The sequence below is a fragment of the Martes martes genome (assembly GCF_963455335.1).
Source record: "Martes martes genome assembly, chromosome: 11".
Taxonomy (NCBI): domain Eukaryota; kingdom Metazoa; phylum Chordata; class Mammalia; order Carnivora; family Mustelidae; genus Martes; species Martes martes.
Window position 1 is genome coordinate 36181328 of NC_137899.1, and position 140158 is coordinate 36321485.

At 37.1% G+C, this 140158-nt stretch overlaps 3 protein-coding genes and 1 pseudogene across 5 annotated transcripts; 3 read left to right on the forward strand and 1 right to left on the reverse strand.

Annotated features, from left to right (window-relative positions):
* Positions 1-23720: 23720 nt before the first annotated feature.
* STEAP2 (STEAP2 metalloreductase) lies at positions 23721-35340 on the forward strand (the record flags this gene model as incomplete). Its single annotated transcript, XM_080818977.1, has 4 exons — positions 23721-24212; positions 26997-27524; positions 30296-30460; positions 32402-35340. The coding sequence occupies 4 exons, from the start codon at positions 23721-23723 to the stop codon at positions 32687-32689; spliced, it is 1473 nt and encodes a 490-aa protein (XP_080675103.1). The 3' UTR covers positions 32690-35340.
* Positions 35341-44813: 9473 nt separating this feature from the next.
* CFAP69 (cilia and flagella associated protein 69) lies at positions 44814-98347 on the forward strand (the record flags this gene model as incomplete). 2 transcript variants are annotated; one of them, XM_080818563.1, is made up of 23 exons in its annotated part: positions 44814-44933; positions 55424-55483; positions 57018-57083; positions 59479-59588; positions 61800-61876; positions 64896-64994; positions 65799-65948; positions 66053-66230; positions 68648-68771; positions 71552-71600; positions 71696-71817; positions 73757-73973; positions 76892-77056; positions 80471-80589; positions 82306-82424; positions 86881-86962; positions 89999-90191; positions 91911-92048; positions 92596-92672; positions 93972-94169; positions 96028-96114; positions 97502-97606; positions 97938-98347. In XM_080818563.1, 23 exons carry the CDS (start codon positions 44814-44816, stop codon positions 98106-98108), a joined length of 2826 nt encoding a protein of 941 aa, XP_080674689.1. In that variant the 3' UTR covers positions 98109-98347. The 2 variants fall into 2 exon arrangements, with proteins under 2 accessions (XP_080674689.1, XP_080674688.1); XM_080818562.1 differs by lacking the exons at positions 44814-44933; positions 97502-97606 and adding an exon at positions 45929-46165 and having other exon boundaries at positions 97938-98340.
* A 7383-nt stretch (positions 98348-105730) lies between these two features.
* On the reverse strand, positions 105731-106588 carry FAM237B (family with sequence similarity 237 member B; the record flags this gene model as incomplete). Its single annotated transcript, XM_080818644.1, has 2 exons — positions 105731-105765; positions 106198-106588. The coding sequence occupies 2 exons, from the start codon at positions 106586-106588 to the stop codon at positions 105731-105733; spliced, it is 426 nt and encodes a 141-aa protein (XP_080674770.1).
* Positions 106589-108912: 2324 nt separating this feature from the next.
* LOC308352441 (hypoxia-inducible lipid droplet-associated protein-like) lies at positions 108913-111294 on the forward strand (annotated as a pseudogene). Its single transcript has 3 exons — positions 108913-108921; positions 109333-109388; positions 111063-111294. The product of its transcript is annotated as a hypoxia-inducible lipid droplet-associated protein-like (transcript).
* Positions 111295-140158: the final 28864 nt, after the last annotated feature.

Below are 140158 nucleotides of genomic sequence, written 5' to 3' on the forward strand. Positions count from 1 at the left end.
ACATCTTTCTTCTTTCAGACCCCACATCCAATCTGCAATCAAATTCTTTGGCTTTACCAAGAATCCTACAATTCTCCCAGCTCCTCTCCTATCACCCCTGTCTGTACCAACAACACCTCTCACCTGGATTATGACAATAACCCCCATCTGGTTTCCCAACTTCCATCCTTGTCTCCCTTTAGTCAATTTTCAACATGGTAGCCACAGTTAGTACATTAAAATAGTCCAAGCTTTCTCATCTCACTCCTCATGAAAACTAAATTTCTTTCATTAGCCTTTAAAGACCTACATGGTCTAGGTCTACCCACATCCCCACATCCCACTCTCTGTTGGAGATCTCTGACCTCACCTCCCACTGCTGATTTCATTCAGTATGCTCTAGCCTAGCAGGCCCACTCTCCGGATATGGCTCCTGTCAGTTGTCAGGGTCTTTCCACTTGATTTCCCCTTGTTGGGACACTTTTCCCTTGCTGACTGGATGGCTTTCTTACTCATCTCTTTCACTATTAAAATGTTGCCTTGGAGACCTTCTTGACCACAATCTGTATTTCTCTTTCTTACTTTGTTTTTCCTATGGCTCTTACTATCAGCAGACATGACTTTTTGTATCTTATTTATTTTCCGTCTTCTCCCAGTATAATTAGGGTCTCACTTTTAACACATGAGAATTTTACTTACTCCCTTCCTCTGCCTTTTGCCCATTCAAGGGCTCAACCAGGTATTCTTTTTTTTTTTTTTCCTAAGATTTTATTTATTTATTTGAGAGAAACAGAAAGCACAAGCAAGGGAAAGAGACAGAGGGAAAGGCACATCTCCTACTGAGCAGGGAGCCCAACTCAGTGCTCATCCCAGGACTCTGGGATCATGCCCTGAGCCAAAGGCAGTGGCTTAACCAACTGAGCAGACCAGGCGCCCCTTAGCCAGGTGTCTTTGAACAGTGCATTATCACACACTGGATTGACAGCTCCAAGTACCAACGTATGTTTCAGGAAAACAGAGACCTGTTTTGCTTGTCATGTCCCAGCCCCTTAGAGTGGCACACACAGAACACTCAATAAATATTTGTAGAATAAATTAACAGTTTGGAAAAAAGCATGCAAATTAAAAGTTATTAGTTACTGTTTTAAAATAAAACATGAGCCCTCTTAACTAAATGACATACACCTGGAATAGGATTAATTTATATAATTTATGTCTTAACTAAATGACATAATCCTGAAAAATATAGCCTCAAAACAGTAATGACACCCAAAAATGGGTGTATTTCCTGCAACAAATTTACTACAGTGTATTTACTACAGTAAAACAACCTAGGAAGATAAAAAGGCCCAGTATATACATAGAAGATTAGAAAGCCTGGAAACAGCTCTATGGTATAATTTCATAATAAAGATTAGAACAAAAGAAATGTTGTCCCCGGCATTTTTAAGCCAATGGCCTAATTCTTACTTTTTGCCTTCACAAACATTCCCTGCAAATTTTAAAGAGCTCTTTTAAGTGGTAAAACCTTTGGTGATTTGCTTAATACTTCTCCTGCTTGAAATTAACCCACAGGAAGAGAATAAAGAGATTACAGAGAGCCTGTAGATGGTATCTTTCCCAGTGTCTCTGATTATTAACAATTTTATATCTTCTTTATTAAAATGTCCATTTAATTCTTTTGCACACTTTCTGGAGCCTGAGTTTTGCTTCTCTTCCAAATTTATGTGAGCTTTTTAAATATTTGACATTAATCTTTTGTTAAGTTTACAGGAAATATTTCCCCTCAGGTTATGCTTTTAAAAAACATAGACCTTTAATTTTTATTTGGTTAAAACTTTAATTCCTTACCTTTATCCTTATTTTTGTCCTTATTTTGGGATTGCCTCCATTTATTCAAACTTTAAAAGTCCTTTCCCCACTAGAAATATGACTAGAAATATTCCCTGTGGTTTTATTCGATTTTTTGTTATCTTAGTCTTTATCATATGACTTAAATTTTAACTTTTGACCTAAATAGAACTTATTTTAGAGTAGGTAAGAAATTAAGTATAAAACAATTTTTACTTATAAATGTGATCAGTATTTATAACATTTGTATAAAATTGAGTGGTAATATCTTTTTTAGAGATAGTTGGATTTAGAGTCATTAAACTCTACCATTTTGAAGAACATTTCAGTTATACTTAAATGTGTTTTAAAATAAATCAAATAGGTTAAATATAACTTTAGAAATAATAAAATTGATTAAAATAGACTCCTATTTTATATCTTTTCCTTTTCTAATTTTCTCTAATCCCTTTACAGTCATAGTGTCAAACATTATGTTTATAGAACTAGCACTGGGTGTGTTTGTTATTTTAAATCTTATTTATTTATTTGAGAGAGAGAGTGAGAGAGAGCGTGCACAAGTGAGCAGAGGGGAGAGGCAGAAGGAGAGGAAGAAGCAGACTTCCCACTGAGCAGGGAGTTCTATTGCACGACCCTGAGATCATGACCTGAGCCAAAGGCAGAAGCTTAGCCGCTTAACCGCTTAAGGGACTGAGCCACCCAGGCGCCCCTTGGGTTTTGTGTCTTAAAGCTGATTTCTTTCATGGGTATTATAACAGGATTTGTAATGTTGGAGATGATTCAGTTATTCCTGGAAACTACATCTTAAACCAGGCATTTATAAAATGATGAAATGACATGAAATAAGGTCTTTGTGACTTTTTTAAAAAGATATTTATTTATTTATTTATTTGACCCAGTGACAGCAAGAAAGTGCAGAGGGAGTGGCAGAGGGAGAGGGAGAAGCAGGGTCCCCGCTGAGCAGGGAGCCCGATGTGGGGCTCCATCCCAGGACCCTGGGATCATGACCTGAGCCGAAGACAGTCCCTTAACGACTGAGCCACCCAGGTGCCCCTCTGTGAGTTTTTTAAAAAAATGAAACAAAAAAGGAAATAGTCTCCTAGAAAAAAAAAAATGTTAATGGCTGTATTTTTAAAGCTCTTATGAGAGATACGGGAAATAGTTATTACTAATTGAAAAAGAAAGTAAACATATTTTGGTCCATGAACAAGTTTATCCACCCCTGCATAACACATTGCCCCAATATTAACAGTTTAAAACAACAACTGACTACCTTTCACAGTTCTGTGAGTTCACTGACCTCATCTTGGTGATTTTCATTTGGAGTCTTTCATGCTTTTGTCATCACATGGTAGCCGGGGCTGATGTCATCTGAAGGTTTATGGTGGACATCCAAGATAGCTTCTTCACTCATATGATTTACACCTCGGGGCACCTGGGTGCCTCAGTTGGTTAGGCGTCTGCCTTCAGCTCAGGTCATGAACCCAAAGTCCTGGGATTAAGCCCAGTGTCAGGCTCTCTGCTTAGTGGGGAGCCCACTTCTCCCTCTCCTGCTGCTACTGCTCCCCTGCTTGTGCTTTCTCTCTGTCAAATAAATTTTAAAAATCTTTAAGAAAAAATTATGATTTACACTTCAAATGGGTGGTCTGTTCAGACATCTCTCTGTGCACATGGGCTCTCTTTGAGTCGGGGTTGGGTTTCCTCATAACATGGTGGTCTCAAGGTAAATTTCAAATGGCTACTTGCTTCCCCCAGAACAAGTTCTAAGAGACCAGGGTGGAAGCTACAAGGCTTCTTGTGTTCTACGCTTAGAAATCACAAAACATCACCACTTCTGAGGTCTATTTGTTTTACGGAACAAGCCCAGATTCAGTGTGGGGAAAGACTACACCAAGGCATGAATACTGGAAGGTATAATTCACTGGGAGGCCATCTTTGGAGACTAGCTACCACAAGGGCTATCTATAACATTTTACACAGTAGCTTGTAAAGATGGTACCCAAAATGACATCAAAAGAATATGATAGATTAAAAAAGAAAAAAAAAATCAGGAATGATTCTTTAATTACTGTACAGCCAAATGTCAATTTTCCAGTTAATTTTTCAATCTTTAGATAATCCATATAGTCCCTATTTGTGATCATTTTCCCTTCTGCGACTTTGGAGAATTTACCTGTGTATTCAAACTGATACCAAAGAATGAGAATAGGGCCAAGCACCCATCAGCTCCCAACTGGGTGATACCACAAGAAAGTCGGGCACTCTGAAATGCACATCCCTGTATTAAGTACTAGATTTGCATGACAACTTATCACAAAACAGTAGTTGGTATACTGAAAATGTCATAGAATTTGAGACCTTGAAGGGATTTGAGGATCAGTCTTTATTTTCAAGACACTCTACCTAACACCTAGAGTGGTTAAGCAACTTACCAAAAGTTCACATAAATCACTGACGACATTCTAACTTCTGGTCCACAAATTTGCACTGCAACATGCTGCCATTTTCATTTACCTGGTAGTATTTCCATCAAAACACTAAGTTATGAACAAGGCAACTGGACTTGGGTATGGTTGATCCTTTATAAATTTTAAGATTTAAAAAGCTGTGGGGAGCCTGGGTGGCTCAGTCAGTTAAGGAATGACTCTTGATTTTGGTTGAGGTCAAGATCTCAGGGTTGTAAGATTGAGCCCCATGTTGGGTTCTGTGCTCAACACAGAATCTCTGCTTGAGATTCTCTCTCTCCCTCTGTTCCTTCTCCCACTTGTGTGCTTTAAATGAATGAATGAATAAATAAATGAATAAATAAAATCTTTTTTTAAAAATAAAAATAAATAAAAAGCGATAACCGAGATAGTGAAGACTAGAGGGTGAAGTATGGAGAGAAAAAAAGTTCAAGTTTATCCTAAACCAGTGTTCTCCAAATTTGAAGTATGAAATCTTTAAAAAAAAAAAAAGAAAAAAGAAGGGGGAAAAGCCCTCAATAGCCATATTGTTGACTTAAGCTTTTTATTAAAAATTATAAGAATATATTCAAACATAAAACTTGGTATAAATTTCTTATGCTTAGAGGATGTACACAACGATAAGATAAAACAAATTGCAAATTGTTCAGTAATACCCAGCATTTATACTAGTTAATAAGTACTAGGCTCTTTACATATACTGACTCATCTAATATTCACAACAACCAATATTAAGTGCACACTATTAATACACACATTTACTAGGTGAGCAAATTGAGACCGAGGTAACAGTCAGCCACAGACTGAGCAACATGTCCCGTGTTCTGCAGCTGGTAAATGGGAAAAGTGGGTTTCACAGAAAGCTCAAAGATAATTAAATGAATATGAAGAACAATATTATTTGATGGGAATTAAATTACTCTCTGTAATGTGGGCATGGTACTGACAGTAACATTATAGAATTTTAGGTTTTAACCGTTACTTTTTTTTCTTCTGACAACTGTGAAATACACCACGGCAGTGCACAGATTAACATTATTTGGGCTTCACTTGAAGGGGGTGCTTGTTAGAAACTGTCCACATTTACTCATTCATTGAGGTTTGGGTTTGGGGGTTTTTTTTGTTTTGTTTTGTTTTGTTTGAGACAATCCCTGATTACTCTGTTTTCTTTATTATTGATATATAATTCACATACCATAAAGTCCTCTCTTTTAAAGTGTACAACCCAAGGTGCCTCCTTAGTGCAGTAGGCAGTGGATCAGTCTCATGAAGTGTACAATCCAGTAGTTTTTAGTATATTCACACAGCTGTACAACCATCACTACTATCTAATTGTGGCGTATTTTCATCACATCAAAAAGAAACCCTCACTCACTAATCAGTAATTCCCCATTCCCATCCTGACCAAGCAGAAGTTTATTTATTTTCAGTCTGTAAGGATTTGCCTATTCTGGACATCTTATATAATAGAATCATAAAAACCAAGCAGAAGTTTATTTATTTTCAGTCTGTATGGATTTGCCTATTCTGGACATCTTATATAATAGAATCATAAAATTTTGGGCTTTTGTGTCTAGCAGCTTTCATTGAGCATAATTTTTCCAAGATTCATCCATGTTGTCTGTATCAGTACTTCATTCCTTTTTATAATAACAGTTGAATCACATCCCTTATATGGATATACTACGTTTCATTTATACATTCCTTAATTTATAGAACTGATAGACATTGTGTTGTAACTACTTTTGAGCATTATAAATAATGCTGAAATAAATATTTGTGTGCAAGTGTTTATTTTTTTTATTTTTTTGAGACTTTATTTATTTATTTATTTGACAGAGAGAGAGCACAAGCTGGTGGAGTGGCTGCCAGAGGAAGTGGGAGAAGCAGGCTCTCCACCGAGCAGGGAGCCCAATGTGGGACCTGATCCCGGGACTGTGGGATCATGACCTGAGCTAAAGGCAGATGTTTCACGGACTGAGGGACCCAGGCACCCCTCATGCAAGTGTTTCTATGGACATGTTTTCTATATCAAAAAGTGGAGTTGTCAAACTGTTTTCCAAACATCACCAACACTTGATATTGTGATATTGACTTTTTGATGATACCCATCCTAGTGGATGTGAAATGATATCTCATATACTTTTGATTTGTATTTCTTTAAGGACTAATGATGTGGAACATCTTTCTAAGGTTTTATTGGCCATTTGCATATCTTCTTTGGAGAAATATATATTGAAATCCTTCATCCATTTTATAATTGGGGTTTTTGTCCTTTTTTCATCAGCTGTGAGAGTTCTCCCACTAAGGTTTGACAGGGTGATATTGCTAGATGCTCATGCAATAATAAATGCAGAAAACATGGACTTGGAAATTGCATAGCTATACTCAGTTATAAGGTGGTCACCCATGAGATCCAGAATCAAATCTGCTTACACTTAGCTTTTTATTATTTTTTTTTTTTAAATACACATTTTTAGAGGAGCCTGGCTGGCTCGGTCAGTAGAGTATGCAACTCTTGATCTTATAAGTTCAAGCCCCACGTTGAGGGCAGAGATTACTTAAAAATAAAATCTTTGGAGCCAAGGAAGCAACATGGGAGTAGTAGGAAACTAAAATAGCATTAGGTCACAAGAGTTCAGCTAGATAGTTATCAAAACATTCCAAATACCTATAAACTCAACAGGAGATAGAAGAGCAGCAATTCTAGGAACAGAAAATTGACCACTTTTGGGAAGGTAGGACATTCAGAAAAGTGAATCCAAAGCCATGGGAAGATAAACTGTTGGGGGAGGGGTTGGCTCCTGGCAAGCAGTGGAGCAGCAGAGCACAAAAACCGAACTTTTAGAAGTCTGCTCCACTGAGGGATGTCGTTTGAGAGGCTAAGCAGGTGTGGAGCCTTCGCAGGGACAGTGTGGTCTCAAGACACAGGGTCACAGAAAGATCAGGGGTGCCTGAGTGCAGTAGAGCTCCTAGGTATCAGAGGGAGAAGCTGGCTACATAGACAGAGCAGAGGTGGGGGCTCTCAGCTTGGGCTTACCTTAAACTGTGATCCAAGGGATAGTGAGGTCACTGCTCTTCAAGCAGGGACCCCCACAGGTGGCAGATCCGGAAAGACCCCCTCCTTCCTTCTCTGGGAGGAGCGGCACAGGAGCTCAGGGCAGGAATCTGCTGGGTTTGGAGACTCCAAATGGGGCTGTGCAACAGAGATAGAAATGCTCGGTCACAGGCTGGGTGAGCTCCAAGTGTAGCCAGAGACCAGGAAGACAGGAGAGATAAACTGCTTTTCTCTGAGTTCTCAACTCCTCCAGGCCAGAGACTGGGAGGCTGCCATTTTCATTCCCGTCCTCCAAAGCTCTACGGAAAGCATTCAGGGAACAAAAGCTCTTGAGAACAAACCCAAGCAGATTACTTAGCCCGCCCCCTGGCAAGGGCAGCGCAATTTCACCTCAGGCAAAGACATTTGGGAATCACTGCAATAGGCGCCTCCTCCAGAAGATCAGCAAAAACATCCAGCCAAGACCAAGTTCACTGATCAACGAGAACTGTGGAACTCCAGAGCCGGGGAAAGCAACAGATAGAACTCATGGCTTTCTCCCCATGATCCTTTAGTCTTGCAAAGTTAAATTTTTTTAATTTTATTTTTTTCTTATTCTATTTTTTTAACTTTTCCTCTTTCCTCTTTAACATTTCTTAACTATTTTATCTTATCAATACTCTTTTAAAAATATTTTTAAATTTTCATTGTTATATTTTACCCCTTCATTGTATTTAATCTTATTTTTTGTATACATATAGTTTTTTCTCTTTAAAATTTTGGGATTTAATTTCTTCTAATAGATCAAAATATACCCTAAATCTAGCTCCAGCCTGATCACATTCTCTCCTCTTTTTCTTCTTTTTCCAATCAACTTCTCTTATCAAATTCTTTTTTAGAATCTTTAAATTTCCTTCTTTACAGTCACATTCCAATCCTTCATCATGTTTACCTATATTTTTGTATATATTTAAGTTTTTCTTTCTTTAAAATTTTTGGAGATGGTTTCTTCTAAGAAACCAGAATACACCCATAATCAAGTGGGTGGCCCTGTTCTATTCACCAATCTAATATATATATATATATATATTTTTTTTTTTTTAATTTTTTTTTCCCTTTCTTCTCCCCCTGGTTTTGGGTCTCTTCTGATTTGGTTAGCATGTATTTTTCTCAGGTCTTTGCTACCCTTTTAGTATTTTACTCTATCATTCATATATTCTTATGTGGATAAAATGACAAGGTAGAAAAACTCACTACACACAAAAAAAAGAACAAGAGGCAGTACCGATGGCTAGGCACCTAATCAATATGGTCATTTGTTAAATGTCAGAACTAGAGTTCAGAATGACGATTATCTGGGTGCCTGGGTGGCTCAGTGGGTTAGAGCCTCTGCCTTTGGCTCAGGTCATGATCTCGGGGTCCTGGGATCAAGGCCCGTGTCGGGCTCTCTGCTCAGTAGAGAGCCTACTTCCCTTCCTCTCTCTCTGCCTGCCTCTCTGCCTACTTGTGATCTCTGCATGTCAAGTGAATAAATAAAATCTTAAAAAAAAAAATGACAATTATCAAGGTGCTAGCTGGGCTCAAAAAAGTCATGGAAGATAGTAAAGAATTCCTTTCTGGAGAAATAAAATCCCTTTCTGGGGAAATAAAATCCCTTTCTGGAGAAATAAAATAACTAAAATCTAACTAAGTTGAAATTTAAAAAGCTATTAATGAGGTGCAATAAAAAATGGAGGCTCTTGGGGTGCCTGGGTGGCTCAGTGGGTTAAAGCCTCTGCCTTCGGCTCGGGTCATGATCTCAGGGTCCTGGGATCGAGCCCCACATCGGGCTCTCTGCTCCGTGGGGAGCCTGCTTCCTCCTCTCTCTCTGCCTGCCTCTCTGCCTACTCGTGATCTCTGTCTGTCAAATAAATAAATAAAATCTTTAAAAAAAAATGGAGGCTCTTACTGCTAGGATAAATGAGGCAGAAGAGAGAATTAGTGATATAGAAGACCAAATAATGGAGAATGAAGAAGCTGAGCAAGAGATAAACAACTACTGGACAACGAGGGGAGAATTCAAGAGATAAGTGATACCATAAGACTAAACAATATTAGAATAATTTGGATCCCAGAAGAAGAGGAAAGAGAGAGAGAGGCAGAAGGTATATTGGAGCAAATTATATTAGAGAATTTCCCCAATATGGCAAAGGGAGCGAGCATCAAAATCCTGGAGAAACAGAGAACCACCTCAAAGTCAATAAAAATAGGTCCACACCCATCATCTAATGTTAAAACTTACAAGTCTTGGTAACAAAGAGAAAATCCTGAAAGCAGCTCAGGACAAGAGGTCTATAATATGCAATGGTAGAAGTATTAGATTGGCAGCAGTCTTATCCACAGAGACCTGGCAGTCCAGAAAGGACTGGCATGATATATTCAGAGCACTAAACAAGAAAAAAATGTAGCCAAGAATACCATATCCAGCTAGGCTGTCATTGAAAATAGAAGGAAAGATAAAAAGCTTCCAGAACAAACAAAAATTAAAAGAATTTGCAAATACGAAACCATCCCTACAGGAAATATTGAAAGGGGTCTTCTAAGCAAAGAGAGAGACTAAAAGTAATAGACCAGAAAGGAACAGAGACAATATACAGTAACAGTCACCTTACAGGCAATACAATGGCACTAAATTCATATCTTTCAATAGTTACCCTGAATGTAAATGGGCTAAATGCCCCAATCAAAAAACACAGGGTATCAGAATGGACAAAAAAACCAAAACCCATCAATATGCTGTCTACTAGAAACTCATTTTAGACCCAAAGACACCTCCAGATTTAAAGTGAGGGGGTGGAAAACAATTTTACCATGCTAATGGACATCAAAAGAGAGCTGGGGTGGCAATCCTTACATCAGATAAATAAGATTTTAAGCCAAAGACCATAATAAGAGATGAGAAAGGACACTATATCATACTCAAAGGGTCTGTCCAACAGGAAGATCTAACAATTTTAAATACCTATGCCCCTAACATGGGAGCAGCCAATTATATAAACCAATTAATAAAAAAATCCAAAGAAACACATCGACAATAGTACAATAATAGCAGGGGACTTCAACACCCCTCTCACTGAAATGGACAGATCACTTAAGCAAAAGATTAACAAGGAAATAAAGGCTTTAAATGACTCACTGGACCAGATGGACATCACAGATATATTCAGAACATTCCATCCCAAAGTAACAGAATACACATTCTTGTCTAGCACACATGGAACACTTTCCAGAATAGATCACATCCTGAGTCACAAACTGGGTCTCAACCAGTACCAAAAGATTGGGATCATTCCCTGCATACTTTCAGACCACAGTGCTCTGAAACTAGAACTCAATCACAAGAGGAAATTTGGAAACAACCCAAATACATGGATACTAAACAACATCCTTCTAAAGAATGAATGGGTCAACCAGGAAATTAAAAAAGAATTGAAAAAAATCATGGAAATGAATGAAAAAGAAAACACAACTATTTAAAATCTTTGGGACACAGCAAAGGTGGTCCTGAGAGGAAAGTACATAGCGATATAAGCCTTTCTCAAGGAATAAGAAAGGTCTCAAGTACACAGCCCAACCCTACAGCTAAAGGAGCTGGAGAAAGAACAGCAAAGAAAGCCTAAACCTAGCAGGAGAAGAGAAATCATAAAGATCAGAGCAGAAATCAATGAAATAGAAACCAAAAGAAAAGTAGAACAAATCAATGAAACTAGGAGCTGGTTCTTTGAAAGAATTAATAAGACTGATAAACCCCTGGTCAGACTAATCAAAAAGAAAAGAGGAAGGACCCAAATAAATAAAATCATGAATGAAAGAGGAGACATCACAACCAACACCAAAGAAATACAAACAATTATAAGAACATACAATGAACAACTTTATGCAGATTTAGGCAATCTGCCAGAAATAGATGCATTTCTAGAGATATACAAACTACCACAACTGAACCAGGAAGAAATAGAAAACCTGAACAGACCCATAACCAGTAAGGAGACTGAAGCAGTCATCAAAAATCTCCCAACAAACAAGAGCCCAGGGCCTGACAGCTTCCCAGGAGAATTCTACCAAACAGTTAAAGAAGAATTAATACCTGTTCTCCTAAAACTGTTCCAAAAAATAGAAATGGAAGGAAAACTTTCAAACTCATTCAATGAAGCCAGAATTACCTTGATCCCCAAACCAGACAAAGACCCCACCAAAAAGGAGAATTACAGACCAATATCCTTGATGTACATGGATGTGAAAATTCTCACCAAAATACTAGCCAATAGGATCCAACAGTACCTTAAAAGGATTATTCATCACAACCAATCTGTGGGATTTATTCCTGGGCTGCAAGGTTGGTTCAACATCTGCAAATCAATCGATGTGATATAATATATTAATAAAAGAAAGAACAAGAACCATATGATACTCTCAATAGATGCTGCAAAAGCATTTGACAAAGTACAGCATCCTTTCATGATCAAAACTCTTCAAAGTGTAGGGATGGAGGGTACCTACCTCAATATCATTAAGCCATCTATGAAAAACACACAGTGAATACCATTCTCAATAGAGAAAAACTGAGAGTTTTTCGCCTAAGGTCAGGAACACAGCAGGGATGTCCATTATCATCACTGCTATTCAAATAGTACTAGAAGTCCTAGCCTCAGCAGTCAGACAACAAAAAGAAATTAAAGGCATCTGAATCGGCAAAGAATAAGTCAAACTCTCACTCTTTGCAGATGATATGATACTTTATGTGGAAACCCCAAAAGAATCTACTCCAAAACTGCTAGAACTCATACAGGAATTCAATAGTGTCAGGATATAAAACCAATGCTCAGAAATCAGTTGCACTTCTATACACCAACAGCAAGACAGAAGAAAGAGAAATTAAGGAGTCAATCCCATTTATATTACACCCCAAACCATAAGATACCCTAGGAATAAACCTAACCAAAGAGGCAAAGAAACTGTACTCAGAAAACTGTAAAGTACTCATGAAAGAAATTGAGGAAGACACAAAGAAATGGAAAAATGTTCCATCCTCATGGATTGGAAGAACAAATATTGTGAAAATTTCTATGCTACCTAACGCAATCTACACATTTAATGCAATTCCTATCAAAATGCCATAGAAGTTTTTCAAAGAAATGGGACAAATAATCCTCAAATTTATGTGGAACCAGAAAAGACCCCAAATAGCCAGAGGAATGTTGAAAAAGAAAGCCAAAGTTGGTGGCATCACAATTCCAGACTTTAAGCTACATTACAAAGCTGCAATCATCAAGACAGTACGGGACCAGCACAAAAACAGACACATAGATCAATGGAACAGAATAGAGAGCCCAGAAATAGACCCTCAACTCTATGGTCACCTAATCTTCGACAAAGCAGGAAAGAATATCCAATGGGAAAAAGACAGCCTCTTCAACAAATGGTGTTGGGAAAATAGACATCCACATGCAGAAGAATGAAACTGGACCATTTCCTTCCACCACACACAAAAATAGACTCAAAATGGTTGAAAGACCTCAATGTGAGATAGGAATCCATCAAAATCCTTGAGGAGAACACAGGCAGCAACCTCTTTGACTTCAGCCGCAGCAACTTCTTCCTAGAAACATCACCAAAGGCAAGGGAAGCAAGGGCAAAAATGAACTATTGGGACTGCATCAAGATCAAAAGCTTTTGCACAGCAAAGGAAACAGTCAACAAAACGAAAAGACAACTGACAGCATGGGAGAAGATATTTGCAAATGACATATCAGATAAAGGGCTAGTATCCAAAATCTATAAAGAACTTAGCAAACTCAACACCCAAAGAACAAATAATACAATCAAAGATATGGGCAGAAGACATGAACAGACATTTCTGCAAAGAAGACATCCAGATGACCAACAGACACATGAAAAAGTGCTCCACATCACTTGGTATCAGGGAAATACAAATCAAAACCACAATGAGATACCACCTCACACCAGTCAGAATGGTTAAAATTAACAAGTCAGAAAATGACAGATGTCGGCGAGGATGTGGAGAAAGGGGAACCCTGCTACACTGTTCGTGGGAATGCAAGCTTTGGGCAGCCACTCTAGAAAATAGGACGGAGGTTCCTCAAAAAGTTGAAAATAGAGCTACCCTACAACCCAGCAATCACACTACTGTGTATTTACCCTAACGATACAAATATAGTGATCCGAAGGGGCATGTGCACCCGAATGTTTATAGCAGCAGTGTCCACAACAGCCAAACTATGGAAAGAACCTAGATGTCCATCAACAGATGAATGGATAAAGAAGATGTGGTATATGTATGTATTCACACACACACATACACACACACATACACACACACACAGGAATATTATGCAGCCACCAAAAGAAATGAAATCTTGCCGTTTGCAACGATGTGGTTGGAACTAGAGGGTATTATGTTGAGCAAAATAAGGCAATCTGAGAAAGACAATTATCATATGATCTCCCTGATGTGTGGAATTTGAGAGGCAGGGTGGGGGGTTGTGGGGGATAGGGAAGGAAAAAATGAAGCAAGATGGTATCAGGGGGGAGACAAACCATAACAGGCTCTTAATCTCACAAAACAAACTGAGGGTTGCTGGGGCATGGAGGGGTAGGGATAGGGTGGTTGGGTCATGGACATTGGGGAGGGTATGGGCTATGGTGAGTGCTATGAAATGTGTAAGCCTGATGATTCACAGACCTGTACCCTGGGGCAAATAATACATAATATGTTAATTAAAATAATTTAAAAAATCTTTTTAAAAAATACACATTTTAAGTGTTTAATAAGGAAATCTTCCCTCCACTTATTACCCCCAAAAGTAAATCATTCAAGGAAACTAAAGCAGTGTTAGTTTTACTAACTAATAAAGCATGTATTTTCCTAAAGCTTAAGATAGAAAATGATTGTATATTAATATTATGGACCACATAGTGATTAAGAATTATAAGTATCTAGATCATGTTGATATATAGAAATATGTTTATGAAACCATGTTAACTCCAAAATATCTGTTTTATACAGACGCACATTCATATACTTTAATAGATTTACAAGAATTTGTCTTTTTTTAGACAATATCCATAAAAATATATTTATTCTTATAAATTTATTAAAATATATGAATGTACTTATGTTTCTATATCACCTGTCTTCAAACAAAACCTATTTCAAACACATACGTGTATATTTATTAATCTATTAAAATATATGAATCTGCATCGACAAATGTATTTTCATTGGATCCCTTGGTTTCAAAAAAGCAGTTTCACAAAAAATGGTTCTAATTTATGAATAAGCATTCTTCACAGAATTTCATTGCTCAAAACAAATTTGAGGGTTTAGGGGAATAAATTAGATAAATGTCTTTACAGTAGAAATTCTGCGGCTCTAAGCCATTAATATTAATCATGAATCTCTAAAATGAAAACGTTATTATTATTTATCTCAAAGTCTGTTGTTTTCATCATGATTTATATTATTTTACTTGCATAAAAAATTTGTATAAATCTTATTTGCAATTGTTTAGTAACTTATCTTCCCCACCAAACTAAATTCTAACAGGATGTATATATCTGGGTTCTTCACCATTATTTCTAAGGCCCAGCCAGGGGATATAGTAGGAGCTCAATAAATATTTCTGCAGTGAATGAATTACTGTAGGAACATCTTGAGGGACTAGTGCTTGGGAGTTCCACACTTTGGGAACTGCGATTCTAAAGTTACTCAATTGTATAATAACTTCAAAGAAAAAAAATGTGTTAACACCTCTAGGCCACTAGAGATCCATTTAATGAAATTACTGCTATACTTCAGTGGAATCAATTACTACTTCAGGGAACTGTAGAGATTTCTCAGAAGCACATCATGACCTGGAAAAATTGTGCAAAAATCTTTTTTTTTTTCTCTGAAACTCCAAATCAAAAACCATAGTAAAAATTTCAGTTACCCTGGAATAAGCTGAAAGGAATCATGCTTGCATCAATGCCAACAATTTGGGGGGACATAATTGGCAACATGAGATTTTCCATCAATGATATTTGTTCGTTTTAATACTTCAAATATGAAAAAAAAATACTTCAAATATGAAAAACAGATACTCCTTCTGGAAATGGCAAATTATTGACTGATTCTCTTTTAAATGATTTTGCATATAACTTGGGTGGTATTTTGGTTGGTTGGTTGGTTGGTTTTGTTTTTTGTTTTTTGTTTTTTGGGTTGGAGGGGGATAGTCCACTGTTAAGATAGCTTTTAAAAATATTTAAAATATACACTCTAAGGGCACCTGGCTGGCTTAGTTGGTAAAGTATGTGACTCTTTATCCCAGGGTCCTGAGTTGGAGCCCCAATTTGTGGGTAGATTACTTGAAACAATAAAATCTTTAAAAATAAATAAATAAATAAATCATCATCACCATCATTTAAAATAAAATAAAATACATGATGTACCTACATGTTTAAGTTTTAGGATAGTTAGAAAGTGCTATATTTTTAAATAACCCTTTGGAAAGTTATATAATAGTACTGTTTTTTTAAAAAAATGAGCAAGCTGCATACTTTTCATTAAATACTAAGATTCATGAATTTCCTCTACTTGCCCTCCAGAAGTGCTAAAAAAAAATGTTAATTTCATTATTTGAGAGTAGTATTGAAGTAAAAAAAAAAAAATTGGTATAAAATTTAACTTTTTTTCCCAGTTACCAAAAAAATTTTTTTGAAAAAGAATTTCACCAGCTGTCAACACCCCAACATCACTAAAAGCTTAGCTTATGCCTAAACTTTAAACCTTAATAATATTTGGCGGTGGGGGCGGGGGTAAATGTCAAGTCAAACAATGTATTTCCAAAGCAGCATTTGCAAAGGTTAACCTGAGTGGACTACAGAGGGGAAAGTGCAGTTGTCCAGTGATCGATCCAAGACCCCCTTCTCGGCTTTTTTTCCTGGTTAATAAACCACCGGGGAGAGATAATTTTTTAAACTTAATTTGCTGAAACGAGAATTTACTAACATATAAAAAATGTTCCCCAAATTTGAGAATTTTCCTAAATTGGTTTTCATTGTGAGGCTAAAGATCTCTTGCAAAAGATAAAGTCATGACTACTTTGGTAATCTGTAGGGAGAAAATTTGCAGAATCCCAAAACCAGAGAGCCCTTACAGCTCAGAGATCCCCTGGGCATTCAAGGCCATTGCGGCCCTGAGAGTTAAGTGGCTTTCCCCAGGAACACAGTTCTCCTAACTACCGGTATAACCCTCTGTTCCCCAACTCCAGAGCTAGCTTGGCACCGGCTACAGTGAAGGTCAAAGTCAACAGACTAATCTGCAGTCCGCAGGCTGTGAGGATCCTTCTGTCTGAGGGAGTTTTACAATATGGTTCATGAAAGAGCATTTCTGAACATTTTATTACAAGGACACAATCCAGACAAAAGATGGTTTGGGTGGGTAGAGGTGAGGGAAAGAACACGTAGAGGGAAAAAAGCGCAGTTTCTTGGAGACTTGTCAGGACCTGAGAGTATGGAAGAGGGAAGGGGGAGGGGGTGGTGCACGGCGTAATAAAAAGCAAAGTGTAGCGTGGAAAGGCGACTACGCAGTACAAAGGCAGTGGAGTAGAGAAGTGGGCTTGATTTTTCCAGAGCTGCTTCAAAAGGAATCATGGGGGAGCCTTGCGGAGGCTGAGGGCCGGTTGATGGGGGGGGCACAAGCAAGAGGCGGATACTCCGCAGCTCCCAGTCTAGGGGATACTCAAAGCTGGAGCGAAGCAGCCGGGCTCCCGGCCGCACTGATTGCAAGGGTCGGCGATCGCAGTCGTCCCCAGCTCTCTCCACGTCCTCCCGGACCTCTCCGAATTCCCGGCGCCGCACCGCTCCCCACCTCCGCCAGCCCGGCCCTCCAGTCGGCGTTCCCGGGCTGGCTGCGAGCTCGGTGCCCTCCCCGCGCGCAGCCCCTAGCGGCGCGTCACTGCGAGGCGGGCCTCTAACGTACCTCCCTCCTCCTCCACCTCCTCCTCCTCCTCTCCAGCAATACGCGATCCATCTAGGGGAGGCGAGGAAGCAACCGGAGCGCGACCGCCGCGGCAGCCACCCTGCAGCCGCCGGTCGGAGGCGCGGTCCCTAGGCCCTGGTGCCCGGGCGGGCCCCTGGGGGAGTCGGCGCCGCGCCCGGAGAGCCGCTAGGCTCATCCCAGCCCGGCGTGGGGGGCGCAGAGGTGAGCGGGTCGGGTAGGAGCGCGAGACCAGGTGGCGGCGGCGGAGTTGAGGGTCAAGATGCAGTGGTCGCCACGCGCTGCATCGGTCCTTCCCGGATTCCGCGCCCTCTGCGGGCTTGGTACTGATCTCCGGGCACCTGGAGGTGGGGAGTGGGAAGGGTGGGGAAGGGTGTCTGTTTCATCGATTGTTCCTTCTACTCCTCTTGGTCTTCCACAAGCTCCCCAGAAAGTCCTGAGGTTGGGCCCAGGAAAAAGGAGGCCAGGAGAGACAACGTCCCAGGTAGGATGTGCCCACAGGAAAAGGACGGGCAGGTTACCTTCGCCTTCCTGATTGTCTAGCTACCACTTTGGGTTCACGCAGCGCATCTCCCAGAATATCATGTAGTGCGGCTTTGCGAAAAAGTATTTCTAGTAGTCATTTTGTTTATTAGCCAATTATGCGACCCCGGTGTGTTTAGGCCATTGTGTGTTCGGAGGTAATTGGCCTCTTCTTTGAAATGTCCTAAATTATCTTTAAGCCCTGTGTTCAGCCTCAGCCAAAACTTGTTGAAAATTATGCCCTAAAAATCTTGCTCTTAAAATAGAGCAGAGCGATAAAGAAAATTTTGTCCAGAGATTTCCGTTTATTATCTTCCCCACTCCTTTCTCGGAGAAGGATTGGTGTCAGTTTTTACTCCTCAGGCAGTTCATTTCTTAGATGGAAAAACTTATTCCGAGCCATAGTTAATTATCACTCATCACCGTAGTGGATGAAACTGGGAGAAGTAGGATTTGAACTCCCGCCCCTTCCCCCACTCTCAAGATTGAGACTGAGTGCTAGTAACAGCCCCACTACCTACCGGGGACCCCTTAAAATTCTCTCCAAACCACCTCCTCCCAGCCGCCCTACCCGCCCCCCCCCCAGCCTTTTAACCTTTTTTATTTCTTGGTTGTATTGATCTCCTCTGTTTATTTTTTTCTTTTAGTGAGTCTGTGGGTTTTTTGTTGTTGTTGTTGTTGTTTACCTTGCATCTCTCCCGTCTGTTGTTTCTGAGCTTAAAAGCTATTTACAGAAGAACAATATCCATCCCAGACATCTTGCAGTCTCTTTAGAAATGATTTGCCATTTCTTTCACTTAGCTAGTCAGTCTTTTTTGGGGGGTGGGAGGAGGTTGAAACAATATAAACAATGATAAATTGAGCTAACTGTGCAAAAAAGAAATGAAAAGCTGTATTTGAGTCACTTTTTGTTTTACTGGTGACATGGGAAATATACTTGTAGTGAACGAGCATAATTATATTTTAATACTGAAAAAGTAGCACAGATGAAGCAAAATACATTTTTAAAGAAAGGATCATAAATGAGAAAGGAAGGTGAGAAGGAAGGTACCTCAGAAGTTGGAAAGACTAGGACTGCAGTTTCAAAAAAGGACACAGGACATCAGGAGAGGCATTTATTCTGTGTCCCACTGGTAACCATGACATTGTCCTATTACTTACTCACTTACTGCCGTGTCTTGATCAGCAAAGAGAGGGATCTTACCTATAGACCTAGTACATCTCTTTTGGAACTCACATCTTTTGATACATTCAACAACAAACAATATTTATTCTTATTAACAGGGCAGATTCAGTGTCTGGTGGGGACCCACTTCCTGGTTCATAGACTTCTTGCTATCCTCATGTGGCAGAAAGACAGAAAGAGCTCTCTGAGGTCTATTTTATAAGGGCACTAATTCCATTCAAGAGAGTCCTACCCTCATGACCTGATCGCCTTCCAAAGTCTACACCTTCTAATACTTTCCCATTGGAAGTTAGGATTTTAGTATAAGAATTTGAGGCAGCAGGTGGCGGGGGAACACAAGCATTTAGTTCTTAACAAGAGTTGATCTTTTTAACCAAGTGACCATAACCATATGCTATGGAGTCTAGGGTGGGTAAAGAGAAATCAGGAGGAGGTTGATGGAGAGTGAGAAAATAGTGGATCAAAGCATAAGCTCTATTCTGCTAACTTGAATCATCACTGCAACTATTTGACTAAGATTATTGGAAGGCTCCGAGATAGTGTTTGGAGATGTCAGAAAGTGAATGACTGAGTGGGGTGAGCAGAGATGAATTGTTTTTGATGAATGACTGTTGGAAACAAGAGGCCATGAGGTTGAATGCCTTATCCATTTGAATGAAGACATCCTGGAGAAGGATAACTGTTGGCTGGCACAAAGAGGAAGACTATATGTGTAAAACTATGTATGTCAAAGTCACTAGTGATCAAGAGTAAGCTAGAAGTCAGTAGATGATAGCAGTGCTTAGAGGGAGGTTTTATGAGGTTTCCCCAAACCTCAAAGGAGCTGAGTGTCTGTAGGAGAGGAGAAGAAAGGTTCAGATGTGGTCTTGCAAAGTCAAAAATATACCTACCCCATCTCGTGGCCCTGGGGGATTACAGTTTCTTGACCTCTCCAAATGATCAGGTTGTAGATGTCATCTAGATCTCTGAGGACAGTCCCTTTCATAGTTACTATCATCTAAAAATTAATGCCCTGGATGTTTGTATATGAAACAAATTAGGTTCTAGTTATATAGCATAACAGCTGCCATTCAGCCAGAGGAATGTCAACAAAACCCTTCTAAACAAAATCTTAGGAGGCCATGTAGCTGAGTATAATCCAGTTCTTTGACCCTGATGGTATACTTGATTAAATGCAAACAGCAGGTCAAATGGCCATTCAAGAAAACTGTGATCTTGAAATTTCAAGGAGCCCACCCATGTGCTACTGAAATCACACTTTTAAATCAAGCTCATAAAGTTGAAGTGTCACAGTGTTATATATAAAGTCGTGACATTACTATTATTATATAGCTTTAAAACTTGGAAACAAAAGGGTTTTAGTATTGGACTGCTGGAATCAAGTACAACCTCTTTGTTTTCCATGTAACAAAGGAAACAGACTCAGAAAACAAGGAGATTCCTGAAGACAAAGCCTGTCCTTTTTCCTCAATACCTCAAAAACAGAACTTGCCATAAATGCCATAGTCTTCTCAATTCTTTAGTCTATATTACCTGGGAATAGCATCCAATGAAAAGGTAGAGAGACTCTAGGGCCTTGCTAGTCAGAGTGTGGCCCATGAACCGCTAGGACCAGGGGCATCATCTGCGAGCTTGGGAGGATCACAGCATCTCAAGCCTCACACCAGACATAGAGAATCAGAATGTGCCTTTTAACAAGATCTCAGGTGATCATATTCACATGGGAGTTTGGTAGGCAGCATTCTAGAGCAAGTCAGTCCACTTGGAAACCCATCCCCTCCAATCAGCAGGGCCTCTGATGCCTGGACAGCTGGAGCCCCTTGTCAGACAGAAAGATAAGATACCATCTCTGGACCATTCTGGGATGCTATGACCATTCTGCATGTTATGAAACAACAGGAACAAAGTATCCTGTGCAGTGGGATGACACATTTTAAGGAATGGTACTGACCTTTCCAGAAAGTGGAGAAAGGGAAATTGCAAAACAGTGAGTGGTCCTTCTGATGCTGCTCCTGCCAGAGGAGGAGAGGAGGAGGGGCGGCAGGCCCCGTCCTCAGCTTCCTGCATTCGCAGCAACTGTTACTCTCTGGTTAGTGTTATTTTTCATTATTACAAGCGACAGTGCAAAAATGAGCATAACTGAGGATCAAAGAGCCACATTTGTTATTTCCAAATACCAAACTAAGTATTGGCTTGGATCCTGAATCTTTTAGTAGAGTTGTTTTCAAACGTGGCTGCATTAAAACACCCAGTTATCTTTAAAAAAAAAAAAATAAAAAAAAAATCCTGATGCCCAAGCTGGACTCCAGACCACTTAAACAAAAATCTGGGTGGAGGTGACTAGGTATCACTGTGTTTTAAAGCTCCTCGGGTCACATCAGTTTGCAGCTGGAGTTCAGAACCACTGCTCTAGAAAGCTGTTCTCCCCTGTGGGAGGAAGCAGCTCTGAGATTACAATTCTGCCTCTCCACTTGCTCAAGGGGTAGGACCTGCTGTGACGCCCAGAGCACCAGGCAGAGTGAGCAAACCTCGTGCTCTTCTTGCTGTGTGTTTGAAAGCCAATGGGGCAATTCTTCTATTTGGGAGATGCCACAATCTCTACTCAGAGTTTGGGCTGGGGTATAGGTGGGACACTTGGGTTCCTGTGTGAGTCTGGTAACTCTCTTCCCCCTTAGGCAACATCTACGATGAGGGGTAAGTTGGCCAGTTTACCTTGGATCATTGAATGAAATGAGCATTGATTTAATGACTTCTGGTTCCTTTAACTCCTCTTGATTCCCAAGAGAGCCCATGATACCTCTAAGAAGATGTTGATGTTTTCTATTACTCTGGTGCCTCTGACCTCTGCCTGGCCTTCTGAGTGCATAGGAAGCAGATAATTACCCCTTCTGTCTTGAAAAGTGTGAAATGAAATGTGTAATAGATTCAAAAATAGTGTGTTTTCTCCTTTCCTAGGATCTGAGTTAGACATTAAGATCACTAGGTAATGCTGAGGAGTAAACCACGGCCAGAGAAGAAGAATATACTAACCCGAGCACAAGCATCACTGTTCCAGCCTGCCCCTCCCACACCTCCCCAAAGAAAAACCCCTTTCTTAAATTCTTTACCTGCACCAAAGTAACATGTGCCTTAGCTGGACTGCCTGGGTTCTAATCCCGGCTCCCTGACTTTCGCACTCATCCCCTTGAACAAATTAATTAGTCATTTCCTGCGTGTCTCAGTTTCCTCATCTTCTAAATGGGCATGACAATATTAGCATCTATCTCATAGAGTGGTCGTGGGGTTTAGTCCATTATCAAAAAAGCACAAACACCTGGCACACAGAATGTGCTATATGAGTATTAGGTAATATTATTATTGTTTTCCTAAAGATGGACTTAACAGGTTTTTTTTTTGGGGGGGAGCCTTTGTGATCCATTTGTAGGGTAAAAGTTGAGTTTTTCTGTCTCTAGTCGAAATTTAAAATTTCTCTTAGGAAAAATCCCCAAAACAGGTTTTTTTGAAGCATTCTACCTGTTCCTGTAAAATCCATTAAGTACTCTGTGGTGAGGCACATCTGCTGTAAGCATAAAAGAAATTGTGCAATGGGAATGGAACGGAAGAGTATTTTTTGTTCAGATCCAACAACGGCGCTGATTCATGGCCATCTGATGTGGTCTTCTTGAGCAACTTATTACAAATATCAACATTTCAGATGTTAGTCATTTAAGTAAAAAAGAATTTGACAGTTTTTTTTCAGGGAACAGAAATGCATCGTATTCTATGAAGCCCACAAATAAAAGGGGAAGGAAAAGCCTTCATAAAAAACATTGCTAACCCCCTTTTCACTGGAAAACTGTCTTTCTCAATAAATTACAGAATACAGAGTGAATGATAGAAGTCAGTGGTATTTAATTAATCCTTGTTATATTTTGAAGCCTGTTTTTCTTAAAATATTACTTAAATGCCAGGGGGTTCATTTTTTATTAACCAATTTATCTTATTCTCATTTAATAATAAAGTCACTCCTTAGCTATTGAGGTATTTAGGACAATACTGAATGAATCAAGCCAGTTTTAAATGGAGTTTTTTTGTGGCGTCTGTGTCTTCTGTTGTCATACATACCCTCACACGCTAGCACTGTCCCCTCCACCTCTAGTGGCATTTCTGACTGGCCACCTCTGACCCCCTTGACTTGGTAGAACTTTGTTTTTAGAAAAATTTTTTAAAATTCTAGGTGAAAACTTTAGTCTCTTGCCTTCTGTGCTCTGCTGCTCGAAGAGAGGTCAGGAGACCAGCAGCACTGGCATCACCTTGTTAGAAAGGGAGAATCTTGGGCCTCACTCCAGAACTACTGAATCAGGATCTGCATTTTAACAAGATTCTCAGGTGATTCATGTGTATATTAAAATTTTAGGAGTCCCACTTTAGCATATCAACTTTGTGACAGTTCATTTTTCTACTCTGACATCCTCTTTCAGCTTACAAATTGGGTCTCGCTGGGCTCTAGTTTTTAGAGCTTGCCAAAATATTTTACCTCCAGAAATGAGGGGTATTATTATGATGTCTGGAAGTGGATGAATGATTGGTAATCGGTAATTGATGAGGATTTTATTTTCTCTCCCCTAGGATATTTCTGGAGATTTTGAAAGAGCCTGTATCATGGAATCTATCTCTATGATGGGAAGCCCTAAGAACCTTAGCGAAACTTTTTTGCCGAATGGCATAAATGGTATCAAAGATGCACGGAAGGTCACTGTGGGTGTAATTGGAAGTGGGGATTTTGCCAAATCGCTGACGATTCGACTTATTAGGTGTGGCTATCATGTAGTTATAGGAAGCAGAAATCCCAAGTTTGCTTCCGAATTTTTCCCTCATGTGGTAGATGTCACTCATCACGAAGATGCTCTCACAAAAACAAATATAATATTTGTTGCTATACATAGAGAACATTACACCTCCCTTTGGGACCTCAGACATCTGCTTGTGGGTAAAATCCTGATTGATGTGAGCAATAACATGAGGATAAACCAATACCCAGAATCCAATGCTGAATATTTGGCTTCATTATTCCCGGATTCTCTGATTGTCAAAGGCTTTAATGTTGTCTCGGCTTGGGCACTTCAGTTAGGACCCAAGGATGCCAGCCGGCAGGTATGTATTTTATTTTTAATTTTTTAAAATTTTAATTTCTTTTTTTTAATAACTGAAGTAGAGTTGACATACAGTGTTCTATTAGTTTCAGGTATGTAAGATCATGGTTCAACAATTCTGTACATCACTCGGGACTCACCATGAGAAGGGCAGTCACCATCTGTCACCACACAATATCACTACAATACTATTGACTACATTCCCTATGCCGTACTTATCATTTCCATGACCGACTTATTTCATAACTGGAAGTTTGTACTTCTTAATCCCCAGTTTTATTGGTATTTATCTGGTATTTTGTATTTAAGTAGTGAAACAAATGTCTTATATTTAAAAGCCAAATTCTCACACTCTCCATTGATTATCGTTTTGAAAACCATGTTTGAGCACCTGAAAATTCATGTCCTGACCTTGTACAAGTACATTTCTACCCCGATAAAATAATGTGGAAGGCTGAGAAAATTACTTGGACCTTCCTGTCATAACCAGCTAATTCAGGAAAGGGCAAAGTTGGCTGACGAATAATGGGACACACTGCGTTGAGTCTCTCCTGGCTTCCTCAAAAATAGAAACAATAACAAACACATCTTTTTTCTACCTCTCTCTATCTCCCCAACTCACCTCCTCCCTCCTCCTTCTTCCTGACAGCTATTTGGTAACAGTGTTCCATCTGTGTATGAAACACTATTTAGTATGATCCTCAAGAAGAAGGCTTTAGAAGTGCCTTTTTATTTTATGAAGATTACTCCTAGAATTTAAAATAGTGCAGTTCGTTTTATTTAAAGTGTAGATTTTAATCTGTGTGGGGAGGCAGATTGGATTTCTTAGTTTCTTTTTTAGTGTATGGGTTCTCTCTAGTTCAACTTGAAAATAAAGCAGATGGGGAGCTCCATCAATGCCTTTATGGAATGAGAGCTTTTATTAGTAAACACATAAAATAGTGCATGTTAGAAATCTTTTTAAGGTGTAGTTATGCATTATAGGTAAGCATGATGATAAAATACTTTCATTATTTTTTTTCATAAGGCATGAACTCATGCCTTAGATTCAATGCCTTAGAAAATGAATTCAAGTATTGTATCACTATACATGGTGTATCAGGTCATGATAACCATTCACTTTTGAGTCTTTAATTTGAAAGACCAGTAAACGATGAGATACTTCCCAGTTTTCCCAGAGGCTATTTCTAAATCCTTTTTCCTTTTGGATATCCATCAAAGCTTAGGAATGGATACACACCAAACAAACTAGAGAGAAACCTAAATTTAATCCTTTGCCCATAATTGTGGTAATTTTAATTCTTTAACAACTACAAAAAATACGGAATTGAATTCAAAGTGAGCTACAGAAATAGTTTCATTTGTATTCCATAGTCCTTCTGCCTTTGTGACTAATGTTTGATTTACACTTTTAGGTTTATAAATTAAATGTATTTTAAATGTATTTAAATTTAAATAAATCTTATAGTTTATAGGCTATATTTATAGTTAAATTTTTTTAGTGTTTTTTAATAAGAAATTTAATAAAAGCTCAGCATTGTCACAGCTGTAATAAATTAATTTAGAATGCTTTTTTTTATTTCTTTAGAACATAGGTATTCTTCCCACTCCATTTTAGAAGTTCATGAACATTTGTGTCACAATATAGACTTTGTTATTCATCTGGCTAATGTTAGGTAAGATTAATAATCCAAAGAGCTCTATATTGTCAGCATAATGCAGGTTTTAGCATGCAAATATTTCAGTGTGGTCTATTCCAGAGACCTTATATAAATATCTTCAGGGATATATTTAGGAATTTGTTTTCCCCAAACATTACCCAGAGACTTGATGGCAATATTTTTCTAGGCCTGAGTGAGAGTAATAGTGGCTCACTTCAGCAGTGAATTTCTGTCCAACAGATATTTGTTGAATTCCCAGCTATAATAATATATCAAAGAGGTCTGGGTAGTTTGAAAGTCACCCTCACCCATCACTTCATTATACAGAAGTAATACCTTAGTCTTAGATAATGGCAGTTGCTTTACCATTTAAATTAACCAGGCTTTATAATACCATTTTTCCTCCACACAGGTATAATATCCTTATTTACAGATGAAAGAATTTCATATTCTGATTCATGAAGTGATATAATAATAACTTGAGATTACTCATGGTTTCTCAGAGACCCTTGGTGGATCTGTTTTTAAGCCAAAGATAAATTTTATAAATAGTACAACATCATGACATAAGTTAGAGATTTTTATTTGCAGATTCAACCATACAGAGTCTATGCCCATCTACTCTCTTGCTGAATGTCTATAAAGGACAGTGCTTGTAATGCCTCTATGAGACAGTCACTGCGATCCTAGAACTAGATATTGTCCTCAGAACCCCGGGGAGCCAAGTGCACTCCGATCCCTGTGGGAGTGAGAGCTGGAGTGGGCAGTGGATGGCCAGCAGCCCAAACTCCATCTAGACCTTACCTTGCCACCGCTGCTGAACCACACATTCTAGAAACCTTTCTTTACTCCTCCTTCCTTCCCCTAAGGACGTCCTGATCCCAGGTTCCAGCAGGATTTTTCTGCATTTTATTTTCATGTCATCATAGGTAGCAAGGTCTTTGTCATTTCTATGACACTGCTTTAACCTATTAATAAAAAGATTAACATGTTAATAAATGCTTTATCTCCTTAACTTTTTGCATCACTCAAGGTCATCACATGCTCCATAGGGGAAGTGAAGTTTGTAAACATCACCATTTTTATAAACAACAGTAACGATGAGTCTTTCATTTTTGCCACAGGTCTATATATGCAGCAACAACATTCAAGCTCGACAACAGGTTATTGAACTTGCCCGTCAGCTGAATTTCATCCCTGTTGACTTGGGATCATTATCATCAGCTAGGGAGATTGAAAATTTACCCCTGCGACTCTTTACTCTCTGGAGAGGGCCAGTGGTGGTTGCCATAAGCCTAGCCACATTTTTCTTTCTTTATTCCTTTGTCAGAGATGTGATACATCCATACGCTAGAAACCAGCAGAGTGATTTTTATAAGATTCCTATCGAGATTGTGAATAAGACCTTGCCCATAGTTGCCATTACTTTGCTGTCCCTGGTATACCTGGCAGGTCTCCTGGCAGCTGCTTATCAGCTTTATTACGGCACCAAGTATAGGAAATTTCCGCCTTGGTTGGAGACCTGGCTACAGTGCAGAAAACAGCTTGGGTTACTAAGCTTTTTCTTCGCTTCAGTCCACGTTGCCTACAGCCTCTGCTTACCAATGAGAAGGTCAGAGAGATACTTGTTTCTCAACATGGCTTATCAGCAGGTATGGAACATGCTTGTTATTCATCAGATACTAGTAAACTTCCTTATCAGTATAATCTGTAAAATGTGAGATTCAAAATACTGTCAAATTTTACAGACCTTGTAATCGAAATTTTGGCATATTTAGGGAGAGGGAAGAATTGTTCTTTACACAGTGTTTCTTTCTAAGAATTGTGTGGCAGATTCAAAATCATTTAGGATAAAAGCTGGTACTATACATCTTCCTTTAAAGAAGAAGAACAGAAATAAAGGGTTAGTAGGTTTTTTCAGTCTCTCTCTCTCTCTTTTTAATGTTATGACTGCAATGATTGCTTTAGCGTTAAACAGGTATTTCAATGTTTAATTTGGCCATGTTCTGTGAAATGATAAGGCAACTCTCAGTAAACATATGCGGCAAAATTAGAACCACTGAAAATACAAAACATGATAGGAAGCGAAGATGAGGAGACGTACATTTACAAGGCTTTTGTTATCAAAAAGAGGAAGGAAAATACTCCAGTGAAGCTTTAGGTCCTCATGTGAACCTTTGTAGCACTTAGATCTGTAAGAAAATCTCCCAGAAAGCTTCATGAAAGGCGTTTGGTGGTGGAGTGGAGGGTAATTTTCCTCAGTAATGCGCATTCAGCAAATGTAATATAAGGGGTTTCACTGATGCTGCTTGACGTAGCATTTACCAGGGACAGCCGAGGACACTGCACCCAAACAAATGGGAGCTTTGCATTTCATAAGGAACCAAGGCACCCCGATCCAAGTATGCAGAGCTTGGTACTTATGCCTGTTTCAACAGTTTCAACCTAAAATAATGTGAAAAAAAATTTGTAAATTGATATTCTTTAAGCCATTGTCTCTCTAAAAACACCTCTTCTCTGAACTGAATCCTTAGGCTTTGATATCTGCCCCACCAGCTTCCTCACTGGTCCTGAAGTTGTTTGTATAGCTCTCACCTCCTCACAGAGGCAGAGCCTGGACACCGTTTTAAATTCTGCCACCTGCGTCTGCCTCAACCCCATCCTCCCCCGCCCCCCCCCCCCAGGCCCTCCTACTCTGCTCTACTCTCACTTTTTTTAGTAGCATTTACCACCTCCTAATACACATGTTCCCCTTGTTTATTGTCTTCACTGTCTGTGTCCTCTCGGCAGAATGTAAGTTCATGAGAGGAGGGACCTTTGTCTGCTTTGTTCACTGATAGATGCCTAATGCCTAGAACTACGCCTGGCACACAGTAAGGCACTCACAAAGTGTATTTGTGGGATGAATGAATGAATTGGGAGGCCAGATAGGTGCAGGTTGGAAGCTCTGGGTCTACTGAGGTATGCTGCTGTTCTCTATTGTGGTATAGACATCAAACAAGATCATAGCCTTTTTTCACAGAGGAGCTCTATGGCTTTTTTCAGGATGTTGATATGATTGTTCTGGGGGCCTAATGCTCAGAACTAGCTTTTTTTTTTTTTTTAATTTCATTTGTTTGGTTAATTACAACTGGACAGAGTGAAACTGTGTTAAGTTAGAATCTGTTATGCATGAATAGATACTTAAAGCTTTAGGGACACTTGGGTGGCTAAGTCAGTTAAGTGTCTGCCTTCAGCTCAGGTCATGATCCCAGGGTTCTGGGATCAAGTCCCACATCAGGTTCCCTGCTCCATGGGGAGCCTGCCTCTCCTTCTGCCTCTGCCTCCCTCTCTCTCTCTGTCTCTCACGGATAAATAAATAAAATATTTTTAAAAAATAAATAAAGCTTTAGCCCAGGGAGTCCAACCTTTGATTTATACTCTAATTATACCATCACGTGTAAATAGACAATTCTGAAAGCAGTCTCTATGCAGAATACCACACATTTGGAGTTATCAAGTCTGACTTGATTATATATGTATTATCAGTGTAAGGAAAAGACATTTGGAAAAGTACTATAGAGGAATGAGGCAATTGGACAGTTGGAAAAGTTTATCAATGAGCCAATTCAAGAGAATAAATAGTTGCATTCAGTATGACTTTATCCATAGGGAAACCTCAGCTTCCTGAGGAAAAGAAAGAAGGGAAAAAAGAGGTAAAGTACATACAAATATTCAAGTGAGAGAGGAAGATAAAGACGTAATTTAGAAATTCTCTTCCCGGATTCTAAGTTGATCTAAAGCCAGGATGTACCCAACTGAGTTTAAACCAACTTAGAAGGGACGCCTGGGTGGCTCAGTTGGTTAAGCGGCTGCCTTCGGCTCAGGTCATGATCCCAGCGTCCTGGGATCGAGTCCCACATCGGGCTCCTTGCTCGGCGGGAAGCCTGCTTCTCCCTCTGCCTCTGCCTGCCACTCTGTCTGCCTGTGCTCGCTCGCTCTCTCTCTCTAACAAATAAATAAATTTAAAAAAAAAAAAAAAAATTTTAAACCAACTTAGAAAAGTACCTCAAAACTAAGTCTAACTACAGTACTTATTTCTTCTTGTCACCTTGGAACCAACCACTTGGCATTCCTGGTCTTGGGACTCCAGACTCCCTGTAACTGTGATGTAGGACAGCGTAGGTGGCAGATTTTCCCACCCCCTTACATGTATGTAAGGAAAGAGAGACTCTTGGACCTCCTTCTATTTAACTCTCCCTTCTCTTTTCCCCACACCTGGCACAATACCATCCGCTAATAACTTCTCCATTCCAGGCTGTTAAATTGAAAAAATACAGCTTAAATATGTCCATATATGAGGTATTCCTATGCCAAGAGTGAAACTGTGCTGAATCTGTGACTATTCTGCCAAATAAAGGAAATTCACATTTGCTCTCCTTAGGTTCATGCAAATATTGAAAACTCTTGGAACGAGGAAGAAGTCTGGAGAATTGAAATGTATATCTCCTTTGGCATAATGAGCCTTGGCTTACTGTCCCTCCTGGCAGTCACCTCTATCCCGTCAGTGAGCAATGCTTTAAACTGGAGAGAATTCAGTTTTATTCAGGTACGTGGGTTTTTTTGGTGAGAGGTTGGGCGGCATAGAATTTAAGTGTTAGGTACAGTTTAATTTTAAATATGCTTCTTATAAAAAGAGTGCCTTTGGGGCTGCATTTATGCATCTAGCTCAGGGAGTGAAAATTGCTGGAAGCCAGCCTAAGACCGTTCTGGTTTAGTAAGCAAAAGCCAGTACAGGATTCTATTAGAAGACTTTGATAGGACTGCCTATTATGTTATGGCTAAAGTTTTGTTTTGTTTTTTTTAATAAAATTTTTTTTCAAAAAAAATGAATGTGGGGATGGGTAAGCTTAGATCAAGTTCAGTGCCAAAAGTCAATTTGTTACTCGACCAATGAGTAAAGAATTACTTTATATTTTGAGTCACTTTGATCTGTCTAGAAAAATCTCATTAATTTGAATTCAAGTGGGAAGGTCAGACTTAATATTGTAAAAGAAATGTGTGTGTAAACACACAGACACAAACAGTGGCAAATTAGGTGACTGGGCTAATGGATTATGACAAGCAACCAGCCTTATGAATCTTGTTCATATATGTATTTTGCATATTCGTTGTATATATGTGTCTATGAGTATATACAAAGGTGTTTCAAAACAGCACTGTGTTCTTTAATAAACATTCACCTCCTCCAGTAAGATTTATTTAATAAATATACATATTTGTAAAATGTGTAACTCAAACTCAGACCCCACCTATATTATCAAAAAGTCAGTATTGGTTGTATCCAGATGGTCTATAGCAAAATATGTGGGTGACTGGCATTTCACTCAATTCTGTTTTGTTTTGTGTGTACCTATTTAGTTAGCTTTTTTTTTCCTTTCAAGTCATCTAAAGAGCTCATTCAAGTTAAGGGCATCTCCCTGTCTAAATTCATTTTTCCTTGAAACACTTTTCCAACTGTCAGTTTAACACTTGAAAAGAGACAGAAGGCCCTCTGAGAAAAGGTGTTAGATGGGGGCAAGTGATCATTAAACTGAGATGAGTGGCTGCAAAACAGAACAACTGTCTGCTGGAGGGTCGATCCTTTCCCAGTGAAGTTAGACATTACATCATTAGACCGATGTGATATTACAGAGACCATTTCTCAAAGTAAGCAATCAAGCATAATAATTTAGGGAGCCCTGAATGCTGACCTTTTAGATTTTCACCTATGACTCGCTTAACAAAAGTACTCTTAATAATTTCATTTAATGTGGTCAATAAAGCCGCATGTTTGAAATGATATTCCTATTACATACTAACAGTGTAAGATTTTTCATGTTTACCCTCAGCTAGTATATATATGTGGGGAAAGATGTGTGTGGGGGGGGGGGGAAATGCTCTTCAGCACTTAATTTTTATTATATATGTATGTTTGTATGTATATATATCCACACACACATACATGTATTTTACTGGTGGAAATGTGGATAAAGAAGTTTTGCAGTTTTCATCAGTATCCATAAGGAAAACCCAGATGTTTTGACCAGTAATCCCCCTATTAGAAATAAGTTCTAAGGAAATAAACCGCAATACAGAAAAGGGCTTATAGTGGAGGAAATTTGAAAACAGAGGAAATGATCAACAAAAAGGATTGACTAAGTGAACTATAACACATCCTTCCAGTAGGTTATTATATAGCATTTGAGTCATGTTTTTGTATTTAATGATGAGGAAAAGATTCTTGATATAATAAAATAATCAGAGTATTAGACTATATGCAATATGGCTTTATTTGTATAAAACAAGATGTGCAAACACATAAATAAATATATATGAAATCTGTGGAAATATTATAATTATTTAATTCAGTAGAGAACAAAGAGTAGCTCACTAATTTAAGATACAGTTTTAGCACACTATAAATATGGTGGAGCTGGATAGGTTAATATATGAGTTTGAATAATTTGTTCCTTATTCTCTGTCTCTTTTTCTTCTTCCTCTACCCAAGTCTACCCTTGGATATGTCGCTCTGCTCATAAGTACTTTCCATGTTTTAATTTATGGATGGAAGCGAGCCTTTGAAGAAGAATACTACCGGTTTTACACCCCACCCAACTTCGTTCTTGCTCTTGTTTTGCCCTCAATTGTAATTCTGGGTAAGATCATTTTACTCCTTCCATGTATAAGCCGAAAGCTTAAGAGAATTAAAAAAGGTTGGGAAAAGAGCCAATTTCTAGAAGAAGGTATTGGAGGAGCAGTTCCTCATCTCTCACCAGAGAGGGTTACAGTAATGTGATGATAAATGGTGCTCACTGATACATTATAGAGTTCCACTCATGCCATTGTTTTTATGACTTCCTTTATGTTCATTTGCAAGTGCACTGTCAAACTGACGTGGGCTGAAATCTGTCCAGTAGGATCTCAACCAAATTAGTGGTAGGAATTTCTTGAAATTAATTTTCACAGATGTCATATTTTGGCAATATGAATTTTTGTTGTCAACTTGTCTATTGTTTTACACATCTATAACACTCCTATTTTAACAAACTGTATTCCATAATCAGGCAAAGATATTTCTGATTAATAATATAGATACAACATAATGTTAAAAGAAAAAACTTGCAAACCAGCAGAATCTTAAGTTTTAATATAACTTAATGGATATATGTTTTTTTTCTGAAGCTTACCTAAGGTTTAATTGTTAAATTAATTTAATTGCTCAAGAAATAGAAATGTATAATCACACATTAACTTTAAGAAGGGTCACATTACATTAGCATCTTGGTAAGGGTAAATGGTAACATTCCTATATTTTTCTCATAAGATCAGTTTTGAAGAATGTAATTAATTGTATGAACCAGTGTAACCTGTGAACAAACACAAATTTTAAAAAAATAGAATTTGAAATTATATTTGAAATGCAATGGAGACATGAAATGTATACTGATAATAGGTACCTCATGAAAGATTTTATTCCTTATCTTGTTACAGAGCAGTTTTATTTGCATGTTATTAGGTTGGTTAGGGAGAAGACCATGGTATTTGGCTTCCAAAAGTGATTTTTCTAATATGGTACCAAGCCTAGGAATCTTATAGTTGTTTCCAGTTAGAGGGAAGGAATGAAGTCTACTCACCAATAGTTGTTGGTCAGCTGATCTACGTTGTTGCACGCTGGCCAGTCCCCACTCTATCTGCTGTAAGATTTTACTGACGTTCACTGAGGGATGTTAACATGCCAGGCACTGTTCTAAGCATTTTATTTGTATTATCCCATGTTAATATTTACAACAACCCCGTAACAGAGGTAATTATCCTCATTTTTCATATGAGAAAACTGAAGGATAGAAAAGTAATTTGCCCAGCGTCATGCAGTTAGTTAAGAGGCAGAGCCCGCATTCGAGTCTAGGCAGTCCTATTTCAGAGGCTCCCATTTCCAGGCTGATTGTCTCTGCTCTGTGTCCATGTGTTACCATCATGATGCCAGTCTGGATGCTTCCTCTTTTGTCAGTAAAGGCATTAACATTCTTTACAGTGTGTTGTGGGTACCAAAAATTTATGAAATAAATATGAAAATAATACAGTCATAAATTTATGATTGCTTTGGGATAATCTACAGTTCTTTACCTTGCAAGAGGATCTTGCCTGGGACGTGACCCTGGAGCCCTATGGCAGTCCATACGATTCCCTAAGCAGTGAGGGACCCCGGCAGAGATAGGACCTTAGCAGTTTTAATGAATGTCTGAGGTGCTCCAGAATCTTTAAAGATCCCTGTAGAGTTGGTCATCTCTATTACTCTTCCTGAGAAGTCCTCCTGCCTGTCCAACCATTCATTAGGGAGCAGTTTGCAAGCATGAAGGATATTTAAGAAAAGTGGTTAATTATAAATCTACTCTAGAGACATACAATTATACAAATTATTCATAAAATTTTTCAGTGCTGACATTCCACATTAAAATTGCATTTTGTTCAAACCTTGATTAGAATGCCCGACATTTTTCCCCATTTGTTCTTTCCTTATTAAACTAGAAAGGTGCAGATAAGATACAAGTACATGCATTATGTAATTATATATCCTGAAATTATAACATTTCTAAACCTACGCACTGAATGCAGCTGCCAAAACAGAGGGAGTTTTGTGGGGTGGGTAGACCAGAGGGAAAGGGAGAGAGAGAATCTTAAGCAGCCTGCATGCCCAGGGGCCCAGTGCAGGGCTTGGTCTCACAAACCTGATCATGACCTGAACCAAGATCAAGGGTCAGACACTTAACCAGCTGAGCCACCCAGGCTCCCCTAGAAGGAGTTTTATTTAGTAGACACTACCTTTCCCACCACTGGCTCTTTCCCTACTGCTGCACCTTGTCAATTTGGCAAATCTCTCATGATTCTCTGGTGGTCCTCTTCTTGGTGAGTTTAAGTATCTTGTACTTCTTAACTGAGCTCTCTATTTTCTTCATTTTAATTCTGTTCTTTTCCTCTTGATAATCACTTACTTGCTAGTCCATAGTAGGAATTCAGTTGGGTGAGAACTTTTAAAGGAAAAGACCCAAAATCTGTTGTAGCACACTACTGAAATTAACAGCATATTTTCAGTATTTGTTCCTCAAGTTTCACTCTCTCAAGACCAGGCTTTCACCATTTAATGTGAAAATACAATGAAATATTCATAAAAGTTAGATGACTCTTGAATTATATTGCTGCATGTGTATATTAAGTAGCCAATAATACAAATAACATTATCACTCTTAACAGATAAATGGGGCCTTTGAAAATGTGAAAAAACAAAATTTATGAAAATGTATATAGGATGTAACTTTTGTTTCAAATGATAATATCTCCTTTTTAGTACTACAAAGATGAAATAATTTTGAAGTTTTAGAATAAATGTAATATATTCATTATAATTCTAAATGTTTAAAAGCCTATCTAAAAATACAGAAATATTGACTTTTATTTATTTGACTTTTAATTGCCTTATTTTACCATTTTCTACCAGATTATTTTTCTTCATCATTATTTCTCATAATCACTTTTTTTTGGTCATTATTCTGGCCTCAGAAGTAGGACTGAATTCTGCTCTTGCTAGGCGTGAGAAAGTGGTGGGAAGTTTAAAGTAGTAGGGTTTGTTTCCTAATGTGAACTTTGAGAAGTGCCCCTGAGAAAATTATAAGAATGTAGAAAATATATCCAGTCTTAATCCTATGCAAAAAAACTAAGTAATTTTTTCCTGAAAGGAAAATTATCATGGGCTGAATCACACTATTTAGCTTTTTGTGTGCAGATTTCATATGTCTCCTTTATTAAGAATATTTAAAATCATGTTTAAATAAGATTATATTCATGCTGACATATATTTTTCAAAGCATATATAGAAATTTAGCCCAGATTGTCTACATGTAGAGATTTTTATTTAAATTTTAAAATATTTTAAAGTATTAAGAAATTATATTTATAGGCATTTATTGGAGATAATTATTTTGTGCTACATACAGGATTGGCTAGTGAGCTCCAGTTTCAAACTACCTGATTAATTTCTTATAAATTAGCCTAATCTTGACTTAAGGAATTTTACTTTCAAAATTAATTTGTTAATAGTAATTTAAGGTATATTCATACTTACAAATTATGAAATTTATTTGTGTAAAAGGGCTTCAAGAGTATATCATATCCGATTTTTATATTGTTTATCTCTTACATAAGATGATAAAATTTTAATTCTCTTTAATTGCCTTTTACCATTAAACTATTTCATAATTATGAACAAAGAGTTTTGCCCCCCAATAGAGGTTTATTTGTGAAATGTGTTTTCTTATGTGATATTTTAAATAAAATTCCCAAAATGTAACTCATAACTATTTATTTAGTAATACTATGAACATTGAACCTGTGTCAGTCTATAGAATCTCTGTTTTGATGTAAGTATTCAAACAGCCTAAAATTTGGTGTTGAAATTATTTTGTGAATTCTGACTTAAAAGCATTGCTACACATAGTATAACATGTCTCAGTTCAGTGTTAAGATTTCTACTTGTAATGTGTTGTCATGAAAATGAGATGCTCTACCCTCAATTGTTCATTAAGTCAGCAAAACAAATTCTGGTAAATATTCAGTATATGTAATTGCTCTAAATGAACCTGAACTGATTTTAGTGGAAGCACAGTTGTTCTTACCTTTGCACAGGGACTTTTACAGGAATGAATGGGTTCTTCAATTTTTTTAAAGCAAGAAAATTATAAAGTGCTAATATTCAGAGATTCTGTCCATATAATACCAAAACGGTATTTAGTTCAGCCTAACACGCATACATACCGAGATTTTTTTTAACTTTCCAAATCATTGGCTTTCATGCAGTCATCCGAAATTAGGGCAGACTATACATATAAGGATTCTCCCGGTAGCTGGATAGGCTAAATTAAATCACCAAAACAGGTGCTTTCGTTTGATTTTCAAATTGCCAACTTTAAGGAAGTATCCTCTGAAGGTTTTCCTTGAAGGTCTTTCATAGCTTTGCAGATATCCAGCCTGCAAAGGGACTGGACGTTGTCTCCCAGTGTCCACCCTACTTCTTTAAAAGCTGCTGCCCATCACATTACTCCACTGCCCTGGTAGTTAGGTATCCCAATGGGACTGAGTGTTGGCCAGTGAGTTGGAAGGGGACGTAAGGGTGGCTTCCTAGAAGTCTCTTCAAAGAAAAGCTGCAAGTGCTCTTCATCATATTCCTCCATTTTGCTGCCGGACTTGTGGCTACAACAGGAGGCCTGGCAAATGCCCTAGAGGACCGAGGCCACACCCTAAGGAATGTCAGTTAGAAACTAGAAAAATCTTGACTCCTTCACTATTCGACTCCCTTTCCTGTATTTGACCCACTGTATATTGGGGTTTCTTTGTATGAAGTCAAAACTAATCCATTCTGGCCTTCGGTTCTTTGTCGTGATACTGTTTACACTTTGAATGAACTAGATTGCAGTAAATCTTACCTTTAAAAGTTTTTAAAGGATAATGTGCAATTCATGTTAGAATTGACTTTCCATTGTTGATTGATTATACTCATTTTCTTGCCTTGATCTTTCATTAGATATTTTGTATCTGCTTGCAAAATATCGTCTTCCTCATAACTGTGTAATAGGTATTTGCTAAAACTCTGTAATCTCCAAAATATTGCTATCAAATTTCATGCCATGTTTTTATATCATTCTCATAGATATGCCTTATGAATATCTAAATAAAAAGTATTATTTAATGTGTTTTAACTTTTTTTTTGAAATGTTATTTACAAATGGATTTTTCTTTCTTACTAAATAATAATTCCAGTATTTGATGGAAACCATCTATTTCTCTATAGAAGGATCTAGAAAGCAATACATATAATAGTTTTGGAGGTTTTGTTTGTTTTTGCAAAGGTAGTCATTTAGGAAAATATCCATCTAATGAGGTGGTATTTTAAAAATTATTTCAGGGGCCCCTGGCTGATTAGTGTCTAATGCAGTATAGTTCTACAGATCTAATGCAGTATAGTTCTACAGATACTAATGAGATAATGAATGTTGACTCATCTTTAGAGAAAATTCTGTTCTTTATCACCCTACATTCATGCAGTTGTGCCTGCATCCTCCTGCCCACACATCCCCGCCCCCATCATTGTCTCTACCTCTTGCCTTACCTCCTGGCCACCATCACCACCGTCGCCACACCATCTTAAGGAGAAACTGACATTGGTGCCTGGGAAACGCATTGTTGTTAATATCCTGAGAGTAGGGTTGCCAAGTAAACTACAGGACACTCGGTTAATTTGAAATGCAGACAAACAATGAATTTTTTAAGTAATTCTATTACAAATATTGCATGGGACTTTATTTGTTTTTGCTAAATCCAGCAACCTGATCTTTGACCAAAGAGATATAGCCCAAGAGGGAGCTTAGGGATAAATTCTCTCTTCTTTTTCCCCAGATAAGTTATTCCTTAGTGCAGTAATTCTTAAGGCCTCCATGAAAATATCATAAAAGACTGAGCAGTTAATTAAACTGCATTGGTTCTAAAGCTATGACTGGCTCAGTAACACCTATATTTGCCTGCCTCAAATTCTATCTTCTCCTGACTGGCTAGAGAGAGTGCCACCCAATAAAGTGGCAGCAGGTAAATGTTTGTCATTTGTTTATGGTAGGTGCTAGGGAAACGAGGCTAGCAAATGAACTTTGGTAGTGGATTCTTCAATTAGAAAATGAAACATGACATAAATGATGATTTTGACAAAGTCAGACCCTGCAGGCTCGAAATTCAAACCGCTTAAGAGCTCAGAGTGGATCCATCTCCCAAGGGCAGATTCACGTTGATCAAATGTACAGTGATTGTTAAGTCAGAATAGCCATTGATCACTGCTGTGAGAAATCATCAATGTCCTATAGGTAAGAATACCTGTATTGCCTTAACTAAGCATATTCTGTCTTTTAATTTGTTCTTTATAAGAATTTATAGTATAACCCAAAGTATGTTAGGATCTGTTACGGACTGAATTATAGCTCCCTGAAACTCATACTAATGTAAAGGGCCTTTAAAGATATAATCAAGTTAAAATGTGGGTATGGGTGGACCCTAATCCAAGGATGACTGGTGTCCTTAAAAGAAGAGGAGATGAAGACACAGAGGGAAGACCATATTATGGCAAAAGGAGAAAATGGCCATCTACAAGCCAAGAAGAGAAGCCTCAAGAATGAAACTAATCTTGGACACCTTAATCATGGACTTCTAGCCTCCAGATTGTGAGGAAATAAAATTTCTATTGTGTAAACCACCTAGTCTGCGGTATTTATTTTGGCAGCCCTAGCAAATTAATGTAGAGCCAATGGAATCAGAGCAAGTCAAGTCTGTTAGAGACCTTGAATAATTAATGTCATTGTAATAAACTTGTCTGGTTAACCTGCTCCACCATAAAGATGGTTTTATCCTGGGGGTACTACCTATAATCTCCCAACATGTAAATACAGTAGTTTTTAGTTTTAAAAGCTTGAGAGCATTTTCATTTCATAGAATATTCCTACGTCATGGGACTGAAGCTTTGATCAGGTAAGAATTGCTCCATAAATTCATTTCATTTACATATTACCATTGATTTAGTTTCTCCATTAAGCATGAACAGCTCCTCCACATTCCTATTTTAAAATCATTTGCAATTTGGATTATGAGCACATTTTTTATTAGAATCATTGACTTCCGAGGTGGCTATTCTTTCACTTTTTTTTTCTGTTCCATGTATTTCTTACCGCTAAATTTGAACTAATGGTTCTGTTGGAAAAAAGTAATTACTTTTGTTTCTCTCTTAGGCTTTGTTTCCTTAACAATCAACCTGAAAGATTTTTTTAAATACTAAAGTAGATGAAATTCCAGCTTTATATGTTTTCTTTCTGTTACATAATTCCCCTAAAGCTAACCTACTAAGACTATACTCTAATTACATTTTCTTATGTGCTATAAAAATTCTCTGTTTAAAATAGATTACACTGACTCACAAAGGAATAACATTTGCTTGAACATTTGGAACATCTGGCATTAGTTTAGAGACTACCAAATTCATATGTAATCTAAAATACTTAATAGAAACATTCTTAAGTTGTACTAATGCATAATTATAATTTTACTAAACATTGCTAATTAGGCAGTGTGCAAACAAGCATCAGAAAAAATATCAGAAGGACAGTGTTACTTCTTAATATTACATTTATTTATGTTAAAAATACACTTATTTTAAAAGTAAAAAATCTGGAATTCACGATGTACTATATGTTGGCTAACTGAATTTCAATAAAATAAAAAGTAGAAAATATACACAGCTTAATATATCATTAAAACATACTGCTTTAAAGAGACTGCAATTTGTAACCTTAACAGAGAGTTAAATTCTGCAAAATTGCTATCAGAGTGAAGCATTTCTTTTACTTCTCATATGTTTCTTTACTATTATCTTTTTACCATTTCAATAGTTAGTCATTTTACCTTTACATCCTTTTGTGTTCTGGTGTCTGGAAAATGTCCTGTGCCCTTGACTTAAAGCCTTCAGAAATCTGTATTAAAGAAGGTTCCATGAATAATGACTAAGCTTAAATTCACTACCTAATTTAAATACTTAAGACTTTTTTAAAAAAGACTTTATTCATTTGAGAGAGAGAGGGAGGGAAGGAGGGAAAGAAAAAGGAAGAGAGAAACTGAGAGAGGGAGAGAGAGAAGGGCAGGAAAGGAAGAGGGAGAGAAAATCTGCCCCTCTTATTTTTTTTTAAAGATTTTATTTATTTATTTCACAGACAGAGATCACAAGTAGGCAGAGAGGCAGGCAGAGAGAGGAGGAAGCAGACTCCCTGCTGAGCAGAGAGCCCGATGTGGGGCTCGATGTGGGGCTCGATCTCAGCACCCTGGGATCATGACCTGAGCTGAAGGCAGAGGCTTTAACCCACTGAGCCACCCAGGCACCCCCAAGGGAGAGAAAATCTGAAGCAGATTCCCCAGTAGCACAAAGCCTAATGTGGGTCTTGATCCCACAACCACAAGATCATGACGGGAGGTGAAACCAAGAGTCACTTAACCAACTGAGCCGCCCAGGTGCCCCCACTTAAAGCTTTTTAAAAGCTTAATTGGTACACTTAACAAAAAGAAAAACAAATATGCCCAATATCATCATCAGTAAGAAAACAAAGGACATGGAAAATACACAGATGGAATATTCTGTGAAAGGCAGTTTTATGGAGATTGTTAAAACTACTCCAAAATAGGAGCACCTGGGTGTCTTAGTCATTGGGCATCTGCCTTTGGCTTGGGTCATGACCTCGGGGTCCTGGGACTGAGCCCCATGAAGGGCTCCCTGCTCAGCGGGGAGTCTGCTTCTCCCTCTCCCTCTAATCCCCACTCATCCTCTGTCTCTCAAATAGATAAATAAAATCTTAAAAAAAAACCTACTCCAAAATAATACTAATGAAAACACACACACACACACACACACACACACACACACACACACACACACTAGACCAGTGCTTCTCAATTTTAATATGCATACTAATCACCTGGCAATCTAGTTTAAATGGAGATTCTGCTTCACTGGGTCCCTCCTGGGGCCAGAACTTCTGCATTCCTAGCAAGCACCTAGGTAATGCTTATGTAGGTAGTTCAAGGACCCCATCTTGAGGAACAGGGACTCATGCTTACCTGACTCCGTGTAGCTTATGAAATGCATTAATTTGGCTTCAAATCAAATTTAAAAAAATAATTTATCATTTAATGAATATTTATTGAGTACTGTTCACCAGACCAGGAGCATAACATCACCGAGCAACTTGTTCCTCGTGCGAACCCTTGGACCCCACTCAGACTTAACTGAAGCTGACTCTGGAGGTGGGCCTCAGGAGTTGGTTTTAATTAGCTTTCCAAATGGTTCTGACACATGCTAAATTTTGAGAAACACTACTCTAGATACTATGCTGAGACTTTGGAGTGCAAATGTGAATAAAAGATTCTCTTTGCTTTCAAAAGTCGCTGGTAGGAAGGGGTTGGGCAGCTGAGTCAATAAATACCACTATGTGGTGAGTACAAAACCGAATGACAAAGTGGCATCTAACAGAGGATATAAAGAAGGTTCCCCTTCACATGAGCTGATTTTCATAATAATTTTTATAATTTATAATTTATAATTTATAAATATAATTTATATATAATTTATATATTATTTATAATAATTTAATGATTTTCATAATAATAATTTTCATAAACATCTGCAGACAGTCCCATGTACTACATATCCAGAGGTAAGGCAGGAGGAAACTTGGTAGTTTCATAAAACAACAAATAATTCAGTCAAGATGGCTTGAATGTGGAGTGTTGGGACTTTCATCTTAGTTGCTTCTCACCTGGTCGCTTCTCACTCAGAGTAAAACAAGTACCATTAGAGGTTAAAAAAAAAAAAGTTGGATCTTTTAACTTCCCAGGTAAGGGAACTCATTTCTATGAAGAATTTCACTGAGAAGGAGAGAAGAGTTTTTAAGTGCTAGAAAGGGGAAGCTCATGGGAGTTATGCTAATTAAGCACTGGAAACTGGTGCTCTGGATATAGGACAGAATGAATATATAGGTTCATAAACAATTGAAGTAAAATAAAAATCCTTGTGTTCATATGTCAGGAAAGTGCCTGCAATTAAGTCAATAAGGAGAGTGTGACTTTCCAGTCACTGAGGTTTATGGACCCTTACCAGATTCAGCCTGTTGTGCTGAAACACAATAGTCAGTCGATAACCCCCAGATAAACTCTACTTTAAGTGGAAATTTTTTCTTCACAGTCCCTCCTCTTCAACTTTCCTTCTCTTGAGATGCCAGGCTCAACACACAAAGGATAAACAAATCATCCAGTTGTCAGATCTCTACTACTATCTTGGTTTTGGGTGCCATTCTCACAGAATTCCAGTGTGTTTATTCAAGTGACTTGTCTCCTTTTGATGTGGAATACTTGGAATGTGCAACAGCAATTTAGCTGATGTTAATACACTTGACACACCCTTTACACTCCCCTGGAGTAATAGCAACCTTAGACATACTTATCCCATCTCTAGGTGTAAAGTCTGAGAGGAGCTCTAAAAACACCAATGAGTAGCTGTGAAAGCTGTGAAGATAAAAGAAAAAAAAAAAAAGAATGCTCAAGTTGAGTCAAGGGAGTTAGAAGAAGGGAAGAGTGGTCAACAGGGTAAAATACTAAAGATAAGTACAGCAAGATGAGGACAGGAAAGTGTTCAGACTTTGACCACAAGTGTTGGTGACCTCAGGGCAGTTTCAGGGAACCGGAGATGAGAAAAGTGGAATGATGAAGGTAAGTGAGGAAACAGTTACTAGAAACACTTAATTCTTTCAAAAAAGGTTGGTTGCTTTGGCTATGATTTGCATCAAGTGCTGCCATGCCCAATCTAGTTTTTCTGTTTGTTTCTTTTTTAAAAGATTTTATTTATCTATTCGACAGGGAGAGAGACAGTGAGAGAGGGAACACAAGCAGGGGAGGCAGGAGAGGGAGAAGCAGGCTTCCGGCTGAGCAGGGAGCCCACAGCAGGCCTCCACCCCAGGACTCTGGGATCGTGACCTGAGGCAGAGGCTTAACTGACTGAGGCACCCAGGCGCCCCTTTCTGTTTCTTTTTATTTGTATTCCCAGAAATGTCATTCAGTCAAATGTCAAATGTTTGAACTGGTTAAGGAACCTTAGAAATCACTCATCAACCGGCTCATTCTACAAATGAGAGAAATGCTAGGAGGTGAAGTGAAATTTATTTTCACGTAGTTTGTTATATGTAATTTTTAAGACCATACACTTTCTAGACAATACAAAAACGCACGTTTAAATCTTGAAGAGATTCTGAAGGCTAAAAAAAATATATTAAAAGGTTTAAAGTATTTTAAGATACGTTTTCATAGTCACAGTTTTGGGGGTGATTAAGTTATACTGATTATTATCATGAGCAGCTTTCCATTAAAATCTCTATCATAAGATTGTGTAGATATTGTGTCATAACTCAGGATACGATGGATAGGTAACACGATAATAATAAAGATAATGATAATCCTCACCCTTTTACCTGGGTAATTATTATACGCCAAGCACGACTTTATAAAACTACCATTATCATTCTATCCTCTCACAACAAACCTATTGGTAAGAAAAGTGAAAAACTGACGAGGAAAGATGGGAAAAGTGGGGCTTCCGTGGGTTAACGTGCTCTAGAGTCCATGATTTGACTCAAAAGCCTGTAACACTGGGTACAATGCCTTGTTCGTTATTTAACTGGTAGAGCCACTAAAGTACAGAAGAGGTAAAAGGCAGGGAACGTCGGTGACACTGGTTGCTTTTCTGTGATGAGATAAACTGTTCCGCTTCTAACACTTTATATTCAGCATCCAACACTCTCGTGTCCGACATCCACCTCTCATCTCTCCATCCACTCATTACCGATTTAAGAAGGCCCCGCGCAAATTAGCAAGACTGAGACACATAACGCCAAGGCAACGCTGCACACTGCTACGTACCTACGTGCCTCCTTCCCAAACGCGAGCGAACCCAGCTACTGCGAGCGTAGAGACACATTAGGGTTTGGGGTAGTTTGGCTCTCCCGGCTTCCATAAGAGCCGGCGCTACTGCAGCCCCGGCCCCGCCCCTAGTAACGCGCTGGCTTGTTAACAACCGGCCAGCCCACTAGAGCCCAGGTCTGCAGGTGGGCTGCGGCGGGGTGATGCGGGTGGCTTCGCGGTGGTCGGGGCCACTGTCGGACCACCGGGGCTTTTCGCGACTCTAGCGGCTCTCAGGAGGCCTTCCCTTTTCGGTGGCGGGGCCTCTTTGGGTCCTGCAGCTAAAGGAAACGGTGTAGGACCGAAGGACCCTCCATCCTATCCCTCACTCCGCTGCTACAGCCATGTCGAAGCCCGAGGCCGCGGCGACGGCCGAGGTCCAGGAATCCGACGGCAAGATCAGGTCCAGCAGCCCTCGCCACATCCGGGTGGTAGGGATGTTGACGGAAGACGAGGAAGCGCAGGTAGGGGCGGGTGTCTGTGCTTTGGAAGTGAGATCTGGTGGCGGGGATGAGGACTGGGGGCAGCTAGAGCAGAAATGGGGGCCGGAGTGGAAACTATCGAAGCCCCCGGGACAGAGGTTCCAAGAGCGGAGTTGATTCCTCCGAGAACTGCACCGCCTAAAGGAGGGGTTGGCTGTCGTCAGCCAACCTGTCTGGGGACTTGTGGCGCGAGCGTCTCCCGGAGCGTCTGTCTAAACAGAGTAAGCGAGGTTTTGCCGCTCTTCTTCGGAAAAGTGTGACCGCGAATGTCCTGGGAGGCAAGGAAACGTTTTTAGTGGGGGGAAAAATGGATTTGATGACCATTTTGTTTGTTTGCTTATATGTAGATACCTGTTATCAAGTGATGTTCTTGATATAGGCATACATTCTCTCGTGTTTAAATTTGCTGCTACTTTAAAACCTGCACCTAAGGTGCCTCGTTAGCGCAGTAGGTAGCGCGTCAGTCTCATAAAACCTGCACCTAGAAAGGAGGAAAACGCTGTTAAAATTTGAAATTAGACTCGTTTTCATATGAAATAGCAAGCTGGTGATGGAATCGGAGTCAGTCGAGAGAGAGCAGAACTTATATATTTTTATACATTTTACTGTATTTGTATTTGGTTTTGAGTTTACTTTTATTATGAATACGAGATTAATTCTTCCTAGTTGGTCTGTTGAGATATTTCACTTTGGAACCTTCGGCTGGATCTCCACTGGTGGCCGAGGTGTTTGGAAACTCCCAAGTCGTTAACGTAGTAGGGTCCCTTTGTTCCTCCCTAAAGAGTATTGATCAAACCCTAAAACGTGAATACTGTGGAGGAATCCTGCCTAGCCTCCTCACACCTGATGGCGTGGGGTCACTATGGGAATTCCTTTTGAGGTGTTGCTAGTCTCAGGCTACGTCAGGAACCCTGTCTCCTACGTCCACATCCTGGAACCTTGGAGAGTTCTTTGGGAGTGGCAAGTTGATTGGGGACCTCTTCTTTGGGATTAAGTTTGAGCTGAGTACTGTCTGATATTTACACTGTAGTAACTGGAGCAACAGCACTTTTGACGAGGAGGAGCAGGTGCTAGGGGAATTTACCTAATCAGTTTTGTGGAAATATTCCAGTCGGGCAGGAAGAAGGACTTTCAGGAACAGCAACTCTCCACTTCCAAGGCTGCAGGGGGTGTCAACTCTACCACCAGTCTCCTAGACACAGCACAACTGAGAAGTAGGTGAATTTGGTATCTGATGGCTTCTCCTTGTTCCTTCACCTAGGAAAGGTGGTGGGGGGCAGGGTGAGGAGAGCAGAAGGGCAGGGGAGGTGGCAAGGTTATGTGAGGTAGGTTAGTTTGGGTTAAAAAGAAAAAATGGAAAATACTTTTAACAAGCCATTGCCAAAATAGTCCACCATATAAAGCAAAACAAGGAAACCTGTGTGTATGTGTATTTTCTCCCTTCCCTTTCTTTTTTCGTCTGCTTTCATTATTACCACTCCTTCCAGAGCCTTGGATTGTCATCCAGGAAGAAATCCATTTCTATTAGAGTTCCTAGCTTGTTAATAACTATTGGTAGAAGCATTAACATTTTTTAAATTACTGGAGCAGAAGAAGGCAGTTTTTCTCAAAAGAAATGAAATAAATTAAAACTTTTTAGAGCTGGGAGAAATGATCATTCAGCCTTTTTGGGTTTTGTTTGTGGTTATTTTTACAAATGAGGACCCTAAGGCCCTGAGAAGTTAACAGAGTTACTCGGTTTCTTTACTCGGGTAGGGTCTAGCAGTCTTTGCCATCATTAAAATGATAAACTTTTAGACTTTTGCCTCAGACCAGTGGAAGAAAGACTCTTAGAACTCTTGGAACACTTGAGAGACAGTATATCCTGGTAGCTAAAAGTGGCTTTGGAGAGTATACCTCAGCTCATTAAGCCAGCTCCATCCTATGCTTGAAATCACAAATTGTTTACTTTTATCTATTTCCTATTTATTTTTTTATAGATTTTATTTATTTATTTGACAGAGAGAGAGATCACAAGTAGGCAGAGAGGCAGGCAGAGAGAGAGGAAGAAGCAGGCTCCCCGCGGAGCAGAGAGCCTGATACAGGGCTCGATCCCAGGACCCTGGGATCATGACCTGAGCCAAAGGCAGAGGCTTTAACCCACTGAGCCACCCAGGCACCCCTATTTCCTATTTATTTTAATGTTGCTCTCATTCTAAAGAATTGGAAGCCCTTTAGAGCAGTGCTTCTCAAACTTTAATGTGCATTAGGAATGCCTGTGGATCTTATTAAAAACAGGTTATGATTCTGTGGGGCTGGGGAAGAGCCCTGAATTCTGCCTTTCTTTTTTTTTTTTTCCTCAGCATAGCACATACCCTCCCCAGTGTCCCTCACCCAGCCACCCCATCCCTCCCACGCCCTCTACCCGCTCCCTCCAACAACCTCAGTTTGTTTCCTGAGAAGATTCTGCTTTTCTAACAGGTTTCCAGGTTATGATGCCATTGCAAGTGGTTGGAAGACACCATTTCCCACTCTAAGTAGCAATGCTTAGTGTATTATAGCTGCAGTAGGGTATGACTAGTGCTACAGAACTTCACAGTTAACACCTGGAAAGATGTAGGAGGTAGTTTCATATGGATTCACATTATAAAACAAAATAACAATAAAATGAAATTCCCACCCTACCCCGCGGGTCAGGCTATGTGGTAAAAGACAAGGGACACAAAGTGGAGTCTAAAAGAGCTACTTGATCTGTTTTCCTATCACCACAAGGTTTCAGTCAATCTTGGATTAATGTCACATCTTAGTCAGCACCTCTCCCTCTCTTCGCTCTCTTCTGTTTCCCACAAATAACACTTGATTATCCTCCTTCCTCCCTCTGAGCCCCACCCCTCTTCACGATTCCACAGTAGCTTCTTATTGCTTACCTCACCAAATATAATTACACTGACCAAACCACTTAATTCTCTAGGCTTTGCTACCTTTTCTATAAAACAAGCCCGTGGTAGATGAGTATTCCCCAAACCTGAGTGACCATCACAGTTGTCTGAGGAGTTCAAAAAACTGTACATAGCTGGGCCCTAACTCACATCTACTGAATCATAATCCCTAATGTGGAGTTTGTGACTTTTTAAAAACCTCTCTCTAGTGATTTTACGCCTCAAAAACCACTGAACTAGATGATATCCAAGGTCTCTGCCATTCTAAAGTGCCTCAAGTCTACTCTGTTGTATTTTCAGGGTTTCCCAATGCAAAATCTGAACAGATCTGTACTGATCTGTACTGCACGAGGTCAGAATTCTTGCTTGTTTGTTCCTATAGTGTCTCCTGTAATCTCCCAGGATTCCCCAGTAACACCCAGCACAATACCTGGTACTCAAGAGGTGATATTATTTACTCAATGAATCCCCTGTCTTTTTTTCTGAATTTAAATCTTTCCCTACCTCCAGATCCTGCCTCTCCAACATAAAGTACTCTGCCAACAGAAAGTGCTTCCCATTAATCTTCACTCTTACAGATCCTTTCATAAATGAGTATAGTCTTAGGTCTGAGTCACACCATTTCTCCCCTAATTATCACTTGTGTTATGTTGGCAACTGTTTCATTTGTCTAAATTTTGTCTCTGCCCCCAGAATATGGGTTCCTTAAGTGTAGGAAATTATCTTAATGCTTATGTGCCCTTCTCCCCCGTGACTCTGAGCTCAGAGTAGAAATTTTTTTAAACTTTATATCTTAATTAGTCCTCAACTTTACCATATAAACTTAGTATTATTATCCTGTTGCTGGAACTGGGGTCTTGCTTGTTATGGTCACAAAGCTAGTAACTGGGCCAGCAGGTTCCAACTGTAAAACATGATGATTTCACAGGTTTGTACATGATACCATGCTCAGCACATGTGTAGCTACCATCATCACCAGACAGTGCTATTACAATATCATTGACTACATTCTCTGTGCTGTCCCTCTCATTCCTGTGACTTACTCATTCTATAACTGGAAGCCTGTATCTCCTACTGCCCTTCACCCATTTTGCCTATCCCCACCATTCTTTCCCTTTGACAACCAGTTTGTTCCCTATATTTATAGGTCTGATTCTGCTTTTTTGTTTATTCATTTGTTTTTTGTTAGATTCCACATATGAGTGAAATCATACAGTATTTGTCTTTTCAGTTTGATTTATTTCATTTAGCATAATACCCTCTAGGTCCACCCATGTTGCCACAAATGGCACAATCTCATTCTTTTTCATGGCTGTGTAATATCCCATTGTAGGTATATACTACATTTCTTTACCTATTCATATATCATTGAACATTTTAGTTGCTTTGTATCCTGGCTACTGTAAATAATGCTACCATAAGCATAGGGGTGCATATATCTTTTGGAATTGGTGTTTTTGTTTTCTTTTGGGTAAATACCCATGGATGGTCTTATTTGAGACCATATGGTAGTTTTACTTAACTTTTTGAGGAACCACCATATTGTTTTCCATAGTGGCTGTACCAATTTAAACTCTACCAACAGTGTACGAGGATTCCTTTTTCTCCACATCCTCACCAACACTTGCTATTTCTTGTCTTTTTTATTTTAGCCATTCTGACAGGTAGAAGGTAATATCTCACTGTGATTTTGATTTTAATTTCCCTGATGATAATAATGTTATTGTTGTTTTCATGTGTCTATTGGCCATCTATATGTCTTCTTTGGAAAAATATCGTTTAGGTCCTCTGCACATTTTTAAATTGGATTGTTTGGGGGGTTTTTGGTGTTGAGTTATATAGGTTCTTTATAGTTTTTGGACATTAACCCCTTATCAGATATATCATTTGCAAATATCTTTTCCTATTCAGTGGTTGTCTTTTTGTTTTCTTAATGGTTTTCTTCACTGTACAAAACAAAATATTTTGATTTTATATGAAAGCAGGAGATTTTGTATGTTTTATTCTATACCGTATCTTTAGCATCTAGAACAATGTCTGGCATAGTGTAGGCACTCAGAAAGTATTTATAGAATAAATAAATTGTGATCACTTGACTTGCATAGGAATCATGGCTGAGCTTCCTTGCCCAAATTTGCTCTACCTCTAAAAACCTCCACAATGTTCTATTTAATGTCCTATCCTGCCACTGTCTGTAATACTGCCATGGACTGTGTCATTAAACTTGCCTACCTGGTTTTGGAGTAATTGCTAGAAATAACCTCTGTGCTCAATTGAGAAGTTAGGCATAGAACTAAGGTGCAAGGAACCAGCACTCCTGCATCAAACAGACCTGCTAGCCCAGTTACTAGCTTTGTGACCTTAATAAGTAAGGCCCCAGTTTCATCAACAGGATAATAATACTAAGTTTCTATGGTAAAGCTGAGGACTAATTAAGATATAAAGTTGTTTGTTTGTTTTTTTTTAAAGGTGGGGAGATGGTACCTGGCTGGCTCCATTGGTAGAGGATATGATTTTTGATCTCAGGGTCATGAGTTCAAGCCCCACGTTGAGCATGCAACCTACCCAGTAGGAGAGAGAGAGAGAGAGAAAAAAAAAAAAGAGAGAAAGAGAGAGAGGGGGAGGGAGGGAGGAAGGAAGGAAGAGAAATGGAGAGAAAAGGAGAAAAAGGGAGAGAGAGAGAGAGAGAGAGAAAGTGCCAGACACATAAAAAAAGATATAAAGTGCCAGACATATAAAAGGACCACAATAAATGTTAATTCCTTTCCTTATAATTGTTTATCACACGAGGTTTTCTCCCCTTTGACTTGTCCTTTGGTAAAATGGGAAAATAAGTTCATCCTATAACTGTAAATGAAGGTCTAATTTTCTTCAAAGCAGCGTATTAAACTTTTGATCTTAAAAGGTTTTATTAAATGTTTTTACAATTCTCTATAACTATCTTATGATGTTAACAGCAATTATTTTGATACTTTCCTCTGTATGTCCTTTTTTGCTTCACTCTGCTGTGTGCTCTCATTTACCCAAACTCTTCCAATTATTACTTGAAGCCTCTGATTTAGAAATCTCTACCCCCCCCCCCAGTTTAACTTATCCCCAGCCTCAACACAAGCCTCTTCCTTCAGCCTTTCCTGTCTCAGCAAAGGGTGTCACTACTTTGATTCCTCAAATCCAGGAGTCATCATCACCTTTTCTTCTCTCTCCCACCAAATCAAATCACTCCTTAACTCCCACGGATTCTACCTCCTTGATGATCTTCATTCCATTCCCTTTTGTCTATCCAGTTGCCAGTACCTTAGTCAAGGCCCTTTACAGATGTCTCCCATCTCCCTTCCAGTTCATCCTAGACATTTCCAGTTCAGTCTCTACTCAGCAAACTAAATTACCTGCTTATTGTTACACTCCTCTGATTAAAGCCTGTGGAAATAAACAAAGACCACCTTAATGAGAATAAGCAGGGATTATTTAATATTCAGAGTTTACTATAGAAAGAGAGTCAGCCAGCATTACTTAATTTGGCAGAGACTCCAAGGCAGGCAGGGAAGCTTTGTAGTTTAAAAAAAAAAAAAAAAAAAAAGGAACGCTTCTAGTATGCTCTGGTTGGAGGTTGTTGCCATAGGGAAGCTGGAGGTGGGCTAACTACAAAAAGGGCATTCTATGTGATTGATTTGGGAAGCATATTTGGCTTTTTCTGGTTGGTCCTACATAGCATATGAGTGGCAAAAAATAGGGAATCTGGGAGTCATTGGCCAAATCTTGACTTTCCTGAGCAAATTGCTCCCCACTTTGGTTGCTGCAAAGATTGTAGGCAAGAGTTCTGTTGACATATGTAGTCTGGCCATTGTCTGTTGATACAGTCTCTCAAACCATTCAATAGCTTCTGAAGATCCTTACATAACACACAAGGCCTTCTGTAAAATGGAGCTGGTAATAGTAACTACCCCATAGAATTCAATTAGGAAATACATGTAAAGTGCTTACAACTATACCTAAAAATAGGCATCACCATCATGTTATGATCATTATTGTTATTCATGATTTTGATGTAGGAAAGATGTTAGGGTTCAAAGCCGATGGCCAAGGAAGAATTCTTCAGACATCTTTGGTGCTGAAATGGTTTAATTAAAGCACAGGGACAGGACCATGTGCAGAAAGAGCTGCTTTGGGGTCATGAGGAGTGGCCCATTCTAGACTTTCAAGTTGGGCGGGGGTTAGGGATAGTGTTAGCCTGTTAGGAAAAAATCATTTATTACTGTTTAGTAAAAACTCAGTCATGAGAATCTTCAGATGTATATTGGTGGGTCATATCCTTGGAGGATGATTGCCAACATGTATATTAGGGGGGAAGGAGAGGAGGGAGAGAAAGGAAGCTTGCAAAAGAATTCTTTTTTTTTTTTTTTAAGATTTTGTTTATTTTTTTGACAGAGATCACAGGTAGGCAGAGAGAGAGGAAGGGAAGCAGGCTCCCTGCTGAGCAGAGAGCCAGATGTGGGGCTGGGATCAGGACCTAAGCCAAAGGCAAAGGCTTTAACCCACTGAGCCACCCAGGTGCCCCTGCAAAAGAATTCTTATATGTTAAAGTAGACTTACAGATCCTGGGGGTTGAGCTAAGATTGTCTTTTGCCCTTAGCAAAGTATTAACATTGAGGCAGCTGAGTCCCTAGAGGAATGTCACTCTGCCTGTTTCGAGGACTTGTGAATGGGCTGTAAGTAGTAAGGAAATTTAAGTTTTCTTTTGCCTTTGTTTCTATCCTTACATCAATTTGACCTCTCCTTACCTAATTAACATCATTTGTAGCCACTATTCCCTTCACTGTCTTCTCCAACCTAGTGAGCTCCTCTCCATCCTCTCAATGCCTTATTTTCTCTTGCCTCCAGGCCCTCACACATGCTACCCCTCCCCCATCTCCATCTCTCAAACCTTCAGTTCTCTCACAAATCCATTTTACCTCTGCATGCAAATTACTTCTGCTGAAAGCTGTCCTGTGCCTTTGTGGAGCATTTTGTAGCATGTTATCTGTATTACTTTCATTCCATGCCAGATTGATAGCTGCTTGAGGTCAGAGCAGTGTTGTTCCCCATACTAGCACAGTTTCTAAAACATAGAAGCTGCTTATAAGTATTTGTGGAAGAAGAAATAGACTAACGGAGGGAGCGAAGGAGAAATCTTAAAAATATGATATATGCCAACCAAGTAAAACACAGAGTAGCATGAAGTAATAATGCAACAGAAATCTAAGAGGAATCTTTGCTCTAACCTTTACTACTCTTTTTTAATAAAAGTTATACCTGCTCATTTGGGGAGAACAATTCTGACAATATGGGCAAAAAAAAATTTTTGCATTGACTTTTCATTTCAATATGCTTTCCAGTCTGCAAAGCCAATATCGCAGAAAATCTGAAAATAAAAATTCACTATATATATTTCTCAGAGAACACAAGAGGAAAAAAGAAGACAACTGAGGTAGTAGGAGATGGCACTGTTAAATCCCCAAATCTTGGAAGGCAAAATTGTATTCATCGAATTTTTTGGTAACAGTAAATTTAATCATTTAAACAAGTTAACAGTAAAATGTAACAGTTTTTATTTTTTTTTTTTAATGTAACAGTTTTTAAAGATAACCATAATACCAGGTATAGATCACTATTTAGTAAATCATTTTTATTGTTAATCTTTTAAGTAAAAATCATTTTGAGTAAATTAACTCACCCAGTTGCTTATTCTACAGAATTAAAATTAGAATACCTAGCTGAAAATTGTTTTTGAAAGACATTGCCTGAGATTAGAATATGAGTTTGTGATTGTGAAAGGAAAAGAAATTCTAGATTTAAGAGGCAATAGGATGATATCTATGTAGAAATGTGGAAAGGTATGTATTATAGATTTAAAAATCATAAAATACAATGGTGTTAACACTAAGTGAACTTACATATTTACACATGTAAACAAAAAAAGAAAATGGTATTCAAATACATGCATTTATCCATGTAAACAAAGAGAAAATAATATTCAAAAATTTTTTTGTGTAAGTACTTAAATTTGGCATGATAGCACCTTCTGTTTCCTTCTTCACTTATCTACACATAACTTTATATGCCAGGCCCAGTTTTTGGTGCTGGGGATGCCAAAGAAAAGGTCTTTGTCTTCAGGTGCGTTTTGGGACAGGGTGTGGTGGGGGATAAACATGCAAATCATTTTAGAACTATGATGGAAACTGTAATGGGTGTGCACTGAGGGTGCTGTGGGAGCACAAAGGAAGGACATTTGTTCTATTCTTTTTCATCCCTTGGGGAGGCCACACTTGACCTGAGTTGTGAAGCACATGTGGGAGTTAACAAAGGAGAGGAATAGGATTATCACAACAAATGAAAATAGAGGAGAGGTGAAGGGCATTAACGGAGAGTCATTGAATGATTTAGGTGGGTTATGTTCAGATTGGAATTTTATTATCCAGACCATAGAGTAGAAGACCATGTTGAAGTGTGTAAGAGTGGAAGCAGGGAGAACAGCAGAGAATCTTCCTCAGTGAGAGAAGAAAATTGAATAAATCAGTAAGATGGCATGGGCTCAAGAAATATTTAAGATATAAAATCTATAGAGCATGGACATTCTGTTTTCATTTTCTTTCTTTCTTTTTTTTTTTTTTAAGATTATATTCATTTATTTGAGAGAGTGCATTCAAGCAAGGGGCATGGTAGGGGAGGGAGAAACAGACTCCCTGCTGAGCAGGGATTTCCCCATAGGGGGTTGGATCCCCAGACTCCAGGATCATGACCTAAGTCTGAGTTGGAAGCAGATGCTTAACAGACTGAGCCACCCAGGAGCCCCAACATTCTGTTTTCTAATGTGGATGACTGTAAGAATGCTGGTACCAACTGAGGAGAGGGGATACCTTGTTTGGGAAGGTAACCTCCTACCTATAGTTTAGAAGCAAATCTTATGTATATCTGCATTGGCAAACTCAATGTAATTTTCATGGTTGGGATGTGTAATAACTATGTACCAGATCATTTCACTTTCCAAAGCATGCAAGTGCTATTATTCCAGATGCTTTCTTGGGCCTTTCAGGACTAATAAAATTAAAGACAGTAAGATTATAAGATAATACTAGAATTCAAGAGGTTTTGTTTTTAACTCCAAAATTTATTTACTCTTATAAGCTTTCATTCTCCCCTTTTATGTAAATTGAAATATAATTGACATATAATGTTACATTAGTTTCAGATATACAACATAGTCATTCCAGAAATCTGTAGTTAGGCTGCACTCACCACAAGTGTAGCTCCCATCCATCACCAGACACTATGCTATTGACTATATTTCCTATGTTGTTTGTACCTTTCATCCCTGTGATATTCATTCCATAAGTGGAAGTCTGTATCTCTCACTTCCCTTCACCCATTTTGCCCATCCCTCCATCATCCTCTTCCCCTCACTGTCTTTTTATCATAAGATATTTTTAAGTTGCCAAGCAATATCATATAAAAATAGTGTGTTTGATGTGATTTCTTGATTCTCATGACCCAAATTCTAAGAGGTGTGTGTATTTTTAGGGTGCTTTCAAGACCATGGACCTCAATCGTGTCATCAACCTCCTTGAAAAGACTGATAAAGTAAGCTTTTAGAGAAAATTTCCCTGCTATATCACTTATAAACTATGATTCCCTGAAAGGTAACAAGTATTTCCCCAAAATAAGTCTTGTTTCTTTTTTGTTGTTGTCAAAAACATTTCAAATAGTGTCTTATATTCAAGGACTGTTTAAATAAGTTAGTATGAATGTATTTAAACTGATAGAGAGGCTGGAGGAGGAGATTAGATTTGGTTTTGTGGGATGGAAAAATCAATGGTGGCTATAAACAGAAGGAATCATAAGGTAGAGGAAGATTCTTCTAGCCTTTATTAATTGCTTATTAACAAGTAGGATGTGGGGAGCAAGAGTAGAAAAAGCATATCGTGAGGTACTACTTAAAATTTTCTGCTATGAAATCTGGAGATGTATATACACACACACACATACATACTCATAAGTAATCTATTTTGAGAGGAATCTTATACCAAATGGAATGGAGATGAAATGATTTCAGATATAAGATTCAAAGTGGACAGTTTAGGCATTGGGAGAAAAGATAATAAATGCACTTAATGCATGCTCACTCACCACACTCTCCTGACGTTATCCAAGAATCAACAGAATGCCTAAAAGCCAACACAGTATAAAATTACTACAGGATGAAGATTGCATACTTCTGGAAAATGGGTTGATTGCGGTAGAGCCAATCAAAACCAAACAATGTCTAGTGATTAGTAGGCACAAAAATTTATTGTTTTAACATCTTTTAGTTTCTACATTTTAACATAGAAAAAAAGGACCAAAAAAATGTATCTCTTGCTGGCTGTGTTTGTTGTAAAAGTTATTTTTAATTTTGAGTATACCTGCATTTTGAAAAAGAAAACTCAACCACATAGAGCTCCTACTAGTTGTTAAATAAGAGTAGACCAAAAAATAAAAATAAAAATAAAAATAAAAAATGCCACAGCTTCTCACGAAGGATTTAAGAACTTTAGAAGGACAGAGTCAGTTATGTAAACAAACACATCACTGTATTGAGTTTTGTTTTGTCTTAATTGGCGGAAGATGTTTGTGCATAATTTAGAGGCTAAAAATACAATTTCTGCAGTCAGATTGTCAAATTTGACTTTTAACACTTTCACTTATTAGCTAGGTGATTTTGGACAAATTAGTGTTTTAGCTTGAGTTTCCTATTCTGGAAAAGAGTTATAGGAATGGTACCTTCCTAAAGGGTTGTTTTAAAAATTAATGAAATAACATGTATCTATAGTACATATATATGGAGCATGGCACAGAAAAATGCTCAGCAAATTCAAGTATCGTTAATATTGTTTCTGGAAACAAATGCTGCTTTTATATTAATTTAGTTTTGATTCTCAGTTTCCCAATCAAATCTAAATGGTACATTTATTTTTACCTTCACTATTTCAGGAAACATAATGCTTACATTATAACATAGTAATTTAAGAATTACTTGATAATTTTAATGACTACTTTCTCTTTATATTAAAGAAAATGTTTAAAATATCAACAGATTTAATGGCACAAAAGTACTAAAATAGATAACTTGTTTTAGGATGATTTAGAAGAAAAACAACTTAACTCTGTCAAGAAACTGGTGCAGTGTTATCAGAATGGACTTGTATCCTTTACATATATATGTATGTTTGTTTCATTTATCCTGAAATGAGAGAATTTTTATTAGAAACTGTATTATTTTCCTCTTGCTGCTGTAACAAATTACCACAAACATAGTGCCACAAAATAGCTTAAAGCTTTTGTCTTAGAGTTCTGGAGGTCAGAAGTTCAAATTCAGCATCACTGGGCTAAAGTCAAGTTGTTGGCAGGGCTGGTTTCCTTCTGAAAACTCTCGAGGTGAATCCCCGTCCTTGCTCTTCCCAACTTCTAAGGTGGCTGGCATTCCTTGGCTCATGGCCCCTTAAAGTAGTACCACTCTCACCTCTGCTTCTGTGGTCACATCTTCTCTGATCCTCTCCTGACTCTCTCTGTCCCAGGTAGGATCCCTCTGATTACTGTGGGCCTATCTGGACAATCTGGGATAACTTTCCCCTCTGAAGATTTTTAATTTAATCATATCTGAAAAGTCCCTTTACTGTGTAAGGTAACATATTCACAAGTCCTGGGACTTAGGCTGTGGACATCTTTGGGCAGGCCATTATTCTGTCTACCACAGAAAATATCTAACATTTTGTGTTGTTCACAAAATTATACTTTTTGTTTTTCAGAATATAAAATTGAAGAAACAGATTAATGTACTTAATTCTGTGCAGATAATGGCAGTTTTTATAGACTCAGAGAGGTAGTGGACCTAGTTAGGAGGGCCAAGTCAAAGTCTTGTTTTTACCAATTTACTTGATTTAGTTGTAATGTTGATAAACTTCTTAATTTCTCCACCCTTATAAGATGGAGATAACAGCACCCATGAGGTGGTTAGGAAGACTAAATGAGCTAATGTACATGCAAGTGCATGATAACCAGTACAATATTATATAAATATGTTATCCCCCACTGTATATACCACCTGATCAGAACATATGGAAACCAGTGCAATCCAAAACTATCTGTGCTTAAGAACCAGTTTATGTGGTGGTGGTTGTTGTTGCAAGCTTTGCATATAACTTAGCTATTACAGAAGGCAGTACAGTTATCATAGAAAACTCTCACTTTCTGTAGTCATCTTACCACGGACTGGTAACAGAGAATTTCAGAACTGGCAGTGGTCTATAGAGCACCACTTCAGTAGTATTGATCTCCACAACCTCCAGAAGTTTTCTAAAGAAGATGTAAGTCTTTAATATTAGGTTGTTTCAGTATTTCAAACATCTTAAGGATCCCATTCAGGGAAATATGCCTTAAATTTTTATTTTAATTTCTTTTCTTGCCTTATTTTAACCTTTTTTATATGGATTTGTTATGCCCATCAGTTACCTGAGGGCTTGTGGATGTTGAGCATTATTTATTGGTAGCCAAAAAAGTCTACTAGCAAGTGATTTCTTTCCCTATCTTACCCTGATACCTCAACACCTCCATCATTTTTTACTTCTTCACATTAGAGAATTGGTGGCAAATGGCTCTTTTTTTTTTTTTTTTTTTTTTTTTTTAAGTAGATTCCACACTGGAGCTTGAACTCATAATCCTGAGATAGAGATCAAGAGCTGGACTTGGTTAACTGACTGAGCTGCCCAAGTGCCCCCCAAATGTTTCTATTTCTGATGGCCCTTCGTAGGCTGCCTTTATATATGATAAAACATAAAGCAAAAATAAATTAGAGAAGTATCTTGGTCACTTCCATGGGTAGTTAACAGAGGTTTGTACTTCTAATATATCCAGATTCCCCATCTTTTCCTAAAAAGGTCCTAGAAAGAGACTAGAAGTGATAGGATTCAACCAGAGAAGTATGTCACAACTATCATGTTTCCTTGGCTGTAAAAGAAAATTTGTGAAATGTGTTTATGTACCAGTGGCTTTTTTAAATAGATAAAAGGTGCTGTTATTTCAAGATTTAGAAGAAGTAAATTTTGCTTTTATACTAGTTTTAAATGAAATAATATCTCAGTTTATACCTTAAAGCAAGAAAATGCATCTGAATAAAGTTAATAAAATAAAGTAAGGTAGGTTTAGGTTGTTTATTCTGGAGCGGTGTATGTTTTGTGAGTGGGGGAAAGATGAAAGATAAAAGTGAGTCATTAACTGTTTTCAATGTGTTATTACTTACTGCCAATAGTTACTGATCAGCTGAATCCATGGTATAATAGTTCGTAATCAAATTCTAAAGATATGATGAGAAGAGAAAACAATATTTTGAAAAGAGGTTACTGAGGCAAAAATTAAATAATGATCCTGAGACAAATATGGTTCTAAGTTTTCCTATTTAGCGTTCAAAATTAGTATAATTAAAACATTGTCAACCACATTTAACAAAATAGATGGAATTCTATAGACTTTCTTGATAGAAGTCTGTAAAGAATATGGTAATTTTTAATCTTCATTTTATTTCTTAACTAAAAATATTAAAGCCCCTAAGGGATTTAGCACAAATATTTAAAATTTTGAATCTGTGTGCAGAAAAAATTGAAAACCAGCCCCACTTTATAGAATCTGCGTTTAATATCCTAAAATTATGTGGGTAAGTTATTTTTCTTTAACTTTATTTTAAATTAGCATTCAGTATTATTATTATGTTTTATTTTGTTTTATTTATTTTGTTTTATTATGTTTTATTTTGTATTACAAAGATATACCATATGCTATAGTAAAGTAATAACTCAGAAAACCTCACCTGATCACTTGATCCCAGTCAATATTTCAAAGGCAGTCAATTTTATTGTAGTCCAAGATAGCTAGCCACAAGAGATTAAACTGTAAGTATATTAAAATGTTTTGTCATTATAAGTTGTTCTCAAATGAATAATAAATGTGAGGTGAAAGCAAGAAATTGTGATTTTTTAAGAGAATTTTTGAGAAAATTTATGAACACTTCCAAGTAGTTTCAGTCTAGTTTTTTTTCTCTTTACAAAACTTGATTCTCCAAGGTATATTAAGTTCTGAGTCATGTTTTATTGATTTTTCAAATTTGAATGAAGAATAAAATGTCACCAATCATTTCTGGTATATATTTTTATGTTAGAGGTCAGCATTATAAAATTAATTTTAAACTTTTTAACGTAAGTATAAATTACATTAATTTTTTAAATGTAAATTAGAGGTCAGCATTATAAAATTAATATACCCTATCCTCCATATTATTGTTTCTCCAGCCATTTGGGGGAACTAGTAATATCTTCAGCTTCTTTGCTGCCACATAGTGAGTAATCCAAATATACATTAAAATACCCATTTTTAGTTTTCAATATAATAGAGTAGAGGAGATTTCTTAAAGTAGGTATAAACATTTCCATTAGGTTAACCTTCTAAATCTTTCTACCAATTTAATTTTTTAAATAGCATGTTTCTTTTAGCATGCAAGTAATATTATTAGGACTATGTATACAGGGTAGTTTTAACTCTTTTAGATTTTGTAGCAATAATATTTAAAAATTTTATAACTATATACACTTAATTTTTTTTACTTATTTATTTGACAGAGAGCAATCACAGGTAGGCAGAGAGGCAGGCAGAAAGAGAGAGAGAGGGAAGCAGGCTCCCTGTTGAGCAGAGAGCCCAATGCGGGGCTCAATCCCAGGACCCTGAGATTATGACCTGAGCCAAAGGCAGAGGCTTAACCCACTGAGCCACCCAGGTGCCCCATATACACTTAATTTTTTTGCTATCTGAACAAAGTAATCAAAAATAACTAATCAGACGCCTTTACCATGCCTTAGTTTTTAATACAGTCTGTGAAAAATAAAGAAATAAATTATTGCTCTGGTGCTTTTAAGGAACTTTTATGTACTAATTGGAAATTACTATTATATTGATGTGAGATTATATTGTTATCATTTCAAATTTCAAGGCTCTGAAAGTCCTAGAATACCAGGCCTATAAGCATGACTTTGAGCAATGCCAGCGAAGAGCTTCACCAAGAACTTGTTTTCTGTAAAAGCTATGATTGAATGTTTCTTTACATAAAGTGACAGACTTTTGAATTGTACTCCTTACTTTCCCTCATATTTCATAATTATTCACATTATTTAATTTTTTTCTCCTTTCCTAATTTCTGCTTTCATCATGTATTTCTGCACACCTCACCCTCACTTGATCCCCTTCTGAAGACATTTTTGGGGGATAAAAACATTGAAAATAAAAAATAAAACTTAGCCTTCCTGTTTTGGCTTCTCTGTAGTATGTTTTCTCATTACATCAGAAGTTTAATGCGTATGATTTTCATAACCCTTTGAAAGGAAAACTCTTCTAGTGCTTTATCTTTTATATTGTTTCCTTTGGTAGAAAAGAAAAAAGTTTGAGGACCAGAAGAAGTAATTTTAGAGTTCTTCACTTTAGAGATCCAACAAAGAGCTGGATAACAATAAGTTATTGGTTTCAAATGAATAATTCTAACAAACTAAAAAATGAATCTCTGTGGCATTTATAAAATTGTTCTTTTCATAGCTAACCCTTGAATTATCTTGAAATTTTTTTCTTGAAAAACATGAATTAAAAGTCCTATAGAGATCTCACTGATATGAGGAATTTGAGAGACAAGACAGAGGACCATAGGGGAAGTGAGGGAAAAATGAAACAAGAGGAAACCACAGAGGAGGACAAACCATAACAGACTCTTAATCTCAGGAAACAAATTGAGGGTTGCTGGAGGGGAGGGGGATGGGAGAGATGCAAATGATGGTTCAATTAAGGACTTCATTAAATATAACTGCTACATTCTTCATTCTTATTGAAGCTTGCCATTTTTGAAAAAGAAAGTATCAGATGAAATAACATATGCTGAAGATACTGCTAATTCAATCGCGCTTCTGGGTAAGTTAAGATTTCTTTAGGTAGAGAGGTATAGCATATGACAGGCCCTACTGACAAGAAAGAAATGTTTTAGTCACTAAGTCTTAGAGTACTCTTTCATATGTAGGTTCTTTTCTTGTTTCTGGTTGGGAATTAGTCATAGTGTGCTTGATGATAATTTTTGCATTGTTTTCTACTGAGGCATTTTATGATACCAACAAAATTCTATGTTCCTTAATTGAAGGACTGGCAGATGCTTATTTGTCTTGAAGTTATTTAGTTTGTTGAAATATTTAACTTTTTTGTAAATCAGAAGTATATGTACCTCTCAATAATCACAAAAATGTTTTCAATATTAAACTTTAATAATTGCTAGACTCTAATTAATTGCTAGAAGCACTGAGATCCAAATTATCCATTAAATAATCTAGAATTGTAAATAAAAATCATAAAATGGTAAAACATTAATCCTTTTATATCTGTATAAGTTTCATAGTCTTCAATGGTAGATATTCTGGGAGAAATTATTATGGGCTAGAGTGGATAAAGATGCCAAGGAAATCAGAATAAACATGGGGAGTAAGATAAGATGACTGCAAGGAACAAGTGGGATGAACTAATGGGAAACTTTAATTCTGTTAATCCCTAGCATCAAAATTTACACTGGGAAGCCAACCCTAAAGAGGACATGATAATATTAACAGATAAAAGATGTAGTTTTCGTTGATAACATTAAGAAATTGCTCTGTTGCCCTTACTATTTTTTTTAAGATTTTATTTATTTATTTGACAGACCGAGATCAGAAGTAGGCAGAGATGCAGGCAGAGAAAGAGAGAGGGGGAAGCAGGCTCCCTGCTGAGCAGAGAGCCTAATGCAGGGCTCGATCCCAGAACCCTGGAATCATGACCTGAGCCACAGGCAGAGGCTTTAACCCACTGAGCCACCCATGCACCCCACCCTTACTATTTAAAAGTTGCCTCTAAGAGTGTTGGTGGGCATTTGCATGATAAATACATGCTCTTTCTGACTGTCAGTCTGCTCTCTACTGAAGAATAGCTTGCCTGCCTTAGAAACTCATTGTTGACTGCAAGTGCTACTGTCCTATCCCTTGTTTTTTGACTGCTGGCAACGTGAGTTTAAACTAAAATAACACTATAGATTATAATTGGTTTAACAAAAGCTGTTCATTTTTACTAGTAACTTCCAGTTTCTACTTAATAGTGGTTAATCATATTAACTTTTTTCTTAAGTGATAGTTATTTCTGATTCAAGAGTAGGATTTTGGGGGCGCCTGGGTGGCTCAGAGGGTTAAGCCTCTGCCTTCAGCTCAGGTCATGATCTCAGGGTCCTGGGATGGAGCCCCACATTGGGTTCTCTGCTCGGCAGGGAGCCTACTCCCCCCTCACTCTCTCTCTCTGCCTGCCTCTCTGCCTACTGGTTCTTCTCTCTCTCTCTCTGTGTCAAATAAATAAATGAAATCTTTAAAAAAAAAAAAAAAAAGAGTTGGATTTTGGAAATGTATGAGGGAAAAAGTTGGTACTCTGTCCTGAGATTATAAAACAGGATACTGTGAGAAATGATCTAAATTTACGAGAACTAAAAGGGTAGAGAAGCAGATGAGAAATCTTACAATTTCCCATACATTTAGACATTTGTTTAGTTTTGTTGGAAAATTTTAGTTGTTCCTGTTGACTAAATTTTCCCAAAACATAGTGATTTTTCAACATGAAAGGAAGTATTAAAAAAAAAAAAATAAGGGAAGCATCTTGAAACTGTCTTCTTTTTTTCTTCTCTTTTAGTGGTATCTTTTGCAGACAGATTCTCCTAAAGCAAGGGTGAGGTTCTCCTATGTACTTCCTCCTGTCCATTTGCATCCCCACTCACTGATCATTTCCAGAAGTGAACATTATGCAAGTCCTAATGCAAAACAGGAGTGTTTCAGGAACATTATCTGTTTCCCTCACAGAATCCCCCCACATCTGGTTCAGCCCTGAAGCTGATTTTCCCAACTCCAGTTGTCCCAGGCATGCAGAGGACACAGAACATTTCCAGAATTCCATGGATCATTTTTGGCTTCTCTTAGGGATAAGTTGTAGTTGATCAGAGCAAGAATAAACCAGTCTGAAGTATAGGCTGAAACCAGTTCAGAAATAATTTAGATATGCCTTAAAAGGAACCCTCCCAATCCTTCATCTCCACCAAGATAACTTGAACATGAAACTATTACAGGTAGGGCAAAGATTGCCCAGAAACTCTTTGTTTTCCATTCTATTAGCAAATTGAAAAGCAGAGCTCACTTGGAACTTCTCTAAGCAAAGGATGCATTATTAGGGGCACAAATTACTGATTCTCTAGTTAAAGAGAAATATGTTAACCCATATCTTGCCAGAATAATAATAGTAACTTACTATATGCCAGACACTATTCTCAGCTTTTTTTCATATTAATTCCCACAACAATCCTTAAAATAGTAACTATTGTTATACACATTTTATAGATGAGAAAAGTAAGACACAAGTTTATATAGGTAGTAAGTGGCAGAGCCATTATTTAATCTTAAACAGTCTGGTTCCGGCATTTATGTTATTAACCACCATTCTTTTCTTCCTGGGAAGGAGAGGCTGAGTTGATTGAGGGGCCAATGTTATAATGATAGATCCAAGATATTTCACATATGCATGTGTGCATGTATAAAATTACATGGTCCTGGGGTGCCTGGGTGGCTCAGTGGTTTAAAGCCTCTGCCTTTGGCTCAGGTCATGATCCCAGGGTCCTGGGATCCAGCCCTGCATCAGGCTCTTTGCTCAGCAGGGAGCCTGCTTCCCCCCCTCTCTCTGTGCCTGCCTCTCTGCCCACTTGTGATCTCTGTCAAATAAATAAATAAAAATCTTTAAAATTTTTAAAAAATAAAAAAAATAAAATTACATGGTCCAGTTTGAATTTCTAGTAAGGATATTTTTAATCATACTACTAACATATTTAAATTTGCAAGTAAACATGACAGTGTTATTAAATAGCATTCATTTCTCTTTCTGGCAGGTGAATTGATGAAAATACCAAATTCTGAATTGAGGATACAAATTTGTAAGTGTATTATTGACTTTTATCATGCAGAACCACCAAAGAAGCATATTACAGGTGAAGTTTTCAATAGTCTTTTAGTAATAACTTATGTCTGTAAAATAATATTCTTTCTCATTCTCTTTGAACTTGGAAAGACACAGTGGTATTGATGTAAGCTGGCTAGCTCCAAGGACCCAGAAGGGTTCCCACAGGACCGGCCGAAAGGGTCCTTGGCTCTGTGCAGGATAGGAATCAAACACAAGCCAAGTTGAAGTGAGAGCAGAGTTTATTGAAGACATAGAGAGAGTGTAGATAATGGACAGAGCGGAAGACTTAGAAAGGAAAGAAGAGTGAGTCTTGACTTTGCTTGGGGACTGTGGTTTTTATTGAAGATTGTGGTCAGGTGCACCTGACTTCTCAGCCTTTCAGAAACAATAGGTGTCTCCATTAAGTCACTTATGCCCCTGAGCCAGGGGTCTTGATGAGTCAGTATTCTTGGAAAATGTTTATGATGACTCTGCCCAATTACTCTTCAGAAATTATCTGTTCTGCTAGAAGACTCCAAAGAAATAATTAAATCCTTGACCTTTATCAGGAGCACATACATCATTATATTTTATATATATAATATATTAAATTTAACTTTAAATTTAATTAATATAATATATATTAAGTTTAATGAATCAATTCAAAATTGACTCATTATTTGGCCTTTTATAGAAAAATTTTGTCTATCCCTGTGCTATACAATTTCAAAATGCCAAACTTTTTTTTAAGTTGTTATTGCAGTTGTTTAATAATACTACTCATTACTTTGTCTGAACATAGATGGTTCCTATGTGAGAAAACTGTACATATTTATTAACAAATTGTTGTTAGGTTACCAGCAAGCAAATTCATCATACAAGATTAAGATGGCTGAGGTCAGTGGATTGGCAAAAACAATGGTCGAATCATTGACCTTACTTGAAAATCAACTTGTTGAGAAGCTTTGGGTACTTAAAGCTCTCCAACATCTCTCAACTTCTGGTTTGTATATTATTAACTTTAAATACTTCATTCTCAACTATTTTTGTTTCTATCTAATGGTGTCAAGACTGTACAACATAAATAATTTCTAAATTTATTTTCAGAAGTTAATTGCACTTTAATGATGAAAGCACAAGCAGCCAGAGAAATTTGTGCTCACCTCAATGACCCAGACCCCTCTGGACAGCTTCTGTTTCGTTCATCAGAAATACTTTGGAATTTATTGGAAAAATCTCCAAAAGAAGAAACCATACAACAACTTAATAACTTGGAATGTTTGCTGTAAGTAAGTGGTTAGATAGGAATGTTTTTTAACCTTAAAATGATAGCCAGTAACATAACTAACATCTTTGTTTGAATTTGTGTTCAATTAGGCTTTTGAGTCATGTCCATTTTGAGTGATGTCCTATGGTTCAGGACATCATTTTTATGTTGTGGTGTAAATGCATCTTTGCAATAGCAAGCTGGTTTTTTGTTTTTCATATTTGGAAAGCTTTTATTTTTATTTTTTTTTTTTAATTTTTTTTTTTTTTAATTTCTTTATTTGACAGAGGGAGAGACCACAAGTAGGCAGAGAGGCAGGCAGAGAGAGGGGGAAGCAGGCTCCCTCCTGAGCAGAGAGCCCGATGCGGGGCTCGATCCCAGGACCCCGAGATCATGACCTGAGCCGAAGGCAGAGGCTTTAACCCCCTGAGCCACCCAGGCGCCCCCATATTTGGAAAGCTTTTAAAGTAGCTTATTAACAAAGCTAAATTATGTCTTTGAATAAGTATAAAATACATTAGATCTTTAAAAGAACTATTTCATTTGTTCATTCAGTAACCTTTTTTTTTTTTTTTTTCAGATTTTATTTATTTATTTATTTGTCAGAGAGAGAGAGAGAGAGAAAGCACAAGCAGGCAGAGGCGGAGAGAGCAGGCTCCCTGTGGGGCAAGGAGCCCGATGTGGGACTCAATCCCAGGACCCTGGGATCATGGCCCAAGCCAAAGGCTGCGGTTTAACCAACTGAGCCACCTAGGTGTCCCCAGTAACCTATTTTTAAATACTTACTCTCTTCTGGATATTGCAGTAAGCATTAGCAATAAAATATAAGTGAGTCTTTAAGTAACTTATCCATTTATTCATCAAATAATTATTGTCTGCTCTGTACCAACTACAGTATTGGGCCATAGAAATACAAAAGAAAGCAATTCAGACATGATCTCTGCTTTCATAGAATTTACATTATTATTAGGAGATAGACAAGTAAACAGACAACTAAATGCTATGAAATAGACTATCACAGTGCTACATGTTCTCTAGAAAAAAGTGATTCAGCATACCCAATCCAACTGATTTAAATCACATAGGATATTTATGGGCTTATATAACTATAAGGTCAAGGATAAAACTGGTTTCATGTGCTCAGCAAATAACAGGATGTGGGCCTTCATCATCCCTCTACAGTCTTCCACTGTGTTAGCTTTATTCCCAAGATCCACATAGTGAGACCTAACAAGTTGAGGTTCACACAATCACAACACCAAATCAAGCAGAAGAGAAGACTTGCTCTTCTGAAAGGCCAAAGAAGTTCTTTGAATTGAATCCCTATTGGTCCTGAGTGGTCTGGGTTGGCCATATGCCATTCCAGATTGAATTACTAGTGACAGAGAAATGCTCTGGCTAAAAGGAAGCTCAAAGCATTTTCGCAAGACCAAAAGGGTAAATGCTTAAATAAAAATAAGGGTACTATTATCATAAGAAGGGCAAGCAAGGGGCGCCAGTCTTTCTCAATCAGAAGAGCATTCAACTCTTGACCTTGGGGTTATGAGTTCAAGCCCCACACTGGGTGTAGAGAATACTTAAAAAAATAAAATCTTTTAAAAAAAGATGAAGAAGAAGGGCAAATGAGTGCTAGGAAGCAAACCAGCAAATGCCCAAACCAACAAATGTCCACAGAACCTGACCCAGACTTGGAGAGTTAATAAATACTTCCTGATGAACCCTAATTTGGTATCTGAATGATAAATACGAACTGGCAACACAGAAGAGTTTTGCATTCAGAGAGCATCCTAGACAGGGGAACAGAAGTGAAAATAGAATTTGGCAAAATAAAAACAAAACAAAACCTGGAAGGTACTGAATATATTGAGAGTAGAAAATAGAATAGTGAGAGATGAAGCTAACAGTGTTAGCAGGGACCTTAACATGAAAGGCTTGATAAGCCTTGGTAAGGGGATAGGACTTAAGAACAAAGAGGGTGCCTTGGTGGCTCAGTGGGTTAAAGCCTCTGCCTTTGGCTCAGGTCAAGATCCCAGGGTCCTGGGATTGAGCCCCACATTGGGCTCTCTGCTCAGCAGGGAGCCTGCTTCCTCCTCTCTCTCTCTGCCTGCCTCTCTGCCTACTTGTGATCTCTGTCAAATAAATAAATAAAATCTTTAAAAAAAAAAAGAACAAAGAAAAGCCTTTAAGTAGTTTAAAAAGGAAAATGATATGAATGGATCTTTATATTAGAGCAGTCACTTTCCCCACAGGTATAGATTTGGATGGATGGATTCTTATGTGATAGAGACTTGACTCGTATGGCAGATTTAGAAATGTAGAAAAGATCAGAAATACTTCAAAATGAATAGTATGATATAAAAAGGAATTTTGTTGATAGACACTTAAGTAGTATTTACACAGAAATATGGTTTTAAAGATCTGATTTTACTTTCCAGGGCTTTGAAGGAAGTATTTAAAAATCTGTTTATGAGAGGTTTTAGTCATTATGATCGTCAGCTTAGAAACGACATATTAGTAATCACTACAATTATAGCTCAAAATCCTGGAACACCAATGATCGTAAGTATGAGTCAAACTGCATGAATTTTAATTGTGGAAATAGCTTGAACAGGGGGAAGGAGTCCTAAACAATGTTGTAATATTTATGAACTTAGTTGTGATAGCAAGATATTTTTTTAATTTATTATGGTCACCAGTAGTTCTGCCAGTTCTTTGCAACCTTTTGTAAACTTGAGATTCTCTTCGTATTTTATAATTTGCTTCCATATTTGCTATGTATGATGTGTTTCTTTCCTTGCTGGTGATATGAGTTTATATCTGGCACCATTTCTCTTTCACCTAAAGAATTTCCTTTCCCAATTCTTATGATGCAGATCTGCTAGCTGCTGGGAACAAATTCTCTTAATTTCTTTTATCTGAATACATCTTTAATTCAGCCCAATTATTGAAATGTATGTTCACAGAATATTGAATTCTAGTTGGAACACTTTTATCTTTTATCACTTGAAGATACTGTTCAACTGTCTTCTGGCCTCATGTTTCTGATCAGAAGTATTTGTTTTTTCCATTTGTTTCCCCATGGACAATGTATCATTTTGCTTTCTGGCTGTTTTTTAAGATTTTCACTCTACCTTTGGTTTCCAGCAGTTTTACTATTATGTGCCAAGATGTGATTTTCTTTGTATTTATCCTGCTTAAGATTCATTCATAGGGCTTCCTGAGTATGTAAACTGACTAAATTTGGAAAATTTTTTGATCATATTCTATAAGTATTTTATCAGCCGCATTCTCCCTCTGTCCTCTTCTGTAATTCAGACTATGTGCATGTTTGTCATGAGGCCTGTTCACTTTTTTCAATCATTTTTCTCTCTGTTCTTCAGATTTAATAATTTGTATTGGTCTATACATCTAAATTCACGGACTTTAATCCCCTGTCATCTTCATTCTGTTATTAATCCCATCTAGTGCATTTTTATTCCAGATGTTGTCTTTTTTAGTTTTTAAATTTTTGTTTCCTTTTTATAGTTTCTATTTCTCTGCTGAGAGTCCCTGTCTTTCTGTTTATTACGAGCATTTTTACTGTGGATTCTGCTGTACTCCTCTGAAAAGTATTTATTCTTTTGTATTCATGGGCATTTAGTTAGGCTACTCATCCCTATGGCAAATGGCAGGTCAAATCTCAGTTCACTTCTTTCAGCCTTACCTAGGATGCTTGAGTGTTCCCTGCCCTGGCATGATTCAGGCATTAGCCAGAGGTTTGGGAATTTATACACAGAAGTTGAAGTTCCCTTTCTGTGGTTCTCTCCTTTATGGGATTTCCCCCTTCACTTTGCAGTAGCAATAGTTGCCCTGGGAGTACCTCTGCCCTCGGAATATTCAAACCACTAAGATAACAGCTTTACTCTGAGTTGCAGGATCTACACAAGGTGTGGGCTAGGTCCTGGCCTCAGTCTAAATGCCTTTTTTTTTTTTTTTTACAAAAGGCAAACCCATGCAGTGTCATCTCTGTCTTTAAAGTTCTGACTCCCCTCCAGTAACTGCTTGGTTTTCATCACAAGACAGTTGTTTTTATATTTTGTTCAGAGTTTATAATTGTTACCTTCAGGAAGATTTCTTATAGGAGGTACTCTGCCATCCCAGAAGCTGAGCCTCGGCATATTTTATAATGTAAAAATCACTGAATGATTGACATCCCAGAGTAGAGCTCTTTGGCAATGATATCCATATAGCCACAAACTTTCTAAGTTGTATTTAAAGGAAATTTGTGAGGGGCGCCTGGGTGGCTCAATGGGTTAAAGCCTCTGCCTTCAGCTCAGGTCATGATCCCAGGGTCCTGAGCCCTGCATCGGGCTCTCTGCTCAGGGCGGAGCCTGCTTCTCTCTCTCTCTCTCTCTCTCTCTCTCTGCCTGCCTCTCTGCCTACTTGTGATCTCCATCTGTCAAATAAATAAATTAAATCTTTAAAAAAATAAATAAAAATAAAGGAAATTTGTGAATGAAGGGTTCAATGCCATATCAATGGTTATCAGATAGAACTTATAATGTGTAAATGGGGGCAACAATCCTACCTAGCTTTCTCGTCAAGGCTGCAATGCATGGGTAAACCTGTATGTGTCTTTGGAAGCTCCTGCTTAGTTAATAAATTCTCATTAGCATCCTTGCAAACATTCAGGTGAATTTTATGAGTCAAATAACATCTTCACATTTAAAGAAACCATATGGATCCTAAAGCAGTAGCACTGTAACACTGCAAGCTCAAAAACCTAGGGGCTTGCACCACTAAACTCTCCCGAATTACAAAGTCCAGCTAGGATATCTGTGGCAGAAATGTGTTCTCTCATGCTGAAATGTTTGCAATTCTGGTTATTCTTCAGGGCTTTTTATGTTAAGTAGGACCCATTAGACCTGATGAAATCTTTCACATAATGAGAGTGGTTGGGGTCAAGGTGGGAGGGGGGCTGTTTAAGAAGAAAAGCTGCTGAAAATAACTGTATCTTTCACCCTTATTTTGTCACTTAAAGGTATAATACAGTAATGAATTAGATAAGTAATTTGTAGTTTTAAACACATTTTGGGTAATTACCAAATTTTAGTCAGCATCTTATAATATACTCATAGAATAATATAAAAATACTTCTTAGAACCAACAGAAGTTTATATTAAATAAATTACAAGTTTATTTGGCTATATGTTTCCTGCTTTCATCCCTTTCTATTATTAGTACTTTATGAATTCAAATGAATGACAAGGGGAATCTGATAAAGATAATTAAATATTAGGTAAATATAAGCATCTGTAATTTCCATCTAATTCAATCATTCTTCTATGTATTTATATTAGGAATGTGGCTTTACCAGGGATTTGATACTATTTGCAACCTTTACTGAAGGTAAAAACCATAAAACTTTCAACCTATAATTATCTTGATGAGTCTTATACATTACTTTATCTTTTACTTTTATTTTCTTTTTTTCCCCCTCACAGTTAAAAGTCAAAATCCTTTGGTGAAAGGTCTTAAGCTTTCTAATTCCTATGAAGATTTTGAATTGAAGAAATTGCTATTCAATATAATTGTGATCTTATGTAAAGATTTACCTACTATACAGGTAAAAAAAATAACCAAAATTAAAGCTAAAGCTATACTTTGTAGTATAACTTTTTTAAAGTCATGACTGCAAATCTTTCATCAACCCATATGTCTACCATAGAAAGTAACTGATTGGTAAGAATTTCATCTTACCAAAATTTCTTCTGCTTATCTGCTAATAGACAGTGAATTTACCAAATTTAAACCATATAAACCAAAAAAGGCAGGAGAACATTAGAAATTTATTTATGTATTTAGATCTCCAGGATAAGAAAACATAATATGAAAGAAAATCCATATAGGCCCATCTAGCCTAATAGGCTACCTCTGACCATATTTTGGTTAAAGCTTTAGTCAGGCAGAATGCAGTGCTATCATTTTTCAGCAATGTGATCCTGAATAAGCTGTTTAGTTTCTGTAAATCCCAGATTTTTAAAAATGGTTTATTTATTTATTTGAGAGAGAGGAGAGAGCACAAGTAGGCGGAGCAGCAGCAGAGGGAGAGGGAGAAGCAGGCTTCCCACTGAGCAGGGAGCCTGAGGCATGGCTCCTGGGATCATGACCTGAGCTGAAGGTAGATGCTTAACCAACTGAGTCACCCAGGTGCCCAATCCCAGATATCTTAATTTCAAAATAAGGATAACACCTATCTCATGGAATTATTATGAGGGTTAAGAGAGCTCAGATTTTTTTGGTAATACCACTTTGAGGAACACACACATATATACACACTAAAATATGTTCAGAGAAGGAAAAAAATTGTCTTTGTTTTTACAGTTATAACTTTATTAATGATATCAAAATTATACACTCTATAGAATCTGTGTATTTTCTGAAATGCCAAATAGAATATCATTACATAAAATATGGTTTTATTAGTACAGTGAAGTATTATATAACTATTAAAATCTCTCAAGACAAAATGTACACAACAGTTTAAAAACCACTTTAGTTGATAACAAAGTCAAATGGCATAAAGAATATGGTGAGCTTCTTAAAACACTGTGTGAGCAGTGGAATCAACTAATTTTTTTTTATGTCATTTGTTTGTGCCAGTAATTGTAGTGATAATGACTATGTGTACTGTTATTTGTGGTTCATGGAGTATTTTGAAAACATTATCCACTTAATATTTATAGTAATGCTAGAACTAGCTGTTGTTCTTATTCCTGCTTTCTCCATTCTAAATCTTGCCTTCATTCCCTGTAGACTAGTAGAAAATTTAGAAAAGTTCATAGATGTTATTGTAAAAAAGTCTTCATAAAATAATGCCAAGTGAAAATTGAATAGAATATGGCACATCATCTGTTGCCATCCTGTGAACCATATATAAGCATCAATCAGAATCAGCCATAATATTAACTACATTGTCGTAATAGCTATGCATTTTTCTATTTTATTGAAATCATGGATTCAGTACAATTTTAAAATTCTAAGCATATAATTATAAATATGGCTTGTGACCTGAGTGGCATTGCTTGACTAGAATTTTTGTATAAGTTCTGTTACAACTGCTTAAAAATTAGCCACAGTCATTATTTTGGAAAAATTGATACTTTTATAGTGTACAATTGAGTCTGTGAAATGTTTCTTTTTCAAAAATGAAGGGAAGAGAGAAATGTCAGCAGTTTATTTGCCCCAAATTTTCTGCTTCTTTGGTTTGATCATAAGCAGGAGTCAAATTATATATATAAACATAGACAAAAAAAATTAACATTTATATTATTGTCAGCTAGAGAGTACATATGTGAGATAAGGGGATCACAGCCAACTTGTTATTGTTTTTGTTTTTGTTTTGTTTTGTTTTTGGTACTTAATGTAGGCTGGGCATCTTTAGGAAGGAAATTTTTAAAAAATGACCCTAATAAAACATCACATTGGAAATCTTTAATTTTCTTAGATTAAATAAAATTGTTTTATTATGTTTCTAACAAAGTAGTTTTTCCCCTTCCTCATAGCTATTAGTTGATGGCAAAGTTATCTTGGCTTTGTTTACCTATGTTAAAAAGCCTGAGAAACACAAGATAATGGAATGGTCTGCAGCACAGTATGAAGAATTACAATTGCATGCAATTGCCACCTTGTCATCAGTGGCTCCTTTATTAACAGAAGAGTATATGTTGTGTCAGGGAAATGCTCGAGTCCTTGCATTTCTAGAATGGTGTGAGAGTGAAGGTGAGTGATAACTATCAAAGTTCTAATTTACATATTTCAATTGAACTCTCAATATATGCATAGAAAAAATAAAATTAATTAAAGAAAAGAGAAATAAAAATATATATCTTGTTTCCTGTGATTTTCACATGTTTACTGTTGTTTTAAAGAGAAAAATCTGAGATTTCATTTAAAGTCAGACACATTAGTAAATATCATAACTGTAATTGATACATACCTCTCAGTAAAAGAAATCATTCATATAACCTGATTTAAATTTTTGTAGCATTAGGCTTATCCAACAATTATACTATGTCCTGGAAATATTTTAAAGATTTTATTTATTTATTTGACAGAGGCACAGATCACAAGTAGGCAGAGAAGCAGACAGCGAGAGAGGGGGAAGCAGGCTCCCTGCTGAGCAGAGAGTCCGATGCAGGGCTCCATCTCAGGACCCTAAGATCATGACCTGAGCCAGAGGCAGAGGCTTTAACCCACTGAGCCATCCAGGCGCCCCAGTCCTGGAAATATTTTAATCATTCATTCAACAAATATTTGTTGAGTGCCTACTAGGTACTAATATTGTTTTAACTGCTAAAGATACATTTATATTCAAAATAAATAAAATCCCTACCTTCACAGAGCTTCAAATTCCCAACCAGAAGTAATGATTCCACATGTAGTCTACCAAATTATTAGACTACCAATTTGTACAAATATTTATTACAGCTCTCATCATTCTTAGAAAGGAAATAAGAAATACTTTCTTTAAAAAAAATGCTTATAAGAGAGATACTGCATTCTTTTCTGGTAGTTATTTTGCTTTGGAAATAATTTAATATGATACATTTTCAGTAGATCAAGAAAATCATATACCTGTGAGGATGGAAAAAATTATAGCTGATTTTTTTAATTCTCTAGTTTCTAATATGCAGAATTACTAAATTTATTCTTGTTAAATTGCTATGCATTAAATAAAGTAATTATTCTCTATCCTTTATATCATTTATGTTTATGAAAGACTATAAAGCAAAAGAGGAAATGCTGCCTAACATGGGGAAGCCTGATAGCTAACAGTTATTGAGTACTTACTGCATGGTAGGCCTTAAACACCTCACAAGTATTAACTCATTTAGTCCTCACAACAGATACAGAGGTTGAAGGTACTGTTACTATCCCTGGTGGTCAGACGGGTAGAACTCAATCAGAAAAGTTAAATAACATGTTCTTGGTCACATAGGAAGTGTCATAGGATTTAGTACATGTAGTCTTGCTCTAGAACCTGCATTTTTAACCCATACACAATACTCAGAAGAGTATTTTTAAATTTTTTTTTTAGCTTTAAACATGAAGAACCTTTTAAAGAAGGCATATTATTGTAAAGAAGAAAGGAGAACTTGCCTTGCTGTTTATCAAGACTTTCCATCTGTATGGTACTAGATAAGGAACAGACCAATGAAAAAGACTATATGGGAGGTTGGCATTAACAAAGATGTTATTGCCTTCAATAAAAATAAAAATTGGCTTCTTTCACCTTGTTAAAAAAAATCAAGTACAAAATGAATTAAATCCCTAAATATAAAAAGTTAAACTATAAAATCTTAGAAGAAAACATGGGAAAATATCTTTATGATAACAGGGTAGGAAAAGACTTTGATAAACCAGAAGAACTTAAACTATATGGAAAATTAATGCATTTAATAATGTAAAATTTAGAAATGCTGTATGACTAAATCTGAATAAAATAACGATCTACAAATTGAGAGAATACATTTTTGACCCCTGTGACTAATAAAGGATTAGAATCCAGGATCATAAAGAACTCAAATAAGAAAATAACTCTGCAAAGAAGTAGATAAAGAATAGAGACTGGGGGCACCTGGGTGGCTCAGTGGGTTAAGCCTCTGCCTTCGGCTCAGGTCATGATCCCAGGGTCCTGGGATCGAGCCCCACATCGGGCTCTCTGCTCAGCAGGGAGTCTGCTTCCCCCTTCTCTCTGCCTGCCTCTCTGCCTACTTGTGATCTCTGTGAAATAAATAAATAAAATATTTTAAAAAAAAAGAATAGAGACTGCCAAGTCACAGACAAATTTTCAAATTTAAAAATAACACTAAACGATGTTCAACCTTATTGGTAACCAGAGAAACACAAATTAAGATAATAATTAACTGTCATTTCCCATTTAACAGATTGGAAAAATCTATTAGTCTTGTACGTTGTGTCCATATAACTACTTTGAGAAGCAATTTAGGAACTTTGGTAAAATTAAGTGTGGGTATACCCTATACGATTCTGGTGTCACATGGTGAAACCTTTCTCAGTGGGAATAAGGGGACATAAACCAGAAAGTTCATTGTACCAGAATGTTCATTGTAGCAGTTTGTTCTAGTGAATGGATAAACTGTGATTTATTTATAAGATGATTGCTCAGGGGCACGTGCGTGGCTCAGTTGGTTAAGCATCGGACTCTTGATTTCACTTAGGTCATGATCTCAGGGCTGTGAGATTGAGCCCGGCATCAGGCTTCACACTGGGCATGAAGCTGGCTTAAGATTCTCTCTCCCTCTCTCTCTTTCCATCCCCCCTAAAACAAATAAAATGAATGCTGAAAGCAATTAAATGATTTAGATCTGATTGTGACTATGTAAATACTTCAAAAAACATAATGTTGAGTAATAGTAGCAAGTTACAAAAGATACACACAAGATGACACATTTGAGTAAAATTTTAAAGCATATTTCTATTCTGGTAATAGGAGGAGAAGGGGGAAAGGATAATATTTATTCCTCTAAAAAAAAAAACTAAAGAGTATGACAAAATTTAACATCTGTTTAAACTTAAGGGTTAGATATATAAGGTATCTGATATATTCTGTGTTATTTGGAATGTTTTTGCTTTAAATTTCTTGATATAAAGTATTAAATTATATTTCTCCACAGATTCCCTCTTTAGCCATGGCAATAGTTTTCATGGTACAGGTGGCCGTGGCAATAAGTTTGCCCAGATGCGTTACAGTTTAAGACTCTTGAGAGCCATGGTCTACACTGAGGATGAGACTATAAACAATGATCTTTGTGAAAAGGGAACAATTCAGCAACTGATAGGTAAAACACATTTAGTAGAATACTTATAAGTTAGAGGTTTTGCTTAAAATGCTTTTTACAAATTTATTTTATCATTCTAGCCAAGAAACTCCTGAATGTTCTCTTGGTTTTATTTCATATTGTTGCTATAAGTCAATTTGTCTTTACTGAAACATCATGATCACTCATTCTGTAAACATCTGTTTATTCCAGATACTATTTCATTTAGGATTATCTTTTTTTTTTTTTAATGGGCTACTGTTACCTTCATTTTTCTAGTAATAAGATGACCACATTTTGGCCAGGCTTTTGGAGTCATTTAAAAGAGGATAACATTACATTTTCCAGTGCATCTGACATACCAGAACACTAGTATGCTGGTACATACAGAAATGTACACAGGAGATTCTTTTCTGTTATAATATAGCAGGATATCCTTGATTTTCAACTTAGAATTCACTATAATGAATCATCTTATCCCCAAAATACATACATGTGAGCTTGGAATAAAGTTCAGAACTGAAAACAAACTATTGTTACCTTTGTTAATTAAAAAATTAATAATCCTCTGGCCCTAACTTTTTCTGACTTTGAAAAGATCTCTTTTGGGGGCGCCTGGGTGGCTTTGTTGGTTAAGCAACTGCCTTCCACTCGGGTCATGATCCTGGAGTCCCGGGATCAAGTCCCACAATGGGCTCCCTGTTCAGCAGAGAGTCTGCTTCTCCCTCTGACCTCTCTCCTCTCATGCTTTTTCTCTCTCAAATAAATAAATAAAATCTTAAAAAAAAAAAAGATCTATTTTGGTCATACTCAAATTCACTGATTACCCCATGAGTAAGAGATAATTTGCTGGATGTCAATTCATTATAAACACCTCTACCAAAACTCTTCAATCTCTTAAGCTAAAGTGCCTATTCTTCCATCATTAGTGGAGAGCAGTGGTGCCGTTTAATAGCAGTGTCCTTTAAAATAAGGATACTGAAAAGGGTGCTAAGTGAAAACACTTTTTTGATGAGTTTACTGAGGATGACCAAACCTGAAAGTAGATTTTGTGTATGTGTGTTTGTGAGTAAAGCAATAGAAGTTTATTAAGTGAAGATACAGAAAAAACTCTCAAGAGTGAGTGGGGTCCCGACAGTGTTGCCCCTGAAGTAGATTTTATCACTTCCATGCATGTTCCATTGTACAGAACTCGGTGTTAAGGTTCCAACCTAACTGGATGGAGTCTAGAAAATACTATATTTCATACGTCCAGATAAGAGTCTGAGTCTTACCTGGGTAGGAGGTGTGGGGTAGAGAAAAGGGAAAACAAATACAGAAGGGTTCTTTCCTTAGGATTTTTTCCCTTTAACTTGAAAGAAGCTGATCTTTATCATGTGAGTTCTTAGAGGCAGTGGACTTTCTTCACTTACTCAGTCTAACAGAGGACTTAACAAATAGTTTGCTCATCAAATAGTAATTGAATTGTTATTGCAAATGTTTATAATACCCTTTGTGCAGGCACTGGTGTCACAAAAATGTATAGAACAGGACACTGTGGACCTTGCCCTTCATGAGAACGGAAAAAAAAAAAGTATACCCTAGAAAGATAGCATATGTTACCCTACACCATCAGTAAGTCCCCTAGTGAGTAAGACAGAGAATACCACAGAAACCCAAAGGTTTCAGTAGTTTTTAAGGCTAGGTAATCTTGACAAGTACCTTTATTGAGCTTGGGTGTAAGGGTAAAGCTAGTTTTGAGAGGGAAGAGAGGAGATGGTCTTTAAAGCAAGGGAACAGTATAAGCAGAGACAGGGTATTAAAAGATGTATAACAATGTTTTCAGAGCTAGCTTAAGTGAAGTCAGTTTTATGAAGACATCTATCAACTATACTTCAATTTAAAATAATAAAAAACAGAAATTGGAAAAAATGTTTTATGGAAACAAGTAATATGAGATATAATATGTCTAGTGAAGAGCCAAGTTAGAATTTTGAATAGCATCCTCTTTAGACATGGGGAGCCATTAGTGATCTTGATCAGGGAGGTTATATGTATAGTGCTGTTTTAGGAAAAGGAATCTGGAAGAAATATATCAGATGACTTAGAATAGAACAAGGAGAAAGTAAAGGCAGGAACTAAAGGATACTGAAATATGAAGAAAATAATTCAAAACATAACATGTGTTACAGACAACACAGAAAGTGACATGCCTACACTCAAGTAGGAAGGAAAATGAGATCATCTAGAAAGGAGAAGCAGACCTATGGCCAACCAGGTTGGATTCCTAGATGTTCCTAATAAAGGAGCATAGGCCCATCTGTTCCTGGCATGCTGCTCAACAGAGCCTTCAGCTGCTCAACTAGCCCCATTAGGGACTGATCTTGAACCTGTCATTCACACTAACAGGTCCAAAAATCATCCCCTCAGGGCCAGCTATGGTAATAAATTGTGATTTCCCTGGCCATCTTACTTTGGAACATAAGTCCAGTCCTTCCTGGTAATGCCAATGACCCCTTTAATAGAGAAGCAATGATTTTTGTTCCTCATTTAAAGCTTAAAGGAAAATTCCTTTTTGCAGCAAAATTTTATTGTGACTGTCGTCCTATTAGTGTAAGTGGCTCTTTTCCAGTCTTTCTAAATTTTGAGTAGAAGCAGGGGAGAGATTTCGAAGGACATGGGAATACTGCTACCTAAAGTTATTGAAAACACCTCCCAGGAGACATAAGGAGAGGACACAGCAAGAAATAACAGGAAGAGAAGATATACTTAGAGAAGTCTTCCACCTTTGCCTAAAATTGACCCTGTTAACCACGAAGAGATGAGCTAGCTGTGATCACGCATTCTAGTCATATATTTGCAAAGCACTCATCTCTGCCTCACGATGCTCTGCATATTTGTATAAACAGTTTTGTTTGCTGCACAAAGTATCAGGTCGTTAGGGCATCTTTTAATAATGTTCTATTAATTCTGTACTAGAAATGCTATATATGTGGGGCTACTGATCATATTCAGAGCTCAATCAATTTATCATCTTCTGTCTACAGCTTCTACATAACTGTTCAATTCAAATACCTCCCTTTGGGGCGCCTGGGTGGCTCAGTGGGTTAAGCCGCTGCCTTCGGCTCAGGTCATGATCTCAGGGTCCTGGGATTGAGTCCCGCATCGGGCTCTCTGCTCAGCAGGGAGCCTGCTTCCCTCTCTCTCTCTCTCTGCCTGCCTCTCTGCCTACTTGTGATCTCTCTCTGTCAAATAAATAAATAAAATCTTTAAAAAAACAAACAACAACAACAAAAAAACAAAAAAACAAATACCTCCCTTTATAATAAGTTCTCTAACTGAAATTTTGAAAGAAAGGATTTCTTTTTTTTAAAGAAGGAATTTCAAAACAGTAATTGATCAAAATAAAAATACAATGCCTGATGAGTTTACATTCTTTCAATTTTTCCACACCAGGAGTTTTTAAAAATACAATAAGCAAGTCTAATGACAAAGAAGAAGCCATTGTTTTGGAAATTCAATCTGATATATTACTTATCTTATCTGGTCTTTGTGAACATCATATTCCTAGGAAGGTATGTATGCCTGTGAATCAAAGTTTTATTCAGATCTTCCAATGACCTAGCACTATAAACTGTTTCTTGGTGTCCATAAATGTTGGTGTTTTTTAATCTTGTGAGGATTTAATTTAATATTTCTTTTTATAAGGAGAATATAATTGTATGTAATTAAGTATATATATATATATATACACATATATATATCTTAAGTGTATATTTCAATAGGTTTTGATGAATGTATACACCCATTTAACCAATATCTCAATTAAAACAGAGACAATTGTTCCTTCCTATGAAATTCTTTCATGCCACTTTGTAGCTATCCCCCCTATTTGCCTTCAAGTGACCACTATTCTGATTTCTATCCCCATAAATAAGTATTGCCTATTCTTTTACTTTATATGAATGGAACCACATTCATATAAATGTGATTTACTCTTTTATATCTGGTCCTGTCATCACCATATTTCTGAAATATACTCCTGTTATTACAGGTATCAGCAGCCCATTCCTTTTTGTTGCTGAGTAGTTTTTCTTTGTTTGAATATACCCATTTTTTTTCTCCACTCCCCTATTGATTAATACTTAGGTTTTATCCATTTGGGACTATATGTATAAACCTTCAGTGAACATTTTTGTAGTAGTCTTTCTGTGGACATAAAGCTTTCATTTCTTCTAGATAAATACTGGGGAGTACAATTAATGTTCATTAAGTAGGTATATGTTTTTAAGAAACTGGCAAACGGTTCTTCCAAAGTGACTATCACATTATAAATGCTGTTTTGAGTTTAAATTGGGTTCAGGGTGATGGGTATGTGATGAGCACTGAGTGTTGTATGTAACAGATGAATCACTAAATTCTACACCTGAAACCAATATTATACTGTATGTTAACTAACTGGAATTTAAATAAAAACTTAAAGAAAAAAATCAGGTTTATACTAGAACTAAAATTTAGAAAAAAGAGCTTAACTCCCTTTGATCTTTTTAAATTTTGTAACAAACTCTGAGTCTCTAAGTTTGATAACTTAAATAATTTAATAAAAGAATTGGAAAGATAAAAAAATTTAAATTGTGAAATTTCCAATAGAGAGATTTTAGGGAGAGGCAACAAGAACAGTAAATGCATACCTGGCTTTGAGCTTTGGTCCAACTTTTTCTTATACTCTGCCACCCTGTTCCTTTCTTCTGGAAAAATACTCATTGTCTTGCTTACTGGGTACCAGAACTGAACAACAAAACAGTGAGAAAGGTAATTGGTAAGCAACAAGTAATAACTGGCAATAACTTAATATAAATTACTAATGGTTTTAGCTACCATTTATATTTATTTCTCTCTTGGGAGTATTAAAAAGTCTTCCGTGATAGAATTTTAGCCTCTTAAATTAGTTTTGCTGTCTCGTATTCATCTGACAGGATATTGGACTACATTCATTATAAAGCAGAAGAAAACCATGGGGTAAGCTTATGGTTTATTTTTTTTAAGAAAGAAAGGGAAAAAACAAAAAAATAGAAAGGGACATTAAGCTGGCATGTTGATTGATGCCGTTTCTAAAAATTATTAGCTTTACAATAATTGGTCTTAAATTCCTATGAGTGCAAATTTGAAAAAAAATTTGTATAAAAGTAACAATGTTTTTCTATTTTTCTGGTATAAAAAGTTTTAGGGGACAGTATGAAACAGGAAAGGATGAGATGATTCCAAAAAATAATTTTAAATAAATCTCTTAGGAAATTTTCGGGACTGAAGGAGTGGATATAATTCTTCATGTAATGAAAACGGACCCCACAAAGTTACAGACTGGATTAGGCTATAATGTACTTCTTCTTAGTACATTGGACAGCATTTGGTGAGTATTACTGTACCCAAGCTAGAATACAAGAAATTTACTTCTATGATATTTGTTGATTATATTTAAATATGATATTTAAGATTTCTATCTAATTTTGAAAAACTACACAAATTTGTAAGAAATAAAGCCTAGAAAAATTAACACTGTAGATTGAATAGTAATAAAAATTAATCCTCATATGCATGATAGAGGAGGGAAAATTTTTGGTGCTACAATTTCTTCATGGTGTTAGATAGATTTAAATCAGTTGAAATATGTTTCTGTACCATAATTTAAGCTTCAGTAAAAATTGCTTGATTTATAAAAAGCGTTTTCCCTCAAAACCACACCAGAAAGATAACTCTACCAACACATTTTCCAATAGTCCAGAAATGACAGTTACCAATGTCTTTTGGAAAGTAATCTTGTCCATAGCCCATTCATAAAACCATTCTTGTATCTAAACTTAAATCCTTGTTTTTATTATTTGAATCCATTCCATTTTGGCCTGGCCTGGAAAAACAAAAGCATCTACTCTTACACATTATTTTTATACTTGAAGATTGTTGAATTCCTCATTCATCTCCTCTTCAAAGAGTTGAAAACCAATTGACTAGGTATTTCCTAAGCAATATTTTTTCCTCAAGCTTTTTGCATTCCTAAAGGGCAAAAAATAAATCATACATATATACATCCTGCTTTTCATAACATTAATTTATAAAATTTTGTCTTGGACAGAATTACTTGAGTTTCATATATCATTAACACATTTCTTTTGTCCTATATGGGTGGGATTCATGAAAGCCACAGTGCAACATATTTGGAGGGGGAAATAATGACTATAGACCTAATACACTACAGATCTAAATGGACCTAACAGGCATACGCAGAATTTTCCACTCAATAGCAGCAGAATACATATTCTTTTTTTTTAAGATTTTATATATTTATTTGACAGAGATCACAAGGAGGCAGAGAGGCAGGCGGGGGGAGGGGGGAAACAGGCTCCCAGCTGAGCAGAGAGCCCTGCTTGTGAGGCTTGATCCCAGGACCCTGAGACCATGACATGAGCCAAAGGCAGAGCCTTAACCCCCTGAGCCACCCAGGTGCCCCTAGAATACATATTCTTTTTAAGTGCTGTCTTACTGTGATTTATATTAAGAAATACATATTTGGTCCATTCCTAGTCCATGGCTCCTAAAACTTTTGTCATTTCCTCATCAATAAGAGCAATTAAAATGTCTTTTGTCACAGTATTTGGTCTTTTATTCTCATTTCCTGTAATAGCTTCAGAGTAATAACTATGAAGGGTAATGTCTTATTACTCATAACATGCTCCTTTTAACCACATCTGAATTTAGGCAAATGAGATAATTTTTTAAAGATTTAGTTTCTTTATTAGAGAGAGAGACAGAGAGAGCATGAGTGGGGGGAAGGACAGAAGGAGAGGGACAAGCAGACTCCCTGCTGCATGAGGAGTCTGACATGGGGCTCCATCCCAGAACCCTGAGATCATGACCTGAGCCAAAGTCAGACACTTAACTGACTGAGCCACCCAGGACCCCTAATGAGGTAATTTTTAGAGCACACCTAGATAACCACAGGATGGGGGGCTGGTTCTGCATGCAAGGTTACAAACAAGTCTTAACAAATTTAAGACTTAAATCATTGCAAATATCTTTTCTGACCACATAAGAAAAAAACTAGAAATCAATAACAAATAGAAATTAGGAAAACTTAAAAATGCAGGGGAATTAACATGCTCTTTAACTACCACTGGGTCAAAGACAAAAGCAAAATAAAAATTGGGAATTTCTCAAGACGAACTAAAATGAAAGTGCAACATATCAAAACTTATGTGATACAGCAACAGCAGAACTAAGAGGGAAGCTTATAGGTATAAATACCTACATAAAAAAGAATGGGGGTGCCTGGGTGGCTCAGTTGGTTAAGTGTTAGACTCTTGGTTTTGGCTCAAGTCATCATCTCATGGGTCCTAATATCAATCCCCAGGTAGGGTTCCATGCTCAGTGGGGAGTCTGTGCTCCCTCTGCCCCTCCCTCTCAAAATAAATAAATAAATAAATCTTTAAAAAAAAAAAAGAATGACTCAAGTAAACAACCTAACTTTAAACTTAAAGTTACTAGCTATTAAAGAATAAAATAAGCCCAATATTCGCAAAATAAAGGAAATACTAAAGATTAGAGAAGAAATAAATGAGAGAATAGAAAAAAATGGTTTGTTTTAAAAAGACATCAAAGTCTACAAGCCGTTAGCTAGACTAAGAGAAAGAAGGGAGAAGACTCAAAATTAAGATAAATGAAATAGAACACAGAAAACATAGAACACAGAAACATCACAACAGATGCCACAGAAATAAAAAAACATCATAATGGATTATTATGAACAACTATATGCCAACAAATTAGAAAATATAGAAGAAATAGATAAATTCCTAGAAACATACAATCAAGATTGAATTAAGAAGAAATGGAAAACCAGACCAATAACAATAAGGAGATTGAATCAGTAATCAAAAACCTCCCAACAAAAAAGCCCAGGACGCAACAGCTTCACAGGTGAATTTTACCAAACATTTGAAGAATTAATACGAATCTTTCTTAAACTCTTCCAGAATATAGAAAAGGGAATGCTTCCAATTCACTTTATGAGGCCAGTCCTGAGGGAAATGGAAGCAAATATCCTATAGGAAATACTAGCAAACCAAATTCAACAACAAATTAAAAGGCTCATACACCATGACAAGTGGGATTTAAAAACTCTCAACAAAATTAAGTAGAGAAGGAACTAACAAAATAAAGGTCATAGATGAAAAGTCCACATCTAAGATCACACTCAATGGTGAAAAGCTAACAGCTTTTCCTAAAAGGTCTGTAACAAGGCATATGTGCCCACTCTCACCATTTCTACTCAGTACTGTAAGTCCTAGCCAGAGCAAGAAAGTAGAAATAAAAGGCATCTAAATCAGAAAAGAAGTATTAAAATTATCTGTTTGCAGATGACATGATCTTATACATAGAAAGCCCTAAAGACTCCACCAAAAACTGTTAGAACTAATAAATTCAATAAAGTAGCAAGATACAAAATCAAATACAAAAATCAGTTGCATTTCCATACACATTTCTATTCATACCATAATGAACTATGCAAAAAGAAAATTAAGAAAACAATCACACTTACAATAGAACCAAAAAGAATAAAGTACTTAGGAAGAAATGTAACCAAGGAAGTTAAAACCTAATGCACTGAAAACTGTAAAGCACTGACAAAAGAAATTAAAGCAGACACAAATAAGTCGAAGGGCATCCTGTGCTCATGGATGGGAATAATTAATATGGTTTAAATGTCATACTAGCCAAAGTGATGTATAGCTTCATGCAATCCCTATTAAATCCTAAAGATTTTTTTTTACAGAAATAGAAAATACAATCCTAAGCTTCACATGGAACCACTAATCATCAAGGAAAGGCAAACCAAAACCACAATGAGTTATCATCTTATACCCGATGGAATGGTTATTAACCACCCCCCCCCCCCAAGACATGTTTTGGTGAGGAATGTGGAGAAAAGAGAACTCTTGACATTGAGGGGAATGTAAATCGTGCAGCCACTATGGAAAACAGTATAGAAGTTCCTCAAAAAAATTAAAAATAGAACCACCATATGATCCAACAATCCCACTTCTGGGTATATATCCAAAAGAAGTAGAATCAGAATCTTGAAGAAATAGCTGGACTCCCATGTTCATTGCAGTATTATTCACAATAGGCAAGATATGGAAACAACCCAAATGTCCATCAATAGATGAATGGATAAAGAAAAAAATATGGTATATACATGTAATGGAATAGCACTTAGCCTTAAAAAAGAAGAAAATCTTTCAATGACTGAAATTCTTAACCTCACATTTAGTCACCAACTTTTCATTGATGGCATTCTTTTTGCCATTTAGTTACTGGTTTTCCTGCGTTTGACATACTAAGTGTTCTATGAGAAAACACATATGTTTTTTTTGAAAGCTGACTTTGTATTGAAGTAGCCGTCCTATTTATGTCCGTCGTGTTTCCTGAAGTACCTGGCACAGAGTACACCACCACCCAGAGCAGTAGCTGTATGAACGTGCTCCTGAGTTCATATTGTTAATAACTGTCAGTCCACTTATTATCTGTGCAATACTGTATGTATGTAGAGATCGAATTGTCAATAAAAAAAGAACATGGCCTCTTTGTGATCATAAAAAAAAAAAAAAGAAGAAGAAGAAAATCCTATGGTTTATAACATAGATGGACCTGGAAGACACTATGCTAAGTGAAATGTCAGTCACAGAAGACTATCTTTAATATATGATTTCTGTTCTATGAGGCATATAAAACAGTCCAAAAAATATGGAAGTAGACAATAGTATATAGACAGTAGAATCCTTGTTAAGTTAATAACTTTCTTTTTATTTAAGGTGCTGTATTTTGGGCTGTTATGCCTCAGAGGATTACTTTCTTGAAAAGGAAGGCATTTTTCTCCTTTTGGACTTACTGGCAGTAAGTATGATTGTTCATAATTTTAAACAAATAAATAAATATGTTTTTATTAACTCTTTCCAAAACTAAGCCATGGAACACCATTCTGTAATTAAATGTGCCCCAAATCATGTTTAAATGTTTGTTTTAAACAAAATCTCACTTGGAGATACATAATTTGCATTGGCATAATAAAAGCTCTGAAAATTCCTCCTGTGAAGAAACCTGTTTACTTAGGTCAGCACTCCCAAACATGTAACAACAGATAATTTGTTTTATGGGATTTTTGCCACCCACCTTTAAAGAAATAGTTTATGAAATGCTAAACAATACCAAAACCCATAAGCATAACTTCTAGCTTCTTCTCTTAGTATTAAAAGTTAAGGGCCACATTAAACAAAGGAGTAAAGATCAGCATTTTTTAGAAGATTTTATTTATTTATTTGAGAGAGAGCAAGAGAGTGAGAGAGAGCATGAACAGGGGTGGGAGAGGCAGAGGGAGAGGGGGAGGGAGAAGGAGGATCCCTGCTGAACAAGAAGCACAATGTAGGACTCCATCCCAGGACCCTGGGATCATGACCTAAGCCGAAGGCAGCCACTTAACCCACTGAGCCACCCAGGCGCCCCAAGATGAGCATTTTTAAAGAACTGAATAGTTTGTAGGTAATGTGAAGAATCAAGTGTGTTTAGACCATTTTATAGAATGAGCAGGAATGACTATAGTAAGTTTGCCAGGAAAGACAGTTGCCATCTAACACCAAAGAATGGCAAAGACCCTCAATTATCCTCAAAGTAATTCCCTACTGGCCTCAATTCCAAGTAGGTTCATGTCAAGATGATATGGGAGGAAAAGTATAATTTGGTTTCAATAAAACTTAAAGAGATATTCCCATGTAGAGTTCTACCTATGTCCCTGCCTTGATCACCACCATTCACGATTTTATTAACAGAATAACAAACCATGGGGCACCTGGGTGGCTCAGCTGGTTAAGTATCTGCCTTTGGCTCAGGTCATGATCCCAGAGTCCTGGGATGGAGCCCCACATTGGGCTCCCTGCTCTGTGGGAGACTGCTTCTCCCTCTGCCTGCCACTCCCTCTGCTTGTGCTCTCCTCTTTCTCAAATAAATAAACACAATCTTAAAAAAGAAAAAAACAGAATAACAAACCTACTTGGATTTAGCAAAGGTACTAAAGTTATTTGTGTCCCTTCATCTCTCTGAAAGAAAATTAGTTGGTATTACATATAGGAAAGCAAACTCATTAGATATAAAACATTACAAAAAAATAAATAAAAATAATAATAACCCATTTTAATAAACAGGAGTGAGTCATAACCAGAAGCCCTTGGATTGTTCAGAAAATTGGACATAATACAGAAAGATATATGTGTGGCTTTACTAAATGATCTATAGCTCACCATGTTTCTCTGATGAGAGTACAAGCATGCCCAGAGGTGCTTGGTGATGTGTCAGGGGATTCTCATAGTCACAGAATTAAGCTGGCACATCTTCCTAGAATCTTGTTTTTAGTTGAAGACTAGGAAATGGGGAGTTATATTAAACATGTATATACTAAATAATGAATTCTATGTGAATATTGAAGGTTATATAATAGACTTCAAAGACATTTCTCACTTGTGATCATTCTTCTTCACCACTAGGGTTTCTCTGATGGAAAGGCATGAAGAAGACTGGTAGGAAAAGCCATATAGCGCAGTGGTTATGATCATAGGCTGCAATCAGTCTGACTGAGGCCTCCAATACTTGTTATCTGTGTAACTTGGACAAGTATTTAACATCTCAGTTACATGTTTCTTCATCTATAGAACAGAGATAACAATAGTATCTATCCCATGCTCTGTGGGAGAATTATATGAGTGATTATGTGTGCATGTGCACATATGCACATATAGATATACACACATACACTTACATACAGTATTTGGAATAGTTCCTGACACATATTTTTGCCATGTAAGTGTTTTCTATTTTTAATGAATATAAATATTAGATTGTGCTTAATGTGATTTAAACCAATCAAGTTAATTACAGATTACAAATATTCTTTAATAAAGGTTTTTTTTATCAACTCCAACCCTTGAAATTTGCCTCTTTCTCCGGAAAGTGAAGTATAGGAATAAAGAACCCAATTGAGAGCTCTGTTTAATACAATTTGCTAAAATATTTATTCAGTATGCAATGATAATAATTGCTAATAATGTTAAATATTATTTAGAGCTTTCTATATACCAGGCAGTCTTGTATAATTCATCAACAATAACTCTCTAAAGCAGGTAATAATATCCTTCGTTTTATAATAGAGGAAACTGATAATGTTTGCTTAAATAACAGGTTACATGTTTCCTGTGCTATATTCTATTAACAGTATACTATGAGTTAATCAACAAAAACTCTTTCAGACACAAATTATTACTGTGTGGAGACTATTACTCTGGATGAACTTTTCTATACGTAAATTTTGGTTTGCTGAAAGCTAGTAGCAAAACAAGGGAAATATGCTTGATAATTTTTCTTAAATGCTTACTTTGCAAAATACAAAATTAAATCTCAAAAGGTTTATTTTCATATGTGACTTCCACTTGCAGTTACCATCAGTTATTTTCTTAGTCACAACAAGCTTATAGTTAATATGAGTCTTTACAAACCTTAATAAAGCATGTAAATTGGAAGGATCCTATAATTAGAGTGAACAATGTCTCGTACTGTTTACCTTGCTCCACTTAAAATGAACATGTTCACTTACTTTTACAATATCTCTTTTTCTCAACCTAACCAAATCAATTGCTTTTTTGGTCATGACATATATTTATGACTACATCAGAATAATATTGAATCTTTTTATTCTTTCTAATTCTTAAACATGTTTTCAATAGGAGATTGTCCAGTCATACTTAAGTAGAGTGTGAATTTTTTAAGGCCATAATTTAGAAGAATGTTACTGGTTAATACAAGTGTTTCTTGGGGTTTCTTTATTTTGAAGGTTATAATTCTTAAAATTTATTACATCTCTTTTCCTTTTCCGTTTCCTTGCAAAAGTTGAACCAAAAAAAATTCTGTAATCTAATACTTGGAATAATGGTTGAATTTTGTGATAATCCCAAAACTACGGCTCATGTCAATGCTTGGCGAGGGAAGAAGGACCAGACAGCTGCTAGTCTTTTAATTAAATTATGGAGAAAGGAAGAAAAAGAACTGGGAGTAAAACGTGATAAACATGGGATGATCATTGGTAAGTGTATTTATAACTGTCAGTAGTAGCAATTAAATGCATATTTTAATTGAGATATAATTGACATATAACTTGCACTAGTTTTAGGTGTACAACATAATGATTTGATATATGTACATATTACAAAGTGATTACCATAATAAATTTAGTTAACATCCATTGCTACACATAGTTACAATTTCTTTGTTGTGATCTAACTTTTAAAATCTACTTTCTTAGCAACTTTCAAATATACAATAAAGTATTTGTTAACTGTAGTCACCACCCTGTTCATTACATCCTAGGACTTAATTCATTGTTTACCCATATTTTTAAAAAGAGATCTTTAAAAATTTTTAGGGAAGTATGAAGACTTCCACCTCTTTGTTTAAAGTTCTTTTCACAAGAGTTTGTAGAACTTGCTATCAAATTCTGAAAGAATGGAAGAAAACTAAGTAAATTAGTAGCAGGTTCATATTTTTTTTTTAAAGATTTTATTTATTTATTTGACAGACAGAGATCACAAGTAGGCAGAGAAGCAGGCAGATAGAGAGGGGGAAGCAGACTCCCCGCTAAGCAGAGAGCCCGATGCGGGGCTCTATCTCAGGACCCTGGGATCATGACCTGAGCCGAAGGCAGAGGCTTTAACCCACTGAGCCACCCAGGTGCCCCCAGGTTCATATTTTTATAGAATATTTTCAGGAAGTGATATTTGATTTATCATTCAACTCAAAACAAAACAAAACAAAAAAACCCAACATCATGTCCTAAAGAAGTTCCTTTCAGTTACTTGCTTTTACAAATAGATTCAGTAACATTTCCTTTACCAGTTAAATTTGGGATGTAAATGGAGCGCCTGAAAACAATTTTTATAGCATTTTGTACATTTCTGTTGATTCATATTCATGAAGCAAGTTTACTTTTTATATAAAAGAAGAAATTGTTTTCTTTTTTTTTTTTTAAGGTTTTATTTATTTATTTGAGAGAGAGAACAGGGGAGAGAGAGAGAGCACAAGCAGGTGGAGGGGTATAGAGAGAGGGAGAAACAGACTTACTGCTAAGTAGGGAACCCGATGCAGGGCTCAATCCCAGGATCCTGGGATCATGACCTGAGCCAAAGGCAGTTGCTTGACCAACTGAGCCAACCAACCACCCTAGAAGAAATTGTTTTCTAAATAAAAACAAATCAATTGTTCATAAATTTTAATTATCAGCAATCTACAGTGCTAGGGTACATTTTCTAAGCCTCAAGTTTCTTTTCATCTAAACTGTTAATATTTTTAATTTTTAAATGAAAATACTTGCCCTTTAACTTCTGATGATTTCTATTTCAACCAATTTTTATTATTTCTGAGTTTTGATCTGTAACATCATAAAATTATTTTCATATTTATAGCATCATATATAGAACCCAAAAGTGAAGGAGATTACATCTTTGTTAAACTGATATTATTCAATTTCTGGATCTCAAAATTAGAAAAGTTATTTACATAAGAGTTTCACTTTTTAAAAAGTTATTTTGTGAAATTTCCGTATTTTATGTATAATTAAAAGTTTTGCCATAGAGTGAGGAATAACTGACTGGTAATGCTTTCAAAAGAATAACCATATACAGTGCACTATTTTATTCAGTTATAAGATTTTTATATATCTTATGTCTGGACTAAAATTTCAAATTGAGATATTAATTTACTAATGTTTGTATCTGTCCTTTCTGTTTTCATGATATGCATTGATTAGATACAAAGAAACCTCTATTTACCAGTTTCCAAGAAGAGCAAAAAATCATGCCATTGCCTGCAAACTGCCCAACTCTTGCAGTTATGGATGTTGCTGAGAATATCAGAGCAAAAATTTATGCTGTGCTGGGCAAACTGGGTAAGAAGCTACTTGTCAAATTCTCAAGAGCCTCTGTTTTACTCAGTTTGCAAAGTGATTATGCTTTGGAGTCTATTTTCAAATATGATGATCAAAATCCTTTTATACAGATAAGTGCATGTTCCATTCTTACCCAATGCCCAAGGTACACCCTTTATCAATTACACTTGATCTTAGCCAAAAGGCCGAGAAGCGATGACCCTTTATCAATTAAAATCAGAATCTCTGTGGGGCCCAGGCATCAGCATCTTTCAAAGCTCCCCAGGCAGTTCCAGGATTAAAGGTGGTTAGTTTAGATGATTAGGCTTAAACATTTGAATTGTGAAATACCTGAGTTTTTAAAATCCTTGCTGCCTTTTTTTTTCCTTGCTTCCCGTTAAGGAAAAAAGTTGCCAAACACTCTTCAGCAAGCCAGAAGCTCACAGAACTAACTTTTGTAATCAAGATGAAATAAAAATTGTTGGCATTAGTTTCTATAAAATAGATACAAGCCTTTTGGAATCACTTGCTTTGTTACAGTAATTCTTTCTTTATAAACTTTGTTTAGATTTTGAAAATTTACCTGGCCTATCTGCTGAAGATTTTGTCACTCTTTGTATCATACATAGATACCTTGACTTTAAAGTGAGTACCTTCTTAATAATCTTACTAAACTCTAATATAACAAAAAAATCAATTGGGAAATAAAAGATCTATTCATAGTTGTAAGCAATCATCCGTTTACTGTATAGTTTTTATTTCCCATTTTGTATTTGGTACTGTTCAAAAAACCTATAGTTGATTGGTATTTTCCATAGGATATGATTTCATCCAACTATTAGTTTATAAAAGAAGATGGATGTTACTGACAGAGCTATTTAGAAGCTTACTGGAATTTTTAAAATATAATTTCTTCTCTTTAGAGAGCATTAGGAATTATAGTTAAGTGAATTATTGCTTATTAATATAAATTATTAATATTTATTAAATATTATTTTATCTTTAGTTTATATGATGATCAAATATCAGTTAAAGGATATGAGGTTTCTCACCCTGTTGGTTATATTTTTATTGGCAAATAAATACTTTTGTAGTATTTTGAAGCAAAGTCTTTTTAAGTATATTCTCTTCTACTAATATTAGTACTATGTATTTGAATGTTATAAATGAATAAGTCTCTATTTTCAAATGAAAAAAAAGCTCACTTTCATCCCAATCCTGTATATATAAATTTTTCTATAAATATAAGCATACTCAAGCACATTAATTTAAAAACAACCTAGAATATGAGATGGAGCTGTCAGTATGATGAAACCATGGAGTTAAGAGCTTGAGATTCAGTTACTGTCTGAGCTAGAAGGTAAGGGGCAGAGGACAGGGCTCTGGAGCTCCAGTTATCCCCATGTTAATTGCCCTACAAGTTCAGCTTGACCTAGCTTTGGTTTATTTATTTTTTTAAAGCATTGCTATTCTTTTTTTCTTTTTTAAACTCCCATCCAATGTGGGGCTTGAACTCATGACCCCCGGATCAAGAGTCATATGCTGTATGGACTGAGCCAGCCAGGCATCCCTTGACCTAGCTATTAATACAGGGCTTTTGGGAGGAAGACATCAGTAGTTCAAAAGGGTAAGACCACAGCAGCAGTTTCTTGCAGCTGTGAAAACAGTGCGACTATAAAACAGGGCAGTGAAAATGGTAGTGAGTTAGACTTAGGTAGTGGAGCCTCATCCACAAATACCTTATCATTGTAAAACATGATAACTCAACTGTAATTGGTGCCCCAAATAATTGCCAATGCACTTATTCACAAGTAGGAAGATGGGGAAAGGTGGTTCAGTAAGTGTTAACTTTGGAACAACCACCCAAATAAAAGTTTACCCAAAATTACATCATTTATTTGTGGTTAAATTAACTTTTTTTTACCTTAAACTTTGTTATAATAGATTGGAGAAATATGGAATGAAATATGTGAAGAAATAAAATTAGAAAAGTTAAGACCAGTCAATACAGATAAAAAATTTTTGGAAGCTATTACAACAGCATCAGAAAATATTGGAAAGATGGTTGCTTCTCTTCAAAGTGAGATGATTGAAAGCCAAGCACATCAAGATGTGCAAAATGAACAAAAAGTATATACAAAAGTAAGTCACATATACCATTAAGGTAGGAAATAATAATTTCAATAAACTAGTTTACCATCGGATATATTTGTCTTACCTGTGAATGTTTCAGCACATGGAGTTATTTTGTAGTTTTTCTTACACTTATTTTCAGTGTTTTTGTGCAATTTTTAAAGAAACCATGAAATTAACAGCCCTGAGACTCAATTACTATATTCAGTACAGGTTTATGGCATAATGATTTGATTTCTATAGGCTTACATTTTAAAAAGTAAACAGATACCTGGGGTGCCTGGGTGGCTCAGTGGTTAAGCATCTGCCTTTGCCTCAGGTCATGATCCTGGGGTCCTGGGATTGAGCCCCGTGTCAGACTCCCTGTTCAGTGGGGAACCTACTTCTCCCTCTCCCTTCTGCTCCTGTGCTCTCTCTCTCAAATACATAAATAAAATCTTTTAAAAAAGTAAACAGGCACCTGAGACACATTTTTTAAAATGTCAGAGTTCTAAAAATTGTGGTCTAAGTGTATACATTTAGCAAATTCTGACAGTGTATCTCTGTGACTTTATATATAGCCTCCCTGAGAATGTGCCCTCATCCCTCACTCTGTGATCTGTCCTTACTGGTATACCAACCATAGGTATATTGATAAAAGCTTCACCCTCACTTCAGTGCCATGAAACTTACAATGAATATTCTATCTATAGATTCAGAGGTAAGCTGGTCTCTGATTTTAACTAATCAGAAAAAGCCTGCCAGGAAAATATAAGCCATTTACCTAAAGCTTTGTGTTCAGTCAGAAACTGAACACAAAAGTTTTTTGAGCAAATGTGGCTCTAGCTTGTCCCTCAGATACAAAGACAGGGCAGATTCCCCACTTCTGCTTGGTGGACTTTTATGATTACAGTTAAATGTTTAAAACTCTTTAAGGTGATTTCCAGAGTATTTTCGATTGCCTGATCTTGCACATAGCCTACTAAATGTTTTTATCTGCAGCCTAGTAGGAATTCTATCTGTGTTCCATCTGTAAATTCTGCTCCATCTTAAACACCAATTTGCTTGAAAGTTTTATTTAAGAGTTTTTATTGCATAGATGCTGTCATTTAAGTAATTTATTTGCTGTCAAGTGGGATAACCCTATTGGAAGTTGTGCTGAGTTCTGTTGAACAGCAGAATGTCTGCTGTGGTGGATGAGCTATTGTTGATTTGATAGTTATTGCTGATTTGTTATGGCTTTGACCCCACTTATTTTTAAGCAGTTGTTTAATTAAATACTCTTGGGTTCATAATCCATATTTAATAACATGTTATATACTAACCAAGGGCATGTGTTCTCTGATTATATATTTAGTGAATAGCCTGGTGAGAACTACGTAGTCTTTGCAGTTTGTTAGTGGTTACCTCCCTAGACTGTATCACCACAACTGACTCAGCACTCTCACAAAACTGCTTATCTTAAATGACTATAGTCAAAAATTAGTAATTTTACCAATATAACCTTCTGTAAACTATTATCAGTGGCAGCAAGAATCTCTATATTTTCTCCTGTGAATTTGCTGTTGGGTCATTTATATAGCTTGTTCTGGATTATAATCTGTCTTCACAAGTGATAATCACATAAAGCAATCAGGCTTGTTGAGAATGATTATTGTTGTTTTTATGTTTTGTATTTTCATTACAACAGTTTTACATTACATGTCATGGAAGGCAGTTCAAATGTTAACCATATGATGAAGGAAGGATTTTACTCTAATCGTTTAGCTAGTCAGCCCTAAAATTTACATTGCCAAAATCTAGGTCTTCCTTCAAAATAAGGGCCTTAAAAAGCCCTTTGGTGTCGTTTCATAGAAACTAGAACTCTTAATTATCTTTCTCATTTCAGATACAAGCCACACACAAGCAAAGAGAATTGGCTAATAAATCATGGGAAAATTTCTTGGCCAGAACATCAAATGCTAAAACTTTAAAGGTAGGATTCTTAAAATATTGTGATATACACAACAAATAGCCAGTTCTGATAGGCATACTTTTTCAGAAATAAATATTCATTCTTTCACCTTTTTCTGTTGACCTGTCTATAGAATACCAACATTGTTAAATCCTCATATGCTGTAGGATGATAACTATGCATTTTCGTAGTTTCAGAGGATGCCACTTTGAGATTTTTTTGCTCTAGCAGTGGGAAGCAAGGGTGGTGTTCCTGGCTTGCATAAAGGAGATGATCATTAGCCAGGATTAAGCGGGAGAAATATGCTACTACTTTCCACTTTATATCATTGATCATTTCTGTACGAAACGGAGTGAAGAACAGAAAAAACAACTGTCTGTGTTACCCTCTCCCCCAAGGGTATTTCCCCTCCATGACCACCAAAAGAAACATGATATTAACAATTAAATGAGAACTGGGGAAAAGCATCCCTTTGGGAAAAGATGATAAATTGCTTTAGGAATAAGCTAGAAACTAATCTAAAATTTATATAATGTTGATTGTTGACTTAAAATATGTAAGAAGCACCATTTATTTCCAAAACCTCATTGCTTTCCCCACTTCTTCCACTAATACTTTGGATATGTTTTTATGTAATGTTACAATTATTTGGCTAGATATGAAACTGTTGAATGTTAAACTAGCCCATGAAAACAGTGAAACCACATTAAGGTAGCAAAACTAAAGTTAAGAACAAAAGCTCACTCGAGGACTGTGTCTCTCGAGTGTCTTTAGTGTTTCTAAAGTCTTTAGTGTTTCGTGTTTAGTGTTTCTAAAGTCGTTAGTGTTTAGTGTTTAGTGTTTCTCACTAAAAATTCTTCCCAATTCTACTTATGAAATATTCTCACTTTTAAGGAGTAATTAATGAAAATCAGCCATTCCATGCAGATTATTTGTTATCTCAAATTTCACCTGCTCTAGTGCCTCAGATACTGAGTTTGAACAAAAGTGCAACAAATTATCCAATTCATATTACTCTGAAATAGTTAAGTATTCTGAATTAGTATTTATGCAAAATATTTTGAAGACATGTATCACCTTAGGTAAATTTTGGAGTTTATTAAATTATGTGCTAAAATGAGATTTCCAGAAGACCTGCTTTATTCCTTGGTCATATATGACTGATAACTGGAACTCTCAGTAATTTTCTCAGGTGACTGGTGTCTTCTGCAATGCATAGAAGATGCAACTTACTAATAACTATTTTCTTAGCCTAAGTGAGTAAGTACAGGTTCCAGTGCTACTCAGTAAATGGTTCAAGTAGAAATCAGGCACAATTAAATGTACTTCACATACTTCACTGCAAGTATGATAGTTAATGCTTTAGTAGCAATTAATATTACTTTCTTTCTAATTTAAAAATCTTCAGAAAGCAAAAAGACTTCAGGAAAAAGCTATAGAATCTTCTAGATACAGTAAGCCTCCACCAAATGCAATATTTCACAGGACAGATATTAAAGGCCTTAACACAACGGTAAGTTTTTTTGTTGTTTTTGTTCATTTGTTTGTTTTGCTTCATAATTTTTCTTAGTGGTACTGTATTTAGTCTCCATAGAATGTTAGTTGTATGGGGTTTTTTCCTCATATTTTTTTTTTGGTCAAATTTCACACAGTTTGGGCCTATTTATCTCCAAGATAAATTCACTGTTACCCAGTACTGGTTTAGACCCCATCAGCCCTACAGGATTCCCAGGAAACAGCTACAAATTTGTGTCTTTTCTAAAATCAGCTGAAGGATGAATGGGCTTTTCTCTTATTGAAAAATTTTGTAAATGAACTCTTACATATACCTTTTGCTTTGTCAGGTGCCTTCTGGTCGGGTAGTAACAGTGGAAAGCACTCCTGCCCGATTACTGGGAGGACCTCTGGCTGATACAGATATTGCTCTTAAAAAACTGCCTATTCGAGGAGGAGCCCTACAAAAGGTGAAAGCAGTGAAAACTGTGAATGAGTCAAAGAAGAGTGTTCCTACATAAAATGATCTATGGACATTTTGAAATAAAGTTTGCTTATAATTTTTTAGTTGAATATCTTCATAAACATAAAGCAAATATTTTAGTAAAATACTATGAAAAAATAAAAGTTAAGTACATATAATTTATTTGTATTGAAAATATCTACATGTAGCACCAGAAGAGTTGTCATCAATTTCTTTGGAAAGATCACTAATTCTCTTTACTGAAATCATAAAATATACTGTGTCAGTTGAACTCCTTTGGTTGCATGTGAACTACTTCATCTGGTTTAAGCCAATAAAAACTTTTCCAGGCTCTGTAGCTATAAATCTAGGAGTAATTAAGGCTGCAGGCATTGTGGATCTAGGACTGAAACTCTGTGAGTAAGATCTTCTCCTTACCTAGCAGTTCTCCCAAGTCGATACCCAGTAGAGAAGAATACATGCCAGTTTTTCAATAGTCTCTGCATCTGCCTCTGCCTCTTGGGACCCTTGATTGGCCACATGCCCACTCCTGAGCCGTTCACCACGACTTTGGCCAGATCTGAGTACCGCCTACTCCCAGAGCGAGAAGTAGGCCAACCCCAACCAAAATATATGGATGGAGTGGGGAATCAGGATATTTATATATGTATATATAAATACTGGGCAGCAAAAACATTTGCAACAAATTTGTTGGTCAGAGTAAAATAAGTTGGCTCTGTTATAAAAAGTAAATGTGAGTCATGAGCTAAACAACAAAAATTTTAAAAATGTAGATGGTTTTACTCTTTATATAAAAATACACAAAACAAATTCTAATGCTACTTTTCTTCTTTAATGGGGAAGGGAAGGGGAGAGTGAGGAAATGTCTTCCCTCCTTTGGTAGTGAAGGTATTCTGCCAAAAAATAGGAGATAGATGCCTTAATGCTGGATATAGAGCAAAGTGTCCCTGTATGGCATTAAGAGATTTCCATGGCCTGTCTCCATTCCCATGTCAACCCCACCCAGGAAGCCACAAAGTTAACTTCATGTCCAAGACTGAGAGAGACAAGAACCTGTTTTCTTAAATAGGGAAATATACTGGAATTTGAGTCTAGATTCTAGGCCCATAGGCACACTCAGCAGTGTCCTGGTAAATCTGTAACAATCGGCTCTTCAAGGAGAACAGGCCCTCATTTGCAGTGTTTGCCAATTTGGATGGTGTAAATAATAGTCCCACTGTGACCAATTACAAGCTACCAACATGATGCTACTGAATGCAGAGTTGGGGAAATAAGATAATAAGTGGATTATCTCCACTGGGCCCACCTTCTCCTACTTCCTCCTTCATCCCCTTCTTCTTCCCCCAACTCACATTCATCCAGTAATATTCCATTATCTCCATCTGTGAAGTTAGTGGAATCTGCAGTGAAGGGAGAAACTGCCAACTGTTGCTAATGTTCTAATTAGAATGAGTTGACAGTACACCATTAGCCAGCAGCTTCTCATCCTGGCCCAGCTGCCCATTATCTTTGTGGCCCGTAGGAGTTGAAAATGTACATCAGCTTATCAGGGAGCTTTGCCTCTCCTGAATCCTTTTCTCTATTGCCACCACCACCACCAAGATATTAGAAGGCATAAATTGTTCCTCCTCTTCACAGGAAGCCCTAAGCACAAAGATTCCATCAAAGAGTAGTTCTTGGGACAAGAATGGGCATGGATAGGAACATGCAGTGATGAGATGATCGTAGGAAAAGCACCAGATATACCTCAAGTATATCAGATATACTGTGTCTTGTATATCAGATATATATATATATATCAGATATACAAGTGTCCGTGGCTAAGAACACTAATCTCTGGCTCATACCGTAGACTAACAAGCTCCTTTCTCAGATGCTAAACTCCCTAATGACAAGGTAGAAACCACATTTCATTCATCATCGAAACTAACATATCAGTAAATAAATTGTTAAATAAGTATGATGGTGGCCTCAGCTCCTGGCAGCCTTTCCCTTGAGCTCTGCAAGTGGAGCAGTCCTGAGCTCAAAAGGAAGATTCAGCCAGTAAAATGCTATACAGGTGAGGCTAAACACAAACTTATTAAAGTAGTTCAAATGTATTTACTCTGCAACAGTGATAGACTTTCCCTAAAATGATGAGACATAAATACTATTACATTAACCAATACTATTACATAACCAATGTGTAGAAATGGAATTGATATTACTTGGTTGAAGGTAATTTTTGTATGTAGTACAACTTAGTATCTCCAAACTGATTAGGACTGATGACAATCAAAATAATTTATGATAGCTGTGGAACTGCTCCCCCCCCTCCCCCGCTGTGTTGATCTTACCCATCAGGAAGAGAAAAGCTAAAATAGGGCAGGTCGTTATCTAGCAACGATTTAACAGCTGAAGGAATGTGGGTGGATGAAGCATAGTGTTACTTAATTCAGACATTTAACTTTGGTAGATAGATGCACATCAAGTTTGCATATTACAATTCCAGCCACCCTTGCAGTGAGCAAGTGAATCGGTCTGACAATGTCACTAACTGTAATGGGTCTCTGTTCTCCACACATCGGTGCTTCCACACTACTCCTGAGCCTATTTAGCCCACCCAGCCTGACTGAAAGGCAGACAATATATTTCCCTTCCATGAGTCAATTAAGACAAAATTTCAAGATCTCAAACTGAAACTTCTGCTAATAAACTAAATGAAAGGAGAGTTAAAAGAATAAAAATGGACTTTAAAGAATACAGATGAAATGGTTTTGACACACTTCAGTAATGAGATGTTTACCACATGAGGGAGCTCATTCCTTGGTTAAACTGTTAGCCAATTTTTGCTTATATTGGATAAAAACCAGTGAATAAATCATTCATCTCATTCTCAGTCTGTCTTCTGGAACACAAGGTACCTTTCATATCACAGGAAAAAAACTATCATGTTCAGCCTGAGTCTTTTCAGGTCAAATACCCATTTTCTGTAATCATTCTTATTTAATTAATTAATGGGGCGCCTGGGTGGCTCAGTTGGTTAAGCAATTCCCTTCTGCTCAGGTTATGACCTCAGGGTCCTGGGATCCAGCCCCATGTCGGGCTTCTTACTCAGCAGGGGGCCTGCTTCTCCCTCGCCCTTTTCCTGCTACTTTGCCTGCTTGTGCTCTCTCTCTGTCAAATAAATAAATAACATTTAAAACAAACAAACTAAACTAATCATTCCAGACATTGTATCTGGCCATAGCCTCTTGAAGTACCACAATTTGTTAATATTCCTCAATCTGTGACCAGACAAACTGAACAAAGATTTCCAGGTGTCGTAAGACCCATGAAGGATATAACGGAACTAGTCTTCCTCATTTTTACACACACTCTGCCAACACAGCCTGTGCTTATGTTAGTTTAATTAGCATGTACATTTCATAATTGCTTGTATTAGATTTCCAGTCAAGAATGCTTTTTGAGAAAGAAAGAAGCAGTCCCTGACATTCAGGGACTGGCCTGGTACTATCAGGTCAAAATTCTACAGAACACCTACTGCTCAGATCTTGGTTTCTAATAATATTCTCCAATAAAAGAAACCAGGACTCCTTGAAGAAATGGCTGGTTCCAGGGACGGATGGAAATACACAAGGTGTGTCTAGAGCATCCTGTGGAGTTCCCAATGACCAAAGCTGGAACAATTTCAGCAACAAAGTAATGAATTATAACCCAAAGCATAAATAAAAGTCTGTAAGTCTCTAACGATATAAGTAAATAATGACAGAAGAGGATTGAAGGAAACAGAAGATGGGGAGGAAGTGAGGATAGACAAATCTCCAAAGAATTCCAGATAATTTATGTAGATATTCCCTCCTCCAGTAAGTGGGACATAACTGCCCATTCCCTTAAGTGTGGGTTATGCTTAGTGACTTGCTTCCAAAGCATACAGTATAGAAAGAGAAGAGAAAACATTACAGTGGAGAAACCTGGTATATACTACTTAGCCAAGGTTAAACTTTGTACGTGATAACTCATGTTGATGGTGTGTACCCTTGATCTGAAATATTGAAAATAGTACTTTACTTCTGTGGTATTCATGCAAAAAGTCTATAAAGTCAGTCTAACCCTGAGAAATACAATCAGGCAAACCCAGATTGGATATTCTATAACATACCTGACCAGTGATCAAAATTCTCAAGGTCATTGAAAACATCTTAGAGCCTAAGGAGACAAGATAACTCAATATAAGGTGGTGTCCTAGACAAGATCCTGGAACAGAAAAAGGACAACAGGGAAAAACTGGTGAAATCCAAATAAAATATGAAGTTTGGTTAATAATTTATCACTATTAGATTATCAGTTATGGCAAACATACCCCACTAATGTTAGATATTAACAATAGGGAAAAAATAGGCGAGTATACAAGATCTTTCTGCACCATCCTTGGAAATTTAAGCAAACTTAAAACCATTCAAAAATAAAAATTTTATTTAAAGTTTAAAAGTGATCTTTTGACTCATCTAGTCAGATGATTTTTGAATAGGGCAAAAGAGAAATACACACTGTTCCCCACTCAACCACATTTTGACTTCCATTTCTCTCTCTTTTTTGAAGATTTTATTTATTTATTTGACAGAGAGAGAGATCACAAGTAGGCAGAGAGCCAGGCAGAGAGGGTGGGGGAAGCAGGCTCCCTGCTGAGCACGGAGCCCGACGCGGGGCTCAATCCCAGGATCCTGAGTTCATGACCTGAGCCTAAGGCAGAGGCTTAACCCACTGAGCCACCCAGGTGCCCCACCATTTCTCTTTTTAAACTTATATTTTGATATCATAAAACTACTTCTGAAATATTATTTCCTACTGTACCTTTGTCCCACTGCAATGGCAGCTCTGTGAGTCAAGGATTATTTAGCAGTGTACCTCTAAGCTCAATGAGTTTTTGTTGAATGAATGATTGATGAAAAAAATAATTTTTTCTAGATACAAATGACATGACTTGTGCCAAAAATTGCAGGGTGGGGAAGGGATTTTTTTTTAAAGATTTTATTTATTTATTTGACAGGGAGATCATATGTAGGCAAAGAGGCAGGCAGGGAGAGAGAAGAGGAAGCAGACTCTCCGCGGAGCAGAGAGCCTGATGTGGGGCTCGATCCCAGGACCCTGGGATCATGACCCGAGCTGAAGGCAGAGGCTTTAACCCACTGAGCCACTCAGGCGCCCCTGGGGAAGGGATTTTTAACAGAATATGATATCTAAGTACCAGCAAAACAGATTAAGATGAACTGCTCTAAAACCAGAATGCCCATTTTGGCATATGTCCTTATGTTTAATAATCCAATGTAGCCTATATATTTCAACTAGGAAAACTAGAAACCCATTTGTAATTAACCTATTTTGGAAGGCTAACAATTAAGTTTAATTGATTAACACTAAAAAGTTCATCCTTGATGCAGTAGAAATTTTTTATGACAACTATGGTGAGGACATGTGGTTGAACCATTTCTTAGGCTAAAATGATCTGGTTTTGCTTTATGCCATTGAACTTTTGAGCATCGAACATTTGCCCACAGGTAAAAGAGAGAGATTCTCTAGGGAAAATCATAACCCTGTGCCTCCACCTGTAGGAAAGGAATTAGGCAACTTCTTGTGTCTCTTTCTGGTCATTTGAATAAGAGAACATAAGACCAATCCTCCAACCACTTGATTTTATGAACTTAGGGATCTGTCCTTAACTGGCAAGATAAAGTATTTTGAACGTGGAAATTCATTAGACTTACAACCTCATATTATCTGCAACTAGTTACTATATAAAACTTAGTTACATGGGGCGCCTGGGTGGCTCAATGGGTTAAGCCTCCACCTTCAGCTCAGGTCATGATCTCAGGATCCTGGGATTGAGCCCCGCATCAGGCTCCCTGCTCAGCGGGGAGCCTGCTTCCCCCCACCCCACCTCTCCGCCTGCCTCTCTGCCTACTTGTGATCTCTGTCTGTCAAATAAATAAATAAAATCTTAAAAAAACCTGAGTTATATGAAATATTTGTAAAATAATACTAGAAAGCTATATAATTCATTTATTCTTTAATATTGGAGATTCTTTAAAAATGGACACCAAAAAATCAAAATTAAAAAAATACATTGGAGATTCTTAACCTGAGGTCCATGAACCGTTCCCCCAAAATCATCCACAAATGATGGACACTGTGTACATGTAACTTCTACTAAAGTGTCTATCACTTCATCAGAACTTCAAAGTGGTCCATAACTCAACGTCAGCCCCACCTCACCCTTTAAAGTTTAAAGTTTACTCTTGTCAAACCATCAGACAGTTGCACATTTGTTGCGTATTATTTGGGGGGGGGGGCTCTTAAAATTATTTATATGTAATTGAGTTTGGATGTGTAAGCATCAGCTTGTATTGAAGGGAATCTGACATTGCCAGGAACTTGAAAAAACAGTGCTGTATATACCATGGTAGCCATCATGAAAACCTATGATTTTTATTGGTTTTTAGTCCTAGCAAAAGCTGGGCTTCTCCTAAACATGTTGTTTGGTTTTTCTTATCAACAGTGTGAATCTTGCAACTGCTCATGAGTCCTTCTTCACTTTGAGAAGTAGGCAACTCAGACTAATTTACAGCCACCCTTTTATCAAAGGTATAGGCTTTTACAACATGCATTTGAAAGTATTAATCTGGGGACACCTGGGTGGCTCAGTTGGGTAAGCCACTACCTTTGGCTCAGGTCATGATCCCAGGGTCCTGGGATCGAGTCCTACATCAGGCTCCTTGCTCAGCGGGGAGCCTGCTTCTCTCTCTGCCTCTGCCTGCCTCTCTGCCTACTTGTGCGCTTTCTCTCTCTGACAAATAAATAAATAAAATCTTAAAAAAAAAAGGAAAGTATTAATCTAAACTACAACTACATATTATTAGTTTCCTGTCTTCATTTCCCATCATCTCAATTTCCTCATCTACTTCATGTTATCATACTGTTTAGTATATATTTTTAAAGCTTCATATCCTTTTTGGAATAAGATGTGAGATGTAAATAGGAAATATATTTTAAAAAGAAGAAAACTGAGCTAATAACTAAAGATGAAAATTCTATCAGACTGTACTAAAACAAAGTTTCTTATTACCTTCCTGTTTGTTATTCTTTTTTTTAAAAACTGAAGACAATAAAAGTGAGAACATAAAAAATGTTAGTCCTTAATGCATAGAAAAACACTTTAATATATAGGATGGCTTGGTGATAAAATGCACATTTCAGAAGCCACTTGATACACTACATCAAGATTAAATATTACCTTTTAGGACAATACTGGCATTAATTTCGGCACAGTTTTAAAGTCAACATTATGTCAACATTATGTATAAGATATCTTATAAAATTAGTTACAGCATTACTCCATTGACTACTGTATTTAAAAATATATTGCATTTGCATTTTAAGTGTTTTTTTAATGCTTTACAAAGATGCCTTTGTAAAATTATTGACAAATTACTTGAAAAGACAAATGCTAATTCAAAAGCCATAAAGCACTTACACATCAACACAAATACAACTTTCATAAATATTAAAGAATTAGAAATAACAATTTTGATAAATACTGCAGGAAATATTTGACCCCAGAAATACTGACAGATTTAATGTTCAGGTTGATGTCACCGTGCTTGATGTCTTTTCCACATTCTCTTATATGTAAAACTCATGTTTTGTAAAATCCAGTCCTATAATATTAGAGAGGAGAAATTATTAATTGTCACTCTAATGTGACTCTTAAGATGTCTTCCTTTTAAATAATCCTATTGAAAAAAATTTAAAAACCTAATTATATATCCTATGTTTAAAATCTCTTCAATAAATGTAATGGGAATAATTATGGTGTTAAATAGTTTTCTTATGAACTAACTATCCATGGGGAAAATAAGGTAATAATTTTAATGATCTACCAAATGCATTATAGCTCAAGATCATTTAGATCTCTGCATATCAGAGCTCCTGCAGTTTCTAATAATACATAATCAGTAAAAATGAAAATCAAAGTCAATCATGATAGAAAAAATTGGGCAAATTTGTTAGCTTGTTGGCAAATAAGGATTAAATACTTAATTTTTTAAAACACTAAGCCTGTTGTTCTCTTAAATACACATTTAAATTACCTCCTGTTATCTTCTGTGGAAAATTGTACTTGGGAGGCATCACCTGTCTTCTGCCCATTCCATGAGATCGTGAAAGCAAGCAGTCTACATACATGTCCCAGAAATCCTGAGCTATGGTTAAGAAGACATTATAATGTCTAGGCCGTTGGGATTTTTGCAAGAACAACATGAAATTCCAGAAAGCATCCACATTGTGCTGTATCTTGAGTTCCTTGAGATCTATCAATGTCAAAGAGCAAGCATTCCAGCACTGGAAATCAATATCTTTCATGATGCCTGGGCTGATGCTGGCAAGCACCCCCTTTTGAAATTCAAAATCAGCATTCATCAGATTGATCAACATCATGCAGCCCAGTGGTAGGTAGATCCATCTTCTTGTGGCAAAACCCATTGTCTATACAGGGAAAAAAAAGGTAATAAATTTTTTTAAGTTTTTATTTTTTTATTTAAATTCAAGTTAGTTAACAAGGTTGCACCAGTTTCAGGAGCAGAATCCAGTAATTCCTCACCCACATACAGTGCCCAGTGCTCATCCCAACAAGTGCCCTTCTTAATGCCCCTCTCCCATTTAGCCCATCTTCCTATCCACCTCCTCACTAGCAACCCTCAGTTTGTTCTCTGTGTTTTAAGAGTCTCTTATGGTTTGCCTCCTGCTCTGTTTTTATCTTATTTTATTTTTCCTTTCCCTCTCCAATGTTCATCTGTTTGGTTTCTTGGGAAAAAAAAACAACAGCGAAAGTATTTTTAAGTTAAAAAGAAAATTATTTGGACACCGGGTGGCTCAGTCAGTTAAGCATCTGCCTTCAGCTCAGGGCATGATCCCAGGGTCCTGGGACTGAGACTTGCATTGGGCTCCCTGCTCAGTGGGAAGCCTGCTTCTCTCTCTGCCTACCGCTCCCCCTGCTTGTGCACTCTCTCTCTCTCTCTCTCTGACAAATAAACAAAATCTTAAAAAAAAAAAAAAAAAAGAAAATGAAAATGATTCAATTACTTAATGATCTGTTTAAACCTAAAAATTCGTAAATACGATGTGTTTGGTTTTGATGAAGCCAAATTTGCTTACTATGTATTTGTTGGTTTTCTTCTAAGTTGTTGACTCTCAGACCTTCCTTTGAAAAAATACAGTTACGATTTGTTTAACCAACCTTCTGATAAAGTCTTCAGGAGTCACTGAAATCCAAAACATGTTTAGGAAGATGTGATAGATTCATTTCATCACAGACTTTTAGAGCTGAAAAATCTTTAAAAGCATGTGTTCCAAACTTCTCCCTTTACAAATTAGAAAAATACTCCTGATATGGTTCAGCAAGTGCTCAGGTCTCGGGTCTCCCTATCCAAGACTCCTACCACAACACATTCCAACTAAGGGGATTAGAATACAGTCCATTCTATGTGTAGCCACGAGAAAAAGGCATTTACTTATTTTTTTAATTTAGATGTTACCAATCTATTAACCCAAATGGTGTTGGATGCCCAAGCACCAAGTTTCAAAGTAACTGATCCTTCTTACATTTATTCATGGAAAAATATTTGTTATGGACTGATGCCTGGTAGCTCCCTGGCTTCTCTCAGGTTGTTCAGGATCTGTTTGGAGAAAATTAACATATATATCTGAAGGAGCACAAAGACAATAAAGATAATATAAGCTATTATGATATGTGCAGGGCCAGTAACATTCAGCAAAATCTTGGCATTTTCTAATGTTTCTTTGCACAAGTTTCCCTGCCAACTGATCACTCAGTAAACTAGCTACATAAGTGGACATCAAGGACTAAACTGGCCTTGAATTCCCCTACGGCTACTATCCCAGGCTGACATTGGAAATGTCCCTGACACAACCTTGACAGCCAGGGCGGCGGGGGTGGGGGGCTTAGGGGGTTGCAGATCGAGAAGACTCACCACCACCTCCTTACTGATATTCGGCTGTCTGACACCTCCCTTAAAATAAGTTAGGATAAAAGAACAAAAGAAACAAATTTAAACTTAGGTTATTCGGATCGTTTCACACTGTCGGAAACTGTGCAGATCCCCCCAAATGAGCGGAGAGTGCCAATTTATGATACGACTTCTAAAAGAAAACGACTGGGTGGGGCCTGAGGATTTTCTTCTACAAGACTTTCAGGTTACACTCCTGCCTCCGGGTGGGTCATCTGGACTCGGGAGAGGAAACCCGAGCGCGAATGGAGTACCTCTCCTCCGCGCCGAGGCGCGCGTCCAGTGCGGTGTTCCGCGTGGGTCAGCTCCCTCCAGGTCTCCGGCGCCTCCTACCTGGGAGGAACAAGAGGTCACAGCGCGGGCACCAGACGACTCCCAGACCTCCCGGTTCCCACCCCCTGCCCAGCCGCACCCACCCCCGGAGGCAGGCGAAAGGCGGGAAGCCGCGCTCGGCGCGGTCCACCGCGAACGCCTTGAGCGCCTCGAGCTCGCCCTGCTGAAGTGTGTCGGTCCCACCGCCCTCGGAGGCTGGGAGGCTCTGGCTCGCCGAAGGCGGCGCTTCGGGCTCTGCTGCGGCCTCGCGGGTGGTGCGGTGGTCAGCCCCGTAGCCCGAACCACGCTCCTTTTCTAGAGAGAGGCGGCAGAGAGTGGGTGGCTACGCTCCCGAGGTCCAGCCCTCTTCTCGCCCACCTTCCCTGACTGGAGACCCACTGGACCCGCCACGCCCTGCACTGGGTCGCTGCTCCTGTCCTACCTTCCTCCGAATTTCTCTAAATTGCCATGGCTCAGGTATTCCTCGCTCTCTGCTTCCTCTTGATTTCTGCCATTCTCTGCGAAAATCCATCACAGCCGTCAGTCTGGTATATACCAAAGAAATCTCCTCCCTCCACCCACCCAACCTTCTACGCTATTCTACTACCTGGAGAAAAACTTTCCTAACGCTATAGTTCCTATTAAAGTGAACCTCCTTGATGGGTTCTAATCTCTAGCTACGTACCATTTAAATTATTAATACTAACACGTACACACTTGCAACGTATCTTCCCTTCTACCTATATAGACACTGTTCAACGCTGAAAAGAGAGTTTTCTTTAACCTTTGATAGAGTGAAGACTCGGCTCAAGTCCCTTAAATATCTCTCTGTATATGGTGCATCAGTCTCAGCCTTGACACATCATTTGGACTATCTTTGTGTTTAAGTCTGTCTCCTATGCCCAAATTCCAATAGCAGTCACAGGAGCTGTATCACAGGAGCTGTATGGGAAATCAACCCAAAGCTAGTTGCCTTATCTCCACTTACCCTTAGGCGGGTCACCTTTTCCTCATCGGTTCTTGAGCTGGGATGGTGAGGCAGTGTGCCAAGCCCAACAGCCCGATTTCCCAGCAGTTGTTCTCCTAAAGTCCACTTCTCCTAAAGTCCTACCCTCCTCCTCCTAACAGTATAGCCATCATTAGTCCTGCCCTGGTAATCCCTTTTCATGTCCCTCCCAAATTTAATAACGGCTCCTCTACAAAACAGAACTGATAAGTGATTCATTAACTGATTAGGTAGAATGCACACAAATCCATCTCACACCAGATTTTCTTCAGCTCTAGGTTTCTGGGCATTTCAGTCCACTGTTAATCATGGACTCCTAAAATTGGCAGAGACATTATAAGTTATCTAATCCAACATCCAACAACCCTCTGAAGCTTGAATCCCTCCCTCTCTCAAAGAATTCCCACCCACCAAAGCTATTGTCCAATTTGATTTGATCTTGGGCATTCCACTCCTATAAAATGAGCAAAGGATGCAAACTAGCAATTCATAGAAGAGTAATAACCAGAATCCAGTATATATGAAAAAAGATGTTCACCCTCAAGTAATAATACATTGTTTTCACTAATTAAATTTTAACAAAAATTAAAGCATGATATTATACATTAGCAAATTTTTGAGAAAATGAACACTTTCATAGGCTTTTGAGAAGAGTGTCAGCTAGTAAGTATAATCACCATGGTAGAAAGCTGGCATAATTTTTAAATCTGAAAATGATCCGGAAGTTCTACTTTTAGTATCTACTGTCAAGACAATGGCAGAAAATATCCACTATGAGATTGATTACTCTGCAGGGTCCACTGATACAATATAAATAGAACCTCTCTAAATGCTGACAAATGTATTTTTTAAATCATTGTTGGGTTATCCAGAAAGTGAAACATCCAAGGAAAGAAGAAGGGAATCAAGGAGAAAGAAGCATCAAACAGTAAGGAAAATGTGAAAGAGGAGAAAAACAGAAGGAAGCTAAAAAAGTGAGATGTGGATAGTAAATTTGGATTTTTTAAAAAAGATTTTATTTATTTATTTGACAGAGAGAGAGAGCAGGAGAGCTCAAGCGGGAGGTAGTGGCAGAGGCAGATGGAGAAGCAGGCTCCCCGCTAAGCAGGGAGCCCAATCTGGGGGCTCGATCCCAGGACCCTGAGATCATGACCTGAGCTGAAGGCTGTTGCTTAACTGAATGAGCCACCCATTTGCCCCTAAATTTGGAATTTGTTAATTGATAAATACATATGGTAAAAGGTAAGATACAGATATTGAATTTATACTTGTAAAGTTGCTAAATAAGTATGGTAAAATTTCTTGGGTAACTTCTAAATGACAGAAATAAAGAACACAACTTTTAAACAGGTAGAAAATAAAACCTGAATTGAAAAACCAGATTGATATGTGAGCAATGTAGGTGGTCTTGCTCTGTACTTCACTGCAGGCTGCATTTTTGTTCTCTTGAGTCATATGGGGTTGACTGACTTTTCTCCTGATTCTAACACAACCCACTATTACGGTGAGCAGAATACTCCAGACCCTTCCTCCTGGAAGATCCAAAGAAATTCCAGAATTTTAAGGCAACTCTACTGTTCTACAAAGGAGTGGGTTTTTTTCAGCTGTGAAGCCTGTTGTTGAACCTCTATCTCTTAGGTGTGGTGCTGACTCTGCTCTCTGTCCTTATTAGACTGATGGAGTCCCTGGGGGGCTTAAGTGGAGAGCCCATTGCCTGGGAGCTCCTGGACCACCAGAGGTCAGTTGGCTAACACAGAGTCCCCAAGCACCTTCCAGACCATCCATCTAGAAGGGTGTGGATAAGAACTCTTTCCACCAGCTATAACCTTGGAACACTGCCTTAAGTGTGTCGAGCCAGGTGTCAAACTCCTGGGCAGGCAAGTTCAGAGCAAAGTGTTATCAGAACTGTTAACAGGCCCTTGAAGGGCTCTCCATCTGGCCCTTCAAGGGCCTGTCCTGGCCCTATCCTCGTCCTGGATAAAGAGCCCGTTTAATATACACGTGTGAGTGGGTTGCCTATAACTGTGGGATGAAGTGATGTCACTCTTCTGCTTGGGTTCTGCTGTATGCTTTGCTGTCCTTGCCAACATGGCTCTGATGTCTTGGCTTTTGGATGAGGGTTTGTGCTTCATGTTTAGTGGCTGGAAGATGGTGTCATTTTCATCCTTGCTTCCACAACATTTGCCAACAGTTCCTTTGGATTTGGGTATCTTATGGTCAGTTTATTTGGTGTTCAGCCACTCTTCATGAAAGCTTGTCTGTGTGTAGATAACAGTTGAAGAAATGTGTAGGCTGGCTGTAGGAAAGGAGATGATGGAGTAGTTAGTATCCAATTCTCATTGTTTCACATGTCAAAGTCCTTTCTTCCACATAGTGTATATGTGCATATATTGGTCTGAAGGGGGCAGTAGAATGGCAAAGCCTGCTTAGGACATGAGATTATGGTCACCATGTGACTTAAATGAATTTTTCTTATGAAGTAAAGTTGAACATATATATTTTTTAAAAGAAATAAAAGGGGATTAACAAATAGGATCTCAATTAAGAAGGCAAGAATAGAGGGGGAGAAAAAGCATAGAGAAAAATGACAAGTAGAAAGCACATTTAAGATGGAAGAACTAAATCAATAATCACAATAAATATATATGGTCTGAACTTGTCAATTAAAAAGGGACAATAAGGTTAGATTGTAAATTCTGCTATATGCTGTTAAGACAAGATACAGAAAAAATAAGGACAGGGAAACTGGAAAAGAACAGAAATAGATATACTATGCAAATGTTAATTTTTTTAACTGATACAGTTTTATTAATACCAAATAAAAGAGAAATGATAAAGGAGAAAGAGGAACACTTATAATGATATAAGATGAAATTCAGGAAGAAGATAAAAATATTCTAAATTTACAAACAGCTCATAACATAACCATAAAATACATAATGTAAAAATTGACAGAAGTAGAGGGAAAACTGGACAAACTCATCATCATAATGAAAGATTCAATGAACTTTAGGTTAAGAAAACAAATAATTACTAAAAGTACAGATGATTTGAATGACACAATTAACAAGTTTATATAGAACCTTGAAACATACAGTTAGAGAACAATTTCCTCTCAACAGAAAATAAAATTAGTCTTATGGACAAAAAGCAAGTCTCAACAGATTTCAAAAACTGTTATCATTCAAATTTTGTTACCTGACCATGATATAGAAAGTTCACAAATAAAGAAAAAACATAAATTTCTTTATGTTTGGAAATTAAGACAACAAATATTTTTATTTATACAATAATTTTATTTAATAATAAATTTTTAAATTAAATTATAGGGGCACCTAGGTGGCTCAGGCAGTTAAGCATCTGACTCTTGATTTCAACTCAGGTCCTGGGATCAAGCTCTGCATAGTGCTCCGTGCTCAGCAGGGAGTCTGCTTAAAGATTCTCTACCTCTTCCTCTATCCCTGCTTTCAGACTCACTTTCTGTCTAAAATAAATTAATTTTGAAAAATAAAAATAAAGATAAATTATAATGACAACTATAATATATTTAGAACTGTATGATAAAAATATAGCATATCAAAACCTGTGAGAAGTTATCATTCAAAGGAAATTAACATCTTTAAATTCTTGTGGTGAAAAGGAAGGCAGACTATGAATTGATGATACAAGGAATCAAATTTAATAGTTCAAAGAGAAATAACAGAATAAAACCCCCCAGAGGATAATATATTTTATAAAAATACACATCAACGAGCTAGGGAAAAAACAGTTGATTCTTCTTAGAAAGAATAATAAGATAGACAACCTCTGTTGAGACTGACCAAGAAAAAAATGAAAAAAATCTCATAATATTATGAGAAAAATGGTATATATCTTATCTATACATATAAAAAGAATTAAAAAGATATGTGACCATGAAGAACATGATATAACATAAATTTGAAAATAAAAATGAAATTAATAAATTCTTAGAAAAGTTTATTTGTAAAATTCATATAGAATTCCAAATATGAATGGTCAATGACATTAAATTAAAGACATTAAATCTTCCCATTGGAAAAAAAAAATCAAGCTCATATGATTTTACAGTCAAAATTAAAAAAAAGATAAAGCTCCTAAACTCATTTTAATATAACAAAGTGAGAATATAGTGTGAACAAGAGTAAAGGCAGAAGCCCATCTCACCAATAAGTATAGATTATCCTATATCCTATAGATAATCCCAGAAGCCCCTCATTGGCTCAGTTGGTGGAACATGGGAATCTAGATATCCCAGGTTACAAGTTCAAGCCCTATGTTGGTTATAGAGATAACTTAAAAAAAATATTAAAAAGAAAAAATCCTAAACAAAATATTAGCAAACCAAATTCAGCAGGATTTATAAAAACATATATCACTACCAAGCTAGGATTATCCTAGGGATGCAAAAGTAGTTCCACATATGAAAATCAATTACTGTATTCACCGTATAAACAAATTAAAGGAAGAAACCACTTGAAAAAATTCAACACATTCAAGATTTAAAAAGAAACAAAATGATGTAACTCTTAGCAAATTAAGAATAAAAGAAATTTCCTTAACCTCATATCCATCAAAACCCTAAAACTAGCATCTTTCTTATGGTAGAACATTAAAAGCATTCTCTTTTAAATTAGGAATTAGGGGAACCTGGGGGCACAGTCACTTAAGGGTCTAGTTTTGGCTAAAATCTAATCTCAGGGTTATAAGATCAAGCCCATGGGGCACCTCGCTTAGTGTAGAGTCTGCTTGGATTTCTCTCTCCCTCTTCTGCCCTCCCCTCTGTGCTCTCCCTCTCTCACTGAAATAAATCTCTTAAAAAATTTGTAACTAGACAAAGATGCCTATTACCTCTGCTCACATTCAAAATAATACCTACATAGAAAGGTTTAAAAAAAGGGGGCAGGGAGTAAAAGGGCTGCCAAGAAAGACTCAGAACTGTTTAGCCTAGTAGAGAGGCAGTAAAGCTATTGGTTGAGCATGAAGTTTAAACACCAACTGCCTAGTTTTAAATCCTGCCTTCCAGGTTAAAATGACAATTTGTGACTCTGGGCAAGTTACTTAATGTCTTTGTGACACCGTTTCCTTATTTGTAAAATGGGGATGAAAAATAAACCTGCTTCATAGGGCTGCTTAGATAATTAAATAAATATTTATAAAGTGTTTGGAACAGTGCCTAGCACATAGTAAGCATGCTATATATAAGCATTTGTTTAAAAAATAATAAAATAAATTATATCCACAGACAAATTAACAAGAGAGTTTTGTAAGGTCTTGTAACATTGACGGATATCGGATCAATCTACTAAAATCCAATGCATCTCAATATATGAGCAGATACAGAATTTATAAATTAGAAAACAGGTACTATTTACAATAACAACAAAAATATAAAGTAATCATAAATAAATTTAACGGGGCGCCTGAGTGGCTCAGTGGGTTAAAGCTTCTGCCTTAGGCTCAGGTCATGATCTCAGGGTCTTGGAATGGAGCCCCGCATCGGGCTCTCTGCTCAGCAGGGAGCTTGCTTCTCCTCTCTCTCTCTGCCTGCCTCTCTGCCTACTTGTGATCTCTGTCTGTCAAATAAATAAATAAATAAAATCTTTGAAAAAAAAAAAGAAAGAAATTTAACAAGGATATATAAATTGTTTATGGAAATCTTTTAAAATCTGACCGAGAGACATTAAAGAATCTAAATAAAAATAAAGCTAATATGTGGTATATAAAGATATCCATCTTCCCAGAGTAGTATACAAAATTTCAATCAAAATCAACAGGGTTAATTAAAACTTATTCTGAAAGTTGTATGATAATATAAAAATCTAAAATAACTAAGATTTTCTTAAAGAACCACAAGAAGGAGAAAGACTCACTAGTAATTAAACAGGGTATTATTGGCTCAGGAATAAATAAATCAACCAGTGGAGTAGATTAGAGAACCTCAAAACAGACCCTACACATTTATGGTGACTGTGCAGGTAACAAAATCAGTTTTGTAGATCTGTAAGAAAACAATGGCTTTTTCAATAAATAAGGCTAGGACAGTTCGTTATCCATATGGAAAAAAATAAAAGTGGATTCTTACCTCATTCTATCACAAAAAGCAATTCCAGGTAAAAGAAGAACTTAAATGTGAGAAGCAAAGCATTCTAACATTAAGAGAAATTCAGAAGAATATCTTTCTGATCTCGAGGTTGGCAAGGATTTCTTAAACAAAATACAAATAGTGTTAACCATGAAAAACTTAAGACATTTAACTACATTAAAATTACTGTTCTGTTAATCACAAGACACATAAGTAAAGATAAAAGATAACTATAATCTGGGAGAAGATAATTGCAGTACATTTCACCACAAATAGATTAGAAATAGGATATAAGATCTAAGAGTCTTCAATGGAATCAACAAGAAAGCACAAATATCATAATAGAAAACTGAGCAAAAGGCTTTAAGAGGCATTTCATAAATAAAAAAGCATAATGAATGAATGCATAAATATATTCATAACCTCAATAAAAGCAGGGAAGTGCAAATTAAGATGACAATCAGATATGAACTAGTACCTATAGAGCCTAAAGAAGTCTGGCAACATCAAGTACTGGTAAGCATATGAAGTATCTTAGTCAGGTCCACCAGCAAAACATGAGAAAAAAGAAATAAATATGTGTGTGTGTAACTTTACAAATTTAAAGAGATTTGTTACAAGGAATTAGCTCGCGTGATCATGGAGGCTGGGAAGTCTCATGACCTGCTGTCTATAAGCTGGTGACCCAGGAAAACTGGTGACATAGTTTCAGTCCAAGTCCAAAGGCCTGAGAACCAGGAGAGCCAATGTGGGTAAGTCCCAGTCCAAGGGAAAAAAAAAAAAAAATACCCACATCGATGTCTCATCTCAATAAGTCAGGCAAAGAGAGCAAATTCTCCCTCACTGGGCCTTTTTGTTCCGGTTAGCCCCCCAAGAGATCTCTATCCACTCTGGAGAAGGCAACCTTCTCTGCTCAGTTTACCAATTCAAATGTTTATTACATTCAAGAACAACCTAATAGACTCACCCAGAAATTCCATTTGACCAAATATCTGGGTACCCAATGTCCCAGTCAAGTTTACTCATTTAGTTAACCATCACATGTATCAACAGGGACTCTTACACAGCTAAGCAGAGGATAAATTTGTTCGATTAGTCTAGAGCACAAATTGGTACTATCTTCTAAGTTTGAACAAGCATATAACTTGCAGTGTCTTTGCACTTCAGGAGTATACGCTGAAGAAAGTCTTATGTGCACCAAGAGATATAAACTAAAATGGGATGTTCTTAGCACCATTCATAAAAGCAGAAAACATGGAAATAATCAAAATGGCCATTAACAGGAGAATGGATAAGTTAACTGTGATATGTTTTCATACTGGGATGTCATTCAGTAGTGAAAATTAATGCACTCCAGGGTGCCTGGTGGCTGAGGCAGTTAAGCATCTGCCTTCCACTCAGGTCATGATCCCAGAGTCCTGGGATTGAACTTTGCATCAGGGTCCCTGCTCAGCAGGGAGTCTGCTTCTCCCTCTCCCTCTGCCCCACTCCTGTGCTCTCTCTCTCGTGCTCCCTCTCTCACACTTTCTCAAATAAATAAATAAAATCCTTAAAAAAAATAAAATGAATAGACTCCATCTATACTCTTAATAGAGGAAAAAGAGCAATGTGAAGAAAAAATCATTTTTATAAATTTCAAAGGTAGGCAAAATGAAACCCTATGTTCTTTACAAATACATATATATATGATAAAATAATTTTAATAATAAGAAAGTGGCTAGATGAAATTCAGGAGAATGGTTAGGTTTGGGTACACAAGGGAATGAGATCTAGAAAGAATGTGTAAAGAGCTTCAATGAATGGTGGATTCACTAGTTATTTATGATTAGTTTCCAACTAATTTATGTTAGGTATATTCTTTTCTACTATGGAATAATATATAATAAAAGTGTTAGGATAGTACAGAATGATATATTTCAAATACAGAAGACAAAGCTGGCTGACTGGTTACAATGGTTTGAGATGGAAGTAAAAGAGAACTTATATTTTTAGCTTACCTGCTTATGGGGGTGACAGTAACAAATACGAAAGATGGAAGGAAGATGATTAGTGGGGAGGATAGATTTGATTTAGTATTTACTGCATTAGAATTGATTTTGAATTTTCTGGAGTATCTAACACTTAGCTAGAAATATAACTAAATTGAGAGGTCTCTATTTTGACAGAAAATTAATTACTGCTTTGAGAATATACAATGATAAATTACGGCTGAGATGAAGAGGGAAGACTGCCTAAATTTAGGATCCATGAACTGAAAATGGAATCAATGAAGGAAGGAGAGAAAGAACATTCAGTCTATACAAGCTCTAGGGCAGTACAGTGTCACAGAACAAAGGGAGGATACTATGGTCTGAATGTCTATGACCCTCCCCAAATTCATATGTTGAAGGCCTAACCCCCTAAAGGTGATGGCATGAAGAAGTAGGGCTTTGGAGGATTGCTTAAGTCAGAGGGTAGAACCCTTATGAATGGGATTAGTGTTTTATTATAAAACAGGCTCCAGAGAGATCCCCAGTGCCTGCCACCACATGAGGACACAGTTAAGAATTAGGCAATCCGCAACCCAGAAGAGAGTCTTCACTAGAACCCAACAATGCTGACACCTTGGTCTTGGACTACCAGTCTTCAGAACTGTCAGAAATAAGTTTCTGTTGTTTGTAAATTACCCAGTCTTTTGTATTTTCTTATAGAAGCCCAAACAGACTAAAACTGAGGAAATGATTCAAGAGCCAGATGATTGCAGTCGGTCAAACACTTTAGAGAAGGCTAAGAGAATTGGGTTTTGAAATACGATTTTTCATCTGGCAAAAAGAATGTGCAAGGGTGAAACTCAAAAACACAACAATACATTTTTTTCCCACAACAATACATTTTTAAAATAGCTATGATAAGGGGCGCCTGGGTGGCTCAATGGGTTAAGCCTCCGCCTTCGGCTCAGGTCATGATCTCAGGGTTCTGGGATCCAGCCCCGCATCGGGCTCTCTGCTCAGCAGGGAGCCTGCTTTCCCCTCTCTCTCTGCCTGCCTCTCTGCCTACTTGTGATCTCTCTCTCCCTCTCTTAAATAAATGAACGATCTTTTTTAAAAAAGAAGAAAACAGCTATGATAAACTCATGCAGAAGTTTAGATTTAACAGTTAGTGTCTGTAATGCCAAGTTAACTTATCTAATTTATCATTACATCTAAAATACAATCTCTAACTATGCAGATATGTTTTCCCAGCCATGCATTATTTTAATTAAAAAATCATCATTACTGGGAGCCTGGGTGGCTCAGTGGGTTAAGCCTTTGCCTTCAGCTCAGGTCATGATATCAGGGTCCTGGGATCGAGTCCCACATCAGGCTCTCTGCTCAGCAGGGAGCCTGCTTCCTCCTCTCTCTCTCTCTACCTGCCTCTCTGCCTACTTGTGATCTCTGTCTGTCAAATAAATAAATAAAATCTTTTTTTAAAAAATCATCAGGATTACCAGCAGTATATTCATCATCATCCCATCATGATCATCCTGTTGCTGGCATATCCCTATCACCCAGAAACTCCGTCTCTGACTTGAATTAAAAGCATCTCTCCCTTTCTGTCACTTTAGGTCCTACCCTACTTCTAAGTCCCTTATACTTAATTCAGTCTTACTTCTGCAATTATTAGGTGATCATTTTCACTACATTACTTGGCATCTATTCATATTTGTATTTGGCACCTATATTACCTATGTCGTCTTTTTTCTATGAAAATGTGTAAACTTCCCTTCTAGTTTAAAAAAATACCATCTTTATTTCATGTTTTTCTAGTGACTGGCATATAAAACAATGGGCACTCAATAAATATCTTTAGCTCATTTCTCCTTCATATCCATAATATTCCATCCATGTAGGAAGATTAGTCAACTTTCCACAAGGCACACCTAAGTCTTTCAAAACTCTAGAATTGCCTGTGAAGATTGCCTGGTTGAGTCAGGCCAGTAGCCTATTCATTCTGCCCACCCCACCATGCTTCTTCCTACCTTCTAGTCACTTAGTTGCAGTTCTGTTACACTTGTGCTTATCCTGTTTCTCTTTTATACAACATGCTTCTCCAAGAAACACTGCCATCATCACACCCCACAGGATTTAGAACACTCCACACACAGCAGGGACATGGTGACTGACTAATGCTGAATACCTACAAAAAGAAAAAAATTTCAATTCATTAATTTTCTGACTCATTATAATGAAAGACATTAATTTAAAACATCTACAATTGCAATTGCTTCTAGTAAACCTAAATAACAATGTATTCATCAAAATGTATTTGATGACCTTGGGGAGAAAGAGCAGGAAATGAAGTTGAAACAAATAAGTACCCTGCAGAGAAAACAAGCCCTCCTTGACTGTGACTAATTGAAGGGAAAGAAGGCATAATTTTTTTTCAGGAACACAGAGACAAAGATGAACAAAATGTTGTCTCTGGAGAAAAGAGAAAAAGAAAAATTTCAGGAGAGAAGTTGAAAAAAGATCATTAATCCTTACCCCTGTCAAAAAATTAGTAGAATATATTTTATTGACATTAAGAAATAAAAGTGAATCTTGTTTAACTTACATAGAAAGTGTATAAATATCATGTATTCCAGGATCCTAATTTTACCTCTTTGCATTATTTTGTAGTGGTTGCCTTAAGGATCACAATATATATTAACTTTTCACAGGAAAGCTAGGGTTAATGTTGAATTGATTCATGTAAAATGTAGAAATCTTGCAAACTATGAGTTCATTTACTCACCTTTGCATCCTTTTTTGCTAAAGTTGTCAAAGTATTACATCTACATACATTAGATGATAAAATGTTATAATTGCCAATGCTCCTCATTCCCCCACCCTCTGCTAAGATCTGAATTTTCATGTTTTTATTTCTTTTACCCTGAAGAACATCCTTAATATTTACTTTTTCAAATTGTTAAATTCAAATTCGATTAACATACAGTATATGTATTATTATTTTCAGAGGTAAATTTCAGTGATTTATCAGTCTTATATAATACCCATTGCTCATTAAATCATATGCCCTCCTTAACACCCACCACCCAGTTACCCCATTCCCCCACCCCTCCCCACTCCAGCAACCCTTCGTTTGCTTTCTCTGATTAAGAGTCTCTTATGAAGAAAAAAAAAGTCTTTTATGGTTTGTATCCCTCTCTGATTTCATCTTTTTTTTATTTTTTCCTCCCTTCCCCTATGATCTTCCGTTTTTTAATTTCTATATATGAGTGGGATCATATGATAATTGTCTTTCTCTGATTGACTTATTACGCTTAGCATAATACCCTCTAGTTCCATCCACATCATTGCAAATGACAAGATTTCATATTTTTTGATAGCTGAGTAATATTACATTGTATACATATACACCACATCTTCTTTATCCATTCATCTCTCTATGGACGTCTGGGTTCTTTGATAGTATGGCTATGGTGGACATTTCTGCTATAAACATTGAGATACAGGTGCCCCTTCGAATCACTATGTTTGTATCTTTGTAGTAAATACTTAGCAGTCCAATTGCGGGTCATAGGGTAGCCCTATTTTCAACTTTTTGAGGAACCTCCATATTGTTTTCCAGAGTGGCTGCACCAGCTTACATTCCCATCAACAGTGTAGGAGGGTTCCCCTTTCTCTGCATCCTTGCCAACATCTGTAGTTTCCTTACTTATTAATTTTAGCCATTCTTACTGGTATGAGGAGGTATTGCATTGTGGTTTTGATTTGCATTTCCCTGATGCCAAGTGATATTGAGCATTTTTGTATCTCTGTTGGCCATTTGTATATCTTCTCTGGAGAAATACCTGTTCATGTCTTCTGCCCATTTCTTGACTGGATTATTTGTTCTTTGGGTGTTGAGTTTGATAAATTCTTTATATATTTTGGATACAGCCCTTAATATGATAAGATATTTACAAATATCTTTGCCCATTCTGTTAGCTGTCTTTTGGTTTTGTCGACTGTTTGCTGTGCAAAAGCTTTTTACCTTGATTAAATCCCAGTAGTTCATTTTTGTCTTTGTTTCCTCACCTTTGGAGACATGTCCAGCAAGAAGTTGCTGCAGCCAAGGTCACAGAGGTTGCTGCTTGTGTTCTCTTCTAGGATATTGATGGATTCCTGACTCACATTTAGGTCTTTCACCCATTTTGAGTCTATTTTTATGCATGGTGTAAGAAAATGGCCCAGTTTTGTTCTTCTGCATGTGGCTGTCCAGTTTTCCCAACGCCATTTGTTGAGGAGACTTTTTTCCATTGGATATTCTTTCCTGCTTTGTCAAAGATTCACTGACCATAGAGTTGAGGGTCCATTTCTGGGTTATCTATTCTGTTCCATTGATCTATGTGTCTGTTTTTGTGCTGGTACCATACTGTCTTGATGATTACAGATTTGTAATAGAACTTGAAGTCTGGAATTGTGATGCCACCAGCTTTGGTTTTCTTTTTCAACGTTCTTCCGGCTTTTCAGGGTTTTTTCAGATTCCATACAAATTTCAGGATTATTTGTTCCAGCTCTGTGAAGAAAGTTGATGCTATTTTAATAGGCATTCCATTGAATGTATAGATTGCTCTAAATAGCATAGACATTTTCACAATATTTGTTCTTCCAATCCATGAGCATGGGATGTTTTTCCATTTCTTTGTGTCCCCCTCAATTTCTTTCATGAGTGTTCTACAGTTTTCTCAGTACAGATCCTTTGCCTCTTTGGTTAGGTTTATTCCTAGGTATCTTATGGTTTTTGGTGCAATTGTAAATGGGATCGATTCCTTAATTTCTCTTTCTTCTGTCTCATTGTTAGTGTATAGAAATGCAACTGATTTTTGTGCATTGATTTTATATCCTGACACTTTGCTAAATTCCTATATGAGTTCTAGAAATTTGGGGGTGGAGTCTTTTGAGTTTTCCACATAAAGTATCATGTCTTTGCAAAGAGTGAGAGTTTGACTTCTTCTGTGCTGATTCAGATCCCTTTTATTTCTTTTTGTTGTCCGATTGCTGAGGCTAGGACTTGTAGTACTATGTTGAACAACAATGGTGAGAGTGGACATCCCTGCCATGTTCCTGACCTTAGGGGAAAAGCTCTCTATTCTTCTCCATTGAGAATGACATTTGCTGTAGGCTTTTCATAGATGGCTATTATGATATTGAGGTATGTTCCCTCTGTCCCTATACTCTAAAGAGTTTTAATCAAGAAAGGATGTTATACTTTGTCAAATGTTTTTTCTGCATCTATTGAGAGGATCAAATGGTTCTTGTCCTTTCTTTTATTAATGTAGTGTATCACATTGATTCATTTGCAAATGTTGAACCACCCTTGCAGCCCAGGAATAAATCCTGCTTGGTTATGGTGAATAATCCTTTTAATGTACTGCTGGATCCCATTGGTTAATATCTGGGTGAGAATTTTGGTATCTGTTCATCAGAGACATTGGTCTGTAATTCCCCTTTTTGGTGGGGTCTTTGTCTAGTTTTGGGATCAAGGTAATGCTGGCCTCATAGAGAGAGTTTGGAAGTTTACTTTCCATTTCTATTTTCCGAAACAGCTTCAGAAGAATAGGTGTTAATTCTTCTTTAAATATTTGGTAGAATCCCCCTGGGAAGCCATCTGGCCCTGGGCTCTTGTTTGTTGGGAGATTTTTGATTACTGCTTCGATTTCCTTGCTGGTTATGGGTTTGTTCAGGTTTTCCATTTCTTCCTGGTTCAGTTTTGATAGTTTATATGTCTAGGAATGCATTTATTTCTTGCAGATTGCCTAATCTGTCAGCATAAAGTTGTTCATAATATGTTCTTATAATTGTTTGTATTTCTTTGGTGTTGGTTTCATTCATGATTTTAATTTGGGTCTTTTTTCTTTTGGATAATCTGGCCAGAGGTTTATCCATCTAATTAATTCTTTCAAAGAACCAACTCCTGGTTTCATTGATCTGTTCTATTGTTGTTTTCATTTCTATTTCATTGATTTCTGTTCTAATCTTCATTAATTCTCTTCTCCTTCTAGGGTTAGGCTTTATTTGTTGTTCTATCTCCAGCTCCTTTAGGTATAAGGTTAGTTTGTGTATTTAAGATTTTTCTTGTTTCTTGAGAAAGGTCTGTATTGCTATTTGCTTCCCTCTTAGAACCATCTTTGCTGCATCCCAAAGGTTTTGAATAGTTCTGTTTTCATTTGCATTTATTTCCATTAATTTTTAAAAATTCTTGTTTAATTTCCTGGTTGACCCATTCATTCCTTAGTAGGATTCTCTAACCTCCAAGTATTTGAATACTTTCCAAATTTCCTCTTGAATAGGTTCAAGTTTCAAAGCATTGTGGTCTGAAAATATCCAGGGAGTGATCCTAATGTTTTAGTACCAGTTGAGACCTGATTTGTGACCCAGGATGTGATCTATTCTGGAGAATGTTCCATGTGCACTAGAGAAGAATGTGTATTCTGTTTCTTTAGGATGGAATGCTCTGAATATATCTGTGAAGTCCATCTAGTCCAGTGTATCATTCAAAGTCCTTGCTTCCTTGTTGACCTTCTGCTTAGATCATCTGTCCATTGCAGTGAGAGGGTGGTGTTAAAGTCCCAAACTATTATTGTATTATTATTGATGTCTCTTTAATTTTGTTATTAATTGGTTTATATAATTGGCTTCTCCTACATTAGGAACATAAATATTTACAATTGTTAGATCTTCTTGTTAGTCAGATCCTTTAATTATGATATAGCATCCTTCCTCATCTCTAAATACAGTCTTTGGTTTAAAATCTAATTTGTCTAGGGGCGCCTGGGTGGCTCAGTGGGTTAAAGCCTCTGCTTTCGGCTCAGGTCATGGTCCCAGGGTCCTGGGATCGAGCCCCACGTCAGGCTCTCTGCTCAGCAGGGAGCCTGCTTCCTCCTCTCTCTCTGCCTGCCTCTCTGCCTACTTGTGATCTCTGTCTTTTAAATAAATAAATAAAATCTTAAAAAAAAATCTAATTTGTCTGATAAAAGAATTGCCACCCCAGGTTTCTTTTGGTGTCCATTAGCATGATAAATGGTTCTACACCCCCTCACTTTCAATCTGGATGTGTCTTTGGGTCTAAAATGAGTATCTTGCAAACAGCATATCCATGGATCTTGTTTTTTTATCCAATCTGATACTCTGTGTCTTTTGATTGGGACATTTAGCCCATTTACATTCAGAGTAACTATTGAAAGATATGAATTTAGTGCCATTGTATTACCTGTAAAGTCACTGTTACTTTATATTGTCTCTGTTCCTTTCTGGTCTATGATACTTTTGGACTCTCTCTTCACTTAAAGGAAACCTTTTAATATTTCTTGCAGGACTGGTTTAGTGATCACAATTCTTTTATCTTCTGTCTATCATGGAAGCTTCATATCTCTCCATCTACTTTGAATGACAGCCTTGTTGGATAAAGTATTCTTGGCTGCATATTTTTCTCATTTAGCACCCTGAATATATGATGCCAGTCTTTTCTGGCCTGCCAGGTCTCTGTGGATGGGTCTTCTACCATTCTAATGTTTCCACCCTTGTAGCTTACAGACCTCATGTCCTGAGCTGCTTTCAGGATTTTTTCCTTGTCTCTGAGATTTGCAAGCTTTACTATTATATGTTAAGGTGTTGACCTATTTTTATTGATTTTGAGAGGGGTTCTCTGTGCCTCCTGGACTTGAATGCCTGTTTCCTTCCCCAGGTTAGGGAAGTTCTCAGCTATAATTTGCTCCAATGTACCTTCTTCCCCTCTTGCTCTTTCCTCTTGTTCTGGGATCCCAATTTTTCTTATTGTTTCATTTTATGGTATCACTTATCTTTCCAATTCTCCTCTTGTGATCTAGTGGTTGCTTAGCTCTCCTTTTCTCAGCTTCTGTATTTCTATCATTTTGTCTTCTATATCACTAATTCTCTCTTTTGCTTCATTTATCCTCACAGTTAGAGCCTGCATTTTTTTATTGCATCTCATTAAAAGCCTTTCTTATTTCAACTTGATTAGGTTTTAGTTCTTTTATTTCTCAAGAAAGGGATTCACTAGTGTCTTCTGTGCTTTTTTTCAAGCCCAGCTAGTAACTTTATACTTGTTATTCTGAACTCTAGTTCCAACATCTTACTTATGTCCATACTGATTAGGTCCCTGGCAGATAGTACTGCCTCTTGTTCTCTTTCTTGAGATGAGTTTTTCCGTGTTGGGTTCTTGTAGAAAGTGGTTGCTTTTCTATTTGTAGGATAGCAGCAATTGTTTTCTTATATCTCCAGTTGAGTTCATGGGCATTCAGAATGATATGGTAACTATCTAGCTGAATTTCTGGGACCAGACAAAACTAAGGTCTCCTACTCTTTTATCTTGCACTCTTCCTTTCTTAATATTTCTTGTAGAGCATGCCCACTGTCAACACATTCCTTTAGTTTTCTTTATCTGAAGATATATTTTATTTCACCTTTATTCTTGTAAGAACACTTTCACAATACAGAAATTCTGAATTGATATGGTTTTCTTCCCCTCCCCCTCCAGCACTTTAAAGATGATGTTATACTGTCTTCTGGTCTCTATTGTGTTTATGATGAGAAGTTGACAGTCATTCAAATCATAGTTCCCTTACAGGCAGTACATCATTGTTTTCTGACAGCTTTCAAAATATTGTTTCTTTTCTGAAATTTGATGATAATGCACCTAAGTGTGTGTAATGCAACTCTGATGATAACTAGCCATATTTGGGTCAGACTTCACAAGTTAAGGACAAAATCCTCCCCTCACTTCAGAAATTAGGTACAATTCCAGGGTTCCTAGGCCAAAAATGCCACTGAATAACTAGCTATAAATTCAAGGACTCCCACTACCCCTAAAGTTCTATGATTTGCTAGAATGATTCATAGAACTCAGGAAAGCACCAAATCTGTAATTGTAGTTTTATTATAAAGGATATAAATCAGGACTAACCAGGTGAAGAGACCCAAAGAGTAAGGTCTCAGAGGGTCCCCAAAACAAAGTTTTTGTGTCCTCCAACACCTCACCTTCCAGGTACACTATGTCTAATTACCAATCAGGGAATCTCACCTTAGTCCCCAGAGTTTTTACTGGAGTTTCATTACATAAGCATGAGTGATTGAATTCAATTTCCAGTCTACCCTGCCCTCTCCAGATGTTGGGCTCACATCAAATAACTCAAAGCCCCAACCTGGTAAATTACATGGTTAGTCATTCTGGTGTGGCGAGCACCCATCCTGCATCATCTCATTAGCATAAACTCAGGTATGGTCCCAGGGTTCTTTCATAAATAACAAAGATATTCTTGTCATTCCAAGAAATTTCAAAGATTTAGAGGTTATCTCCTAAGAAGTAGGGACAAAGGCCAGTCAATTCTTTATAACAGTGTGATTTTCTTTGTATTAATCCTATAGGGGTTTGTTGTGCTCCTTGAATGTGTAAATTTATATCTTTCACCAAATTTGGGAAATATTCAACCATGTTTTCCTTAGATACTCTTTCTGTCCATTCTTCCTCTCTCTCATCTTCTTCTGGGATTTGAATTACATACATCTTAGACTTTTTTTTTTTTTTAAGATTTTATTTATTTGTCAGAGAGAGAGTACAAGCAGGAGGAGCAGCAGGCAGAGGGAGAAGCAGGGCTCCCTGCTGAGCAAGGAGTCTGATGTGGGACTCAGTTCCAGGACCACGGGCTGGTAATCTGAGCTGAAGGCAAACGTTTAACCAACTGAGCCACCCAGGGGCCCTATCTTAGACTTTTTGATGGGGGTCCTTGAGGCCTTTTTAATTTTTATTTCAACATTCTTTGTGCTCTTCAGATTAGAGTCAGGTTCTCTTGACCTATTGTCAAGATTGCTGATTCTGTTTTGTCATCTGCATTCTACTGTTAAGTTCATCTGGTGAATTATTATTTCAGGTATTACATTTTTTTTAGTTCTAGAATTTCTGTTTGCTTCTTTTTTATAGTTTCTATTTCTCTGCTAGATTTCATGTATTTCATTGATGATGCATGTATTTTCTTTTATATCACTAAATACGCTGATAATCACTTTCAATCTCTGTCTGCTAATTACAACACCTGGGACATTTCTAAGTTGATCTCTGTTGATTTTTTTTCGCTCAAAAATGAGTTACATTTTCATACTTTCAATACCTAAAGAGTGTTAGGGCTTTTTTGTTTGTTTTGTTTAGTTAGCATTCAACTGAATTGACTGGGCTCAAATATCAGGTTAGTTCTTTTAAACAGGGCTTGATTTCCTTATGTTTGTCCTATTCAAGCACTGTTCAGGAGTCAACAAGAGATATATAAAAAGAATAATTTAGAGACTCCCTTCTCTGGCCCCCTCTTTCCTTTGATTTCCCTTTAATTTTCTAGCAATTGTACCTATCCCAAAATCTGTCTCTTACTCTTCAAGCCAGAAAAACCTGAAGCCAAAAAACCCGTTTTGTATGACTTTTTGCCAACTTGCAGGGAGGAAATTGAGGACTGCCCTTATGCCAGAAACTTTGAAAACAGAATTCTGAGTACCTCTCTTCTTACAAATGCCAACTGCCCTCTAGAATCTCCTTACTTTTGGTCATTCTCCAATGCCAATGTCTTTGGGTTATTTGTTTTTTATCTTTCACTAAGAGTTTATCTTTGTTATATGTAGGAGGGTCAGTCTGACCCGAACAACTCATACAAGCACCTCTCTATGGCACTTACTTTGTTGGCTTAGAAAACAGAAACAGAGGTGTTTCCCTGTGCACTGGAATTGGGGTTTGTCACCATGAGAGTGGAGTTGTAGTAAGATAGAGGTTATAGGACAATTTCCTTAAGTGTAATAAATATAACTAGTTTGAATTCATTGGAGTGACACCCAGTGTTAATCAAAATTCTGTATTATAAAATAATGTAAAAGAAATGTTATAACTTTTCACCACATTTTAAGGATTTTGCTAGCAAAGTCCTAAAAATGAAGGTTCCTAAAATATGTTTTATTAAGTATCTTAAAACTGAAATTAGCATACACACGTATTTGCAAACAGATCATCTAATATGAATGTTTATTTCAAAAGTTAAAATAACATATACAGGGGTGCCTTAGTGGCTTAATTGGTTAAGTACCAGCTTTTGGTCAGGTCATGATCCCAGGGTCCTGGGATCAAGCCCCATGTCTGGCTCCCTGCTCAGGGGGGAGTCTGCTTCTCCCTCTCCTTTTGTCCCTCTCCCTATTCATGCTCTCTTTCTTTCTTTCCCAAATATACAAATACATTTTTTTTAAAAGTAACATATACAAAACTAAACATTTATTACTTTTCTGGATCATAGAATTGAGAGTATTGTTTTCCTCTTGTTTGAGCTATATTGCTCAAACAAAAATAGTTTGAGCTATATTGCTTTATAATCAGAAAAGAGTGATTTTGAAATGGAACATTCTTTTCTTAAATTTTTTGGAAGATTTTATTTATTTATTTGACAGAGAGAGAGCAGTGAGAAAAGGAACACAAGCAGGGGGAATGGGTGAGGGAGAAGCAGGCTTCCTGCTGAGCTGGAAGCTGGACACAGAACTCGATCCCAGGACCCCAGGATCATGAACTGAGCCAAAGGCAGATGCTTAACGACTGAGCCACCCATGTGCCCCATGAAATGGAATACATTTTAAAGATGTTTTACTCAAATTAAAGCATTTTAAAATTTATTTTTTAAGTAGGCTCCTTGCCCAATGCGGGGCTTGAACTCACAAGATTAAGAGATGAAGAGTTGCATGCTCTACCGACTGAACGAACCAAACATGTCTAAAGCATTTTAAAATTCTATCTGTTTTTCTCATAGACTGTATAATTAATGTTCATCCATATCACTAGAAATTCTTTTTTTTTTAAAAAGATTTTATTTATTTATTTGACAGAGATAGAGATCACAAGTAGGCAGAGAGGCCAGCAGAGAGAGAGGGGGAAGCAGGTTCCCTGCTGAGCAGAGAGCCCAATGCGGGGCTCGATCCCAGGACCCTGAGATCATGACCTGAGCCGAAGGCAGAGGCTTAACCCACTGAGCCACCCAGGTGCCCCAGAAATTCTAAATTACTGTGGACTCCATTGAAAATGATACTAAAGTAAAAGCAAATTCTGAGCTATTTGCAATTAATTTCCTCATAACCTTACATCCTTATACCCTAAAATCTTTAAGCAGTGAAAGGATTGAAATGCTTAATTTTTAAAGGAAAAAATGTTACATGTAAGAAAAATGTTCATAATAATGTAAACATAAGGAGATTTTTTAAAGATTTATTTATTTATTTGTCAGAGAGAGAGAGAGCAAGGGCACAAGCAGGGGGATAGGAAGGCAGAGGGAGAAGCAGGCTCCCTGCTGAGCAAGGACCCCCCCCCCAATGCGGGTCTTGATCCCAGCACCCTGGGATCATGACCTAAACCGAAGGCAAATGATTAACCCACTGAGCCACTCAGGCATCCCAAGCAGATGTTTTGAAAGCATTAGTAGTAACCTTTCAACCTTTTACTTGTACTTAAAAGTCAGCAATGATATCGAGATTTGAAGAACAATTTAGGCTTTACAGTTCTTCCCAACAAGGAGAATGTTTTTTTGAGCTTTAAGAGGAACTGTCACATATAAGTTCAAGCCCCACATTGGATGTAGAGATTACTCAACAATAAAAATAAATCTTAAGGAAAAAAAAAAAAAGAATAACTATCACAGGTTGGGTTCTCCAGGGAGCAGGTTCTGTGATAGCATTTTGGGGGCAGGATGTTTGTTAGGGAGTGCTTTGGAGATCAACACCTGTAGGATGGAGGGAAAGGAAGCAGGGTTGGGAAGAGGGAGAAGTTGAGCTCTAATGCATTTCCACTTACTAATGAAGTTCTCAGTGAACTCCATGGGAAGTGCTAAAGCTGAAATGGCCCATCAGAGTTTCATTTGTTTTACCTCGTGTATTTGTTTAGACTCACATTTGAATTCAGGAAACTAAATGATAGCCACAAGGAACCCCCCCCCCCCCCCCGCCAAAATCCCTTCTTTTACATGTAGGTGGATGTTCAGGAAGAAGAGAGAGACCATGAATATTTACAAATAGGTAATTATGACTACCTCATACAATTAATAATTTTATCTCTATTACACTAATAAGAAGAGTACACTGTATTTTGGAATTTCCCTATTAGATGTGGCAGGTTTTCTTAGGGGTGATTTGGGATCTAGATTCACCTGTGAATTCTGAAATAATTGATACAGAGAAGCTTTCTGGAACTATTTTGTAGGTACAACTATTGAGTTCCTGTACACTCTACTGGGTGGAGATAGGGAACAACTTGATGCTTAGTCCTTTTTAGATTAGAGGAAGTATGTTTTAAAACCCATACATTATGTTAATTTTTAGATAGAATCCATGAGTAGCATAGCACATTCAGTCCCGTACATATAATTGTTTGGAAAAATTACCATTTCAAAGACCTAAAGTGGTTTGGACATCATCAAGAACACAGTCAGTAAAAAATAAATAATGACTAACTGGGATTACTACAGGCCAGGCAACACCATGGTAACTTTAAGGGTAGAAAAGCTAAGGACAATTTTAGGGCTCAGGGGTTTAGATGTTTACCATAATGATGGACCAGCTTCCTGAAGGGGACAATTACAGAAAGAATGTATATTAGTAAAGGAGACACTGAGAGAACAGTTAGAAAAGGGAATTACAGAATTATTTGTCATTTGTAATCACTGTGATTCTAAACAATCCAGATTCACATTACAATCTAGACGTATAAGTCTTCACAGTAAATATGTATAAGCTTCTATAAGTTTCTGGGTATGTTATAAAAACTAGGAATATAACTGTGACAATATCAATACATTTCATTGTTTTTTATAAAGGAAAATCACCATACTCTTCATCCAACAAGTATTTGATGAGCACTTCTTGTCAGGGGCTGAGCTAGGTTTTGGAGTTTCAGTGATAAACAAGTAGACAAGGCTCTAGAGGAGGGAGACGGACAACAAACAGATAAACAAATAAATAAATAGAAGGGATTGTTGCAGATAGTGGCAAGTGTTATGAAGATAATAAAATAAAAAGTGACTGAGAGGTGAGTGTTACCTTGGACATGGTGGTTCCAGAAGATATTTCTGAAAAGATGACATTTAAAAATTTTTTTTATTATTAACATATAATGTGTTATTTGTTTCAGGGATACAGGTCTGTGATTCATCAGTCTTATACAATACACAGCCCTCCCTAATGTCCTCATCCAGCCACCCCATCCCTCCCACCGCATCCCCCCACCACCGACTTCAGCAACCCTCAGCTCTTTTCCTGAGATTAAGAGTCTCTTATGGTTTGTCTCCCTCTCTGGTTTTATCTTGTTTCATTTGAAAAGATGACATTTTATGCTGGGACTGAAATGGTAAGAGTTGGCCAAGAAGATAAGAAAAGCCAGCTGGGGGGGCTGCTGGGTGGCTCAGTCATTAAGGGACTGCCTTCAGCTTGGGTCATGATCCCAGGTTCCCGCGTAGGCTCCCTGCTCAGTGGGAGGCCTGCTTTCCCTCTCCCACTCCCCCTGCTTGTGTTCCTGCTGTCACTGTCTCCCTCTCTGTCAAATAAATAAATAAAATCTTGAAGAAGAAGAAGAAGGAGAAGAAGAAGGAGAAGAAGGAGAAGAAGAAGAAGGAGAAGGAGAAGGAGAAGAAGAAGAAGAGCTGGCTGTATTAGAACATGCCAAACAGAGGGAACAGCTAGCAAAATTGCCTTAAAGTGGGTACCTGCTGAGTGTGTTCAAGAGAGTATCATAAGCAAATTGTTAGGGATAAAGTCATGTGGGACCTTAAAACTTTGGATTTTATTCTCATTACAATGGACAGATACTGGCAAATCTTAAGCTAGAAAAGAAAATGATCTGACTTACATTTTCAAAGTCTCCCATAGACTCTGTGGAGCATGGACCAAAGAGGTCAAGGGTAGAAGTAGGTTTATCAGTTAGGAGGCTTTTACTATAGTCCAATAAAGTAAATAAAGGTAAGAGTGAAGGTGGTGAGAGGTTATTGGAATTGGGAAATATTTAGGAGGTTTGGTCAAACAGATTCACTGATGGATTTGATGTGAGAAGCCAGAAAAAGTGGAAACAAGATTGATGAGGTTTTTGGCTTTATCATTTATGTGAATGATGTTGCTAATAACCAAGATAGGGATGACTGAGTAAAGATGATGTTATAGAAGAAATGGGAAGGGAGTACAAATACTCCCTATACTTACATAGATGGGCTTTGCAGAAAGATCCTTGGATGACCTAAAATGGAATGAAAATTTCGTGGTTATGTTCACATGGACTTTCAGTGGGAATATGCAAAAGTTTTGTTATATTCTTAAAGAATTTGAAAAGTTAACTTTGGAAAGTAAAGTCAGGCACTTTTTAACATCTTGCCTTCTGGTTTTTCTTTTTCTTTTTCCTTTCCTTGTGTTGACAATTATAAAAAATTGTGTTGACAATTATAAAAAAGATAAAAGTTGTCATAATTTAAAATATAAGTAAAGGACACATTTTAAGAGTTGGTCTTTTTTACTTCATTGAGAATATAAATATATTCAGGGCAGACCTAAAAATACTATGGATTCCTTTTTAATTTCCTTGTTATATTCAAGATCCTTTGGCATTCCTTGGTGTAGGCTATGCTCTGGTCTTCCTGGTCTCCCCTAAACAGACTTCTTTGCCATGTCCAAAGAACATCTTTAACCTTGGGTTTTTTGAGCTCTCCCACTGAGGTTTCTCTTATAATCTCTTCTAATCCTATCTATAAATAGGCACTACATTAGTTGGGTTGAATCAGGAAAACAGAACACTATGAATAGTATGGAATAAGAGACTTACTACAGATATTAGATTTAAGGGGCACCTGGGTGGCTCAGGTGATTAAACCCCAGCTCAGGTCATAATCTCAGGGTCTTGGGATTGAGCCCTGCGTTGGGCTCCCCGCTCAGTGGGAAGCCTGCTTCTTCCTCTCCCTCTGCCTATTGTTTCCCCTCCTTGTGCTCTCTCTCTGTCAAATAAATAAGTAAAATTCTAAAAAAAAAAAAAAAAATTAACACAATTGTGAGAGAAGCTGAGGAAAGAAAGATATGAATGTGAATAGCTGGAGGATTAGAGAGAAATCACTACAAAGGATCACAGAAGGAGGTGTGAAAAACTTTGTGGAAGTCTGGTGCCTTTGTGTCTGTTGGTGGGCAGGAAGTCATTATAAATCAGCAGGTCAGAGAGTTAGGAAGAGAAGCTGGACAGACAGTAGGGTAAAGCAAGAACACATTTTTCTTCCACAAGTACAAACTGGAAGATGGTCACTCATTATGTCAAACTTGAAGAAAGAAGGCCTTAGACCTGCAGAAAAAGTTGCTGCCTTTCACCATCTTGCTATACATGCTACAGGCCCCAGAACTGGAAAAGCTAACATAGGAGATCTTATGGGAGCTAGAGAAGCTGTGGGCCTAGGTACTAATCTGTGTGAACAAGGTGAGCTAGAACATCAGTAACCACATTCACATGCACACACACAAAAGCATATACTGAGCCATGCTGCCTGAGGCCCTGCATCGATCCTCTGAAATAATGGCTGCTGTTTCTTCCTTCCAAATCTCATGCAAATTTCGCTAACAGCCAACTCTAAATTGAAACTACTAACAGAAAAGAAATTCTAAAAACCACAGTTACAGCTGAATTGACACAACACGAAATTACCAGTCATACTGTTCACCAAAATACCATGCAAAAGAAGACAGTGATTCACTTCAACCCCAATCATGGCCTTAATTAAAAAGACATGGAGTGAGGCTGGATGTATTTAAGACTTACAAAATGTGATGGGACAAAATAACTCAATGAACTCAACTTTCTGGTTCCAACCTTCCTACAGTTTCATCTGAAATTCTTAGACATTATGACTAGCACTTGCATAACAGTTTTTATAAACTTGGGCTACTGTTGTTAGTAAAATGTTGGCCTGGTGGATCATAGCTTTGATTCAGTCATAATTCCTATGTGCCTGTGTAAAGAAAATGAGTCAAGATTATTCCATTTTATGTCCTCTCTAACTCTGCTATAGAGTTTTCTATCTAGCTTCACAGTAATGTTTTATAAATAGTAATCTTTGCTTTCTTGTAGCATTACTTTAATATCTTATAAGGAAGTAATATGAAATTGATGTACTTACTGTTTTCTTTCCCCTTTAAGCCAAAATTTCTATACATGACAGGTCTCAACTTCTTTTAACAAAACGTGTTTGGGAAGCCTGGGTAGCTTAGTCATTTAAGCATTTGCCTTCAGCTCAGGTCATGATCTTAGGGTCCTTGGATGGACCCCCACATCGGGCTCTCTGCTCAGAGTGGAGTCGGCCTCACACTCTCTCAGATAAATAAATAAATAAAATTTTTTTAAAAATCAGCTATAAGACACCATTTTTTCTTTGATAAAAAAAATAAAGTACCTATCATCTATGAGAAAATTTTCTGTCAGAAGTCTTACATGGCAAGACAAATGACAACATTAAAATTTTTTTCTAAGATGACTTTTCATATGAGAGATGATTTCCTTAATGAAGAGATGCAATCATTCCTAACTATTGGAGAGATAATTTACACAGTAGGCAAAGAGAAGTCCAAATTTGAAATTATTGGCATACAAGAGAGTTCTTATAGTCCAAGATCACCCCATAGAAGTTTACTTGAAGGATTATTAATTCCTTTACATTTCAGAAGGGCAAAAAAATGATAAAAGAGGTGGGAAGTATCATCCCCAAATAAATATCAGTTATTATAATTAAAGTTGTAGGAGAAAAAATTTATAATAACACAAGTGTTCAGTTCTCAGTTCATTGATAGCTAAATTATTAATGAACCGAGAAATGACAAAAGTTCATGTGGAGAAGAATCGAAAATAATGTATTCGTGTTTTACTCAAATTCAGTTCTAGCCCCCAATTTCCTATTTCCCAAAAAAAGAATATCTCAGGACATTGGCAAGCTATAGCTGACACATCAAGATGAACTAGAAGCTTCAAACTAAAGTAAGGCGCCAGACCCAAATTCAGCAAATTTTATTATTTTTGTTAATTCCAGTATAATTAACATACAGTGTTATATTAATTTTAGGTGCACAAAACAGTGAACAAATTCAGATTTTAAAGGAAATAATAACAAAACTCTTGGACCTCTCAGGTCCTCCATCCCCAAAGGGTAAGGAATAGGAGATGCCTGTTCCTTCTCCTCACTTTCATTTGGACATGCAGGGGCCTCCAAGAAGCCTACTAAGAAAGCGTACTGTCTTATCCCTGCAGTGGTGAGGCTTAAGGACCAGCCTGATTCCTGTCCAGAGAAATCAACAAGTCAAAGTATCAGCTTACCAAATGGTGTGGTGTTATAGAAGAGTTTCTATTGTTTGGAGATTGGCTTGCACTCTCAAATTTGCCCAGGTAAAGTCTACATGAGGGTTTCCCATAGCTGGAGGTGGGTCATATATGAAGAAGAGCTCACCTTGGATTCTGTTCAATAGAGCTACTGAAAGGGATCAAGGGGTGCATCCACAAGGATAGGATCTAAGTGAATCCCATATGTCTAGAGGTAACAAGGGTAGAAAGATCAAGGCAGCATTCAAACACAGATTTATCTAGTAGGGATCCAGAGGTGAGAGACCCCAGTGGTGGGACTCTTTCAAGTACCCACAAAAGCATGCATGAAAGAGTTAGTCCTAAATATCTGCCAATCCCAGAAACTCAAATCTAGCCCACCAAAGTCAAGTTCAAGTAAAAATATTCTTATCATCTTTTTCTTCCTGCTTCTCATGCTCCAAATCGAGAATGGCCTAAAGCCCAGGTTAGCAAAATGGCACCTAAAATCAGCACAACCTGAAAGAAGGGGGGAAAGATGTAACTTTTAGTTAAATGCAGAATTCAGATTATTAAACAAGAACCAACACTCTTAATTTAAGAACCCGGACTGTTTGGGACCTTAAAATGTTTTTAAGGTCTGATTATTATCTAAGAGTGGATCAAAAGCCTTGGGGTGGGGGTGGGGGTTGTGGTGCCTGGGTGGCTCAGTTGGCTAAGCCTTCTACTCTTGGTTTCAGCTCAGGTCATGATATCAAGTGCTGCATAGAGTTCCCTGCTCAGTAGAAGTCTGCTTCCCCTCTCTCTTTCCCTATGCTCCTCCCCTGGCTCGTGCACTCTTTCTCTCTCTTTCTAATAAATAAATCATAAGGGTCCCTGGGTGTCTCAGTGGGTTAAGCCTCTGCCTTTGGCTCAGGTAATGGTCTCAGGGTCCTGGGATCGAGCCCTGCATCGGGCTCTCTGCTCAGCGGAGAGCCTGCTTCCCCCTCTCTGCCTGCCTCTCTGCCTATTTGTGATCTCTCTCGGTCAAATAAATAAATAAAATCTTTAAAAAAATAATAAAAATTAAAAAAATAAATCATAAAAAAGGAAAAAGGAAGGAAGGAAGAAAGAAAGAAAGAAAAGAAAAGAACTTAGGAACTCTAATTCAACAGTGGGGGAAAACTCCCACCATTAGAAATATTTAAAGAGATAATGGGAAGCAAAAAAAAAAAATGTGTTTTATTAGGTCTTACGCTTAGGGCTTGTTCAATGTAAAAGTAACTTAAAAAAATCACTCACACATAAGCACTATACCAATTCCACCCTATAAGGCTCCTGAGTAAACAACTTATTCTTTACTTGCCCTAGATATAGACTCATCCTTTCCATTATTCAATTACTGCCACCTCATTTTGACTCATCAGAAACTTTCTTAGCATTCTGTTAGGTCAGGGGAGCTAATGTATAATTGCCAAACTTTGTGGGTTTTTTTCCCACTTAGTTTTGTTACATACTGGCATTTGAGCCTAGTTTTTCTTACTAATGATTATATAAAAGAATTACATAAAGTCAGAAGTTCCGTATTTCCGTTTGGTAGCTTCATTTTTTTTTCTTTCCTGTTTGTTAGCTTTCGGTTTGGTCAACAAAAATGGGAGAATATCCCATAATGGTAATTGCCTCACTAATAGACATTTCCAGAGCAAATAAAACGTGTACTGAGAAAAGGACCTAATGAGTATAATTTTAATGAAATAGTAGTAACAGAAATAAAACTGTAGTAGGTTGAAGAGTCAAAGGGAGATAGGGAAATAGATACCAGAAATGAATACCAAAATTTCTGGGAGTTCTACAGTAACTAAATGGGAAATTTAGTCCTGTTGAAAGAGTTAGATTGAATGAATAAATGCATTTAAAGTCCAACCAGAATTATTACAAATCCAATTTTTAAAAATTATCTCTTTGGAGTGCATATGGTCCTTAGGAAGATTTTTAAAACTATATATTTTTTATGTTCTATACTCTTGAACAAAATAAGTTCTTCATAAACTTCACTTCTGTTCACACAACCATGTCCTCTAGTAAGTTATGTGTTCTTTATCTTCTTCAGAGTATAATCTCTGCCATGTGTCCTCTGGAGGCTACTTAATGGGTGCAATGTACACAAACAGTTTTTCATGCTAAAGCTGTAGCTTACTGTGTGTGGAGTGATAGTCTAACACACATGCATAGTGTGACAGCACTCCAGCCAGTCTTAAGGGTTAGCTTGCTTCAAGTTAACACACTCTTTGTCTGCTTACTTAAGGTCCTTGATCTGTAACAAAACTAATTTTCCTTCTTTGAGATTTGCAGACCAGTGACCTTGGGGAATAAGGGACCAAAATTTTCCCAGTCCACAGAGGCCAGCAAGTTGACTTGAAGCTGCCTTGGCTTTCTGATTAGCCCAGCAATCTTTTAGCAAAATGTTTTTTCTTTTCTTTCTTTTTTTTTTTTTTTTAAAGCAAAGGTCAAGCAAAGCTTTATTTTGCACCAAGCATCAAGAAGCTAACCGAATGTTCGGGGACGCACCTCTTACAAGAGAGGGCCAAATGTTTTTTCTTTTTAAGGTCACACAGATGACTTTATTGACCTCTGCACATCCATAGAGCTTACCTTCCTTTGCAGAAAGAACAGAGTACTCTTGCAGAATAACCACCACCTGGTACCAAGGAACCAGAACTTCTGATTACCAACATAACTCTGTAGCTGGCATCATTGAGTCTGCAACCAAGAAGTGTCACAGACCACTGTAATCCTCTAACTAATTAAAACCATTTAAAAATCTCTGGGCCAGGCAGAAGCCTTGGAGTTGGCCTTTGGACAAGAATCCACCCTTTCCCCCAGATAGCTGGTCTCCTGAATAAAGTTCATATCCCTTTCCAATCAAAATTCATCTCTTGAATAGTGGCAGCAACAGGCAGCAAAATTTGGGTTTAAGTAACAATAGGACAATAACTTACATGTTCTTACAATACCTCCTTCTAGGAGAGAATATTCTACATGATTAATTTATAATGAAGTAGTAATAAAGACTTAATACGTGAATATTTTACTATAAATATTCATTTCCTTATCTGGAATTATTATTCAAATTATCTAAGAATTCTAATTTACTGTGGGTGGAGACTGTTTTATGAAGTATCAGTAACAAGCAACAAAGAAAATGGTTTAGGTAAATGAGAATCCTGAATACATTACTGAATTTCCTGCTGTATGAGCACTCTTGTTTTGGACAGGCAGGAAGCTGCATTATCAAAGGTCCTTCTGATGATTCCACTGCCATTCTTATACCTGTGGATGATTACAAGAAAGCATTAAAAAGAGAACAGTCAATGACTCATAGTTTAGTAGAAGCCCCTTCAAATACTATTGTCCCTCTAGTACAAGTAGTTGACAATGGGGGTCTTAAAAACATGATTCAATTAATTCTTGGGATTTCTATGAATATTTCTAAGAAAATAACTTTTTGATGACATTCTTCAAATTAAAAACAGGGTGCATGAAAAACAAAACAAAACCACGTTCAACAGGAATAAGTTTCTTTACTCACTATGAGTTCAGGTATCAGAAATAATAGAATTTATTTCTTAATTTCATTAACACAACTACTCTGCTTAATTACTCTTGCTTAGTTATTCCAGTAACTGTGGCAGTGTCCCCGCCCATATCTGAATATGTGGGATAAATTAGGAACTCAGTAATTGTTATATGAATTAAGGAATGAGCAAACCATAAATCCCTAGGAAGAAAGGCAATAAATCTACTCTTTTTCTTCACATAGGTTTTGTTTCAGAGTAATAATTATATGGCCTGAGGCCCTCACTTTGACAATGGTACATTTTAATATAGGGAGATGAAGTTTAGTGGGCATATGGCTCTTATTTATTCAATCTATTTACCTTTATTATCTAGGAGAACTTGATTTAATCACTGAGTGTAAGGCCACAATTAATGATCATTTTCAGAGTAACAATATTTTTTAATGCCATGATACTGAAAGAATTTGTGTTTTGGGGATTATAAGGCTAACGAGTGAGAATAACTCTGTGCCCTACTTTAGGTGATTCGTATGTCATAGGATTTAGCAATCTAGGCACTGTCTTTCTTAAGAATAAATTAATTAACAAATATTCAGGGAGTATATATTGAGAGTTAGGCCTGAGACAGATGGACCCTGTTAGGAAATATTAAAAAGTATAAGATGTAGACATCTAAATAGTTGGAGATGACAATGTGGCAGCTTATCTAAAAAAAAA